Below are 121,896 nucleotides of genomic sequence, written 5' to 3'. Positions count from 1 at the left end.
TAACTTCAATCAAATCAGGACATTTCGGTCCCCGTGATGGATGAGGGCTCTGTACTTTTCCAGGTTTCTTTCTGAGTCACAGCACCATGCTGGGAGGGCAGAAATTTTTCTCTCTGCTTTTGTACTGAGAATTCTCATCTCAAAAGCTGGGCCCTGGAGTTGCTGCTGACTCCATCCTTCAAGCACAGACTTCAAAACAAAAAGATGTAAAATGAATTTTTTTTCAAATGGTTAGGAAAAATCTAAGAGGCCTAAGAGTCATGACTCTTAACACCTATAAGCCAGTGGAGTGTCTGCCCTCTTAAGGAACTCAGAACATGCCTGGCGTGGGCCGCTGGGTGGGCCTGCCATACTGCGGCCTGCCATACTGCAGCCTGCCGGCCTGCTGGCTTCCCCGGCTGAGAGGATCTCGCTCCACTGGGCATCTTCAGATCAAGACCCTCTGCCTCTCAGGGTCACATGACTCACCGCCACTGGACAGCTTCAGCAAAAGAACAACTTTCCTCATCGAATGTATGGTCCTACTTGAAATGAATTCTACCCCCGAACTCCTTAGATTTCTCATTCCGTTAAATCACTCGGCTGGCAACCTGTCCTCTAGAATGTTCACCTCTCTAGAAGCCCTGTCCACCAAGCTGTCAGAATGTAGATTCTGGGAAACAACACTGAATCTATCATAAAGGTACCATTTATGGCTCTCAATTCTAATAATGTCATCCCATGAGGGTCACTGTGGGAGAGCGGGGAGTGATTTTCCTACCTTGACCTTCCTGTGACTCCTTCCAACCATCAGATAGATCTCCTGAGCCTTGTAGAACAAGGAGAATGTTAAGTATTTCATTTCAAAGTTTCCCCCGTATTGGAACAAAGCGCATGAAAAAGCAGAGAGCAAACTATTAAAGAGCCTTTGTTTCAACACAATGTGTAGGGACATCCAGAGTGAATGGTACACGCTTCCCTCAAACTAGAACTTCACTAGACAGAAATGTCACATTTATTCTAGTGTTTGTTCTACACTGAAGTTAGCAAAAAGCAGGACACAGTCATTTCAATTTTTTATTAAAATACTCTTTTGCTTATAGGGACAACCAAAGAAAAAAATGCGTAATTCTACATGTTGTAGATCATGTGAAATACAATTAACATAGACTCTGGGGAATGTAGGATAGATTTTAAAAATCTTCAAGGAAGCTTTCACAAAAACAAACTTTAAATATGTGGCTTATTCATATCTACCTCATTTTTCAGAAGTTTTAGTTTCTTTTCTCTATGTTGATGCTACTCTGCTTTATAAATAATTGTTCAAATATTCTAAAAGCTTACCAATTTTGTTTCCTGAAGCTTTAGAAATATTATTTCTAAATGAAAGCCTCTCTTTTATACCATTCTATGTAAACAAAGACTTACTTTATTTGAATTATCATTTGATTTGGTGGCACTATTTTGAGTACAATTTCTGCAATAATTAGATGTTATGGGGACAAAGAGAGACAGGAAAACTAACTAGCAGGGGCATGTCTTACCCTAGGAAAGAAACTTTTATATATGGCTTTGATAATATCTACTGATTTAGGGGTTTTTTGATCTAGTTATAAAATAGTTAACCTAATTTTTGATTTAAAAAAAAAAGAATTTTTACCAGAGCTTCAAGTTAGAAGTAAATCATATCTAGAATAGTAATAAAGGGTCTAAATTTTAGTGGGGTTACTGGCTTCTGAAATGTTATACTTTTATTTTGGAAAACATTATTATTAAAAACTTGAAATACATTATAAACTGGTAATGGAATCTTTTAGGTAAATTCTGTCTTTCAATCCCTTCATAAACCACAAAAACAAAGCAAAATTGAATATGAAATTAACCATTGCATTTAGGGATAATTTCTGCTGGGAGAAATAGATGTAAGGAAAATCAGTTCAAATACAATATGGTTCAAGAAATTACCTTCCCAGTATAAGGGCAGAAGAGATATTACAGTTAAAAATTTAATAATGAAGTCCTAATAAAGATGATAAATGCAGTTAAAAAGTGTCATAGTTAAGGCAACATTAAGCACTGTCAATAAACACAGAAGGATTTCTATATTCATAGATATGAAATTACTTTGAAGAATACCAAAGTGGAAATGAAGCACCTGGATGTAGATTCCTTTAAAACTTTCTCTTTTTTAGTTTAAAAGGTTTTAAGAAAACCATTACCTTTGTAGGCATTAATGAAGAAGGAAAGCCAAAATGTTTTCAAGGCACTTAAACAGAGGCATTTTAGGTGGAAGTAAGAAAAGGATATCCCAATGTTTTCCTATTAAAAAAAAATACACGCAAGAGCTAAATTTTAACTTTTTTTTTTAAAGGCCAAACGTTTTTGCAAAGGCTAAAGTACCTTTAGTATTCATTAGAGTAGTCTGAAAGAACAGAAAGGTATTAAGGCTTTAGATTTTATGATAGTTAATTATGATATTACATATGATTTTGTAACTAACTATTGTTCATATAATGAATACAAATACAAAGTGTCTAAGAGCATTATCTATTTTTATGTACTAAAATATTTAGACATACAAAAAAGATATTCCTGCAAGTTACTTGTAACTCATAATGTACTGAAAAATTAATAATTTTGTATAGTCAAGAGTCTCTGTAATATAAATATTTATGTTTTAGATTCATGCTTGAAGACTGGGATTTTATTACGATGAAGGACACATAGTATTTAAGCTTATCATTATCAAAACATATAAAACAAAATAGTCTGTAGTGTATTTGGAGTTAACATCATCTTAAACAGAGATTTCTTTTTCATTGCATACCCTTCACCTCCCACTGTCTGATTATACTTTGTAGTGAGAACATTCTATCCAGATGGAAACCTAAAGGAAAGATTACACTATAACAAAATAGTTTAAGTTTGCTTCCCATAAGAATTGCCAGCTTTTTCAACCTTCCCCGTTCACACCGGTGAGTTTCCTCTTTATCTCCTCCTGTCACTCAGCTTAGGAACAAGGCTCTGCCCACGCTGTCTGTACAACAGGACGAAGTGTTTCCCTGGTGCTAAGAGGAGTCTGATTTGGCAGGCATTTCCCATCCTGAGTGTTCCGTAAGCTGGTACCTTAAGTCTGAGAAATGCTTATCTTCCTAATTCTTTATACCCTAGCAGAATATTTAATGCAATGTCATAGGTGTGCCTTGCAATTCTTGGTCAGAATTCTTCATCACTACGTACATCAGCACTTTGGGCAGGGGCATGTAAGAGAAGGAGAAATTTTCCTCAAAGCTCTGTCAGCATGTGTATTACAGGATGGATTCTGCTACGTAAGAGTTTTAAACTGTAAAATGTAGTAAGCATTTAGTTTCTAAAACCAACATTACAAGGTTTGAAATTAAGCCTTTAATGGTGAAATTTATGTGAGTTCTCATCGGACTATCTACCCTATTTATAGAAGAGATAAATGAGACAAGGTACAGTGAGTGAAGACTGGTGTACGACTGGAAAAACTCAGTGTCCCAGGAGCAGTATATGAAGAAGTCATAACTTATGTTAATGTGCTCTAACACTTTCAAAACCAAAGGCTTTTGGAATGCTAGAAAAAAAAATGACATCAGGCTTTGTCAAAAAACCTCAGATCTTTCAAGAAATTCTCTGTGTACTTGCTTCTCATATGATCAAAGTTGTAAATGTATTTAAGAGGAAAGGGCTTATTGCCAGTGGGCTATAAAATCAACCAGAGCAGTGATAATTGTAATTTAACACATTACTGGATTTGTCATACTTTAACTCTGTCCAAATTCTTTCTATCTTCTTAACCAGCTAGCATGCCGGTACAACCAGTAGAGCTCAATGAATAGTTTTCATATCTTTCTTGTTGTCTAGATTGCTTTGGTTTGCATTCTTCTCCTTCTTTAGAACATGCAGTTCATACATTTGACAGTTTTACTACCATAGTCGATGCATTCTGGACCAATGCACTCGCAGCAGGCGTTATGGAACCAGCGATATTTGGACGCTCCCATGGATTCACAGGATATTTTACACTGATGTATGGACATGCAGTCATCAAAATAAACCACAGTACACATGTGTTCTGAAAAAGAAAAAATTAAGAGCTCAGAGCAAGAAAGAGGAAAATCAGGAAATGCTTTAATACCTGTCTGATATTAATAGTTATTCTTGGTTCTCTTACTGCTAGTCTACACAGGACAATGGATGAGGTGTAGGAAAAAAGATCACATTTGTTAATTATATTGAGAAAGAAGCCAGAGTCTCCCACTCCAGTTGAAGAAGGTAAAGGACTTCCTTAGTCACTTTATCAGATTCTGGACTTTGATCTCAAAGTTAAGGTTACTAGGCTTAACATTTGCTATGCTTCAGAGCTGTGCCTTTTAAATTGGGCATTCCTTCCTTCTTTCCTTCCTTCTTTCCTTCCTTCCTTCCTTCCTTCCTTCCTTCCTTCCTTCCTTCCTTCCTTCCTTCTTTCTATTTATATTTGAGAGAGAGGTGGGGGGAGTGTGAGCAGGAGGGGCAGAGAGGGAGGAAGACAGAGGATCTGAAATGGGCTCTGCACTGACAGCAGAGAGCCTGATGAGGGGTTTGAACTCAAGAACCATGATATTGTGACTTGAGCCAAAGTTGGACACTTAACTGACTGAGCCACGCAGGCACCTCAAATTGGGCATTTCTGATAAGATTTCCTTAGAGGAGAGAATTCGCTGGCTAAAAGAAGTTTGAAAAATACTGTTCTAAAGCTATACTGAGAATTTACAAAAAAACAAAACAAACTTAATTCAAATGATGCAAAATGGTTAGCAATACTTGGCACAATTCCGCATTAGCTATTTAAAAACGCTCATATTATCAGTAGCAATTTCTAGTCTTGCTTTCCAACACAACTATTTTTGATTGTTTCAATTTTTAGTTCTCCTGGTGGTTAATGTCATATAATGACCTAGCTAGGAGGATAGGGTACATGAAATAAATAAAGACAATAAAAAATATTAATAGAGAGTGTATGATTAGAGTCTGTTATTTTACAGAGCCATTTATAGAACTGATAAATTACCAGGTGTCTGAATAGCAAGGGAAGGTTTAATGGAAAAGAGCGGGCTTGTATTAGGAAGAAGAATGAAATGCAAAGTTACCGGGTAACAAAATAAGGAAAGTCACAAGGAGACCAGTGCAGTGTGCATGGGGAACGGAGTGGAGGCCAGTCCCACTGCAGTGAAAGGTTGGCAGCAGAAGACAGCAGAACCATCACTGGCTATAGAAGATGAGATCAGGTCAAGACAGAAAACACGAAGGCCAGTACAGCATGAGACCAGGCAGACTAGGGACTGAGCAGGACAGGGGAGCTTTGAATCTCCAGGTGATTAGTAACTTTTTTTCATTTATTAATTGAACAAGTATTTATGGATCACCTACTATGGAATGGCCATTATGGACTCAAAGAGTAATGAGAGAATCCAAGGAACTAAGTACAAAATGGTAGACCTATAAGTTAAAAACAGACAACAAGTCAAAACACAAATATGGGGAGAAGGAATAGAGCTAATTTGCTCTAGAGGTAAGAGCAGGGGCACCTAGAGAAGGTGTCAAAGAGGAGAAACTTTGTCTCGAAAGATAGTTGGTGTTTCCAGGAAACTTGGCTTCCTGCTAATTATTTTATTAAATTAAATGATATTTGAACAAAATTTATGAATTATCATTGAATGCCTATTATACTGATTACATTTTAGTGGAGAAAATGGTAGCAAAATACCTTAATAAGGCATATTCCATATATTTCTGATGTTTTCCAAAATCTGCAATTTGTCTCTTAAGGTAGTATAACCAAAAAGCAACAAGAATGCTTACTCTGAGTATCATTAACAAATGCTGTTTTGCTTTTACTACTGATATCCAAAGGTCATACTATTTCAGATAGGCAGGGTTATAAGGGAGGGCACAACAAAAAGCCAAGTAAGAAATAATACAAATTATACTATTTATGCATAATTCATTTCATATTTTAAGAAATAAAAACTTCATCATTGCCGTATTCTTCCACAGTAAAATGGTGCAGAGCCTTTTACTTGAAAATATCAAAGATTTTATAAAAGTTACATGCCCTTTACATTAAGGAATGACCTATCCTCACTAATAAGCGTTCTTTAATATGGTTTTCAAAGTTATACAAGTCATTCTTTCATTTAGTCCCCCTTCTGACCAACAGCACTGGGGACAGTTTATACCTGGAGGTTAGACGTCTGTAATACCAACTTGCTCATAAAGAAATTTAGCAGATGACCTCAGTAGCATTTTTGGTACCAATGCTATTACAAAAACGTGACTTCCTAGGACACTCTGAATATTACCTGACAGTGTGCAATGCTATATGAAGTAAGCAGCACTGTTGCTATCCTATGGAAAGAACAATTTAAGCCTAACACAAATAAACATCAAAATTAGAACCAGATTATCTATCTTCCAACACAACCTCTATCACTGTGACCATGAAGGAGTGGTGACTATATGCCTGACATGCCTCCTTATCTACTTAGGGATTAGGGTCATTAAAGTCCAGAATTTACTTAAAATTAGACAAACTCAAAGATACTGTAGGTTTCACAGACCACCCAGAAAGTGAGAGGGCAAGATAGAAAGTCAGCTGTGGGCAGTTACCTTGTCACTGGAGTAAGGTGCATGAACATTATTGCTAGGAACAGACACATTTTGATGGTGTGGCTGGTTCACAGTTTCTAAAAAGGAAACCAGATTCTCATGATGCGAGAGTTCCTCTGCAACAGGGAAGGAAACAATGTTCCAGTTCAACTGAGTGTCTCCTTCTGTGAGCGCCCGGAAGAGAGAAGGGATTGGCTCGTGAAGCTCCTCCACCGTGCTCTTTGAGGTTGGAGGTGTGTCACTATAGTTTCTAGGATTACACATACCTGGAGGAGAAGGGACGAAGAAAATAAAAGTTAATTTTTCTCCCTGACTGGAATATCATGCAATACTATCTTGCAATCAAAGCTCCAACATATTAAAATTAGGCTGCTTCTACATATACGTATATATCTTCCTAGCCTTTTTGGCTGAGAGGGCCCAGAAGTGATGACACCCCTGTAGCATTGAGCACATCAAGTGCCCAGATGTTGTTTTCTAAATACCTAACCTCCACTAAGAGGGACCAGAGCTATTCTGAGAAAAGACTGATTCCAGAACTAGGTCAGGGAAAGTACAAAATGACCCTGGGATACTTTCTATCCCAAAAAGTAAGGAAATGCTCAGTGAATAATGGGACATATCAAAACACAGGATGTAACTTGAAGGGGTTCCTACTGGCCAATAGACAATTTTTAATGTCAAAATAAATGATGACAGTAATGGATTACCACCTGACAAATAAAATAGGAATTAATGAGTCCTTATATTACCAATAAATGAATGAAGGAAAAGCTCCCCAACTGATAAATGTAGAAGGAATGAAGGAAATAGAAAATCACCACTTGGCAATTATCATAGAGGTGTTTGATTCAGATGGGAGTCATCAATGGATGCTAAAACTTGTGGGTGGAGGTCAGATGAGGAACATATTAAAGTACTCCAGGATCATCCTACATAACATAAAGTCTCTGCTCAATAAAACTCTCAAGGGAAAGACCGCAGTACTGTTTCAGACTGATGAGTCTGACAGACATGACAACTAAATGCATCACATATTCTGGATAGCAGCCTGGATCAGAAGAGGTATCACAAGGGATGTTGCTGAGACATTTGGCAAAATATGAATGAAGTTTGTGGACTGGATGGCACTGTTGTAACAATGTTATATACGAGAATGTTCAGTTAGAAAACACAGACTAGAATATTTAGTAGTGATGGGATATCATGTATAAAGCTTGTTTCTAAAGGTTCAAAAAAGGATGAATGATCATGCGTGCTGGGTATGCGTATATGGTGAGGGAGTAGTACTGAACAATGGAGCAAATTCGATAAAATGTTAGTAACTGGGGAATCTAGGTGAGGGATACAGGAATCTTCACCCTTCTGGCAGATTTTCTCTATATTTGAAATTATTTCAAAATGAATTATTTTGGGGGCACCTGGATGGCTCAGGTCATGATCTCCCAGTTCATGAGTTTGAGCGCCACGTCAGGCTCTGTGCTGATGGCGTGGAGCCTGCTTGGGATTCTGGCTCCCTTTCTCTCTGCCCCTCCCCTGCTGATTTTCTCTCTCTTTCCTCAAAAATAATAACATTTTAACAAAAAAAAAAAAGAATTATTTTTTTAAAAAATCTTAAAAAGGAAAACCGGTAGAGGGGAATTAGCAATAGTGACTATAGAAAATGTTTCCAAGGTGTTTTGTTATAAAGGGAAGAGCTGAGAAAATGCTTAATCAGCCCCAGTCTTTGGGCAATAATAGCCAACATCCAGCTGATATTGTGGAGCAGAAGGGAGCTACCCAGAATGCGAGTTCTGAGCTAATTAAATGATTATTATTGTCCTTAAGCCACTACATTTGGGGGTAGGTTGTTTAGCAGTACTAATAACTGGAACAGAGCCCTCCGGATTTTCTTTCATGAATACTGTACTTTAAAAACTAAATTATATTTCACTTTGGTTAGTATCTATTAGGTCTAATATGGAGTTTTCTTTTGCCTCAGACTAAAATTTTGAACTGTTAAACCAAATTTATAAATTCCTAGATTTTATAAATTTAGGCGGAAGGGAAAATCATCTCATGTTTTCCACACATTACTCGTTTAAGGGACATGACAAGAACTGAGGATAACGAGGTTGTTTATACTCTTCATAAAATCTTTAATACACAGGAACCCTTAATGATTTAGATGATGACACAGAATGATGGATTAAAGGGTCAATCTGACTCCTTTATTCATAAAAGAGGAAATGGGCCCAGATAAATTAAATCATTCGTCCACTGTTATATAATCTAGGATTAACGCCAACATTATGATTCAGTCTGATTTCACATCCACTGCTGATTTCAATAACCACATTCTATAAATAACCGTTAAGTGGCACTGAAAAGCAAATAATACTTAGAATACGTGAATTATAAAATATACATAATTTATTCTTCTGCCGGATTTTATAATGAATGAAAATTAGTAATCTGAGATGAAAAGGTAAACAACAGAGCTCAATGGTTGGAAGAGCTAAACTCAACATCTACTGGGACTTTAAACAAACTTCAGGGCTCATTTCCAGAGATTTCATTACATTCAAAAAAGTTTTGAGGGGAGAGATTTGTGCATTTAACAAACTTAGGCCAAAAACATCTGTAATTTAAATCTGAATACACTGTGTTAAAACCAGTATGCATGAAGTAAATGCTTGCTATCTAGATAATATTTTTCCATGGCATGATTTTAAAGCTTTCACATATCTTTCTCTTTAGAGCTAGGATTACATTCAGAGAGATCATCACTAGAAACTCTTCTTAGGCAATGCAGATTTTGACCCTCCATTTCTTGCCTGAAGCACTCTTCAAATTCTGAATTCTTTCAAGCATGGGGAGTTATGAAATCTGATCTTCCAATGACATGTGCGATTTATTCTGCTCAGGAAAAGCAACCTTTTAAAATTTTTGGAAGTTCTTTTTTTTTTTTTTTTAATATTTTACAAATTTATTTTAGAGAGAGAGGGGGTGTGAGGGGACAAGGGGCAGAGAGAGAGGGACACAGAGAATCCAAGGCAGGCTCTGCACTGTCAGCACAGAACCCGACACGGGGCTCAAACCCACGAACTGTGAGATCACAGTCTGAGCCTAAATCAAAAGTCAGACACTCAAATGACTGAGCCACCCAGGCACCCCTGGAAATTCTTTAGTTGTCTATATTCATTATGTACAATGGATTAATTTCTGGGGAGAAAGTTACTAACCACTCACAGCTTAAAACAATTAGGAAAACTTCTCTGGAAAGCATCTATCATCCTCCTGAAGTTTATCATTGTTAGCTTTTCTTTAGTTGGCTACAGAGGTTATTTTCACTATCATTGTGTTGAGGCAGTTTGTTACTTTGTGCCATTCTATCACTACAGTGAAGTTTTTAAATTTTAAAGAAACCGGCTCTGCACAAGGCAGTCAGGAGAGGCTTCAAAACAGGAAACAAATGGCAAACCATTGAAAAGGCAAGCATTTCAAATCCTTTAGGTGCATAGAACTTTGATACAATTTGTTTCAGCAAGCCAGAATTCACTACTATTGTGCTCTAGATCTACAACTACTAAGTACAAAGATTTTTTCTGATGTGTGCTTAATTCTTTTATATATCTGACCTGTGTCTTCATACATTTGAAAACTAAGGTTATATTAAAGTAGAGCTTACTTGATGAAACCACGTTTTAGGGTAGTTATTAAGACTAAGGGGGAAAGTTATTACTTTCCTTAATGTGCATGGTTAAAAGCAACCATGGAGTCCAGAAAAATGTACAATAAAGAAGCAACATTGCTTTCCACTCCTCCCACCCCCAGTTCCACTCCCCAGACACACCCACTTTAAAAGTGTTCTTGGGACACCTGGGTGGCTCAGTTGGTTGAGCGTCTGATTTCAGGTCATGATCCCACAGGTGGTTCCTGAGTTCAAGCCCCATATGTCAGGCTTTCTGCTGTCAGTGTAGAACCTGCTTTGGATCCTCTGTCTCCCTGTCTCTCTCCCTGTCTCTCTCTCTCCCTCTCTCTCTCTCTCCTCTCCTCCTCTCTCCTCTCTCTCTGTCTCTCAAAAAGAAAAAAAGAAAAAAGTCTGTTCTTAAGTTTCTCTGGTAGTTACCTCTAAGAGAATTTAAAATAAAAATGGTTAATTTACCAGAAGCAGTAAAAACATCTTAGACCTTATCTATTAATCCTCTTATATGAGAGATGAAGATTAAGTTCATTTGCACTAGCCTCTTTCTTGTGTTTCTAATAATTATATTATTCTAATAATATAGAATACTCCTTTGCAGTCTTAAATATACTTAAACTTCTGATTCTTATTCCACATCTCTTAATTCCCTCATTTGCAGATAAGGATGCCAGTGTCTTCCCACTTTCCCCACTCAACTTCTCCTAACTTATGTTGACAAACTTAATAAAAACCTTCTGTTGCCTAAATACAATGAAATCTTCTTGTCTTAGTATACTTGATTTTGAAAGTTGAAAACCAGCAAACAGCAGTTTACCTTAACATGACCCCATGAACATTGTTCACTGAAAAGCAGACAGTATGATAGGATTTCCTTGTCCAATGCTGTATTATCAGAAGAAAATATTTCTAATTTTAAGATAAAATGGATTTTTTTCCATGAATTCCATACAATACTGAAAAACAGCTACATTTCACACAGCATTACCTATCAGGTCTTCTTGCCAAAAATTTTAATCTGAATCCAACCAAACTTTTAACAACTAGCTTCAAATTACTGGAAATACAGAGGGATAGAGGAACAAGCTAAATGACAACCTCAAGGAAATAAAGTTAGACCCTGAATGTTGGATATTCTACAGGCAAACTGATACTGTTTCTTCAATATATCAAGTGGCCTGAGAAAAAAAAAACAACACACAACCAGATACCATACAAGCATCTTGTTTGGATCAATTTGAACATATCAACTATACAAACATGCTTTTGAGACAAATGGAGAAACTTGATAATGAACTGGAATGTTAGGTTATACCAAGAAATTATTGTTAATTTTGTAGGTTTCATAATGGCATTATGATTTAAAAAGTAAATGTATTTTCTTTTAGGGATTGAAACTGAAGAATGTAGGGGTAAAAATTATTTACTGTCTGTAGTTTGTTTTTAAATATTCTGTGCCAAGTAGAAAAAAAAAGGGAGGAAAGGATAGATGAAACGAATGTAGCTTATTTTTGATAATTGTTGAATCCAGTGATGGGTATATAGGAATTCATCATGCTACTCTCTCTACTTCTCTGGATGTGAAAATTTTCATAATGGCAAGTCAACTGCCATATTTAATTCCTAGGACTAATATTTTCTTATTGAACTTTTGCATTTTCTTGTACTTTCTATGCTAGGAATTTTCTTGGAGTGTGTGTGTGTGTGTGTGTGTGTGTGTGTGTGTGTGTGTGTGTGTTTGTACCACAGATAACAAGCTTATAACAAATCTTGAAGAATTATTCTGCTTCTCAAGTGTATGCTAGATATCCTATGGAACACATTTTCTTCTCAGAGATAGGCTTCTCAGGGCCCTCACTTATTGCTTCGGGCAGACTAGTTGTCTCTTAAGCCTCTGTATTATTTATGCTTTTAATTTTCTGTATATTATGATGTTTCGACATCTTTCTGGCTGGGGAGAGACTGCTCCTTCCTGGGCTAGTCAATTCTTAAAGCCAGCAGTGGGCTCAGCCAGAAGGAGGCTTTTGATATGCAAATTGACCAAACCCTGAGCCACACCTCCTCTATCACCCAAGCACCCCAGGAGGCACGCGCTTAATGAAGCCAGACCTGGTGCCAAGCAACTAGAGAGTGTCTCTAGGGCCTAGAGCCCATGGGAATTATTCAAACTGGCCAGTTCTAAACTGTTCACTCGGCCCTGCCTTTACTTTCCAGTGGAAACCCCACTGAAGATTCTGGCCCAGATTTTCCTCCTGTTCCTGTCTTTTGCCACTTGATAAAAAGCTGGTGCTTCCCCTATGACCCTGGGTGGCATGCAGTGACCCCCTCTCTGAGACCTGTGATTTATTTATAATGAACTTCGTTCCTCACTGAGCCTTTCCTGACTGACCACAGAACAGCCTCCTGTGTAGCTTTCATCTTATAACTGTCCTAAATCACCTCCCGTTAAAGCCATATTTCCTTCAACCCATGTTTTTCTCTTTCTTGGTCTTTTGCCTTATTTTCTCTGATACCACACCAAATGTGGTGTGTGCAAAGTACACTTAAGAGTTCTTGCTGTCCAAAAATGTTTTTAATTTTACATTCACATTCTTGATCAATAATTTGTCAGAACAAAATAATTTTCCTACTGTGTATTTAAGACATTGGTCCAGTGACAGTAATGAGAAGTCTGATGGCAGTGTGATTCTTCTTCTTTTCTTGACTCTGGTTTTCTACTCACATGATTTATTTTATTTTAAGTAGGCTCCATGCCCAAAGTGGGGCTTGAACTCACAACCTTGAGATCAAGAGTCGCATGCTTTACCAACTGAGCCAGCCAGGCGCCCTTGCAGTGTAATTCTTATTCCTTCTATATACACTCTATTGTTATTTCTGAGATCTTTCAGAATATTATTTAACTTGGCAATTGGAAGACTTATAGGAGGCTGTGTTTAGATGTAGGTGTTTTCTCATTCATCTTGTTCTGCATTCTGTAGATTCTTTCAGTCTAACGATGCATGTTTTTTTCTCAGCCTTGGGAAGTTTTCTTCTATTATTTCTTTGACAGCTTCTTTCCTCCTATTTTTGATTCTTTTCTGGAGTATCTATTTTTCCCTGTCATATTTTCCATCTGTCTGTTTGCTCTATATTTCTCTGACATTCCAATGTTATTTCCAACCCTTTTTTATTTATTTTTTTTATTTTATTATTTTTGAGACAGAGAGAGACAGAGCATGAATGGGGGAGGGGCAGAGAGAGAGGGAGACACAGAATCTGAAACAGGCTCCAGGCTCTGAGCCATCAGCCCAGAGCCCGACACGGGGCTCGAACTCACGGACCGCGAGATCGTGACCTGAGCTGAAGTCAGACGCTTAACCGACTGAGCCACCCAGGCGCCCCTTCCAACCCCTCTTAATTTACAATTTTCTAATCAAATTTTAAATTTGCAAATGCTTTCTGTTCTGTTTTTATAATATAATAATAAAATATAATATGTTTTCTCAAATTCCTCCAAAATATAGCCATCAGTTTTCTTAAAGATTTATTTCCTAAAGATTTCCTCCCTGGTCAGCTGGTCTGCTGCTGTACCGTGTTCTTTCCTTCAAGGTACTTGCTCTACTTTGTTCACAGGTCTGGTTATTAGGCTGGAGACACTTCCTCTCCTGCAATGCCTGAATGAGGGGCTCTTGACTCTGGTGTGCCAACCACACACCAGTGCTTGTAGTCTTTTCAACTTAATTCCTTCAATTTCTCTAGAGAGAATCTCTCCATTTTTTTTTAACCTGGGTTATTTTGAATGTTTTATATGAAGAATGAGAGAGGGGGTAGGGTATCAAATCATACAGCTGTTCTTTAGACACATCTTTAAATAACCTTTCTATTTTCACGTATATTTCTCATTCTTACACGCCACAAAAGACAAACCTGAGCCTGAAGATTCACTGGGGGGTTTAGTTAGGAAAGTCACTCCTCACCCTGCCATAACCCCCTTTTCTGCAAATTGTTTTGGTGTTGCTTCCAATCTGTTTACTAAACAGCAAGATTCTCCATCTTCCTTTTAGGTATTTCTCCAATTTCTCTTTCTCTTTTTTGTTAAAGTTCATTTCCAGTTGTATTCTTTTATTTCATTTTACTGGAGTTTAAAAAGTACAAGGGAGAGCATGTGTGAAAATAGACCACTATGTTGACCAGAAGTCACATTTGCTTTAAGGGTATGAAAATGTGATGAATCATATTTTCTTTTGCTTTTTCTTGCACTCTGGCTCTTGACCTCTCCCCCATTCCCTCTTCCATCTCGTTTTCCCCAGAATCTCTTGTATCCAACTTCCTATAAGGCATCTCCACTTGAAAACCTTATATGCTCCTCAAACTCAACTGTCCCAGTCATCTTCCCCAACATACCTGGGCATTATTATAGGCATTCTCTATCTTGGTCTCTGTCACAATTTATCCAGTCACACAAGCCAGAAACCCAGAGGCTACTTTGGCTCTCGTTTCTCAATTCCCACTCCCAAGGTGTCACCAAGTATGGTCAAGTTAATCTAATTGTTGTTCCAGTTAGGCCACATTTGTTCATCTCCTCTGCTATCACTCTAGACCAAGTCCCCATCAAATTTTGACTAGACCTAGAAGCACTGTATTTTGATGGATTTTAAACTCTATCTTCCATTCTCCCTCAGAAACTCTAGACCTTTAAAATGCATGTTACTGAATTTTGCTATCTGTTATCCCTCCTTTTGGCTATTAGCTTCTGAACACTCAGGCATACTTCTTCCTCACTAACCAATAACTTCAATACCTGGATCACCACTTCATTTCCACCCCTAGACCCACTGTCATTGTTGACAATTTCAATATTCACACTGAAGATCCCCCTAATACCCTGGTCTTTTGTTGCTAGACCCCCTTAGTGATAGGGTTTATAAATCCACCCCACCTCAGTCATACAACTCATAGGTCTAGCGTTAATTCCCTTCTTTCCTTATATCTTACATCTAGTTCAAACCACACTCTGACAACTTACATGCAAAATATTTTCTGAATCTGAGCCTCACCATCTCCACTAATGTCAATAATCCTAGTCTACTCTACTAGCATCTGTTACTTTTAACTACCACAACCACCTCCTAACTGATCCCCCATCTCCTCTCTTCACACCCTAAAGTCTGTCTTTGTGCAGAGGTATCCAGAATGGTCATTTAAAAAATGTAATTCGGATATCGCCAATGCATCCTCTCCAGTTGGTTTCCATTATACTTAGGGTACAATCCAAATTCCCTTCCTGGCCTCCAAGACCTAGTCCTTACCCACCTCTCCCGTTCATCTCCCTCTACCCTTCCTCTTCATCACTAACATTGGGCCATACTGATCTGTTTTCAAACTTGGATCTTTAGCCACTGCACTTAAAACATATTTTGATATATTAAGTGGTACACATCAATCTTTTGTTAATGATGGTTAACTAAAGTTACTGATTTCTAAAGCTTGTTGGAGACAGACTCTTTTTAACTCTAAAAAATTAGAACTTTCCAGTACTGACAAAAGGAGGAAAAAAAGCTCTTTGAGACTTATCATTCACCTGTTTTCCCTAAATGAAAAAAAAAAAATATTAAAAGATGCCTTCTACTCTAAGTAAAAGTAAAATTATTCTAAAGGTATCTTGGATTCAGGAGTACTTGGGTGGCACAGTTAGTTGGTTAAGTGTCTGACCTTGGCTCAGGTCATGATTTCACAGTTTGTGGGTTTGAGCCCCACATTGGATTCTATGTCTAGAAGGACACCAGCCTGCTTCAGATTCTCTCTCTCTCTCTCTCTCTTTCTCTGCCTCTCCCCTGCTTGTGCTCTCTCTCTCTCTCAAAAGTAAACAAATAAACATTAAAAAATTAAAGGTATCTTGGATTCTGTTTATTATACTTTTTAAAAATAAAATGTCTTTATTGGAAGTATGTATGAGGAATATTCAACTTTAGAGAGAGGTATGGGTGGTATAAAGAAGGGAGGACATTTCATATATATACTTCTTGTATTGTTTGAATTTACTGTATGTAAATAGTAACTTAGTTTTTAAATTATATTTTAGAGGAAAATACATATGTGTTAATAGTAGTTGATATCAAAGGTCCTTCTTTTCTATATTTTCCTAAAATTAAACACAGTACTTTCACCTTAAATGACGTACTTAGATGTGCAAAATTGTTGCTTCCTTAGGAGTTTTCTTTAAAAAACTGAATATATTTCAGATTTTAAAAAAGGATAGATTTGAATAGCAGTTCCCAAAGAATAGTCTAAGAACTTTGTGGAGTCTCCAGGATCCTTTCAGAGGAATCATACAGTCAAAGTAATTTTCACAAGACTTCGTTCGTTTGTTTCACAGGTCTGACGTCGGCACTGATGACACAAAAGTAATGATGAGCAGAACATTTGGCAACTTAGCTTGAATCAAGGCAGTGGTACCAAACTGTTATCAGCAGTCATTGTGTTCTTCACCACCAAATACAGTTTTAGTTTGTTTTTAAAGGCTCATTTCACTTAAGACAATGCTTAATGGAGCAAATAAAAATTATTAGTTTCATTAAGTAGAGATCCTTGAATACATGACTTTTTAATATTCTGTGTGATGAACTGGGAAACATGCAAAAAATACTTGCTGCATACTTAAGTGCAATGCCCATCTTGAGGAAATTGCTTATTTTTTAAATTTTTAAAAATTAAAAAAAAAATGTTTATTTATTTTTGACAGAGAGAGACAGAGCATGAGCAGGGAAGGGGCAGAGAGAGAGAGGGAGACACAGAATCCGAAGCAGGCTCCAGGCTCTGAGCTGTCAGCACAGAGCCTGACGTGGGGCTCGAACTCACGAGCTGTGAGATCATGACCTGAGCCAAAGTCGGACGCTCAACCGATTGAGCCACCCAGGCGCCCCGATTTTTTTAACTTTATTTATTTTTGAGAGACAGAGAGCGCGAGTGGGGAAGGGGCAGAGAGAGGGGGAGACATAGAATCCAAAACAGGCTCCAGGCTCTGAGCTGTCAGCACAGAGGCCAAAAAGGCCACTGGTGAGACAAATAGTAACTGAAACTGAGAAACAGGGACATGCGTTGTCTAGAGCAGCTTTCCTTAATCTTTTAGAACTCATGCCCTGTTTTCATAAACATAAAAAAATCCCACCACCATCTGTCCTCTCACGAGTTGTCATAGCGATACGATGCCTTTCAATGCAGACTCAACACATATTGCCTAGTAGGGCAGAGACAATATTAGGAAGGGCCATAACAATGTAGTCTAAGTATGCAGTTCTCAGATGTCTGGCTAAATCCAAGAGAAAATTTGGAGTTCACAGAATACAGCTTTGTGCCCAAGCCCAATTATCTACAGAGATCATGAAAAATTAATAGTTGTAAATAACTATTAAGGTCCAACATCATATACTAGCTTAAAGTGATAGTTATAATGGCTACAAATGAAAGCTACTGTGTTATACGGTTTTAGAAGGACACCAGCTTTGCCTTCATCTTCATAAGAAGCTGAGTAACATACAATGTGTAACATACAAAAAGTAGTACAGCAGAACAGGTCACAGAGCACGGACTTGAAAGCCAGGCTTGAGTCCCCAGCTTTCTTTCAGACTAGTTGTCTAACCTTAGGGAGGGTCATTTAAACTCTCAGATGTTTCCTCAAGGAAACATCTGTCAAACAGATGAAGGATAATAATGTTCTCATACTCCTCAGGTTTGTTGTAAGGACCAAATTAATATATGGAAAGTACTCGACATATACAGATGTTATATAAGCATTAGCTATTAGTTTTTTAGAAATTATTCCTTGGCTGACTAGTAATCCAATTTGGACACTGCTACACTGACTTTTTAAAAAAGAATTAAGAAGTGTTCCACTAGACAAACTCTTTAGGGAGTCATATAGTATATATGGAATGCATGGTCTAAGAATCAAGACATCTTGAACTAAAGATGCACTAATTAACTATAATTAATTCATTCAACAGCAGAATCTCATCTGATCTCTCCAAATTTTACAATATCAACAAAACTACTGTCGTTTGTTTAATTCACTGATAAACATTTTAAACTTAATTTTTTTTGTTTTAACAATAAATCTTTATTGAAAGACATTAAAGACAGAAAAATATTAAGTAGAAAGCAATACCATTCTTATGGGTAGGAAGATTCAACATTAAAACTATATTAACACTCTGGGGCATCTGGGTGGCTCGGTCAGTTAAGCATCCAACTCTTGATTTTGGCTCAGGTCATGATCTCACGGTTCATGGGATTGAGCCCCGCATCGGGCTCTGCACTGACAGTGTGGAGCCTACTTGGAATTCTCTCTCTCCCTCTCTGTCTGCCCCTCTCCTGCATGCACTCTTTCTCTCTCCCTCAAAATAAATAAATAAACTTAAAAAAAAGCTATATCAACACTCCAAAAATGTATCTGTAAATTTAGTGTATGTCCAACAAAAATCCTAAGGTTTCTTTATGTTGACATGAATAAAGTCTCTTTATTTTGAGAATTAGATGCATGAATAAAATTTACATAAGATCATATTGTCCATGCTATTTTCCTCCATAACCTATTTTTTTTAAAGTTTAAATTTTTTTTTACATTTATTTATTTTTAAGAAACAGAGTGAGACAAAGCGTGAGAGGGGGAGGGGCAGAGAGAGAAGGAGACACAGAATCTGAAGCAGGCTCCAGGCTCTGAGCAAGCGGTCAGCACAGAGCCCGATGTGGGGCTCAAACCCACGAACCGTGAGATCATGACCTGAGCTGAAGTCAGACACTCAACCGACTGAGCCACCCAGGCGCCTCCGTAACCTATTTTTTAATAGACTTTTTTTTTTAATCTATGTTGATGCTTTATTTGAAATAGTTCTTCTGAGTTTCAGGGTTCTTTCCTGCATCAAATGAATGAAAGTCAAAGCAGGGAGGAAAAAAGAAAAAGGTACTTGTCAGTTTGAAAGTCACAGTTTATCTTTCTATAATTAGATTAGGAGGGAAAAAAATGAAGAACCCATTGGTAGCAGGAAGAAGCAAGAGTATTCTAGGGTCTGGCATTTGATGAAATAGATATTCAGTTACTGTTCATTTCCATTGTTTTTCCATGGCAGAACATACAGCAGAGACTTGGGAATACACATGCCTGAAGCCAGGTTACTCTTATGTTCCATAACTATGTTGCTTGCAGGGCTGTTGCTGCCACAGTAGTTGGCTGTGCCCCAGACAAAGGGGGTGCTGGTCTGTTCCCACAGATCTTTATCCCAGTCTTCATCGCAAGGAGGGGCACTGCCAGGTGCTCTTGGCCAGAGTCTCTTGTCCAGGGTTCCTGGTTTGGTTGACAACATCCTGCTGAATACAACTTTTATCGTCACAACTTGAGATATAGTGGCTGATTTCGGCCCGAGGAACCGGTGGCGAGCATTGAAGGGACAAGTAGCCAATTTGTTTGCGACATCAGGATGATTATTTCTGCACTTGGTAAGATGATAAGGAAACCTGCAGGCTCTGATCTGGTGGTTTTTATCATAGGGGAATTATAATAGCTTCTCAGGGTCCAGGGAATTGATGTAAGTTTCTTCCATGTTGGAAATGAAGCAGCTGAATCCAAGTGCTGGTTGAGACACACTCTTCCCACAGTCGCTTTCTCTTAACAGACTTTTTTAGAACAGTTTAATGGAAAAATTGAAAAGACAGTACAGAGTATAACTAATACCCCTACACTTAGTTTCCCCCATTATTAGCATCGTATATAGTATGGTACTTTTGTTAAAATTAATGAACCAATATTGATACATTATTATTAAATAAAGTCCATACTTTTTTCAGATTTCTATAGTATTTACCTAATATCCTTTTCCTGTTCCAAGATCCCTTTTAGGATGTCACACTGTGTTTAGCCATTATGTCTCTTTAGGCTCCTCTTGGCTGTGGTAGTTTCTCAATTTTACTAGTTTTTAATGACTTTGACAGTTTTGAGTAGTACTAGGCAGGTATTTTGTAGAACACCCCACTTTTAGAATTTGTCTAACGTTCTTCTCACAATAAGAGTCAGGCTATGGGCTATTGGGAGGAAGGCTACAGAGGTAAAGTGCTATTTTCGTCAAATTAAATCAAAGCTACACACTACCAACAAGATTTATGGCTTCTGATGCTGACCTTGACCACCTGGCTGAAATAGTGTAAGATTTCTCCACTGCAAAGTTACTCTCCCCCACCCTGCCACCACACCATTTAGAGGGAAGTGACTATGAGCAGCCCAAACCTACGCAGGGTGCAGTTCTGCTCCTGCTTCTCGAGGGCAGACCATCTACATAGTTATTTTGAATTCTGCCTTGGAGATCTGTCTCTTCTCTTCCACTAATTAACTTATTTAATCAAATATTTATATCAGTGTAGACTCATGAATACTTATTTTATACTGTTAGTTATGATCCAGTATTACTTTATTTTGTTGCTTATTTTTAGCCACCAGGACACTCACACATCAATCAATATGGGTATCTTTTTTTTTTTTTTTAGCACTTCCTTATCTTTTGGCACTATAGTATGTTCCAGGCTTATCTTCTTTATTTCCTGCCTCAGTGTTAGAACCAGCTGTTTCTCCAAGGAGTCTGGCTCCCTATTCTCTTATTGGAGAATGATATTAGAAACCAAAATCTGAGTGCAAAGTGTGCTCATTGTACTGGAGCAGGATACCCTTTTAAGACGTCTTTTTAGGGGCGCCTGGGGGGCTCAGTTGGTTAAGCGTCTGACTCTTGATTTGGACTCAGATCACAATCTCATTGTTGGTGAGATCGAACCACGTGCTGGGCTCTGCGCTGACAGTGTGGAGCCTGCTTGGGATTCTCTCTCTCTGCCCCTCCCCTGCTCATGTTCTCTCTCTCTCTTTCTCCGTGATGAGGGAACAAAAGGCAAGCTGACACTCCCACCCCCCCCCACCCCCCACCTAGATGAGATATGTGTGATATTCCTTGGGGACTCCTGGCTGCCCAAGAACACAGGAAAGGGAAAAAACAAATGGTTAACTGATAGAGATTATAGACCTGCAGGACGTAAGTCTCCATCACTCCTCCATAGTGATGTGGGAATCAAAGGCAGAAGGAAATGGCAGATAGAATTAAATTTCCTTGTAACCTGTAGCCCACTGACGAATACTTGAGGCTGGCAGAGTAAAACTTTTCTCCAGGAACTCCCTACTGTCTTAATGCTAATGCTTTGCTAGTGGGAAAACAACTATCACTTGACAATATCTAGGGCTCCATTATCCTGTGAGTCTTCTTTAGCATATGAAAATCTCACTGGAAACTTCCCCTGGACTTTACCTCCCACCAGCTCCATAGTATATAAGCAGTCTCTCCTCAAGGTCTGGGGCAGCTCTTCCTGCCCGTGGATCCTGTTCCTGTGCTTCAATAAAATCACCTTTTTGCACCAAAGACGTCTTCAAGAATTCTATCTTGGTCATCAGCTCTGCACCCCATGAACCCCACTAAACCTCATCATCAAAATAAATACACTTAAAAAATTTTTGTAAAAGATATTTTTAAAAGGCAGAAGATATATAGGACATATACTACAAACAAACTCAAAAGTTCTTTCTTGGATAAGGAAGGTGAACTATGCCCATGAGTGACTTTAAAAATCGTTTAAATGATAGCAGGCCCCTTGCTTTGTCTGGGGCGCATATACAAATACAAAAGCAAAATAACTTCATAATGCAATTCCCAAACCTGCTTTTATGACAACTGAAGGGAATTTTAAATAATAAGCAATTTGGTCTAGAAATGTGAGACCAATTATCATTTCTAAAAATAATAGTCCAATGGGTATCACAAAAGAGAATCCTTTTTTTTTTAAAGGTTAATTTAGAAAAAAGGTATAGCTATGAAAAAAAAAACTTAAATAAAAAACAATTACCTAACATAGCTTTATTTTGGAAAAAAAAGGTAATTGAACTTGTTTCTGAATATTATTCCATGACTCATATTTGATATATGTAACAGATTACAGTGCGTTGAAAGGAAAGACAAGGATATTTAATGACCATCTTTGAAGAAAATTCACTCTAAATAAGCAACTACTATTAGTAACAGAAAATTGTGACTGGAATCATTTTGGAATTAGCCCCTGGGCTATTTGTCACATGGATAAATTAAACTCAGTTTTGTTACTTATTACTTTCTAAATCAATAAATCAGCTTTAAAAGTGAACTCTGAATAGGCACATATGACTCTAGTCTTCAGTGTCCTTAAGTACTTGTTGGGTAACAATTATAAACATCAGAGCCAATCAAACATCATTAAGCAAAATAAAACCAAGTAAAAAAAAGCCTATGTTCCTTGACATATCAATTCTGGCATATGTATTAAATCAAATGCAACACTTAAAATGGTTGGATTTGATGGAAACCATGATGTATCTAAATAATATGCACTGTTTTCTTAAACACTCTGAATATTTTAAAAGGAAATGGAAAATGGAAATTTTCCATAAAATGGAAAATCATATTTGTCAGTAAGGATTTAAAAATAAATGTTTACTGTAGGATACAAAATTAATGTATAGAAATCTGTTGCATTTCTATACACTAATAATGATAAAGCAGAAAGAGAAATTAAGAAAACAATTCCCTTTACAGTTGCATCAAAAAGAATAAAATACCAAGGAATTAACTTAACCAGGAAGATTAAAGACCCGTACTCTGAAAACTGTAAAACAGTGATGAAAGAAATTGAAGAAAACACAAATAAATGGAAAAATAAACCATGGTTGGAAGAATTAATATTGTTAAAATGTCCATACTACCCGAAGCAATTTATGGATTCAATGCAATCCCTAACAAAATACCAATAGTATTTTTCACAAAACTAGAACAAACAATCTTAAAATTTGTATGGAACCACAAAAGACTTCACAGAGCCAAAACAATCTTGAGAAAGAAGAACAAAGCTGGAAGTATCACAATCCCAGATTTCAAAACATACTACAAAGCTATAGTAATCAGAACAGTATGAAACTGACACAAAAATAGATGCATAGCTCAATGAAACAGAATAGAGAGCCCACATCTATATGTCAATTGATCTATAAGCAAAGGAGGCAAGAATATAAATGGAGAAAAGAAAGTTTCTTCAATAAACAGTGCTGGGAAAACTGGAGAGCTACACGCAAAAGAATGAAACTGGTTAGCTTCCTCACAAAATATACAAAAATAAACTCAAAATGGGTGAAAGATCTATGTGTGAGACCTGAAACCAGAAAGCTCCTAGAAGAAAACACAGACAATAATCTCCTGGACATGTTGCCCTTAGCAACATTTTTCTAGATACGTCTCCTGAGGCAAGGGAGACGAAAGCAAAAACAAACTAGTGGGACTACACCAAAATAAAAAGATCTTACCCAGCAAAGGAAGCCATCAACAAAAAGGCAACCTAGTGAATGGGAGAAGATATATAAATAATATAACTGATAAGGGGTTGATATCCAAAATATATAAAGAACTTATACAACTCAACACCTAAAAAACAAATAATCCAGTTTAAAAATGGGCAGAGGACGTGAAAAGACATTTTTCCAAAGAAGACATACAAATGGCCAACACACAAGAAAAGATGCTGAACATCACTAACCATGAGGGAAATGGAAATGAAAACCACAATGAGATATCACTTCCCACTAGTCAGAATGGCTACTATCAAAAAGACAAGGGGCACCTGAGTAGTCCAGTTGGTTAAGTGTCCAACTTCAGCTGAGGTCATGATCTCATAGTTCGTGAGTTCGAGCCCCACGTTGGGCTGTGTGCTGACCGCTCAGAGCCTGGAGCCTGCTTCAGCTTCTGTGTCTCCCTCTCTCTCTGCCCCTCCCTTCCTCATGCTCTGTGTCTGTCTCTCAAAAATAAATAATAAACATTCAAAAAAAATTCAAAAAAAAAAAAAAAAGAACAAGGTGTTTAAAAAAAAAAAGACAAAAGGGGCACCTGTGTGGCTCAGTCAGTTAAGCATTTGACTCTTGATTTCGGCTCAGGTTATGATCTCATGGTTCATGAGATCAAGCCCCACGTCACATTATGTCTCTCTCTCCCTCTCTCTCTGCCCCTCTCCTGCTTGCACGTGCATGCTCTCTCTCTCTCTCTCTCTCTCTCTCTCTCTCAAAATAAATAAATAAAGACAATAAATAAATTAAAAAAAAAAGACAAGAAATAAGTATTGGCAAGGATGTGGAGAAAAGGGAACCTTCATGCACTGTTGCTGGGAATGTAAATTGACGCAGCCACTGTTGGAAACAGTATGGAGGTTACTAAAAAAATTAAAATTAGAAATGCTATATGATCCAGTAATCCCACTTACCGGATCAAAGAAAATGAAAACACTAATTCAAAAAGACACGTGCACCCCTATGTTTATTGCAGCATTATTTACAATAGGCACAATATAGAAGCAACCCAAGTGTCTACTCGTAGGTGAATGGATGAAGAAGAGTATTACATATACACAACGGAATATTAGCCATAAAAATGAATTGCAACATGGTTGGACCTAGATGCTATTATGCTAAGTAAAATAAGTCAGAGAAAGACAAATACCATATGATTTCACTTATATGTGGAATCTAAAAATCAAACAAACAGACAAAAAAAATCAACAACAGACTCATAAACACATAGAACAAACTGATGGTTACCAGAAGGGAGGAGGACGGAGGGATGGGCAAAAATGGGGGAAGGGGAGTGGTAGGTACAGGCTTCCAGTTATCGAATGAACATGTCGCAAAAGGACGAATGATACAGCATAGGAAATATAGTCAATGGTATTTTAATAGCACTGTATGGTGACAGATGGTAGCTACACTTGTGGGGAGCAGAGCTTAATGTACAGAGTTGTCAAATCACTATTTGTACACTTGAAACTAATGTAACACTGTGCATCAACTACGCCTCAATAAAAAGTAAGTAAACAAAAATTAAAACAAAAACACGATAACATAGGGTAGGGACCTAAAGTCATTTATTTTCAACCAAGGCACTTTGTGCTGTACTCTAGCTTTATTCATGTCTTCCTGAACTAGGAATATAATTTGACCGTACCTAAAAATAACTAAAAATGGGGTACCTAGGTAGCTCAGTAGGTTAAGCATCCGACTCTTGGTTTCAACTCAGGTCATGATCTCATGGTTTGTGAAACTGAGCATCAGACTCCATGCTAACGGCATGGAGCCTGCTTGGGATTCTCTCTCTCCCTCTCTTTCGCCGCTCCTACACTCTGTCTCTCAAAATAAATGAACAAAAATAACTAAAAAACCCCAATTTCCTATACTAGTATTTTGGTTGAACTCTTAGCACATATATGTTCTTTAATATTAGAAAGTAACATGCTGGTATGAAGCAAAAGAGAAATCTGTGTGGTAGCCAATGAGTACACCTAGATCTGATCTGAGCTACAAAAGTCACAGTTATGGGTGCTGGGCTGGCTCACTTGGTTAAGTCTCCGACTTTGGCTCAGATCATGATCTTGCAGTCTGTGGGTTCAAGCCCCATGTTAAGCCCTGCACTCACAGCTCAGAGCCTGGAGCCTGCTTTGGTTTCTAGATCTTCTCTCTCTCTCTGCCCTCCCCCCACCTGCACTCTGTTTCTCTCTCCTTCTCTCTCTCAAAAATAAACATTAAAACAATTTTTTAAATAAAAAAAGGCACAGTCATAACAAAAAGCGTGGACGCCCCAAAAGGGAAAGGCCAAGACCCAGTGAAGTTAGTACTAGAACTGTGGCCGTGAATTCAAAGTCAGAGTTCAAGGAATTCATAAGGCAAATAAAGGAGCAGAATTACAGAAGAAACATGTGATCTACAGGGTGGCAGAGCCTATCTTAAGGCTCAAGGTTGTGTTCCAAGTATCAAGTGCATAGCTGCCTAATCTTGTTTTCCTGGGTTTTGCAGGTGCTGCCTCTTACCTAACAGGTCCCACCTTCTTTTGCAGTTCTCTTAGGCTTTTCTCTCACCTGGGTGAGATGTGGTATCTCTGAAATAGCGTGGCATTTATCTTTCAACAAGTTTTTGTTGGTAAGCAGTTTTTCAGCAGGCTTCCCAGCCTCGTCTTGGAACATATAATATTTTTTTTGTTTTTGTTTTTGTTTTTTTTTGAGAGAGAGAGAAAGATTGTGAGGAGGGGGGCAGAAGGAGAGAGAGAGAGAGAGAGAGAGAGAGAGAGGAGAGAGAGAGAATCCCAAGCAGGCTCTTTGTCCAGCATGGAGCCGTATCTCAAGACCTTGAGATCATGACCTAAGGTGAAATCAAGTGTTGGACGCTTAACTGACTGAGCCACGCAGGCATCCTTTGTTTTTTTGTTTGTTTGTTTGTTTTGCATATAATACTTTCATTAAGTACTGAAAGTGGCCTCAGTATCAGAAAGAATCTAGTGTTTCCAAACCAACATTATCAAAACAGTGCATCACTGAATTCCAGTGTTCCATGAGACATATTTAGTATCTCACTTGTTTAAAGTGTTCAAAGAGGGGCACCTGGGTGGCTCGGTCAGTGAAGCATCCAACTTTTTTTTTTCTTTTTAATGTTTATTTTTGAGAGAGACACACACAGAGTGTGAACTGGGGAGGGACAGAGAGAGGAAGACACAGAATCCAAAGCAGGCTCCAGGCTCTGAGCTGTCAGCACAGAGCCAACTCGGGGCTCGAGCCCATGAACCATGACCTGAGACAAAGTCTGACACTTAACCAACTGAGCTACCCAGGTGCCCCTGTGTCCAACTTGATTTTGGCTGAGGTCATGATCTCACAATTCATGGGATTGGGCCCGTGTGGGAGGCTTTGATAGCATGGAGCCTAATTGGGATTCTCTCTCTCTCTCCCTCTCTCTCTGCCCCTCCCCTACTTATGTGCTTTGTCTTTCTCTCTCAAAATAAATAAATAAACTTAAAAAAAAAGTGTTCAAAAATGAAAAAGCTGATGGTTGCTATGTTTTTTCTTCACTGGTGAAAGTTACTCATTTTTTCTTATAATTTAACATTGGCCATGAATTCAATTTTTAAATGCACATCAAACACAGCTCAAAGTTAAAATTTTCTTAAATTTCTTAAATTAATAAAAGAAAACTTCACATTTTAGTCAGGAGGCCAGAAAGGAGAGCTCTCACACCAAACCACTCCTTACAGCCTGTGGCAATCCCTATAAGAAGAAGCCTATACTTTGCTACCCCAGAAGGAGGAAGGTTTTCTTCTCCCCCAGCAACGGCCCAGATAATGAGAGACTGTCTCAACTCAGCCAGTGAGAAGCTACTGCACTTTCAACTCTTAGTTTACTCCAGCAGACTTTTTGTTTACAAGAGTACCCCCAACTCCTCCCTGTCCTCCATACAAGAGTGTTCCTCTCCTTTGTTCTCCAGACTTGCCTATGGTTTTGCTGTAGCTTGCATGTCCCAAATTGCAATTCTCTGCTATTCCCAAATAAACCTCTTTTAGCTTGCAAAAAAAAAAAAAAAAAAGGATAATTTTACTTTTAAGGTTTAAGTAAAGAATCTATTATATTACACATCATTTAATAATTTTCTAAAATGCATTTTAAACCACTATGTGATACTGTATGATTCCATTTATGTGAAATTATAGAACAATAGTTAGGCCCGCTTGTTTCTGCTGCACATTATTCTAAAAGTACAGGCTAATGCCAAATCCAGAATATAAAATAGAGCATTTCATTTACACAAAACTGAATATTGTCAATGGTCTGTTTCTGTACTTTAGGGCAAAAAAACCCAAAAAACAAAAAACAAAAAAAACTCAGGGAAAACAAAAAGTAGCCTAATTAATGAAGTCAGCGTTCTTTGTGTTTAATATATTAATAACTTTCGGGAGAATCAGTTTTCTTTCTTTTTTTTTTTTAACGATTATTTATTTTTGAAACCGAGAGAGACAGAGCATGAACAGGGGAGGGTCAGAGAGAGGGAGACACAGAACCTGAAACAGGCTCCAGGCTCTGAGCCATCAGCACAGAGCCCGACGCAGGGCTCGAACTCACGGACCGCGAGATCATGATCTGAGCCGAAGTTGGCCGCTCAACCGACTGAGCCACCCAGGCACCCCAAGAATCAGTTTTCAAGAGCTAAGCCTGTTTGGGAAGTCTCTTGCACGTCGAAAGGGAAGAAAAGAATCCTCTTATCAACTGTAGTGTGTACACGTGTATACTTGAAATTAATTCACTCTGGGTAGAAGAACGACGGATGGATGCCGAGCCTTCATAGATATTAAGATATGTACAAGGCCTCTATAAATACAACAATGTGGTTTTCTCCAATTTTTTAAAAGATTTTATTTTTAAGTAATCTTTCCACCCAACATGAGGCTCAAACTCACAACACCAAGAGTCATATGTGCTACTGACTGGGCCAGCCAGGTGCCCCAAAACAGTGTGGTTTTGATGCACGAACAGACACAGAGATGGATGGCATAGCAGAGAAAACCCAGAAATAAAGCAAAGTGCATATGATAAAGGTGGCATCTTAAACCAGGGAGTGAGCCTTTTAAATAGCTTTATGCCTTTATAAATAATATTTAAATAAATAGTGGTAGTTATTTGAAAAAGAAAAAAACTGGATCCATAGTTCATACATAAACCAGGGTGAATTCCAAATGTATTAGACAGCTAGATGTAGATAAACAAATAAAACCATACAAGTATTATCTGGGAGCACAGGGAAATCCTGATTATGACTCAAAATCTAGAAACAAACACTGATAGAGTTGACAACATAAAATAAAAAACTTCTCAGGATAAAAAATAACAAAGAAAGTTAAAATACAAATGATCAGCTGTGAAACAAAATTATAATTTATAACACAGATGTTGGGGTTATATACCGAATATATTTTTAAGCTTCTAAATAATGAACAAAAATACCAATAATCTAGTAGCAAAATGGGCAAAAGATATGAACAAACAATGCACAAAAAAAATAAATATAAATCATCCTTAAGCATATGAATAGATGTTCAATCTCACTGGTAATACGAGATAGTGAACTTTTAAAAATATACCATTTCTTACCTATCAAATTAACAAAAATCCAAAACTTTGGTAACAATAGCAGCAAAAGTTTGACAACATAAACCTTTGGTAATGTTGTAAGGGAGCAGGTGTTCTGTTATATTGCCTTCACGAGAAACCAAATGTTACAGCTCTTTTGGAGGAGAATTTGACAATATCTAGCAATATTACATTGACTTGACTACACAAGATTATTCATTATAGTGTTGTTTGTAATGGTAAAAGATTAGAAATAACCCAATGTCCATCTATCAACAAATGAGTACATAAAATGTTGGGGTTCTACGTAGGTAGCCAAAACAATATTAATATGAAAGAAGTTCCAGGATATTCAATTAAATGAAAAAACAGGGGTGCCTGGATGGCTATTTGGCTAAGTGTCTGACTCTTGATTTTGGCTCAGGGCTTGATCTGTTGGTTCCTGAGTTCGAGCTCCACATAAGGCTCTGCCCTGACAGCAGGGATTCTCTCTCTAACTCCCTCTCTGCTCTTCCCATATGCTCTCTCATTCTCACTCTCTTTTTCAAAACAAACAAACAAATAAACAAACTTTAAAAAAATGAAAAAACAAGAGGGGCGCCAGGGTGGCGCAGTCGGTTAAACATCTGACTTCAGCTCAGGTCATGATCTCACAGTTTGTGAGTTCGAGCCCCGCATCAGGCTCTGTGTTGACAGCTCGGAGCCTGGAGCCTGCTTCGGATTCTGTGTCTCCTTCTCTCTCTGCCTCTCCCCAACTTGTGCTCTGTCTCTCAAAAAATAAATGTAAAAAAAATAAATAAATAAAAAGAAAGAAAAAAGCATGAAGCATAATGTTTTATGTAACAAATGAATATTTTGTTTAACAAAATATGAATGCCTATGAAGGTTTTAAAAAATGGTTATAGATAGGATGAAACCATCCATCCCAATTTCCTTGCGCCAATTTGAGTCAATTCAAGTTCAGGTTTATCCTATTGTCCTAGTTTAATTCTCAAAAATATCCTAGTTTCTAGGTTTTGATTGAAGGGTGCCTGGGTGGCTCAGTTGGTTAAGTGTCTGACTCTTGATTTCAGCTCAGGTCATAATCTTGGGATTGGTGAAATTGAGCCCCGCACGGGGTTGTGCACTGAAAGGACCCTGCCTGGGATTCTTTCTTTCCCTCCCTCCCTCTCTCTCTCTCTCTCTCTCTCTCTCTCTCTCTCTCAAAATAAACTTTAAAAAATATTGTCCTAATTTGGATAAAAAATTATGTGGTCGCCTTGTCTATAGTTGAGGGAAGGAATAGAGTGGAGGTGACAGAGATGGAAATGAGCCGTTTTGCCACTGTTATATACATTTGTCTTTCTAATTGTGTAAATATTTTACATAATCAAAGCACAAAAAAATTCAAAAAAGGAAATAAACAGAGGCACCTGGGTGGCTCAATCAGTTAAACCCCTGACTCAGGTCATGATCTCACAGTTCATGCATTCAAGTCCCACATCAAGGTCTGTGCTGACAGTGTGGAGCCTGCTCAGGATTCTCTCTCTCTCCCTCTCTCTGCTCTCTCTAAAATAAATAAATAAACCTTAAAAAAAAGAAAATAAATAATCCCTAAAAACTGAAAAAAAATTAACGCAAATGAACCTAACTTTATATCAAATTGGTCACATAACCACTCACAGAAAATTACTCTGACTTTGGAAGACAGTATTTTAGCTTACATCCTCAGTGTATATGCAAGGACAAAGCAATCTTAACTGCCACTTAATAGTCTTGTTGATGTATTATAAGTCATTCTATTAATGTTGTCAGAAACCAAAAATTTCAGCGTGGAAGAGTTACAGATGTAAAATCAAAAGAAGATCCTGTCACCTTAAATTTGAATTGGCAATATTACTACAAACTCAAAAAGGTTTTCCCTTGTAGCTATTTATTAGCTCTGTCCATGAAAAAGGACTAGTAAAAAGCTAGTAATAGCAACATGTAGTCCTATTGCCAAGACTGTGGTCTCTACCTACCATTAGCCCCCCAGGGAAATGGCTAATTCCATAAGTGAGGCAGAGAATGTATAACATGAGCCTGGGACAGCCTGTCTGAAGCTAACAAAAAGGACAGAAACCATATCAGAAGGACTCAAGAACCAAGTTAAAGAGGTTCCTACTAATCAAAGATGAGACCATTTGAGCAAAAAGAATAATGACAGCAACTGATTAAAGCACTAAACATATTAGAAAAGTCATGAGTCTACAATGATACTTAAAACATCCCCATCCCTACAAAACCTACCAAAAAGCAAAGCCAAAATGTATTAAATGCTATTGGAATTTGCTAGTGCATGAAGTCAATACTCTAAAAATGAACAAAGATGGAGAATTACATATTTATTTCACATTTCACTTAAATATCTTTTATTTCAGGGTAACCAAAGGACTGTAGTAGATGTAAGAAAGTTCTATACAGAATAATTCCAGCTAATAAATGCAGAAGGAAAGATAATAATAGAAGGTCATTATTTAATGAAACTGATAATGGCAAAGGTTATCAGTTTGAAGGGTGAAACTACAAAGTGAAAGCCTGATGGAAAACTTCCCACAAAAGGATCAGATTTTCACCATCTGAACCCACCAATTGTTTTGAACATCACTAAAAGCAGGACAACCAGATATTATGGAGTATAATTTACCACTGTATTCCACCCTCCTTAACTGAGCCTGAATCTAATCAGTCTTTAGATCTAATCTTCAATCATAGGAAATAGGACAAAAAAAAACAAGTTAAATAAATATGAGAGGCAATCAGTCAAATCCAAAATGTGATATATTTTCCATCATAACTCACTAGTTTCTTCAACAAGTCAATGGAATTTTAAAAAATTTTGTGGTTGTTGTTGTTTTAGTTTATTTTTTTGAGAGAGAGAGAGAGTGAGTAGGGGAGGAGCAGAGAGAGGGGGAGAGAGAGAATCCCAAGCAGCCTTCACACTGTCAGTTCAGAGCCCAGTGTGGGGCTTGAATTCATGAACCATGAGATCATGACCTGACTGAAATCAGGAGTTGGAGGTTTAACTGACTGAGCCACCTAGGCACTCCAGTCAATAGAATTTTAAAAGGTGATGATGAGGGAAGGAAGAATTATTTTACAATACATAAGAAACCTGTTTAGAAACATAAGAAACTCGACAGCTTACTACAGTAAGAGGACTATGGACCTTGAGTCGACTAAAACAACTATAAACAACATTTAGTCAATTAGGGCAATCTGAATATGGACTGGGTATTAGGTGTTAAGGAAGTATTTACTGGTTATTGTAGATGTGGTAATGACGTTGTATTGTGTAAGAAATCTTATTTTATTTTTTTGAGATGAATAGCTAAGGTACTTTGGAGATGTAGTGAAATCACTTCATAATAGTCCAACAAAAAAAATGTGGGGGGGTGAGAGATACAGACAGATGAAGGAATGGATAAAACCGGTATGGCTGCCAAAGCTAGGGAGCAGGTACACAGAAGTTCACTGCACTCTCTATTTTTGTGTATATTTGGAAAAGTAAAAACAAAACAAACACTAAAAACAAAACAAAAGCTGTAGGTAGGGATCTATGATAGTCAAACCACAGGATTTGAGGAATGTGTTGAACAGCAAGGATGAAAATGAGTTGTGGTGGTTACCCTTAAGGCAACTGAACAGAAAATCCAGAAAGAGAAACGAATTCTCTTATACAAGGTTGCTGGAGAGAGCCTGCTAGACAAAGTATGTGCTAAAGGTCCACAGAATGAGACTCTAAGGGAAGGCTGCACTCTAATTTGGGTCCTCTCAGAGGCCTGTGCCCCACCCATGAAAAGTATGGGGAGTGTTTCAGTTAAGAAGGGAGAAGCGGCCACAGGTTTACAGAGGACATCACAAGAGCCTAGTGTGGAAGAGAACTGCCTGTAAGGAAGAGAATACTGCTGTACAAAAAGAACTAAAATATGGAAATGTTCTCCTAGAGAGCAGAAAGATTAACTGATTTTTATTTAAAAATTTTTAAGTTTATTTATTTATTTGGGGGAGAGGGGCAGAGAGAGAGGGAGAAAGAATCTCAAGCAAGCTCTGCACCATCCTGTTGCAGGACTTGAACCCACGATCATGAGAACATGACCTGAGCTGAAATCAAGAGTCAGACGCCCAAATGACCGAGCCACCTAGGCACCCCAAGATTAACTGAATTTTAAAGGAAAGGTTAAGTTATGTTATGAACTCAAGGTTCAAAACTAGTTATTAAATCCTTAGGGGTAAATATTACATATTTTTAAATGGGAACTAGCCCAGAAGCATACCAGTTGCTTCTAGAATTGTAGAGATACGACTGTGTATAAGTACTCTTTCTCAGTAGAAGAATTACAGAACTCTTTTCCTAGAAAAGAGGCTCTTCATATTAGTGGCTAAATGAATGGAGGTGCCTGGCTGGGTCAGTTGGTGGAGCATGAGACTTTTTTATTTTTTAAGTGTCTATTTATTTATTTTTGAGAAAGAGAGAGAGAACAAGCAGGGAGGGGCAGAGAGAGGGAGCCACAGAATCTGAAGCAGGCTTCAGGCCCTGAACTGTCAAGCACTGAGCCTGATTTGGGATTCGAACTCACAAATTGCAAGATTATGACCTGGGCCGAAGCTGGACCCTTTACTGACTGAGCCACCCAGGTGCCCCAAAGCATGAGACTCTTGATCTCCAGGTTGGGTGTGAAAAAAATCTTTTAAAAAGAAGATTAATGGCACTGTTACCATTGTGTGATGTGTAAAACACACACAACACACATATACACACACACATTATTTCAGGCAATGCTAAAAGTGTACTTGTGTATTTAGTATCCATGTTAAATTAAATGCTTATATATGTATTTAGGGGTTAAAGGACTTGTTTTCTCTTTTCTACTTTCATTGTATATTAAATAAACTTACATTTAACGTCCTAAAATAATTCAAAGCTTCTTTTTTCCCCTAACAAAATTTAAAAAATTATGACCATCAAGGACATAAACTGTCCATCTTGGGAGAATAATGCAGTAAGAACTCGTTTATCTGACAGTCGTAAAACACTGGAGTACCTTCTATGTACCAGACACTATACTAGCTGTTAGAGATACCAAGATGAATCTAAGATTCATCTAAGAAAAGACACCTCTGCCCCAGTTCTCTCAGAATTCACTACAAAACAATAAGGAAAAACAAGAAAGTGAAACACTAACTCCATCTTGGAGGAACCTACGAGTTCAATGTAGGTTCAGTGTAGGTTCCTTGGAGGAACCTATGAGTTCAATGTACAAGTTCAATGTGGCAGAGTAAGCAGTCTCCCTCACAGGTCACAGATTTTGTGGACACCACAAAATTCTAGGAAGACTCAGGAGTTGCAGACAAACAAGTAAGGCAGAAGCAAGCTTATTCTGAGAATAGTTATGCCTCCAAATTGGTCCCTGCCTCTCTTTTCCCACAACTGTAGAAGATGAGACAGTTTATTCCCTAGAGAAATTAAAGCAACGAGGCCTTGGACTGGGAATACCAAAAATTGTAGAGGGTGGAGATGAGGGTGGAAAGAAAGAAGGAAAAAGAGAGAGAGAGAGAGAGAGAGAGAGAGAAAGAAAGAAAGAAAGAAAGAAAGAAAGAAAGAAAGAAAGAAAGAAAGAAAATTATAGCATGCTTTCTGAATACTGACATCACCCCTCAGGACCCCAGAACATTTGAAGCCATATCACCCACTCCTACCCCAGGCCAGACACTCAAAGATTCTTCCCTGAAAAGCTGTATGATCCCAAAGAGAAAAATCTATAGATCCTCAGGCAGAGGGTTCCTCAGTGAAAAAGACTGCAACCATCTGTGAGGGAGGCAAACTTGATTCCATGCCCTGTCTATGAGCACAAGGCTCCCGATTAGCATTATTAGAGTACCTAACTTATATGTATCAATAGATGGCCAAGGATCAGCAGGGATTTGAGGAAATGGAAACCATGCAAAGAGCAGAAGGGAAAACTTCAACAGCAACTGACCTCCATAATTAACAGTCCCAGAAAGATAAAAAAATATCTTATCTATAACACAAGAAAAATATGCTCCCTAGAAAGGACAAGCAGAGAAGGGCTCTTGGAAATCAAAAATGAAAGCCAAAATTTCAAACACTGATATGAAGTTTAGAAGATTAAGAAATCATTTAGGAAGTATACTTCAATACAAAAAGACAGATAATAGGATTGCCCATTTAATAAATGAGTTTCCATACTATCATGCATCAAACTAGTATGTAACACTAATTTATTCAATGAATTGCTAAAGTAATTACTGATTTAACTAGAAGTAGTGATAAAACTATCCTGGGAAGATAAGAGATACAAGAGCTAAATTATCATCTACCATAATAAGAAGTCAACTAGTAGTTTCTAAATTCAAAGAATCAAGAGAACAGCATAAGGACATTATTTAAAATTATGGAAATAACATAATACCGAAGAGCCAGAAGTTGTTGTCTCTGATGCAGGAGATCAAAGGATTGGGAAGAAGACGCCAGGGGGTTAAGTATAATGTGCATGTACCTTAGGTATGTGCATACATCCCACTTTGATAAAAATAGAACTTAATTAAAAAAAATTTTTTTTCAACGTTTTTATTTATTTTTGGGACAGAGAGAGACAGAGCATGAACAGGGGAGGGGCAGAGAGAGAGGGAGACACAGAATCGGAAACAGGCTCCAGGCTCCGAGCCATCAGCCCAGAGCCTGACGCGGGGCTCGAACTCACGGACTGCGAGATCGTGACCTGGCTGAAGTCGGACGCTTAACCGACTGCGCCACCCAGGCGCCCCTAAAATAGAACTTAATTTTAAAAGATCAGTATGACACCATCCTTGATCTGAAGGAGTTTATACTGTTGGAAGAGACACGCAAAACAATCATAGTAGCACGCAATACACAACTCAACAGAAGCAGACAATCTGAACAACATAGTGGATCTTATCTCAGTCAAAAAAAGGGTGTTTGTGAGACAAGGGGACACCTGAACTGTGGTTTCAGAGGATGGAAAAGGGTTCACTGGTTGGAGAATGATGAATGTTTCCCCTGTCAACAGTCTACACATGTAAGTTTTCTTTCTAAAACACAAGTGATAACATTCCATAAACACACTTTCATACACCTTGCTTTTTTTTTTTTTTTCACTTAATACCTCTTGGAGACCATTCCTCAGAAAGCCCTTTAAAAAGCTTTCAGTTTCTCAAGGATCTTTTACTGAAGTCTTACATAAAAGGAAGATAACCTATTTTTAATATACTAACTCCTAATTTTAATTGCAACTACAACACATGCTTCTTATTAAAAATTCAACACTATGAAAAATTAAAAATAAAAAGTAAAAACTTTTCCATTGTTCTTCCATTCCAACTTCCCCAAAATAAGCACTTTGAATTTCCTTCCAGACCTTTTTCTATAAAAATAAAAATGCACATACATGTAAATACTATTCAACTAACGTTCCATGCATCTACTACAGCTTATACTCACACTAGTCTATACACATAAAATATACTTACGTTATTTAAAGTCTCTTAAAGTCAAGGATTCTGTGACGAGAAACTTTAAACTTTACTGCATGTCAACTTACCAACGCAATCACAACACTCATCCCAAAGGGTCCCAAGACATAACATACACTCCTTACAGCAGGAACAATTCCCTTCTCCAGGTCGGCACTGGCAGAGCTCCTGGAAATAAGATAGATGTTCAAACTTAAAATTTCAAACAACCATATTTAAAACTGTTAGTTTTTTGCAACAACCCCCCCATATATGCATTTATAGTCATTTACTCTTCACACAATTTTTTATTCAAGATCATTAACTGTTTGTAAGAACATAAATATCTACAATGTCAAGTAGATTTATATTTTCTTTTGGATGCATTCAGTGATCTATTTTGGATGCTTTTATCTTATTGTGAAACCAAAGAAAACCTTTTACTTTATAACCCATTACTTTACCCCCTACACTACCTTGAAAAATAGTTCAGTACAAGCACAAAACCTGCTTTTCAGCTATTAGACTCATTGTATAAATTAAATGAATAGCCAGCTTGTAGCAGGAGCTGTGCTTTCTCAATACGTGGAGTCTTTCAAAAACTGCTATTTTTATTGACCTACAACATATTAAAAGAGTGTGCTTGGTGCAGCAGACTATTTAAAAGAAGGCAGCGATTATTTCCTCCCTATGTCCACCCACCCTCTTTGCAATGTATGCAATGTAACTTTGCAGCTCTTCCTATCAAAGGACAGTGTCTATTTCCAGACTAGCTTTAATCAGCAGAATTTGGTGGAAATGACATCGTGTGAGTTCTGAGTCTGGGTCTCCATGGCACTGAGTGCTTATACTCCTCCTCTTAGAACTTCTCCCAGCTGCCATGTGTAGCCTGGAAGAAGGCCACATGGGCAAGTTGGTCCATTGGACACCTTCCTCTCTCATCCAGCCTCCAACCAACCAGCAGCTGACAATGGACATAAGAATGAGACCAGAAAAACCATACAGTTGATATGGGCCCAAATGGCCAACCCACAGAAATAGGAGCTAAACAAATGGTTACTGCTTTAAGCCACTAAACTTTGGAGTCATTTGTCACTCCACAAAAGCTAATTAATACAGCTTGTTTCTCAAATGAAGCTCCCAGGTAATTCCTCTAGCCCCCTTGCCACCAGACAACCACTCGTAAACAAACCCAACGTAAAGAGAATTCTGTAGCCACCACTGCCTACTTAGCTTTCCTTGGCTTATAAGATACCATATACATTTTTATTTTTATTTATTTACTTATTTTTGAGAGAGAGACAGAATGTGAGCAGGGGAGGGGCAGAGAGAGAGGGAGACCCAGAATCCAAAGCAGGCTCCAGGCTCTGAGCTGTCAGCACAGAGCCCAACGTGGGGCTCAAACTCACAAACCATGAGATCATGACCTGAGCCAAAGTTGGAAGCTTAACTCACTGAGCTACCCAGGTGCCCCAAAGATACCGTATACATTTTGAAAAAAATTTAACATAGCACATAATATTCATTCCTATTAAATTCATCTTATTACATTTCTAGACTACTGGAGTCACTCCAATGTTCTAGTATGACATGATTTTTTGCACCCTTGATATTTAATTCCTTTTTTCTTCTTCTCTAAAAGTTCCCTAGCTATTTCACAGCATTTTTGGCAGTCGACACTTGTACTATTTTCTAACTAATTAGAAAATTAGATTAGTTTGATCCCGATGTATACCTGTGACCTGATGATACATGCAAGTAGTAGTATTTTAGTTCTTCAAAACTCTGTACAATCAAGCTGAATTTATTTACTGCAGACCTTCGGTAACTTTGCTAAGTCTATTAGAAAGAGAAGGACTAAAAGGGAAGGGACTTCCTGAAAAGTACAGATGCTTCATCATAAAACTGGGATGCTTGATCCAGAAAAGCTCAAACATACTTGGAAATTTAGAAAATCAGAGTTGCCAAAGATCTATTTTGTGACTGGTTTCTCCATAAAAACCTGTCTGTCCTGTCTTTGGAACAAGAGAACATTTTCTGAGTACACATGGTGCTTTTAGGATACTTTTTGTTTTTTAGTTTTAGAAAGCTTGCCACTTAGTCACAAGAAATAAAGCTTCTTTCAAATATTAATTTACATTATACATAGTGTCCCTTTATTCTCTAGTTGCTTGTATTTACATTATCTAACTCAGGAGAAGCAAACTAGAAAGTAACAAATTTATTCACAGAATAAGTCTCTCCTTTTTCTATCTATCGAGGCTTCCAAATAGCTTATTAAATGAGTTACTGTATATCATGCTAAATAATGCAGAAACGAATGTCAATGCAATGGCATCCAGTCTGAGTCATTCGAGCGTTCATTATGCCTTTTTACCATCAGGTATCTGCAAGGTGTTTTAAATTGGAATGAAAGGGTGGTGATACTTTAAGATTACTGGGAACTAATGGAAGGTTAAAACTAAGGCCATTTAAAAGTCGCTTCAACTTGCCTGGATTATGTAGCCCTCAAGATTAAATCTATTTCATGCCCTCTTAATAGATGCTTGTACTTTTACATGTCAGTGTAATGGAATAATGTACTCTAGCAATATGCTTAATAATTTATAATTTACTGATAGAATATAAAGGGAGAGGCTATAGGAAGCTAAGACATGAGGGAAATAACTTGAAGATAAGCTTTATTTCTGCACTATTAAAATAACAAAAGTGCAGGCTAAGACTTTCTTGGTAAAAATTACTGCTAAAACTGGTTGAATGCCAGGTAACAGTATGCCAGCTAATATTTTCCTTTCTTTCCATTTTACTACAGAAACGACTGAAAAATCCTTGCCTTAATAAAACAAACTTACCCACATAAATTAAGACATTTTACAGAGCAAATAGGCCTCAAAATATATCAAAACATCTCTATTCTTCATAGCTCATGTCAGCATTCTTTTCAGGAGACTGAAAACTAAGGAAAATGAGATCACATCCTGAAACCAACCTTTTAGTCAGCATTTGCACCTTTTCAATTTTCAAACAGACAATTTCTTATTTTCCAGGAGAAAATTCCAGGCAAATTTAATATATGGCATTTAGGATCTCAAAAACCTCACTGAAGGTCAAGAGAGCAAACATATATGGAAACCGTTTGCTTTATGACTATTGTTAAGTCAAGAAAAAAATAGCAATGGGTTTCCATGTGTAAATCATGATGAATGACAACCATGTGTGGCTCACCAAGCAATTTATTCCTTCCTAGTCACTTTACGTGTCTTCCAAAATCACATTATTGAATGTTTGGTCATAAACATCTTTGGAAATGTACACTGTAATTTTCTTTACAGCACAAGAAAACTACGGTTAGGTTGAATGTTTCTAAAAAAAAAAAAAAAAATGCTTCTAACGTGCTTTGGACCCGAGTATTGGAAATACAAAAGAAAAAAAATCAACTCAGTATGTAACTCTGTGATGAATCAAGGATCACAGAAAACCATTAAAAATTCCTTTTAAATTAAGCAGTCTCACTCATTTAAAAAGAAACGTTTAGCTTTAACAGTTTTAGTTATGAAGACATAAATGAATCTTCAGTAACCAGAAAAGCTTTCCCAAAGAGGCTACAGTAAAGATAACAAAGATACTTTAAGAAAATTTAAGTATTTTGGGGTCACCTGTGTGGCTCAGTTGGTTAAGCATCTGACTTCAGATCAGGGCATGATCTCACTGTTTGTGAGTTCGAGGCCAAGAGGCACATATCCTGCTTGGGATTCTCTGTCTCCTTCTCTTCCTGCCCCCCACCCCCTCAAAACAAATAAATAAACATTTGAAAAAAAGAATTTTTTTAAGTTTATTTACTTCTTTAGAGAGACAGAGTGTGAATGGGGGAGGGGCAGAGAGAGAGGGAGACACAGAATCCGAAGCAGGTTCCAGGCTCTGAGCTGTCAGCACAGAGCCCCACGCAGCTCCAACTCACCAACACGGAGATCATGACCTGAGCCTGAGCCAAAGTCTGACGCTTAACTGAGCCACCCAGGCGCCCCAAAAAATTCTTTAAAATATTTTAAGTATTTTTTTAAACTATAAAAGACTGAAAAATATATACTAGAGTAGAAGGAAAAACACCCAAGTTTCACCCACTTTGGCAAATTCCTACACATTTCTAGCAAAATAACGATTGTATGCTCTGCTGATCTAAAAAAATAAGCATTTCCCTCATAAAAATCCGTCAACATAATTTAATAATTGCATAACAGTATATTCAAAATTCAGAAATAGACCTTAAATCCCGATCCCTTCCACATCTTGTTCACTTTTTTTTTTAATTTAAAATGTGTTGTTTTTAAATGCCTGCCAGGGGGTGCACTGGGGCTGCTCTGCCGCCTGTGGCACCTCCAGAGCCATGCGGCAGCTTGGCCTGGGCCTGGCTCGTCAGACCCAGACACCTTGAATGACCCCACGTGTGGGTCGAGGAGGTTGAGAAGGTCCAGGTCTCGCTGTAAACAATGCTCCTAGGAGCCAGTGCACAGGCAGGTGCAGACGCAGATGTATGTGGTTGGGTACCGCCTCTCCGGGGGTCCCAGTTTCTTATTCTTTATCAAAAGCTTAATCACTATCTTCTATTCTTCTATTATTTTAAAGTCTCTGGTACTTAAGTGGAAAATATGGTTGATTTTTGAGATGTGGAATTTTTCTGTTTGGACTGGGTGTTTATATATTTTACTAACCTTACTTGACCAAACTTGAATACCACTCAGTTGAATGGAACATGTGATCACAGCCTAACACAAAGTTCACAGAAGTTCAAAATAAAGACTGATTCAGTGCTTCCACTTGTTTACTGCTACTACCTACCCTAAAGTTCCTAAGCAGGTTTTATGTAACACTAACAGGCACTGTGCTAATAATCATTTTATATGCATTATCTCAACTCTCGTAAAGCCCCTTGCAAGGCAGTTATTATCCTCATTTTTTAAATAAGAGTATAAAATTTGTATATCGTTTCCTTAGTAAGAAGCTGAGATTTGACCCCAGTTTTGGTTATTGCTTTTTAGACATTGCAATGAGAAATACAAAGCTTATTTCTTATTAATTTAGCATTTCAATAATTATAGTTATTACTTTCTTAGAGAGAATGAACCCATAATTAAACTTAGATAATCCTGTAGGTTGTTTAATCAAAGGCATTATTATATCTTTCACTCTCTACCTGAATACAATTAGAAGTGCTATTGCCCAAGTTTAATCATTGTTTGTAAAGGTAAAGTAAGTATCACTGGCTAAGAGTTGCAAAACCAGTGAGTTGGAATTTAATACTTAATTCTTTTGTTGCTTCAGCTCGTTAATGACCATATCATCTGCTTGCCTACTCTGCAAGTCTTGGAGAAAGTGTGGATGTTGCTCATGGCACAGATGAGAAGGCTGAGAAGGAACAGGTTAGCAATTCGTCTGAATTCCCACCACGGGACACTGACATCAGGTCTTCTGACCAGGCTGTTCTACCGGCACTGCTCTTCCATGCTAGAGTGAGAGTAAGATGGGATAAGACCTCTTTTCTCTGCGTGAAGTACTGTGCTAGATGCTAAGTATAGTAATCACATTGTTCAATAAATTTATGATAGAAAAAAATCAAAACTTTATACTAAAGGGGAAACAGAGATGTATACATTTGGGCTATCCTATATTGACCAGCATGAGTGTTCAGCCAGAATTTGGTAAGCTGCTTGAAAACTTTATATGAAATGAAAATCTAGCAGGATGAAAAGTTTTGGGAAAGAGTCTAATAATTTAAAATGTATTTTATTACCTTTGTATTAGAAAAATCTTGGATATCTCAGAGAATTTCAAATCTTTGAATGCCAGAATTCAGAGATTTTTACACAATTATTCAAGCAAGAGTCAATCAAGTCTATTGTTTATACCATAAAGGTTTTGGTGAGATCTTAAACTCTGTGCAAAATAAACAGGGAGAGAGGGTAGTATTCGTCTAAGACTAGACTTGAAGAGTTAAGTTCATAATTTTATGAACTTCCAAATTTCCAGGCCAGCAGTGAAAGCTAATAACTTGAGGAAGAACCTTGTTTATATTCTGGTGTTGTTACTGATAAATATTTCCATTCTCTAACTGTTGCCAAGATCTAGAAATCTATTAGCACTGTTCTTAAAACAGGGAAACATCATCACTGAAAAGAACATGACAGGCATAGACAGGAAATGACCTGGATTTACAGGATCTAGATTTAAGTCCTAACCCACAAACTGTAGCGTGTAATAGTGAGTCTTGGTTTTTCAGTCATAAAAAGGGGATGAGATGGTGGATTTTCCTTTACAGGCTTTGGCATCCAAGTGAGATCTAAGGGCTTTGGTGACCCAGCAGTCCTGCTCCTAGGTATTTGCTCAAGAGAAATTAAAACATACGACCACACAAAGGCCTATAAGTGAAAGTAAATATCTTAGGGAGTTCTAGCCACAGCAATTAGAGAAGAAGAAAAAGAAATAGAAGGCATTCAAATTGGTAAGGAAGAAGTAAAATTTTCACTCTTTACAGATGGCATGCTACTATACATAGAAAACCCTAAAGACTCCACCAAAAACCTGCTACAACTGATAAATTAATTCAGAAGATGGAAGGATACAAAATAAATATACAGAAATCTGTTACATTTTGATACAGTAATAATGAAGTATAAGAAAGAGAAATTAAGAAAATCATTCTGTTTATTAATGCACCAAAAAGAATAAGATACCTAGGAATAAACTTAACCAAAGAGGTGAAAGACCTATACTCTGAAAACTATAAAACAATGATGAAAGAAATTGAAGATGAGACAAACAAATGGAAAAATATCCCATGCTTATGGATTGGGAGAAGAAATATTGTTAAAGTATCCATACTACCCAAAGCAATCTACAAATTTCATGCAATCCCTATCAAAATATCAACAGTATTTTTCACAGAACCAGAACAAATAATCTTAAAATTTGTATGGAACCACAAAAGACCCAAAATAGCCAAAGCAATCTTGAAAAAGAACAAAACTGGAGGTATCACAATCCCAGATTTCACGATACACTACAAAGCTGTAGTAATCAAAACAGTAGGTTACTGGCACAAAAACAGACACATAGATCAATAGAACAGAACAGAGAGCCCAGAAATAAGCCCATAATTATTTAGTCAATTAATTTTTGACAAAGAAAGCAAGAATATACAGTGGGAAAAAAACAATTCCTTCAATAAATGGTGCTGGGAAAACTGGACAGCTACATGCAAAAGAATGAAAGTAGACCACTTTCTTACACCATATACAAAAATAAGCTCAAAAAGGATGAAAGACTTGAATGCAAAACCTAAAACTGTAAAACTCTTAGAAGAGAACATAGGTAGTAATTTCTCTGATATTGGCCAAAACAACATTTTTCTAGATATGCCTCCTGAAGCAAGGGAAACAAAAGCAAAAACAAACTACCGAGAGTATATCAAAACAAAAAGCTTCTGCACAGCAAAGGAAATCATCAACAAAACAAAAAGGCAACATAGTGAATGGGAGAAGTTTTTTACAAATGACATATGTGATAAAGGGTTAATATCCAAAATATATAAAGAACTTACACAACTCAACACCAACAGAGAAATGCAAATCAAAGCCACAATGAGATATCACCTCATACTTGTCAGAATGGCTAAAATCAAAAACACAAGAAACAGCACGTGTTGGCAAAGATGTGGAGAAAAAGGAACCCTTTTGCCTGTTTGGTGGAAATGCAAACTGGTACAGCCACTGTGGAAAACATTATGGAGGTTACCAAAAAAAAAAACCTACAAGTAGAATTACTGCATGATTCAATAATTTCACTACTGGTTATTTACCCAAAGATTACAAAAACACTAATTTGAAAAGATATATGTACCCACTATGTTTACTGCAGCATTTAAAAAAAATTTTTTGAGGGGCGCCTGGGTGGCGCAGTCGGTTAAGCGTCCGACTTCAGCCAGGTCACGATCTCGCGGTCCGTGAGTTCGAGCCCCGCGTCGGGCTCTGGGCTGATGGCTCAGAGCCTGGAGCCTGGTTTCCGATTCTGTGTCTCCCTCTCTCTCTGCCCCTCCCCCGTTCATGCTCTGTCTCTCTCTGTCCCAAAAATAAATGAACGTTGAAAAAAAAAAAATTAAAAAAAAAAATTTTTTTGTAACATTTACTTTTTTTATTATTTTTTAATGTTTTATTTATTTTTGAGACAGAGAGAGACAGAGCATGAACGGGGGAGGGTTAGAGAGAGAGGGAGACACAGAATCTGAAACAGGCTCCAGGCTCCAAGCTGTCAGCATAGAGCCCAACGCGGGGCTTGAACTCACGGACCGTGAGATCATGACCTGAGCCGAAGTCGGACGCTTAACCGAATGAGCCACCCAGGCGCCCCTAACATTTACTTATTTTTAAGAGACAGAGTGTGAGTAGGGGAAGGGCAGAGAGACAGGGAGACACAGAATCTGAAGCAGGCTCCAGGCTCCAAGCTTTCAGCACAGAACCTGACGCAGGGCTTGAACCCATGAACAATAAGATGAACCCATGAGCCGAAGTCAGACAGTTAACTGAGCCACCCAGGTGCCCCAATGCAGCATGATTTACAATAGTCAAGATATGGAAGCAACCCAGGTGTTCACTGATACATGAATTAATAAAGAAGATGCAGTACACACACACACACACACACACACACACACACACACACACACACACACACAGTGGAATATTACTCAGGAATAAAAATGAATGAAATCTTGCCATTTGCAACAACATGGATGGTTCTAGAGCATATAATGCTAAGTGAAATACGTTAGAGAAAGACAAATACCATATGATTTCACTCCTACGTGTAATTTAAGAAACAAAACAAATGAACAAAGAAAAAAAGAGACAAATCAAAAAACAGACTCAACTATAGAGAACAAACTGATGGTTACCAGAGGGGAGGCAGGTGGGAGGAAATGTGTGATTTAGGTGAAGGGAATTAAGAGTACACTTACCATGATGAGCACTGAGTAATGTATAGAATTGTTGAATTACTATATCGTACACCTGAAACTAACACTGTATGTTAACTCTACTGGAATTAAAATTAAAAAATAAAAATAAAAAAATACCCCCCAGCAACATACAAAGCTAATTAAGTAAATGCATAACACTTAAGCATCAGTAACCAACAAAGCTTTTTATAAAATGTTTTAATGTTTATTTATTTTTGAGAGAAAGAGAGAGAGCATGAGTGAGGGAGGGGCAGAGAGAGAGGGACACACAGAAACCGAAGCAGGCTCCAGGCTCTAGCTGTCAGCACAGAGCCGATGCAGGGCTCGAACTCATGAATCACAAGATCATTACCTGAGCCAAAGTAGGATGCTTAACTGACTTAGCCACCCAAGCGCCCCAGTAATAACAAAACATTGAATGGTACCTATGCTGATAGTACTTTTACAAACTTTACTTAGAACAAATGGATATTTAAACACAAACACATAAAATAAAACATCCTCAAAAATTAATCTTTATGCAAAAGCATAATTATTATTAGGTTACAATAAATCTGTTTTGATATATTAGCACTATTTAAGGAGGACATCAGACAAACTTTCAAACTTGGCACAGCAGCATCTAATCTGAATCTTATTATCATGGTGCTCTTTATAATTTTGATTGGTACACCTTTCCCTGAAAGTAATATAAACTTAAGTGAAACACTACTGAAAACAGAAATCATTCTTTTAGAGGCTAAATAAGTCAGCAAACAAGTTCATGTATATACCTAAATATATCTAACGGCACCCATTTCTTATATAAACATAGTCACAAAATTTTAATCCTACTTACTTTAAAAGTGCCCCAATGAACATCTTTAAAATAATCCAGATGGGGTGAAATGAGACTGGACTGGCTACATGTGGATCACTGTTGAAGCTGATTGATAAGCAAACTGGGTACGGGAGTATTTTACTATACTCCCTGTTTTGTGCATATTTGAAAATTTCCAAGGGTCTCAATGAAATCCTCATCTTTGTTTTAATATAATAATTCAACAGGTGAAAAAGCCAATGAAAATAAATTTTAGTTTACTTTTGCAGCTACTCTAACTGCATTAAACATTTGAAGGGAGAGAATGACTTATTCTTCACTTAAATTACATCAGGCCTAAGTCATTACTTTTGGACATTAACTTCAAAGATTTCCATAAAGTGTTAACTGAAGCAAAACAGTACAACCCAGCAATAGCACTACTAGGAATTCATCCAAAGGATACAGGAGTGCTGATTCATAGGGGCACATGTACCCAATGTTTATAGCAGCACTCTCAACAATAGGCAAATTATGGAAAGAGCCCAAATGTCCATCAACTGATGAATGGATAAAGAAGATGTGGTTTATATACACAACGGACTACTACTTGGCAAAGAGAAAGAATGAAATCTTGCCATTTGCCACAATGTGGATGGAACTGGAGAGTATTATGCTAAGTGAAATAAGTCCGAGAAAGACAAATATCGGATGTTTTCACTCAAATGTGGAATTTGAGAAACTTAACAGAAGTCAATGGGGGAAGGGAAGGGAAAAAATAGTTTCAAACAGAGAGGGAGGCAAACCATAAGAGGCTCTTAAATACAGAGAACAAACTGAGGATTGAAGAGGGGGTTGGGGGATGGGAAAATGGGTGATGGGCATTGAGGAGGGCACTTGTTGGGATGAGCACTGGCTGTTGTATGTAAGCAATGAATCATGGGAATCTACTCCTGACGCCAAGAGCATGCTGTATACACTGCACGTAAGCTAACTTGACAGTAACAGTACAAAATGATTTGCAACCATAACTTTTAAGAGCAGTGAAGCAGAATGAAGAGGAAAAAACACTGTAGTAAAATAAGGTAATGTCTTTTTGAGGAAAGAAGAAACACTGTATATTATAAACCAAAATATTACTAGTATAGTAACAAATCAAGATAAGTATAGCAAGAGACTAAGGTGGAATTTAGCACTGAATAAAAAAACAAGGAAGAGAAAGAGAATTTTTTACTTTACTGTGATTAAGAAGACCTGAAGTTACCTGAAGTACTTATACATATGTGTGTGTATACATACACATGCATATGTACATGTAAATTTATATATTTTTAAAAATAGGCTTCACACCCAGCACAGAGCTTGAATTCATGACCCTGAGATCAAGACCTGACCTGAGATCAAGAGTCAGACACTTAACTGACTGAGCCAGCCAGGTGCCTCTGAACTACTTATATTTTTAACTTAAGACAAAATACACTTGTAGAAACTAGATTAATAAAAAGTTATTTAGGGGCACCTGGGTGGCTTAGTAGGTTAAGAGTCTGACTTCAGCTCAAGTCATGATCTCACGGTTTGTGGGTTCCAGCCCCGCGTCAGGCTCTGTGCTGACAGCTCAGAGCCTGGAGCCTTCTGTGGATTCTGTGTCTTCCTCTCTCTCTGCCCCTCCCCAACTCGTACTCTGTCTCTCTCTGTCTTTCAAAAATAAATTAAAAACGCTAAAATTTTTTTTAAAAAATAAAAAGTTATTTAGAAATTATAACTTAGTTCAGAAAATCTAAGATTTGACAGTTAAATTAATTTTTAGAATAAAAAGCTGATTGTTGACTTAATACAAGAAAGTGCAAAATATTCAGATAACCAATAAAGTGTTAAAGTAATGGATCAATAATCTCTGAACATAAGTTTGAATATTTTTATGAAATATAATGTTTATATCATCCCCAATATGACCATAAATATTAGCCAAAGAAGCACTCACATGTCAAAAGGGGTTTTTCTGTTCACAGTACAAAATAGGTCTTGAGATTTCTGGGGTAGAAGCATACTATGAATACAAATTTTAAATCTTCTTTTCACAGAAGAAGAAAAACTAGTAGAGATCTTGTTAAAAACAAAATCTTATATGACCACTTTCCCCCCTGAAATAGTACAGCTAAACCACTCATTATATGAGCAAGGAAATACACCACGATGACAATTTTACTTTCGTGACGTTTAAAGTTAGATTTCTTTCCTGCCAGAAGCAAAAAATAAATATTTATATAGGGACCACCCTTCTGCATAGCAACTTGTAGGAGTGGCAGAAATGACCATGCTGCCTTGCAACCATGCTGGTAAAAAATATTTACATGACCATGAACTTCCAGGGAAAGTGTTTTATACTTGGTCATTTCATGAGTTGCAGAAGGCTCAAACATAAACAAATGTTGTGACTTATCCTGATAGCACATCATTTCAACACTACAGATGACGTTCAAACCAAACCAAAATAACAAAAAGAGAATCTAAATTCCCTCGACAAGGGAAGTAATATCTTTCTTTGAACTTCTATAGCATTGCCTTTCCCAGAGTACTTATTTCCCACCTTCATTTCTGTACCTGTTGTTCTTCCATAGTTTAAGGAGAAAAGTTATCTAACGTTGTCATCTAAAAATGTCAACATGCAGACTTTCAATGATAACTTAGCATGTGCTATGGAAAGCAAAATCCCAGTAATTCTTAACCTTTCTAGGACCATCAACCACTTTGAGAACCTCCTGACAGGTATGGACATTTTTTCCAAGAAACTGTACACATACAATTTTGAATATAATTTTGGGTATCGCCTGAAGCCTTTAAGGGATCCAATGACCCCAGTTAGCAATTCTTGGTACATGAAACACCAGTAGCAAATCTGTTCTTCAACTTAAGACAACAGAAATAAAAGAGGACATTAAAATTAAAGTTCATGTTTCTATCAGGCGAGTCAGGTTACCCCCCCTCCTCCCCCCCACACACATAAAAGAGCAAAAGGAAATGAATACCCACCCATCACAACCACAGCAAGAAAACTGGCCAATCAAAACTAACTAACTAACTAACTAACTAACTAACTAACTAACTAACTAACTAACTAACATCTCTCCAGGAAAATGATCAGCTTTAGAGCAGAGAACACATTCCAGCACCAAGGGCTTCCCTGCCCCTGAAGTGATACCTTCCAGTCTGTGTATGTCAGCCCTGCCTATGCTATCTCCCAACCAGGCTTTTTTTTTTTGCCTCATTCTTAACTATAATAGAAAGCTAAGGAACACCATACATTTGAGGAAAGCCTGCCACATGAAAGAGATATAAACTAAAAGAAAAAACAGTCTTAGAGGAAAAAAGAAATCCAGGTAACAAAATGGGGAGGTGAGAAACATACACACTTCCACCTCTGCCAACAAAACTTGTAATAAGTATCCTCAGAGATACCTGAGAAAATACTGCAATCAAAAGCAAGTAAAAGTGTTAATATAAAAAACTGACAAGTCGAAAATAGGACATTCTTGGAATTTAAGAGTTATTACTAAAATTAAAAAATTCAATTAAAAGAGTTCAAAGGTAAAGTCAAGCAAATCTCACAGAATGCAGAATAGGAAGGTGAGAACAGATTTAAGATCTACAACAGTATATATATATATATATATATATATATATATATATATATATATAATGTAATTCTTATTACATATATATTTTTACCCCCCTTTTTCTCTCTCTTTCTTTCTTTCTTCTTTCTTTCTTTCTTTCTTTCTTTCTTTCTTTCTTTCTTTCTTTCTCTGTTATGTTTGTTTAATCAGGCATTTTTACTCTATTCTTTTTATACCTTTTCTAAATCTCCTTCTTTTTATTTTCCTTTCTCTTCCTCTGGATTAAGACTTATAGTACCTTTGATTCTCTGCTTGGTTTTTTTTTTCCAGGTTACTTCAATGAACAAATCAAAGCACACCTCGTGGAAGGTCCAAACAATCCACCACTACCAGCAAGTAGAAGCTTTACAGAGGACCGACCAGTGGGATTGAGCAGTCAAATACACAACAGCAGATTGCACGCAACACACTCCAAAACCATTTCCTGAAGTGGCAGGCCCTGGACACTGTATGATCCCTTTTTAATATAGTGGTTTTTGCAGGTACGGGACACATAACAAGCTATTAAACCACGTAAAAGACAGAAACCTACCCAACTGACAAAACTGAAAAATTCTCCTCAAAAGAAATTCCAGGAAGAAACGACAGCCAGAGAATTGCTCAAAATAAACAACATATCTGAACAAGAATTTAGAGTAACAGTCATAAGACTAATAGCTGGGCTTGAAGAAAGCATAGGTGACAGCAGAGAATCTATTGCTGCAGGGATTAAAGACCTAAGAAATAGTCACAATGAATTAAGAAGTACTATAAATGAGATGCAAAATACACTAGATACAGTGACAGCAAGGATGGAAGAAGCAGAGGAGCAAATAGGTGAAATAGAAAATAAAATTATGGAAAGTGATGAAGCTGAAAAAAAGAGGGAAAGGAAATTACTAGAACACAAGGGGAGAATTAGAGAGCTAAGTGATTCAATGTAATGAAATAATATCTGTATCATAGGAGTTCCAGAAGAAGAAGAAAGAGAGAAAGGGGCAGGAGGTTTATTTGAACAAATTGTAGCTGAGAACTTCTCTAATCTGGGGAAGGAAACAGGCATCCAAGTCCAAGTGGCACAGAAAACTCCCTTCAAAATCAACAAAAACAGGTCAACACCACGACATATCATAGTGAACCTGGCATAATACAAAGATAAAGAGAGAATTCTGAAAGCATCTAGGGACAAATAGGCCTTAACCTACAAGGGTAAACACACAAGGGTTGTAGCAGACTTGTCCACTGAAACTTGGCAGGCCAGAAGGGAGGGGCAGGAAATATTCAATGTGCTGAATAGGAAAAATATGCAGCCAAGAATCCTTTATCCAGCAAGGCTGTCATCCAGAACAGAAGAGATAAAGGCTTTCCCAGGCAAATAAAAACTAAAGGAGTTCGGGGAGCCTGGTTGGCTCAGTCGGTTAAGCGTCCGACTTCAGCTCAGGTCACGATCTCGTGGTCCGTGAGTTCGAGCCCCGCGTCGGGCTCTGGGCTGATGGCTCAGAGCCTGGAGCCTGCTTCCGATTCTGTGTCTCCCTCTCTCTCTGCCCCTCCCCGTTCATGCTCTGTCTCTCTCTGTCTCAAAAATAAATAAAAACGTTAAAAAAATTAAAAACAAACAAACAAACAAAAAAACTAAAGGAGTTCATGACCACTAAACCAGCCCTGTAAGAAAACCTACAGGGGACTCTGTGAGTAGAAAACAACAAAGGACCAGAGACATCACTACAAGCACAAAACTTACAGATAACACAATGACACTAAATCCATATCTTTCAAAAATCACTCTGAATGTAAATGGACTATATGTCTCAATCAAAAGACATAGGGTATCAGAATGGATGAAAAAACAAGATCCATCTATTCACTGCCTACAAGAGGCTCATTTTAGACCTGAGGACACCTGCAGATTGAAAGTGAGGATGTGGAGAAGCTTCTATCATGCTACAGGATGTCAAAAGAAAGCCAGAGTAACCATATTTTATCAGACAAACAAGATTTTAAAACACAGACTAGAGCAAGAGATGAAGAAGGGCATCATATCATAATTAAGGAGTCTATCCATCAAGCAGAGCTAACAATTGTAAATGTTTATGTCCCTAACAAGAAAGCACCCAAATATATGTCAATTAATCACAAACATAAATAAATGTATAGATAATAATACCATGATTATAGGGGACTTGAATACTCCACTTACAACAATGTACAGATCATCTAGGCAGGAAATCAATAAGGAAATAACAGCTCTGCATGACACATTGGACCAGATGGATTTAACAGATATATTCAGAATTTTTCATCCAAAAGCAGAATATACATTCTTCTTTTTTTTAATTTTTAAAAAATTGTTTTCAATGTTTATTTATTTTTGAGAGTCAGAGAGAGACAGAGTATGAGTAGGGAAGGGGCAGAGAGAGAGAGGGAGACACAGAATTCAAAGCAGGCTCCAGGCTCTGAGCTGTCAGCACAGAGCCCGACACGGGGCTCAAACCCACGAACCATGAGATCATGACCTGGGCGGAAGTCAGACACCCAACCGACTGAGCCACCCAGGTGCTCCAGAATACACATTCTTCTTGAATACACACAGAACATTCTCCAAAATAGATCACATACTGGGTCAAAAAGGATTGAGATCACACCATGCATATTTTCAGATCACAGTACTGTGAAACTTGAAATCAACCACAAGAAAAAATTTGGAAAGCCCCCAAATACGTGGAGGTTAAAGAACATCCTACTAAAGAATGAATGGGTCAACCAGGAAATTAAAGAAGAAATTAAAAAACATATGGAAGCAAATGAAAATAAAAACATGACAGTCTAAACCCTTTGGGATGCAGCAAAGACAGTCCTAGGAGGAAAATACTTTGCAGTCCAGGCCTATCTCAAGAAGCAAAAGAGGTCCCAAATATACAACCTAACCTCACACCTAAAGGAACTAGAAACAGAGCAGCAAACAAACCCCAAAGCCAGCAGAAGAAGAGAAATAATAAAGATTAGAACAGAAATAAACAATATAGAATCAAAAAACAAAAACAAAAAACAAAAAAAACAATAGAACAGATCAATGAATCTAAGAACTGGGTTTTTGAAACAATGAACAAAATTGATAAACCCCTAGTCAGACTTCTCAAAAAGAGAGGACCCAAATAGATAAAATAGAAATACAAACAATTATTAGAGAATACTATGAAAAATTACATACCATCTGGACAATCTGGAAGAAATGGACAAATTTCTAGACACTTACACACTACCAAAACTCAAACAGAAGAAATAGAAAATCTGAACAGACCCATAACCAATGAAGAAATTGAATCAGTTATCAACAATCTCCCAAGAAATAAGAATCCTGAGCCAGATGGCTTCCCAGGGGGATTCTACCAGACATTTAGAGCAGAGTTAATATCTATTCTTCTCAAGCTGTTCCAAAAAAATAGAAATGGAAGGAAAGCTTCCAGATTCATTCTATGAATCCAGCATTATCTTGATTACCAAACCAGATGATGACCCCACTAAAAAAAGAGAATTACAGGCCAATATGTCTGATGAACATGGATGTGAAAATTCTCAACAAGATACTAGCAAATAGAATTCAACAGTATATTAAAAGAATCATTTGCCATGATCAAGTGGGATTAATTCCTGGGCTGTAAGGCTGGTTCAATATTTGCAAATAAATCAACATGATACATCACATTAATAGAAAAGAGGATAAGAACCATATGATCCTGTCAAAGGATGCAGCAAAAGCATTTGACAAAATACAGCATCCTTTCTTAATAAAAACCCTCAAGAAAGTTGGGCTAGAAGGTACATACCTTAACATCATAAAAGCCATCATATGAAAGTCCCACGGCTAATATCCTCAATGGGGAAAAACTAAGAGCTTTCCCCTTGAGAACAGGAACATGACAGGGATGTCCACTCTCGCCACTGTTGTTTAACATAGTGTTGGAAGTCCTAGCTTCAGCAATCAGACAATAAAACAAAATAAAAGGTATCCAAATTGGCAAAGAAGAAGTCAAACTTTCATTCTTCTCAGATGACATAATACTCTACATGGAAAACCTGAAAGACTCCACCAAAGTGCTGCTAGAGCAGACACATGAATTCAGCAAAGTTGCAGGATATAAAATCAATGTACAGAGATCGGTTGAATTTCTATACACCAATAATGAAGCAACAAAAAGAGATCAAGGAATCAATCCCATTTACAATTGCACCAAGAACCATAAAATACCTAAGAATAAAACTAACCAAAGAGGCAAAATATTTGTATGCTGAACACTATAGAAAGCTTATGAAAGAAACTGAAGAAGACACAAAGAAATGGAAAAACATTCTATGCTCATGGATTGGAAGAACAAATATTGTTAAAATGTCAATACTACCCAAAGCAATTTACACATTCAATGCAATCCCAATCAAAACAGCACCACCTTTATTCACAGACCTATAACAATCCTAAAATTTGTATAGAACCACAAAAGACTCCAAATAGCCAAAGCAATGTTGAAAAAGAAAACCAAAGCTTGAGGCATCACAATCCTGGACTTTAGCCTGTATTACAAAGCTGTAATCATCAAGACAGTATGGTATTGGCACAAAGACAGACACACAGACTATTGGAACAGAGTAGAGAACCCAGAAATGGGCCCACAAATATATGGCCAAGTAATCTTAGACAAAGCAGGAAAGAGTATCCAGTGGGAAGAAGTCTCTTTAGCAAATGTTTCTGGGAGAACTGGACAGCAACATGCAGAAGAATGAACCTGGACCATTTTCTTCCACCGTGCTCAAAAATAAACCCCAAATGGATGAAAGATCTAAATGTGAGACAGGAAACAATCAAAATCCTGGAGGAGAAAACAGGCAGCAACCTCTTTGACCTCGGCCACAGCAACTTCTTACTTGACATGTCTCCAAAGGCAGGGGAAATAAAGGCAAAAATGACCTCATCATGATAAAAAGCTTCTGCACAGCAAAGGAAACAATCAACAAAACTAAAAGGCAACTGACAGAATGGGAGAAGATATTTGCAAATGACATATCAGATAAAGGGTTAATGTCCAAAATCTATAAAGAACTTAACAACTCTTGAAAAACAAATAATGCAGTGAAGAAATGGGCAGAAGACATGAATAGACGCTTTTCCAAAGAAGACATTCAGATGACTACCAGACACATGAAAAAATGCTCAACATCACTCATCATCAAGGAAATACAAATCAAAGCTACAATGAGACAGCACCTCACACCGATCAGAGTGGCTAAAATTAACAATTCAGGAAACAACAGATGTTGGTGAGAATGTGGAGAAAGGGGAACCCTCTTGCACTGTTTTTGGGAATGCAAACTCGTACAGCCACTCTGGAAAAGTGTAGAGGTTCCTCAAAATATTAAAAATAGAATTACTCTATGACCCAGCAATACTAGGAATTTATCCAAAGGATACAGGAATGCTTTTTGAAGGGGCACATGTATCCCAATATTTATAGCAGTGCTATCAATAATAGCCAAATGTGGAAATAGCCCAAATGTCGATCAACTGATGAATGGATAAAGAAGCTGTTGTATACATACACAATGGAATACTACTCAGCAATGAAAAAGAATGAAATCTTGCCATTTGCAACAATGTGGATGGAACTGGAGGGTATTCTTCTAAGCAAAATATGTCAGTCAGAGAAAGACAGATATCACATGATTTCATTCATATGTGGAATTTGAGAAACTTAACCGAAGATGATAGGGGAAGGGAAGGAAAAAATAAGAAACAGAGAGGGAGGCAAACCATAAGAGACTCTTAAAACAGAGAACTGAGGTTTAACGGGGTCAGGGGTTGGGGGGTGGGGAAAATGTGTAATAAGCACTGAGGAGGGCACTTGTTGGGATGAGCAATGGGTGTCGTATGTAAGTGATGAATCACAGGAATCTACTCCTAAAACAAGACTACAATGTATGTTAGCTAACTTGACAATAAAAAAAGAAAGAAAGAAAGAAAGAAAGAAAGAAAGAAAGAAAGAGAAAATGAGACACCAATATACTCCTTTCAGAATGGCTAAAATTTAAAACATTGACAATGTCAAATGTTGACAAGGATATAGAACCACTTTGGAAGATAGTTTGGCAGTCCCCCCCCCCCTTTTTTTAACATTTAATTATTTTGAGAGAGAGAGAGAGAGAGAGCAGGAGAGGTGCAAAGAGAGAGAGGGAAAGAGAGAATCCCAAGCAGGCTCCACACTGTCAGCACAGAGCCCAACCCAGGGCTTGATCTCAGGAACCATGAGATTGTGACCTGAGACAAAATCAAGAGTCAGATGCTTAACCAACTGAGCCAGTCAGGTGCTCCATTGGCAGTTTCTTAGAAAAGTAAACACACTCTTAGAATATGATGCAACAATTGTGTTTCTTGGTATTTACCATGAGCTGAGAATTTATGGCCACACAAAAATCTGCACATGGATATTTGCAGCAGCTTTATTCTTAACTGACAAAACTTGGAAGCAGTGGACAAACTATGATATATCTATAAAATGCAATCTAAATCAGCAATAAAATGAAATTAGCTATCAAGCCACAAAAAGACATGGAAAAGCCCCAAATGTACATTGCTAAGTGAAAGAAAGCTGTCTGGAATGGCTATATACTGTATAATTCCAACCATATGATAAATTGGAAAGAGCAAACTATAGAGACAGTAAAAGAGATTACTGGTTGCCAAAGTCTAGGGAGGGGTCTTGGGGAGAGGTAGGAAGGATCAGGTGGGAAGCACAGGAGCTCTTTAGGACAACGAAACTATTCTGGGCCATACTGTAATCTCAGATATATGACATTATTTATTTGTCAAAACTCATAGAACTATACAACACAGAGAGTGAACCCTAATGGACTTCAGTTAATAATAGTGTGTCGCTACTGGTTCATCACTTATAACAGATGTACCAACTAATGCAAGATGTTAATAATTGGGGAAAGAGTGGGTGTGTCTATGGGAAAGGAGTATGCTGGATCTTTCTGCACTTTCTGCTCAATTTTTTTGTAAATCTAAAACTACTCTAAAAAGTAAAGGCTATTATTAAAAAAAAAAATCCAAGGCTGGCTTTATTGCAGAAATTGACAAACTGATTTTAAAATTCATATGGTAGGTGTGCCTGGGTGGCTCAGTTGGTTAAGCGTCTGACTTTGGCTCGGGTCATGATCTGCGGTTTGTGGGTTCGGGTCCAGAGTTGGGCTCTGTGCTGAAAGCTCAGAGCCTGGAGCCTGCTCCAGATTCTGTGTTCCCTCTCTCTCCACCTCTCCCCCACTCGTGCTCTGTCTGTCTCAAAAATAAACATTAAAAAATTTATTTTATTTTGTTTTATTTTATTTTATTTTATTTTATTTTCTGTTCATTTAATTTTTTTTTCAATATATGAAGTCTATTGTCAAATTGGTTTCCATACAACACCCAGTGCTCATCCCAAAAGGTGCCCTCCTCAATACCCATAAAAATTTTTTTTAATTCATAGGGTAATACCAGGGACCAAAAATAGTCAAAACAATCTTTGAATAGAACAAAATTGTGGGGGGGGGGGCACCTGGTTGGCTCATTCAGTTAAGCACTGGACTCTTAGTTTTGGCTCAGGTCATGATCTCATGGTACATGAGATGGAGCCCCAATTTGGGCTCTGTGCTAAAAGCTTCCTGATTTCAAAATATACCACAATGCTACAGTAATCAAGAGAACATAAGATAAGCATATAAATAAATGGGATAGAAGTGAAATTTCAGAAATAAACTCTTATCCTTTTGGTCAATTACTTTCAACAAACGTGCCAAGAAAATTCCACAGGGAAGAAACAGTATTCTCAACAAATGGTGCTGGAACAGAATAAAGTTGAATGCACAAAAATCAACTCAAAATAAATCACAGACCTAAATATAAGGGCTAAAACTATAAAATTCTCAGAGGAAAATATACAAGTAGGTCATTGTGACTATTAGATCATTGGGACAAGTAGATCATTAGACTGTATCAAAACTTAAAGTTTCTGTATTGCAAATGATATCATCGGGAAGGTAAAAAGACAACCCACAGAATGAGAGAAATTACTTGCAACTCAGTTTTCTGATAAGTGATTTGTAGTCATAATATATAAAGAACTCTCATAACTCAACAATGAAAAAACAAATAAGCCAATTTAAAAAATGGGCATAGGTTCACTGGAATCCTCATACACTGGTGGTGGAAATGTATGCAGTCACTTTGGAAAATACTTCGGCAGTTCTTCAAAATGTTAAACACAGAAAATATGACCCAGAAATTCCACTCCTAGCTATACACCCAAAAGAAATGAAAATATATAGCCACATTAAAAACTTGTACATGAATACTCACGGCAGCATTATTCACCATAGCCAAAAAATGAAAACAATTCAAATATTCATCAACTGATGAATGGATTAATTAAATACGGTATATCTATCTATACAGTAGAATACTATTCGACCATAAAATAATGAAGTACTGATAGTTATTATAACATGTGTGAGTCATGAGAGAATTACGCTCAATAAAAGAAGCTAGACATAAAAGATAACATATTATATAATTCCATTCGTATTAAATGTCCTGAACAGGCATACAGAAAGATGGAAAGTAGAACAGTGGTTGCCTAGGGGTAGGGAGGAAGGAATGGGGAGTGACTGCTAATGAGTATGAGGTTTCTTTTTAGGGTGATCAAAATGTTCTAAAGGTAGATTGTGGTGATGATTGCATAACTCAACGAATGCACTAAAAACCAGTGAATCACACATTTAAATTGGTGAAATCTATAGTATTAGAATTATATCTCAATAAAGCTGTTTTTAAAAACTAGGACTTAGAGCATCTATCTTAAATTTACAGTATCCAGAGTTGTAGAAAAAAAGGGAGAATATTGTTTAAAAATAATAATAAAAGGGAATATTCCAGTCTCAAGCTCAAAACAAAACCCCTGTTCCCTAAAAAAAATTCATAAGGTGTCCGTCACTATGCCCACACAAAAAGACCCACACCAAGGATAAGGAGATGAAAGCAAACATTTCCAGAGAGAAGAAACAAACAGACTAACAAAGGCACCTACAGAGAATAAAAACCAGACTGGTAACAGACTTCTTACTACCATTATAGAATGCCAGTAGCATAAAGACAGTTAGGAAATGTCTTCGAAGTTACTAGGGAAAATAAAGTAACATAGAATTCTATATTCAGACAAATCATCAATCAGGTATAAATAAGGTGAGAGAATAAATGCATTTTTTAAAAAATTTATTTATTTATTTTGAGAAAGCATGGGTGGGGAGAGAGAGGAGAGAGAGGAGAGAATCCAAATCAGGCTCCATGATGCCAGAGCAGAGCCTGATACGGGGCTTGAACCCACAAAGCTGTGAGATCATGACCTGAGCTGAAACCGAGTCAGATGTTTAACCAACTGAGCCACCAGGCACCCCGAGAACAAATGCATTTTTTTTTTCTTGAGAGAGAGAGTATGAGTGGGGGAGGGACAGAGAGGAGAGAGAGGGAGACACAGAATCCAAAGCAGGCTTCAGGCTGTCAGCGCAGAGCCCGATGTGGGGTTCAAACTCATGAGACATGAGATCATGACCTGAGCTGAAGTGGGATGTGCAACTGACTGAGCCACCCAGGCGCCCTGAGAACAAACGCATTTTTAAGAGATGTAGCACCCAGAACATTACCTCCCAATATTGCCTTTGTTAGAAGACACTCTAAGACATGTTACAACAAAATGAGAGTAAATTAAGAAAGAACAAGACACGAAATCAAAGAAATAGTGCAACTAGCTTAGGAAAGTAACAATGGGGATGCACTATAGGACAGCTTGAATCAGACCTAGAGAGCCATCAGTTAAGTCTGGAAACAATAACACTGAAGGCTCCCTTGGGAGGAGGACAGACTAAGAATTTAAAACAACATAAGGTATTAACGACTAATGATGCAAATCAAGAAAGACAATTAGAAATTCAAGAACAATAAAGTCATTCAAGAAAAGAAATGTAGGGGCACCTGGATGGTTAAGCATCTAACTCTTGATTTTGGCTGAGGTCATGATCTCATGGTTCATGAGTTCAAGCCCCTTGTAGGGCTCTACACCGACAATGTGGAGCCTACTTGGGATTCTCTCTTTCTGTCTTTCCCCTGCTCATGCACACACACTCTTTTTCTCTCTAAATAAATAAATAGATAGATAGATAGATAAACAAATAAATAAATTTAATGTTCTATTTATTTTTGAGAGAGAGACAGAGTGCAAGCAGAGAAGGGGCAGAGAGAAGGAGACAGAATCTGAAGCAGGCTTCAGAGAACAGAGGCTCAAACCCACAAACCATGAGATCATGACCTGAGCAGAAGACAGATACTTAACCGACTGGCTCAGTTAACTGAGCCAGTCGGTTAAGTTCCAACTTTGGCTCAGTCTGTTAACTGTCCAACTTCGGCTCAGGTCATGATCTCAAGGTTGGTAGAATCAAGCCCCATGTGGGGATCTGAGCTGACAGCACAGAGTGTGCTTGGGATTCTCTCTCTCTCCGTCTCCCTCTGCCCCTCCGCCCACTCAGGCACACACATGCACGTGGTCTCTGTCTCTAAATAAATAAATAAATAAGCATTAAAAAAAAAAAGAAGTGAAAATGGAAACTACCACTTGGAAGATTAAAAGTGGTTCAAACTGAATAACAAAATGGAGAGTAAAAAGGATTACTCGAGGGATTGTTTTTCATCATGTATCCTTCTAACAATTTGACTTTTTAAAAAGGGACCTTTAGGAACTACACAAACAGTCAGAAAGCAATGAACAAAATGGCAATAAGTACATATTTATCAATAATTACTTTAAAAGCTCCAATCGAGGGGTGCCTGGGTGGCCTAGTTAGTTAAGCATCCAATTCTTGATTTCGGATCAGGGCATGATCTCATGGCTCGTGAGTTTGAGCCCAGCATGGGGCTCTCTGCTGTCAGTACAGAGCCTGCTTCAGATCCTCTGTCCCCCTCCTCTCTGCCCCTCCCCTGCTCACATGTGTGCTCTCTCTCCTTCTTTCAAAAATAAAAAATAAAACATTTGTAAAAAGCTCCAATCAAAAGACAAAGGGTGACTGAATGGACAAAAAAATAAGACCCATCTACATGCTGCTCATAAGAGACTCACATCAGACCTAAACATACATAAAGACTGAAAGGGAAGGGGTGGAAACATCCACCATGCACATGAAAATGAAAAAAAAGCTGGAGCAGCAATACTTGTATCAGACAAAACAGACTTTAAAACAAAGACTGTAGCAAGAGACAAAGAAAGCACTACACAGTGACAATGGGATCAATCGAACAAGAAGATGTAACAATTATAAATATTTATGCATGCCACATAGGAGCATTTAAATGCACAAGGCAAATATTAACAAACATAAAGGGAGAAACTGAGAGCAATACAACAACCACAGGGGACTTTAACACCCCACTTACATCAGTGGGTAGATCATTCAGACAGAAAACCAACAAGGAAGCAGCGACTGTGAACACCACATTAGACTAGAAGGACCTAACAGACACACACAGGATATTCTATCCAAAAACAGCAAAATACACATTCTTTCCATGTACACATGGAACATTCTCCAGGACAGATCACATGTTAGACCACAAAACAAGTATCAGTAAATTTAAGAAGACTGAAATCATAGTAAACATCTTTTCCAACCACAATGAAAACTGGAAATCAATTACAAGAAATAATTCTGGAAAAACTGCAAACACACAGAAGCTAAACAAAATGCTACTAAACAACAGATGGGTCAACCATGAAATCAAAGAGGAAATCAAAAAATACATGAAGACAAATGGAAATGAAGACACAACAGTCCAAAACCTTTGGGATGCAGCAAAAGCAGTTCATAAAGGGAAGTTTATAGCAATATAGGTTTATCGTAAGAATGAAAAAAATCCCAAATAAACAACCTAACCTTACAACTAAAGGAGCTAAAACAAACAAACAAACAAACAAACAACAACAAAGCCCAAAGCTAGTAGAAGGAAGGAAACACTAAAGATTAGACCAGAAATAAATGAAATAGACACAAAAACACAATAGAAAACACCGATGAGGGGCGCCTGGGTGGCGCAGTCGGTTAAGCATCCGACTTCAGCCAGGTCACGATCTCGCGGTCGGTGGGTTCGAGCCCCGCGTCGGGCTCTGGGCTGATGGCTCAGAGCCTGGAGCCTGTTTCCGATTCTGTGTCTCCCTCTCTCTCTGCCCCTCCCCCGTTCATGCTCTGTCTCTCTCTGTCCCAAAAATAAATAAAAAATGTTGAAAAAAAATATTTATAGAAAACACCGATGAAACCAAGAAGTGATTCTTTGAAAAAATAAACAGAATAAATAAATATTTATCCAGACTCATCAAGGAAAAAAAGAGGGTGGGCTCAAATAAATAAAATCAGAAATGAAGGAGGATAAATCACCACACAGAAATACAAAGGATAACAGTATGAAAAGTTATATGCCAACAAATTGGACAACCTAAAAAGAAACAGATTAATTCCTAGAAACATACAATCTTCCAAAACTGAATCAGAAATAAATAGAAAATGTGAAGAGACCAATTACTAGTAAGGAAATTGAATTAGTAGTCAAAGAACTCCCAACAAACAAAAGTCCAGGACCGGAGAGCTTCACAGGTGAATTTTAACAAACATTTAAAGAAGAGTTAATACCTATTCTTCTCAAACTATTCCAAAAAATAAAAGGGGAAGCCAGCATTACCCTGATACCAAAACCAGATAAAGATACCCCCCAAAAAGAAAACTAAAGGCCAATATCTGTGGTGAACATAGATGTAAAATCCTGAACAAAATATTAGCAAACCAAATTCAACAATACATTAAAAAATAGTTTACCACAATTAAGTGGGATTTATTCCAAGGATGCAAGGGTGGTTCACTATTTGCAATCAATCAACAAGATACATCATATCAACAAGAGGAAGGATAAAACAATATGACTACCTCAGAAGATGCAGAAAAACATTTGACAAAGTACATCCATGATGAAACTGTACAGAGTGGGTTTAGAGAGAAAATGTTTCAACACAAAAAGAGCCACATATCAAAATCCCGCAGCTAAAAACACATTCAATGGTGACAAACTGAAAGCTTTTCCTCTAAGATCAGGAACAAGACAAGGATGTCCACTCTCACTACTTTTACTCAACATAGTACCGGAAGTCCTACCTGTGGCAATCAGACAAGAAAAAGAAATAATTGGCATCCAAATTGGTAAGGAAGAAGTAAAACTCACTCTTTGCAGATGGCATGACACTATATACAGAAAACCCTAAAGATTACACCAAAAAACTACTAGAACTGATAAATGAATTCTGTAAAGTTGAAGAATACAAAATTAACATACAGAAATCTATTGCATTTCTGTACAGTAATAATGAAGTAGAAGAAAAATAAGAAAACAATCCCATTTACAATTGCATTAAAAGAATAAAATAACTAGGATAGATTTAATCAAGGAGGTGAGAAACCTATACTCTGAAAATTATCAGAAACTGATGAAAGAAACTGAAGATGACACAAAGAAATGGAAAGACATTCCTTGCTCCTGGATAGGAAGAACAAATATTGTTTAAATGTCTATACTACCCAAAGCAGTCTACACATTTAAAGCAATCCCTATCAAAATACCAACAGCATTTTTCATTTTCTAGCTTTCAGAACTAGAACAAATAATACTAAAATTTGTATTGAATCACAAAAGACCCCCAATAGCCAAAACAATCTTGAAAAAGAGAAGCAAAGGGTGAAGCATCACAATTCTGGACTTCAAGTAATATCACAAAGCTGTAGTGACCCAAACAATATGGTACGGGCACAAAAACAGACACATGGATCAATGAAACAGGGTAGAGAGCCCAGAAAGAAACCCACACCTATATGGTCAATTAATCTACAGCAAAGGAAGCAAGAATATACAATGGGGAAAAGGCAGTCTCTTCAATAAATGGCGCTGAGGAAACTCAACAGCTACATGTGAATGAAACTGGACCACTTTCTTACACCACACATAAAAGTAAACTCAAAATGGATGAAAGACCTAAATGTGAGACCTGAAACCATAAAACTCCTTAAAGAAAACATAGGCAATAATGTCTTGGACATCAGTCTTAGCAACATTTTTCTAGATACGTCTTCTGAGGCAGGGGAAACAAAAGCAAAAGCAAACTAGTGGGACTACACCAAAATAAAAAGCTTTTGCACAGCAAAAAAAAAACACCAACAAAAAAAGACAACCTAGTGAATGTGATAAGATATTTGCAAATAATATATCTGATAAGGGGTTAATACCCAAAATATATAAAGAACTCATACAACTCAACACCAAAAAAACCACAAAGAATCCAATTAAAAATGGGAAGAGGACCTGAAGAGACATTTTTCCAAAGACATACAGATGGCCAACAGACACATGAGAAGATGTTTAAGGTCACTAATCATCAGGGAAATGCAAATCAAAACCACAATGAGATATCACTTCACACCAGTCAGAAAGGCTATCATCAAAAAGACAGTGAATAACAAGTGTTGGCACAGATGTGGAGTAAAAGGAACCCTCATGTACCATTGGTGGGAATGTAAGTTGGTGCAACCACTGTAGGAAACGGTAAGGACGTTATTCAAAAAGTTAAAAATAGAAATACAGAGAACAAACTAACGGCTGTGGCGGGAGGTGGGGGGTGGGGGGTAGCTGTGGGTAGGCAAAATAGATAAAGGGGATTAAGAGGTACAAACTTCCAGGTATAAAATAAATAAATCACAGAGATGAAAAGTACTGCATAGGGAATACAGTCAATAATATTGTAATAACATTGTATGGTGACAGATGGTAACGACACTCATCATAGTGAGCACTGAGTAACAAAGAATTGTCAAATCAATATGTTGTACACTTGAAACTAATGCTACATTGTATGTCAATTAAACTTCGATTAAAGAAAGAGGGGAAAAGGCCTTCTTACTCTGATTTAAAAAAAAAAAGCAGGGGGGTGCTTGGGTGGCTCAGTCTGACTTCAGCTCAGGTCATGATCTCCCAGTTCAAGAGTTAAGTCCCTTGTCGGACTCTTTGCTGACAGCTCAGAGCCTGGAGCCGGCTTCACGTTCTGTGTCTCCCTTTCTCTCTGCCCCTCCCCCACTCACACTCTGTTTCTGTCTCTCTCAAAAATAAATAAAATAAAATAAAATAAAAAAACATTGGGACACCTGGTTGCATCCGACTCTTGATCTTGGCTCAGGTCATGATCCCATAGTTCAAGAGTTAAGAGTCCTGCGTTGGGTTCTGTGTTGATAGCATGGAGCCTGCTTGGGATTCTGTCTCTCCTTCTCTCTACCCTCCCCCTGATTGTTCGTTCTCTTTCAAAACAAAAATAAGTAAATAAACTTAAAAAAAAAAAAAAGAACTAGAAGGAAACTCTGAGATCTCCCAGCCAGCCAATTTATTTTACACTTAATACGTAGCATATTGTATTTCCCAAAGATGTCCATGCACTTTATGCCATCCACATGCTCTTCTCACGCTCCTCTATCAGAGGCAGGGCCTATGTTCCCTCCACTTAAACCTAGGTGGACTTATGACCATTGTGGGAATAGTAGGTAACCTCTCGGGTGAGGCCATGAAAGGCAAGAAGATTCCTCCGGCTCTCTTTTATGACACACATTCTTGGGAACCCAGAGCCAACATGGAGGTGACTGGCTAGTCTTAAACCAGCACACTAGAAAGGTCATATAGAGACAGAACTGAGAAAGTGAGTGAGAGTGAGGAAGAGAGAAAGAGAGAGAGAGAGGGACAGAGGGAGAATGAGCATGCTGAAGAATCTTTCTAGCCCCAGTGTTAGCCTTCAGATTTGTGAGATGCAGCACAGCGACCACCAGTCACATATAGCTACTTAAATATAAATTACTTAAAATTAAACAAAATTTCAAAATCTATTCTTCAATCACACGAGTTATATTCAAGTGCTCAATAGCCACACATAGCTGCTAGCTCTATTTCACTGGACAGGGCAGGTGTAAGACTGTTTCTATTCATTGGAAAAAGTTCTAGGGAATAATGCCGCTCTAATAACTGTAGCCCCCAGCCCTTCAAGCTGCCCTAGTGCTGTGTGGTGCAGACATAAGCTATCCCATCAAGCCCTGCAAATTGCAAATTCGTGGCCAAAATCAATGTGTTTTCAGGCACTGATTTTTGGGGTGGTTTGTTACGTACCAGATAGTAAGTGGAACACAAGGAAATAAAGCTGAAGATGTGAAATAATCTGCCGGAGTTTTGAGTCCTGAAAGTCAGTCAAATATTGGGACTAATCACATTTTACTTCAATGTCCAGTAAGTGCTGATGAATAAATGAACAAGGAAAATCCCGAGTCTTGGAGCCATGCAATAGTTTTGTTTTTATTTATTTAAAAAAATGTGTATTTATTCTGAGAGAGAGAGAACGAGCGCATGCACATAAGGGACAGCGGAGGGGGAGGACAGAGAATCCCAACCAGGCACGTGGAGCCCGATGCGGTGTTCGAAGTCACGAACGATGAGATCACGACCTAAGCTGAAATCAAGAGGTGGACACTTAACCGACTGAGCCACCCTGGTGACCCAAACCCACAATATCTTTAATTTCAAATACTTTGCCACTATGCACCAGAAGCATTGTCTCCACTACTCCAGAGAAAGCTTTGACGATTCCTGGCTCTGAAGGAACAAGATCTGAGAAACGTTAGCATCACGGAATCCATGGTAAAGAAAACAAGTCCTAGTTTCTTTCCAGTGAATTTACCAGACTCACCATTTAGCAGGTGAAGCTCACTCAATTTTCCAGTTTTTACACTCATATAGTAGTCTTTACTTTTTTAAGTTTTTTATATTACATATTTTTAAATTTTTTTTAATGTTTATTTATTTTTGAGAGAGACAGAGAGGGCATGAGCGGGGGAGGGGCAGAAAGAGGGAGACACAGAATCCGAAGCAGGCTCCAGGCTCTGAGCCGTCAGCACAGAGCCCGACGTGGGGTTCGGACCCACGAACTGTGAGATCATGACCCGAGCTGAAGTCAGACGCTCAAACCGATTAAGCCACCCAGATGCCCTATAGTACATATTTTTAATCTTAAAAGCAAAAGAAACAAACCAAAAACCTTTGATGGTGTTTATCAATATCAACCAAAAGCTATTTTTTTTAATTGATTGATTGATTGAGACAGAGGGTACAAGCGAGGTGAGAGAGAGAGAGAGAGAGAGGAAAACCACAAGGGGCAAAGAGAAAGAATCTCATAAGGGGCAAAGAGAGAAAAAGAAGAGAGAGAGAGAGAGAGAGAGAGAGAGAGAGAGAGATGGAGAGAGAGAGAGAGACGTGGGGCTCACCCAGGCTTGTGTTTCACCTGAAGGTGGGCTCGTGTTCACCGAAGCAGGGCTCGAGCTCACCCAGTGTGGGAGTCAAACTCATGAACTGTGAGATCATGACCTGAGCCAAAGGCAGATGCTTAACACCTGAGCCACCCAGGCACCCAAAAAGCTATCTTTTAAAAATATTCCTTTACCAAGCAATTCATTTTAATAAAATCCAATTTTAAATTATTTGAACTAGGGGCACCTGGGTGGCTCAGTCGGTTTAAAAGTCTGGACTTCAGCTCAGGTCATGATCTCACAGTCTGTGAGTTCGAGCCCCATGTCAGGCTCTGTGCTGACAGCTCGGAGCCTGGAGCCTGCTTCAGATTCTGTGTCTCCCTCTCTCTCTGCCCCTTCCCCACTCACGTTCTGTCTCTCTCTGTCTCTCAAAAATAAATAAATGTTTTTTTTTTAAGTTTTTTAGAAGTAATTATTTGAACTAATGGAATTACAGATTTGGAAAGTCAAAATAAACTAGGATGTAAGTGAATTTCCACCTAAACATGAATATAAAAATCACTGTGAGACCCTTCTTCCTTCCTTCCTTCCTGCCTGCCTTCCCTTCCTTCCTTCCTTCCGTTCCTTCCTTCCGTCCCTTCACTCCCTTCCCTTCCTCCCTTTCGCTCTCGCTCTTCCTTCCTTACTCCTTCCTTCGCTTCCTTCCTTCCTTCCTTCCTTCCTTCATTCCTTATTATTTGAGAGAGAGAGAGACAGAGGGGCATAGATAGAGTGAGAGAGAGATTCCTAAGCAGTCTCCACACTGTCAGCACAAAGCCCAAATGGGCTCGATTCCATGACTGTGAGATCATGACCTGGCCGAACAAAGGGCTTGATGCTTAACCCGACTGAGCCACCCAGACACCCCATGAACTCTATTTCTAATAAGGAATTATGAAGCTACATTGAAACAACCTGGGAAGTATCACAGCTTCCCCATCAACCAGAGCAAAAGCTAGACTTCACGTACAGGACTACAAATTTTCTGCTAGCAGGAGCCTAAGCAGACATACCATATCAAAACTTCCACGTATGGAATTAGACACTACTCAAAATAACTGTTAATCTTTAACTTTATTTATTTTTTTCAAAGTAATCTCTACACCCAGCGTGGGCCTTGAATCACAACCCTGAGATCAAGAGTCACATGCTCTTCCAGGGCACCCGAGTGGCTCAGTTGGTTGAGTGTCTGACTCTTGATTTCGGCTCAGATCACGATCCCAGAATCATGGGATCGAGCCCTGCACTGGACTCCGTGCTGAGTATGGAGTCTGCTTAAGGTCCTCTATCTCTCTCAAAAAGAAAACGAAAAAAAAGTCACATGCTCTTGCAACTCAGCCAGCCAGGCACCCCCTAAATTGTTAATAGCTACATGTTTTAAAGAGTTCTTATCTCTAAAATGTAGAGATTAGAATTATGATAAAATGGTATCAGGAATTTGCCTGAAGTTAAGATGTAGCTGGGGTGGGCAGTATAGAGGAACACAGATGAAACAAAGTAGCCCTGAGTTAATGACTGCTTGTCACTGCTGGGCTTTATACCTCCTCCTTCTACTTACGCTTGAAAAAGTCCACAGCCAAAGAATTAAAAACCAACCCACGAATATTTACATGTTTTGGTTTGAAATGCAAAGCAAGGGTGAAGAGAGTATGAGATGGTGGCAAACCACACTCAGATAAAGGCCAGGCTTCCTAGAAGTTCAACTATTAAAGAAAAGGACCAAAATGTCCAAAATAAATACAAAATGCCTCAAATCTATAAAAACCCTTATCACTTCTATTTTTTTAACATTTATTTATTTTTGAGAGACAGGGCGAGACAGAGTATGAGTGGGGGAGGAGCAGAGAGAAGGGGATACACAGAATCCAAAGCAGGCTCCAGGCTCTGAGCTGTCAGCACAGAGCCTGATGCGGGGCTCGAAATCACGGACCGCGAGATCATGACCTGAGCTGAAGTCAGACACTTAACCGACTGAGCCACCCAGGTGCCCCAAAACCCTTACTACTTCTAGAACACACACCCAAGTGCTCCATGTTGGGATCACAACCAGGACGTAGCTGACTCATACATTACACAGAATTCTAACATGTGTGGTTACTGGATTTCTTAGCCAACAGCCAATAACTAAAAGGGAGGCTAATAAATACAGACACACAAAAGGCAGAAGGCTGCTGATGGCCTAATGGGATGGGGAAAAAAAGGGAACAGCTATATAAGACGTGAAGTTCACCGCTAATTAACCCAACTTTATGGGGTAGTAACTAGTACGTTTAGTTGGAAGGCCACAGGATTTGGAGTCAAAGACTGTTCCACAGCCACTTACTTGCTAGACGAACCTAACCAAATTATTTAACCTCATTTTTTTCTTTAGAAAAATGAAAGTGGTAGCTATACCACTAGGCTTATCCTGAAGACTGAAAGAGAGGTAACTGTCGAGTACCTTAGAAGCAGATTCTCCAATCTCAGCTGACCATTTGCCTACAACCTTACGAGAGTCGCTGAGCCAGAACCAGCCAGCTGAGCGCTCCTAGACTCTGAAGCCTCGGACGCCGCATGAAATAAAATGTTTGCTGCATTAAGTTGCTACATTTGGAATAACTGTTGCACAGATAGACAACTATTATATGAAGGAACAAGGTATCTATTATTTGACTAGCTAAATTTTTTTTCTAAATATAGTCAATTGAACTTCTTGGTATACAAACTAGGTAACACAAGGGACCCTTTTCTTTATCTGAATGGCATACTCATCACTTTGTAATGGCATATTTATAAAGCCGGGTATTATTTCAAGATGAAACTTCTTGAATCTGACATGGCTCATATGCAAGAAAACTATGGGGGGTAAAAACCTAGACTCTGTGTCACGGTTCAGTACCTCAGGCCTTGACCTCATACTCAGGCCTTTACTCTGTAATACACATATACTCTGTATCTATATCTATGCACTGTATATCTACACTACATTTTATTTTTTAATGTTTATTTATTTAGTTTGAGAGAGGAAAGCACAAGCAGGGAGGGGCAGAGAGAGAGGGAAGAGAGAATCCCAAGTAGGTTCAACACTCAGCACTGAGCCGGACACAGGGCTAAATCCCACAACTGTGAGATCTTGACCTGAGCCCAATCAAGACTCGGATGCTCACCCCACGGAGCCACCCAGGTGCCCCCACGTTTTAATATTAATAAAAGTATGCTTAGTCCTACCTGAATGAGGCATTTGCTCACATCGCTAGCACAGAGCGCTTTGTTACAACTCAGTGACTCAGGGACCCAAGTCAGGAACGCCAGAATGGCCAGAGTAAGCATAAAAACAGAATGTGACTTCATGGTTCTTCAAAGACAATCAACTCCCAGGAAGCTAAAGCAACAAACAAAAAGAAACAAAAAAAAACCCGAAACTTTAATTCAAAGGCAAGGACTAGGTGAAGAACAAATACAGAAATGGAAAGCAAAACAAATAAACAAAGACTCATTATTTGTATTAACAACTTTGAGTGATCATTTAAAGGACCTTTTCAATGAGTGATTAAGCAGTCAAAACCAACTACTTTATATAGTAATGTCTTGTCAGCAAACTGCAAATACATATATGTGTGTGTGTGTGTGTGTGTGTGTGTGTGTGTGTGTGTGTAATACCACCGGATTACTGAGGCAAATAACTAGTTTTAATACTGCACCACTTTAGCTTCAGGCCCATTATTCAACTTTAAACCTATATAAAAACTATTAATATAGTACCATAATATAAAACGTTTAACAAATTTTAAAACTGCAAATTATTCTAATGATTATTTATGACTATCTCATTTTATGTCTTCACATAATTAGCCAGAAGCTATGAGCTTGAAGCAGCTCAGAGAAAGAAGTTGAGGTGACAGTCATTTCTTAAATAACTTAGCAAATAACCAAGGGGTAGTAAATTATCAACTGCATTAAGAACTCCGAGTAATTTCTTAAAATGTGAAGATGTTCTTTTAAGCCTATACCATAGGTACCATAGATTCTGCAACGTTATTAAGAAGACAGTGCATTTTAAAAAGGAAAAGGAAAACAAGACCAGCACAAATCCTGATAGTGGTTAAACAGTGATTAAGCTAACATGGTTAGTAAGCTTTTTAAAAAGATAGAACTTCTTCGAGCTCAAACACCCCCCCCCGAATCAATTAAAGTAAATGATTATTGATGTCAGATAGATAAAAGGTGAGTTTATGGAGCCTTTATGATTACTGTAAACTTTTACTCCAAGCATTACAAAATACAGTAAAACAAAAGCTCTAAGAAGGTGAAAAGAATAAAGGGCTTTGCACCAGGTATGACTCAATTTTGAAAGAGAAAGCCCTGGCGAGGCCCACAAAGTATTCCGAAAGACCGTTAGTAACCCAACTTTCTAATATATTTAACAGCACATACCAAGTCGGATGATTCTGGTGCCACCAGTACATATTCGTGGAGGCCAAAGAAGGTATTTTGAAAAGTGATTTTTTTTTTTTTTCCAGAACTAGTTTTCACCCTACACTCACTAAAACTGGGACTTTCCCCCGCATCTCTTATGGTTGTCTCCATCCTACTCCCCAAAGCTTACTGGAAAAAGTATTCAAGATCAACAAGGGCAAGTACAAAGCAGGTAACATTGTTTAAAGGGCCTCTCTTTTTCCTGAGGAGTCAGGAACGGTGCCGCATCGAAACTGTTTTCGTCCGTGGGGACCAGTTTCTCAGGCTCTGGCGACCCTGTGCGTGGTCCCCAAGGGGATGGCACTGACAGCAGCCTTTGTGCCTCTGGACGGAGCCCCAGCTGCCGGTTGGCGAGGCAGAGGCCACCGCGGCTCTTCACCCCCGCTCGCCGACGCGCCGCTGAAAGCGAGGTAGGGGAGGGGGGCCGCAGGGGGTCCGCCGGCCTGCGCGCCACCGCTCCAGCACCCACCGTGGCGGCGCCCCCACTTCGTCCAGCGCGTAGGCGGGTACCATGCCGCGCGGGAGCTGCGCCCGCTCCTCCCGCCCCGATGATCCCGTCCGCGGCCTCGGCCTCCAGAGGCCGGAGCTTGGGGCCCGGACCCTCCCCGGCCGCAGACGCTGCCCCGCTGCTCCCGCTCACCGTGCGCCGTGGCGCCGCCAGGCCGCCTGGCCCTCGTTTCCCCGCAAGTCACCCGAGCCCTGGGCGCGCCGCCGGGCTGTGCGAGGGAGGGCAGGCCGCGCCTCCGCGCCGTCCCTCAGCGCTGCGCCCGCGAGCCTCGGGCACCTTAAAGAGACAGGCCCGCCACCGCCCTCCCCCCAGCTCCCCCGGTCCCTCCGCCCGCCCTCGGCTCCCCGCCGCCGCCAGCTCCCGACAGGAGGCGTCTCTCACTCCCGGGGCGCTCCTGTCAGCGCACGCCCCGGCCCCGCCCCCGCCAGGCCCGGCGCCCAGTCTCCAGTCCGGCCCCGGCCCGGCCCGCGCGAAGGCCCCGCCCCCAGGCCCCGCCCCCCCCGCCAGGCCCACCGCCGCGGTCCCCGCCCCAGCCGCGGCCCCGCCCCGCTCACGCACGAAGGCCCCGTCCGCCCTCGAGTCACGCCCAACAGCGGCCACACTCCGGCCCCCAGGGACACCCACCCGGGCGCCCACGCGCGCTTTCCCCTCCGCCCTCTTCCCCGCCCCCATCTCAGGCTTCTTTGTCCGCCTACCTGGGGCAGACCCTCTGTGAGGCCCCAGTCCCTGGACTTAGCAAGTGCATGTCGCGCAGCCGCCCATTGACGTACCCGAGCTCGGTGACTCTCTACGGCAACCACTTGAGGCAGCGGTGATGGTCCCGTTATGGGATGCAAGACAGAGGCATCCTAGTGGTGGAGTAGCCCAGCCCGCTACCTTGCAGAGCTGACACTTGAACTCTTGTTATCTCATGTTGGAGGCCGGATTATTAAAAAGGCAGGTTTCTGGGCTCTGGCTCAGAGCAACTGAATAAGGATCTGCTAGGGCAGAGCCTTCGTTCAGCAGTTCACTAAAATTTGCTGCGTCCTTAGCCAGTGCCTGGCACTGTGCTTAGCACTGGAACTGGAAAAGAGGAGGGGACGTGGGTGCTGGCCGAGAAGGAGGCCAGTGGCCTTCGGAGAGGATGGACAGACAGCTAGACAAATGGCTGCAGCGAACCACCCCCAAGTAGGAGAAGGCTCCCGGAGCATGGGATGACGCAGCCCTCATTTCAGGCTGTATTTATAGAAAAAGAATTCCTTCCATCAGCAGTGGCATGTACATAAAAGCATTTGAGAATTGCGCTCAGATCTTTACACACAACCCTGGGAATTTGCTTTTTAAAAAGATTCCAGAGTGATTGAGTTGGAGCCCATTGGGCTAGATGATCCACAAGGTACTTTCCCTTTGCAAATGGTGACATAATAGTGATAGAGTTTTAAGCTAGTAGGAGCTTAAATGCCTTACATTCCCCTTTGTTGCTTGGAAGAAAACAGAAAGAATGGATGGAAAGAGTTGATTGGCCAAGGGGGTTGGATTACCTTAATAATGTTAGTCCATTTTTGTACAGTAAGTAAATAACGTGCATTTTAAAAATCATCCCTGAAAGTTATATTTTTAAAATTTTTAAATGTTTTTATTCATTTTTGAAAGAGAGGGCATGAGTGGGAGAGGGGCAGAGAGAGGGGGACAGATGATCTGAAGCAGACCTCTGTGCTGACAAAGGCAAGCCTGATGGGGGCTCAAACTTACAAGCCGGGAGATCATGACCTGAGTCCAGGTCGGATGCTCAACTGACTGAGCCACCCAGGTGCCCCATCCCTGAAATTATCTTAAGGAAATAATTGAGAGTATACACTTTAAAGTCCTATCCTTTGGCATTACTTATTGGTTAAATAATTATGGCACTCCAGTGCAATGGACTAAATCACCTATTAAAAGTAATATTGTAGGTCAGAAGTTCTCACAATTCCAGGTCTCAAGACCCCTTTACACTCTTGAAAGGTACTGAGGGCTCTGAAGAGGTTTTATATGTGCTACATCTATCAAAACTTTTGAAATTAAAACAAATTTAAGAACTATTTATTCATTTATTTCACTTAAAAATAATAGACTCTACTGTAAGGTAACACGAAAGACATATTTTATGAAAAATAAGCATATATTCCAAAACAAAAAAACAGAAAAGTGACATTATTTTACATGTCAAAGTTAATAGAAGGCAGCTGAATTTTCATATTTGCTCCTGCATTCAAACTGCTGCAATATCATGTATTATGTAGCCTCTAGGAGACTACTCTAAGCTTGTGAGAGGAGAATGAAAAAGGCAAATAATATATTAGAATTAAAATAAAAATTCTGAGCTCATGAACCCCCTGAAACGGTCTTGGGACTCCTAGGGTCCCCAGATTACACTTTGAGTACTAGTATTGCAGATAAATATTGTTGGCATGGAAAGATATTCATTGTATACCAACATTTTAAAGTGGTGTACATACTTTTGGAATGATTAACATCAAAAATTGTGTATACAGGGGTGCCTGGGTAGCTCAGTCAGTTAAACGACCGACTCTTGGTTTCTGCTCAGATCATGATCTCATGGTTCGTGAGTTCAAGCCCTGAGTAGGGCTCAGAGCAGACAATGCAGAGCCTGCTTGGGATTCTCTTTCTCCCTCTCTCTCTGCCCCTCCCCTGCTCTCTCTCTTTCTCTCTCAAAATAAATAAACTTAAAAAAAATGTTATATAGGTATTTAAGAAGGGCTGGAAAAAGAACCATGGTGTTAGCAGTGGTTATTTCTTGGTGAAAATATGAGTGATTTTTGTTGATGTGTATTTTTTGTTGTTTTTTACCTGCATTTTCTGATGTCTTTGTTTCTGTTACTTTGGTAATAATTTTTTTTTAATTTTTTTTTTAACGTTTATTTATTTTTGAGACAGAGAGAGACAGAGCATGAACGGGGGAGGGGCAGAGAGAGAGGGGGACACAGAATCGGAAACAGGCTCCAGGCTCTGAGCCATCAGCCCAGAGCCCGACGCGGGGCTCGAACTCGCGGACCGCGAGATCGTGACCTGGCCGAAGTCGGACGCTTAACCGACTGCGCCACCCAGGCGCCCCCCCACTATCCCATTCTTAATGTCTCTCGACTTGGGTAACTCAACTCAATTAGCTGATCTGGTTTTACAGATTTGAATTAAAGTGAGCCACGGTTTATCCACCTCCCAGCTTGATCTGGGAGGAAAGATCTACCGGGGATGGGAGGCCCATTTGAGGAGAAACCTCCTTTGTCCATCACTCTCTCTCCCCCTTCCATCCTTCCTCCCTGGTCTGTTATGGGTCTACTGCAAAGCTACCTAAAGAATGAAGAAAGGAAGTGGATTTCTTCTAAAGGCCTCTCAATTCTTCCTGTTGTAAAACAAGAGGGGCACCTCGATAGTTCAGTCGGTTGAGCATGGAGCCTGCTTGGAATTCTCTCCCTCTCTCCCTCTGCCCCTGTCCCCACCATGTCCCCCCCGTCCTACTCCACGCTTGAACACACACACTCTCTATTGGAAAGAACAGAAAAAAGAAGAGAAAAGAAAAGAAAAGAAGAAAAGAAAAAAAGAAAAGAAAAAGAAAGAAACATAGGAAATCTTGAGGAGATATATATATATATATATATATATATATATAGTTCTAAAGTTTCTTGTCATTCCCTCGCTATGAATGGTTGTTGATCCACCATGTAAAATTAACATTCAGGCAGGTTATTCCCCACGTGGGGATAGGGGGTGAAGGGTAAGGTAGGGGTGGAGGGGTGCCCCGGGACTGCAGGAGGCCCAGTAGACCACTGGGGGGAAGCATGCAGACCCCACCTGCTAGAAGAGGGTGCTATTTCAGCAGAGGAGATTTGCAAAGGACTATCAAGGACTATTGAGATACTTAGAAAACGTGAGCCCTAAGGCTTCCCAAAATTCAATATTTACAAGTGTAAATAGTAGGCTCAGGGGCGCCTGGGTGGCGCAGTCGGTTAAGCGTCCGACTTCAGCCAGGTCACGATCTCGCGGTCCGTGAGTTCGAGCCCCTCGTCAGGCTCTGGGCTGATGGCTCGGAGCCTGGAGCCTGTTTCCGATTCTGTGTCTCCCTCTCTCTCTGCCCCTCCCCCGTTCATGCTCTGTCTCTCTGTGTCCCAAAAATAAATAAAAAACGTTGAAAAAAAAATTAAAAAAAAAATAGTAGGCTCACTCTTGCCTAACAAATTAGGTCCAAACTCTGTAGCTTATTTATTTAAAATATCTATTAATTTATTTCCATTTACTTTCCCTGCCCCCATCACAGAAATAATACATACTTAGGTGGGGAAAAATTTTAAATTATGGGACCTCGTAAGGCCATTTTAGCCCCTAGCAATTGCTCTTAGCTTTGTGTGTACTTCTGTCTTTTTCTTAAAGTTTATCTACTTTGAGAGAGAGAGAGAGAAGCAGGGGAGGAACAGAGATAGAGGAAGAGAGCGAGGATCCCAAGCAAACTCCCAACTTCAGCGCAGAGCCCCATGCAGGGCTCGAACTCACAAACCATGAGATCATGACCTGAGCTGAAATCGAGAGTTGGACGCTTAACCGACTGAGCCACCCAGACAGGTGCCCCTTCTGTCTTTTTTAAGTCACATACATTAGTGTATGTTTGTGAAAAATGAAATTATGCTAAGAACACTTCACTACAACTTGCTTTCTTCCACTTAGCATATCTAGACCATCTTTTCATGCCAGTATATGCGTATCTTTTTTTTTTTTTTTAATTTTTTTTTTCAACGTTTATTTATTTTTGGGACAGAGAGAGACAGAGCATGAACGGGGGAGGGGCAGAGAGAGAGGGAGACACAGAATCGGAAACAGGCTCCAGGCTCGGAGCCATCAGCCCAGAGCCTGACGCGGGGCTCGAACTCACGGACCGCGAGATCGTGACCTGGCTGAAGTCGGACGCTTAACCGACTGCGCCACCCAGGCGCCCCATGCGTATCTTTTTTGATGTTCCACAAATCCTCTCCATAAGTCAAGCTGGTCTATTTTCACACTTCATACTTTTCCAATCTTGTATTTCTGCACATTCTTCTTTTTGCTAAGAACAGGATTCTTATTTTTTTCTAGCTACATAAATCTTACCCACGCTTTAAAACCTGTTCAAATATCACTCTATCAGATATCAAAAGTCATCTTCCATGTTTCAACCCAATGCCTGGCACATAGTAAGTCCTCAGTGAATGAATCAATTCAGTGAATGGGTTCCCTGGCTAAAGTCCCCAATAGCTCTGAGCCCCTAAAGCATTTATTTGCACTGATATTTCACAATTAGTGCATATATGTTTTGTTTCCTCAACTAATGTTAGGAGCTTCTTTAGGGCAGGAATTATGTCATTAACGTATCACTTCACTGTGCGCAGGGGTTCTGAGGCCCTCGGAAGGACCATGAAAACTAGGACCCGTGGTCTCACCTGTATTAGCCAAAAATGACAGTAGTAATGAAGAGGTGAAAAACATTTAGTGAAGAAGATAAGGCTGCATAGAGTCAAGAGCTTGATGGTCACTTTAAGAAACAAGGGAAAGCAGAAATCAGTGGGGCTAGAATAATCAGAAAGACTTCCTGGAGGCTTATGCTTGGTCAGAAGGGGAGGTCAGACCTGCAAGGGCAGAGAGGAAGACTTTGGGAGGTTAGTGACTGGAGGATGACGGGCTGGGAGGAGGAGTGTCCTAGCAGCAAACCACCCAAGACGACCTCAGAGCCGCACCACCTTACAAGAGAGGAGCTCCAAGGACCCAGGAAATCAATCCTCTGTGTGTGTGTTAAATGCATGTGACGTAAAATTTACCATCCTAATCACTTGAGAGTATACAATTTGGTGGCATTTAGTATAGCCACGATTTTAAGCAACCAGATAGTGGTGACCCTATCAAATTCCAGAACGTTTCTCTCACCCCCAAAAGGAAACCCAGTACACATTAAGCAATCACACCCCCCCACCCCCACCCCACCCCTACCTTGGCGATCACTAGTCTAGTTTCTGTCTCTACGGGTTTGTCTATTCTGGACATTTCATTTAAATGGAGTCAGACAGAGGTACCTGGGTGGCTCAGTCAGTTAAGTGTCTGACTTCAGTTCAGGTCACGATCTCGCTCATGGTTTGTGGGTTTGAGCCCCACGTCAGGCTCTGTGCTGACAGCTCAGAGCCTGGAGCCTGCTTTGGGTTCTGTGTCTCCCCCTTCCTCCGCCCCTCCCCCACTTGTGCTCCCTGCTCTCAAAAATAAGTGAATAAACATTTAAAAAAATAAATAAATGGAGTCAGACAATATGTGGCTTTTTGTATCTGGCTTCCTCACTTAGCATAATGTTCTCAAGGTTTATATGTTATAGCACCTATCAAAACTTCATTCCTTTTTGTGGCTTTCATTTCATCACTGTATGATATGCCAGATTTTTTTTTTTTGAGTGTTTTTAACGTTTATTTATTTTTGAGACAGAGAGAGCATGAATGGGGGAGGGTCAGAGAGAGAGGGAGACACAGAATCTGAAACAGGCTCCAGGCTCTGAGCTGTCAGCACGGAGCCCGACGTGGGGCTCAAACTCATGGACCGCGAGATAATAACCTGAGCCGAAGTCGGACGCTTAACCGACTGAGCCACCCAGGCGCCCCTTTTTTTGAGTGTTTTTATTTTTATTTTTGAGACAGAGCCAGCACGAGATGGGGAGGGGCAGAGAGAGAGAGGGAGACAGAGAATCTGAAGCAGGCTCTGTGCTGACAGCAGAGAGCCCGACGCAGGGCTCGAATTCGCAAACTGTGAAATCATGACTTGAGCTGAAGTCAAATGCTTCCCTGACTGAGCCACCCTGGTGCCCCGATACACTACATTTTGTTTATCTAGTCATCGGCTGATGGACATTCGGGTTGTTTTTACTTCTGGCTCTTGTAAATAGTATTGCTAGGAGCATTCATGTACACATTTTTGTTTGAACACTTATTTTTGATTCCTTTGTGTATTTAAGTAGGGGTGGAATGGGTCATATGGTAACTGTGTCTTTAACTTGTTGAGAAACTACCAAACTGCTTTCCACTGTGCCATTTTACATTCTCACCAGCAATGTACGAGAGCCCCAGTTTCCCCACATCCTTGCCAGCATTTGTATTTTCCATTTGTTTTCTTTTGATTATAGGCATCCCGGTGGGCGCCAAGTGGTATCTCATCGTCGTGCCTATTTCTTTTTATTCATATATTTATGTCTTGCTTATGTCTTGCTAGGAAGGATTGGAAGAAGCTTACAAAAATGCAAATGATATGGCAAGGGTCAAATAAACAGGGACTTGGAAAGGCAGGAAAATAAGGTCAAGAGAGAAACACTGGGCTCAGAGGGCCACAAAAATGACTCGCTGAGATGAAGGTAACAAATTGATTCTAAGCATTCTCTCAGCGAAGACAATGGAAGACCACCCACGGTACTAGTAGGATAAAAATGAACTAGAGGTACTGCTTTTTCTAATATCCATGCTTGAGAGAAATTTCTCCCGTGAGTTCCCATGGGAAACTGCACTGAATGATTCAACAGAAATATATATTGGGCGAATAGGTTGAGGATCTATTACGTGCGGAGCCCTGGGTTAGGCACTGGCTATTGCTAGACACGTGATTCTGGATAAGTAACTAACATCGCCATGCTTCAGTGTCCTCCTCTGTAAAATGGAGGTAAGATTAGTGCACAGTTTATCAACAATACCGAACTATGGAAAGAGCCCACGTGTCCATCGACTGATAAATGCATAAGGAAGAAGTGGTATATATGTGTGTGTATATATATATATATATGTGTGTGTGTATATATATATATGTGTGTGTGTATATATATATATGTGTGTGTGTATATATATATGTGTGTGTATATATATATATGTGTGTGTATATATATATGTGTGTGTATATATATATGTGTGTGTATATATATATGTATGTGTGTGTATATATATATGTGTGTGTATATATATATGTATGTGTGTATATATACACACATACATATATATATACACACACACACATATGTGTATATACACACCATGGAATATTACTCAGCTATCAAAGGGAATGAAATCTTGCCATTTGCAATGATGTGGATGAGGCTAGAGGGTATTATGCTAAGCGGAATAAGTCAGACAGAGAAAGACAAATACCCTATGATTTCGCTCATATGTGGAACTTCAGAAACAAAACGGATTATATGGGAAGGGGAGAAAAAAGAGAGAGAGGGAAGCTAACCATATGAGACTCTTTACGATAGAGAACAAACTGAGGGTTGCTGGAGGACAGTTGGGTGGGGAGATGGACTAAATGGGTGACGGGCATTAAGGAGGGCACTTGTGTTGAGCACTGGGTGTTATATGTAAGTGATGAAGCACTAAATTCTGCTCCTGAAAACAGTATCACACTATAGGTTAACTATCTAGACTTTAAATAAAAATTTGGAAAAAATAAATAAATAAATTGTTCCTGCTTTCTAACTAAAAAAACCCCATAGTATGTAGTTGATCTGATTGTTCTGAGGGTGAAATAAGGAAATAAGATAATATCAAGTGCCTGGGACAAAGTAGGCTTCAAGAAACGTCATCACGATGGTGATGAAGAAGATGCTACCTGCCCTTTGGGGCTTACAGTTTAGTGTGTGCGTCAGGGGAGGAAGGAGACAGACAATAAACAAATAGACAACTAAAGCTATAATTACAAAACATGATGAGCTCTTTGAAGGAACTTAAAAGCGTGCTGGGAGAGAGAATAACAGGGAGACTGCCACTCAGACCAGGTGGTCTGGAGGGTTTCTCTGTGAAGACACATTTAAGCCAGAGTCAACCACTTGCAGCATAAGGGGCAGAATTCTAGACAGAGGGAACAGCGCGTGTTCAGTCTCTAAGATGAGAAAGAGGACGTGTGATTAAAAAGTCATGCAGGAGGCGTCAGATCGTGCAGGCTTTGGGAACCCTGGCAAGGATTCTAAGTGTAGCGGGAAGCTACCGAAGATTTTAAAGCAGAGAGGGGCATGTATACATTGATGGGAACTGGGTTTGGAGTGGGCGAGGTTGGAGCAGAGAAACCAGTCACGCTGTTGAGCTTAGGCTGAAGCGTTGGACCAAAGTGGTGGCAACGGAGATGGATGGACATAAGGTGTATGTTGGAGCAGAAATAACGAGACTCGGTGACAAACTGGAAATGGAAGAAGGTAGGGCGGAGGGAGAAGAAGATGAAGGCTGACTGCCGGGTTTCTGGCTCTACCTGTGGGTGGTGCCATTTGGTGAACGGGGGGGGGGGGGGGGGGGGGGGGGGGGAAGAGCGAGTTTGGGAGAGGAGGTCAAGGGTATGGGTCATGGCAAGTTTGAGGTGCCCATTCAGGATCCTTATATGAATTGCAGACTCTGTCCTTGGCACCGTGCCTAAAATGTGAAAGCATTTCTAACAAGAGGGGTACATTAGTCAGGCTTCTCCAGAGAAATAGAACCAATAGGAGACATAGAGGGCATATGGCTGACCCTTGAACAACGTGGGGGTTAGAGGTGCTGACTCCAGCACAAACACTGTTGATTCTCTGTGAGAAATGAAATGATTCATTTTCAGAAATACCAAATAAAAGCTGTGCTGTCTAGTTAGCAATAGGTTTACAACCTATTGGAAATACATACAAACCGCCCCCCACCCTCCGCCCACAATGGAGGACGAAACCCTTTCACACTTCACTTCCTGGTTCTTCTTCCCCTCTCCATCTTGCGGGCTTATTTTTTGTGGGCTTTGCAGTGAGCATGCCCCCAAAGAACTGAAGTCTCTGTGGCACCTCAGGGGATATATATTTGTTCCAATTAGACTGCTTTTTGGCCTTACATGGGCATAGGCGACTTCCGGGTAAGGCTGTACCATCTGTAATACTCAGCCAATGAGGAATCAGGGGAGGGACTTGCACGCTAGGAGGTAAATTGCCTGCTGAAACTGCCCGGAGTGTGCCTGTCCATCAGACTCCCGCTCTCCCCAGAATGTTGATTAAAGCCTTGCTTCACTGTGCTCAGAGTCTCCTCGTCCCTCCTTTGACTGGGGCAGTGGGCTTATTTCTCACACTTCCCAAAAACTTTACTAATGGCCTACTGGTGACTAGAAGCCGTACTGATAACATAAACTGTTGATGAATGCATATTTTGTATGCTGTGTGTATTACCTACTGTATTCTTACAATAAAGTAAGTTGGAGAAAAGAAAAAAAATTTTTCAATGTTTTATTTGTTTTTGAGAGAGAGCAAGCTGGGAAGGAGCAGAGAGAGGGGGATAGAGGATCTGCATTGACAGTGGTGAGCCTGATATGGGGCTCAGGAACTGTGAGATTATGACTTGAGCTGAAGTTGGACAACCTAAGGAAAAGAAAACACATTTCCAGAACTTTACTATATTTACTGAAAAAAATTCCCACATAAGTGGGCCCACACAACTCAAACCTGTGTTGTTCAAGTTTCAATAAGAAAAGAATTTATTGGGGCACCTGGGTGGCTCAGTTGGTTAAGCATCCAACTTCGGCGGAGGTCATGATCTTGCAGCTCATGAGTTCGAGCCCCGCATTGGGCTCTCTGCTGTCAGCACAGAGCCTGCTTCAGATCTTCTGTTTCCCCCTCTCTCTGCCCCTACCTTCTCCTCTCAAAAAATAAACATGAAAAAAAGGAAGGAAGGAAGGAAGGAAGGAAGGAAGAAAATAATGTATTGCAGGAACTGGCTCCCATGGTTAGGGACACTTGGAGACCCACAATCTGTTGTCTGCAGTCTGAAGAGCCAAGAAAGCTGGTGGAATAATTCAAGTCTGAAGACCAGACATCCAGGAAGAGGAGGTGGCTATTGGCTTCAGTCCCTAAATCTGAAGACCCGAGAAGCAGTAGCCCCAGTGTCTGAGGCAGGACTAGATGGAGTTCCCGGCTCAAGAAGAGAGAGAATTTGCCCTCCCTTTACCTGTTTGTTCTCTCTGGACCACAGGGGTGAGGAATCTGCCCACATGGATAAGATTAAGTCAACTCCAGCAGCTCAATCAAATGCTAATCTCATTCAGAAACCTGACACACTCAGAAATGAAGTTTTACCAGCTCTCTGAGCATTCCTTAAAACAGTGATCAAAAATCTCCCAAACAACAAGAGTCCAGGACTGGATGGCTTTCTGGGGGAATTCTACCAGACATTTAAAGAAGAGTTAACACCTATTCTTTTGAAGCTGTTCCCAAAAATAGATATGAAAGGAAAACTTCCAAACTCATTCTATGAGGCCAGCATTACATGGATTCCAAAACCAGACAGAGATGCCACTGCAAAGGAGAACTACAGACCAATTTCCCTGATGAACGTGGACGCAAAAATTCTCAACAAGATACTAGCCCGCTGGATCTTTGTAAGAATTATTCACATGATCAAGTGGGATTTATTCCTGGGATGCAGGGCTGGTTCAACATCCACAAATCAATCAATGTGATACATCACATTAATAAAAGAAATGATAAGAACCAATGATCCTCTCAATAGATGTTGAAAAAGCATTTGACAAAATATGGCATCGTTTCTTGATAAAGACCTTCAAGAAAGTAGGGATAGAAGGATCATACCTCAAGAGCATAAAGGCCATTATGAAAGACCCACCACTAATATCATCCTTAATGGGGAAAAACCAAGAGCTTTCCCCCTAAGGTCAGGAACATGACAAGGATGTCCTCTGTCACCATTATTATTCAACATAGTGTTGGAGGTCCTAGCCTCAGCAATCAGACACGTAAAAGGCATCCAAATTGGCAGGAGGAAGTCAAACTTTCACTCTTTGCAGACGACATGATACTCTATGTGGAAAACCCAAAGGACTCCCCCCCCTCCCAAACTGCTCGAACCGATAACATGAATTCAGCAATGTCACAGGACATAAAAATCAATGTACAGAAATTGGTTGCATTTCTATACACCAATAATGAAACAGCAGAAAGAGAAATCAAGGAATTGATCCCATTTACAGTTGCACCAAAAACCAAAAATACCTAGGACTAAACCTAACCACAAAGGTGAAAAATCTATACACTGAAAACTATAGAAAGTTTATGAAAGAAATGGAAGAAGTCACAAAAAAAAAGGAAAAATATTCCATGCTCATGGATTGGAAGAACAAATATGGTTAAAATGTCGATACTACCCAAAGCAATCTACATATTCAATACAATTCCTATCAAAGCCACACAAGCATTCTTCATAGAGCTAGAACAAACAATGCTAAAATTTGTGTGGAACAAGAAAAGACCCCGAATAGCCAAAGCAATCCTGAAAAAGAAAACCAAAGCTGGATGCATCACATTTCTGGACTCCAAGCTGTATTACAAAGCTATAATCGTCAAGACAGTATGGTACTGGCACAAAAATAGACACATAGACCAATGGAACAGAATAGAGAACCCCGAGATGGACGCACAAACATATAACAAACTGATCTTTGACAAAGCAGAAAGAATATCCAGTGGAAAAAAGACAGTCTTTTCAGCAAATGGTGTTGGGAAAACTGGACAGCGACATGCGGAAGAATGAACCTGGACCACTTTCTTCCACCATACACAAAAATAAGCTCAAAATGGATGAAAGACCTAAATGTAAGACAGGAAGCCATCAAAATCCTGGAGGAGAAAGCAGGCAACGACCTCTTTGACCTCGGCCACAGCAACTTCTCATGAGACATATCTCCAGAGGCAAGGGAAACAAAAGCAAAAATGAACTATTGGGATCTCATCAAGATCAAAAGCTTCAGCACAGGCAAAGGAAACAATCAGCAACACTAAAAGGCAACCGACAGAATAGGAGGTATTTGCAAATGACATATCAGATAAAGGGTTAGTATCCAAAATCTGTAAAGAACTTATCAAACTCAACACCCAAAAAACAAATAATCCTTGGGGCGCCTGGGTGGCGCAGTCGGTTAAGCGTCTGACTTCAGCTCAGGTCACGATCTTGTGGTCTGTGAGTTCGAGCCCCGCGTCAGGCTCTGGGCTGATGGCTCAGAGCCTGGAGCCTGCTTCTGATTCTGTGTCTCCTTCTCTCTCTGTCCCTCCCCCCTTCATGCTCTGTCTCTCTCTGTCTCAAAAATAAATAAACGTTAAAAAAAAAAATTAAAAAAAAACACACAAATAATCCAGTGAAGAAATGGGCAAAAGACATGAATAGGCACTTCTCCAAAGAAGACATCCAGATGGCCAACCGACACATGAAAAAATGTTCAACATCACTCATCATCAGGGAAATAGAAATCAAAACCACAATGAGATACCACCTCACACGTGTCAGAATGGCTAACATTAACAACTCAGGCAAAAGAGATGTTGGCGAGGATGCGGCAAAAGAGGATCTCTTTTGCATTGCTGGTGGGAATGCAAGCTGGTGCAGCCACTCTGGAAAACAATATGGAGGTTCCTCAACGAGTTAAAAATAGAAGTACCCTACGACTCAGCAATTGCACTACTAGGCGTTTATCCAAAGGATACAGGTGTGCTGTTTCAAAGGGACACATGCACCGCCATGTTTATAGCAGCACTATCAACAACAGCCAAAGTATGGAAAGAGCCAAGGGTACATCGACTGATGAATGGATAAAGAAGATGTGGTATATATATATATATACATACACACACACACACACACACACACACACACACAATGGAATATTACTCAGCGATGGAAAAGAGTGAAATCTGCCATTTGCAGCAATGTGGATGGACTAGAGACTATTATGTTAAGTAACATCAGTCAATCAGAGAAAGACAAATACCATATGATTTCACTCATATGTGGAACTTATGATACAAAACAGATGAATATAAGGGAAGGGAAGCAAAAATAATATCAAAACAGAGAGGGAGACAAGCCATAAAAGACTCTTAAATACCGAGAACAAATTGAGGGTTGCTGGAGAGGTGTCGGGTGGGGGGATGGGCTAAATAGGCAAGGGGCATTAAGGAGGACACTTGTTGGGATGAACACTGGGTGTTATATGAAAACGATGAATCACTAAATTCTATTCCTGAAATCGTTGTTACACTATATGGATCCACTATAAACCCACTAACTTGGATTTAAATTAGAAAAAAAATAAAACAAAAGGAGAGAATGTGCCCAAGGTCTGGACAAAAGTGTGAATGCTATGCTGTGCGAACCAAGAGGTTTCAGGCTCTAATTTCATTTCAAAGTCTCAATCAGAATATACTCTGGTTTCTCTTCAAATCGTATGAATCTTTTCACCTCTTACTAAAGATTTCTGTGGAGAGGAACAACTCTGAGTCTTAAGCCAAGTTTTTGAGGCCTTCTTTTAACAGGGCCATAGATATTTCAAGATAAGGCTTCTGGGGGCGCCTGGGTGGCTCAGTCGGTTGAGCGCCGACTTCGGCTCAGGTCACGATCTCGCGGTCCGTGAGTTCGAGCCCCGCGTCGGGCCCCTGTGCTGACAGCTCAGAGCCCGGAGCCTGTTTCAGATTCTGTGTCTCCCTCTCTCTGACTCTCCCCTGTTCATGCTCTGTCTCTCTCTGTCTCAAAAATGAATAAATGTTAAAAAAAAAAATTAAAAAAAAAAAAAGATAAGGCTTCTGAGGTGTGCCTGGCTGGCTAAGTCAGTGGAGCATGCAACTCTCGATCATGGGGTTGTGGGTTTGAGCCCCACATTGGGTGTACAGATTGCTTAAAAATAAAATCTTTAAAAAAAAAATCTCAGAGTCATATAGGTACTTGGACTTTTTGACTTCAAACTGAAAATATCACATTACAATCATTCCCCTGGGCCGAGCCTGATGGCAGTTCCTGTCCTTCAAACTACATTGACTACCTTTTTGGTTTCTTTATATCTCTAAGCTGAATAAACCAGAATATAGGTACAAAAATGTGGAAATGTTACATCCTATACTGAGAACATTACTATTCAGCGATAATATAGCACAGAGCCTAATACAAGATGGTTACTCAAGTATTTTAATGAACTAATACCTCTACAAATACACACAGGAACCCTGCCCAAATCTGGAAAATAATTTAAGCCTGTGAACAAAGTCTGAAAACACACACACAAAAACCTTGGTACCAGTACAGAACTTTTAGCGCTTTAATTTTAGTTAGTAAATCAATCTCTGGTCAAGGACAATCCGGCCCCATCTTGCTGTGGTTTTCAGAAGCATCTCAGATTTCCTTGCTCGTATGTCCCATGTTTCAGTTACCATTGCTGCGTAACACACCATCTCAAAACTCAGCAACAATCATTCTGTTATGTCATATGTCTTACGGGGCAGGAATTCAGGAAGGCCTCTGCTGGGTGGTTCCCATCTCGGAGTCCCTCATGCTGGTACCGCAGATAGAGGCTGCGGTCAGGAGAAGGGAGGGGAGCTGGGAGCTGGGGCCTCTGGACGTGGGCTGGGCATTATTCTTGCTTCCCGGAGTCTCAGATCCTCTCAGGTGGTGGCTAATGTGAGTTAGTTCCAGTTACCTCACAACATGGTGGCCTCAGGGCAGTTGCACTGCTTTCTCTACACGGCAGCTCAAGCTTCCAAACGAGTGTTTCAGGAGAACCAGATGGGAGTTGCATCCCCTTTTATGACCTGACCTTGGAAGTCACAGGGCTGTGCTGTGTCCCAAGCACTCCTAGATGAAAGGTATGTCATCGTAAGAACGGCATGTAAGATGGGAGATGATGTCATTGCCATTTTTGGAGAATACGGTCCACCAGAGCCCACAAACCCAAGATTCTTTTAACAGTTTCTTTTGTATTTGTTTTTGTTTTAACTCAGCTCAGAGGCAACTTAAAACTTACCTTTGGACTTGTCTGCTCTGGATTTGCTAGCTAGAATGCAATCATAAATCGTAAACATAGATCTAGGATTTTTCAGGTTATCTATTTCTTCCTAAGTGAGGTTTTGCAGATTGTGTCTTTCAAAGAATTTGTTCGTTTCATTTAAATTGTAGAATTATTGGCATAGAATTCATAATAGTCCATCATTAGCCTTTCAATGTCAGCGGATTCTGTAGTCATGTCTGGTCATTCATTTGTAATATTGATTAATTTGTATCTTTTCTTATTTTCCTGATCACTGGCTAGAGGCTTATCAATTTTATTAATCTTTTTGAAAAAATCAGGGTTTGATTTTATTGATTTTCTTTCTATTATTTTCCAGATTTCTACTTTCACTGGTTTGGGCCTTTATCATTATTTCTTTTCTTCTGTTTTTCTGGTTTCCTTTTTTTAAAAAAATATTTATTTATTGAGGGAGGGAGAGAGAGAGAGAGAGAGAGACATCCCAAGCAGAGACTTTGAGCTCAAACTCACGAAATGAACCATGAGATCATGACCTGAGCTGAAATCAAGAGTCAGATGCTTAACTCACTGAGCCACCCAGGTTCCCCTCTTCTGTTTTTCTAGTTTCTTACAGTGGAAATTTAGATAATTGGCTTGAGTACTTTCCTTTCTTTTTATTTTTTTCCTTCCTTTGTAACAGAATGTTTAATGATATAAATTTTCCTTAAATATTTAACTGCCCACAAATTTTGATATGTTGTGTTTTCATTTTCATTCAGTTCATAATACTTTCTAATTTCCCTTCATGATATCTTCTTTGACACAAGGATCATTTAGAAGTGTGTTGTTTAATTTTCAACTGTTAGGGTTTGAGGCTCTCGTTATTGATTTCTAATTAAATTCTCTCATGCTCATAGAATATACATTGTATGGTTTCCATCCTTTTATTTTATTTATTTATTTAAAAAAAATTTTTTTTTCAACGTTTATTTATTTTTGGGACAGAGAGAGACAGAGCATGAACGGGGAAGGGGCAGAGAGAGAGGGAGACACAGAATCGGAAACAGGCTCCAGGCTCTGAGCCATCAGCCCAGAGCCCGACGCGGGGCTCGAACTCACGGACCGCGAGATCGTGACCTGGCTGAAGTCGGACGCTTAACCGACTGTGCCACCCAGGCGCCCCTGGTTTCCATCCTTTTAAATTTACTGAGACTTATTCTATGACCCAGAATATGGTCAAATTTATCAGGTGTTCTGTGCATACTTAAAAAAAAAAGTGTATTCTTTTATTGTTGGGTATGTTCTATCACTGTCATTAGGAAAAGTTGGTTGACCTTGTTCACGTCTTCTGTATCCTTCTGTATACAGTGCCGCCACCCCCACCTAGACTTCCCCATCATCATCATCCTGCTCCAGAGTGGTACATTTGTTACAATCCATGAACCAACATCAACACATTGATTGACGCATGACAAGATCACCCAAAGGCCATTATTTACCTCAGGGTTTACCCTGGGTGTTGTATGGGTTTTGACAAATGTATAATGACATATGTCCACCATTATAGTATCATACACAATAGTTTCACTGCCTTAAAAATTCCCTGTGCTCCCCGATTCCTCCCCCCTCTTTCCCTAAGTCCCTGGAAACCACTCATCTACTGTCTCTATAGTTTGCCTTTTTCAGAATGTCATATAATTAGAATCATACAATCCATAGCTTTCCAGGCTGGCTTCCTTCTCGGTAATATGCATTTAAGATTCCTCCATGTCTTGATAGGTTCCTCCATGGTTGATTCCTCCATGGTTGGTAGCTTTTTTGTTGTTGTTCTGAATAATGTCCCATTGTCCAAATGTAACACAGCTTACTTATTCACTCACTTACTGAAGGACATCTTGGTTGCTTCTAAGTTTTGGCAATCATGAATAAAACTACTCTAAACATCACATGTAGGTTTTCATGTGGACCTAAGTTTTCAACTCATTTGGTAAATGCCAAGGAGAATGATTGTTGGATATGGTAAGAATATGCTTAGTTTTGTAAGAAACCACTAACCATCTTTCAAAGTGGCTGTACCCTTTTGAATCCCCACCAGCAATGAATGGGAGTTATTTTTCCACATTGTCACCAGCATTTGTTGTCGTCAATGTTTTGGATTTTCACCATTCTAATAGGTGGGTAGTAACATCTCGTTTTCATCCTTTTAACTTGTCTGTCATTACACTTAAAGTGAGTTTCTTATACACAACATACAGTTGGGACTTGCTTTTTTATTTACTCCGACAATCTCAGTTTTAAAGTATAAATTCACATTCAATGTGATCATCCATAGGGTTGAGTTTAAATCTACAGTCTTGCTATTTCTTTCTATTTTCTCTTGTTTTTCATTTTCCTCCTTCTCTTCTTTTTGATGAAATACTTTGCGTGACTCCCTTTAATCTTAATTATCTTATTTGTTGTAGATCTTTTTTCCCTTTAGTGGCTGCTTTAGTGTTTACAGTGTACATCCTTCATTTTTTTTTTTTTTAATTTATTTTGAGAGAGAAAGCGCAAGTCAGGAAGGAGGAGAGAGAGACAGAGGAGTGAGAGAGAATCCCAAGCAAGCTCTGCACTGTCAGTGCAGAGCCTGATGCAGGGCTTGAACCCAAGAACTATGAGATCATGAACTGAGCCGAAGTCAGACACTTAACTGACTGAGCCACCCAGGTGCCCCTAGTGTGTACTTCTTAAAATGTATCATAATCTACCTTCAACTAACATCACATCACTTCATGCATTTTATGAGAACTTACAACCAATTTTGTACCATTGTCATGCATTTTACTTTTATAGAGGCTGTAATCCCCACAATACATTTTTACCATTTTGGATATTTTTTTTTTTAACGTTTATTTATTTTTGAGACAGAGAGAGACAGAGCATGAACAGGGGAGGGGCAGAGAGAGAGGGAGACACAGAATCTGAAACAGGCTCCAGGCTCTGAGCTGTCAGCACAGAGCCCGACGCGGGGCTTGAACTCACGGACAGCGAGATCATGACCTGAGCCGAAGTCGGACGCTTAACCGACCGAGCCACCCAGGCGCCCCCCCATTTTGGATATTTTAATTCCTCTGTGTGTATCAAAATTTCTGTCAGCTTTGGTAAAAAAATTATTTTGCTCTTGTTCTTCAAAGATATTTTTGGCAAATACAAATTCTAGGTTGATAGGTTTTTGTTCCAGCCATTATTTCTTTTTTTTTTTTTTTTTTTTTTTTTTTTTAATTTTTTTTTTTTCAACGTTTATTTATTTTTGGGACAGAGAGAGACAGAGCATGAACGGGGGAGGGGCAGAGAGAGAGGGAGACACAGAATCGGAAACAGGCTCCAGGCTCTGAGCCATCAGCCCAGAGCCCGACGCGGGGCTCGAACTCACGGACTGCGAGATCGTGACCTGGCTGAAGTCGGACGCTTAACCGACTGCGCCACCCAGGCGCCCCCCAGCCATTATTTCTTAAAAGTCTTTCTCTGTTACCCCTCCCTCTCCTCTCTCTCTGGGTCTCCAATTACATGTTGTTAGGTCACTTGATATGGTCTCCCAGCTTACGGAGGCTCGGTTCATTTCTTCCATCTTTCATTTGGGGTCATTTCTTACTGCTATGTTCTCAAATTTACGAGTCTTTACTTCTGCAGTGTCTCATCAATTTATTGCACCTAGTATATTTTTCATTTCTCGAGAATCTTGATTTGGGGTTTTAAAACTTTATCTCCCATTCTTTCCTTATTATGGTTATGTTTTCCTCTACTTTTCTGTACATACACAGACTATCTATAATAGTTTTATTAACAAACTTGTCTACTAGTTCCATCATTGCTTTTATTTCTAGTTCAGTTTCTATTTTTTTTTTTTTTCTAGTGAAGGGTCATAATTTTCTGCTTCTTTACATGACTGATCATTTTTTGTTGGATGCTAGACATTGTAATTTTTCCATTGTTGGTTACCGGATTTTGTTGTATTCCTTTAGTGATAGATTAGGTTCAGTCATGCAATTGAGTTACCTGGAATCAGTCTGATTTTAAGATTTTATTATTTTTTTAAAAAGTTTTGAGACAGAAAGCACATACACAAATGGGGGGAGGGATGGAAAGAAAGGGAAAGAATCCCAAGCAGGCTCCATGCTCAGCACAGAGCCCAATGGGGAGCTCAATCCCATGACCCTGGGATCATGACCTGAGATGAAATTGAGTCAATCAACGGACTGAGCCACCCAGGTGCCCCACAGGACAAATGTATCTGACCAAAGGACTTAACATGCAGAATATATAAAGAATTCCTATAAATTGGTAATAAAGACAACTCAATAAAAAATGAGCAAAACACTTGAGGACATTTCACAAAATATGTATAGGTCAAAAGGCATATGAAAAGTAATGATGACCAGTGGGTCATCATTGAAATGCAAATTAAAGACACAAGGTACCACTACACATCCACCAAAATTGCTCAAACTGAAGACTGACAGCCAAATATTGATGAAGATTCAGAACAACTGGGTCTCTCATAGGTAGGGGTATAAAGTAGTACAACCACTTTTGAGAACTGTCTAACAAAATTAAACATACAACTATTCTCTATGACCCAGTAATCCAAGGTATGTAGCCAAGAATGAAAGAATATGTCTACAAAGAGATTTGCATGTTCACAGTTTTATTCACAACAGTCCCCATATTGGAAACAATCCAAATGTCTACCAACAAGAGAATGAATAAACAAGTTTGTACAATATACTACTACTCATTACGAAAATGGAACAGATTACTGGCATATCCAACATGGATGAATTTCAAAACCTTATGTTGAAAGAAGGCAGACACAAGAAAGTACTATATACTGTTTGATTCCATTTATAAAAAGTTCAAGAGCAGGTATAAGTAATATATGGTGATGGGAAGTACAGTGATTGCTTCTGGGGTAGGGAGCCACTGACTGAAAAGGGGCACAGGGGAACTTTCTGCAGTGATGGTTAAGAAGCTGGAAATAATCGCAATTTGGGTAAAGTTAACATATGTATACATTTGTCAGGACTTATCCCAACACACTGCCTATTTAAGATCTGGGTTTTAGTTTTGTTTTGTAACCTGGATTTAGGTCAGTTTAAAAACAAAAACTGAGAAGAAACGTACTGATAATGATCTCTTAAACTAAGTGATGGGCGCACACAGGGATGCTCTTTAATCTGTAAACATATGCTACATATGCCTAACTCTGTGTATTAACAACAGAATTGTCTTCACAAGTGGAGAAAAAGGTGGCCACCTAAAAGCCTTTTTTCTAGGTCTACTCAGCGATTTTGATATGGCATATAGTTTTTTTTCAAAGGCATTGAAAAAGTCATCAATAGAGTTAAATGTGTTTCATAAATAATCTTACATTCTGTGCAACTAATCCATCTAATAAAACTGAGTCCTCTTGCAACGAAGACTGTGTTTACCTTTAGGTAAATAATCTTGTATGTTATTTTCTCTTCAGGAGATATGCACATGTATAAAAAATTTACATTATTTGCAGATACCGTGTAGCATTTAACATTTAATCACTGGAAAAAGTCAGTCTCTCTAGATGTACTTTTCAGTTTTTATGCTAATACTTACAATTCCAGGTACTTTTTTTTCCTCGCTATTTTAAGGGAATTATTTAAACTGTATTTGCCTCAGTTTGTCCTATGAACTTTGGTTTTACTGACTCTAAATATTTTGGGTAACTACTACTGTGGAGGCGTTGTAACTCCATTCCAGGTACAATGGAGACTATAGTGTCAAGGAGCAACCATGGAAATGAGTTACAAGATATTTAATCAATTAAACTTCCTACAAGCATTTCCAAAGATGACTATCACTTTTAACAATCTATTTGCTTTAAATATTTGAGGACTTTAAAAAAAATCATGAAAATATTCTCTTTAAAAATACTAAAAGATAAGACTGTCTCATGAGTTTTGAAGTCAATTTCCTCTATATAAAAAACTTCGGAGTTTTGTGTCAGAGATAGAATAAAAAATATTGCTAACTTTGTGGATAACTAAGAATACAAATTTAGCACTGCACTCAATTTCTAGAATAAATGGATACTTCTTAAATCAATTAAAATGAGCCTCCTGAGGCTTTGCCTGAAATTTTTGTGGTTATGAAGTTTGCAGCATATCTAACATTTAAAATTCATTTTTGAGACATTACTACTGAATAGACACGAACTATTCTTCCAAGGCTGTTTCCCCAAGATGAGTATTTCTGCAATTTTGCTACTGCCCAGGTAACCACTGCTGTTTGGCTTCGAGTCACATGGAAGTGGAAAGTAAAAAAACATTTAGCACACATTTCACTCTTATTTTTTCTATAAAAATATAACTCTTTATTAAATAACATGCACAAATATCAACTAGTCATTTATTAAACAGATATGATTTAGAACAAGATTTAAAGAAATACAAATCCTTAGGTACAATTTAGTATCTTGTTCATGATATTTGAATAGTTAAAAAAAAAAAATCACTGATTAAACTAACCATCCTTTATTTCTCTTTCAGAATCCTAAATCTTTTTAGGTATATACCCCATTCCAAGTTTTTTCCTAGCATTTCAGAGCTTCAGAAAATCTTTAATATCAAAGCTCTTAACTACTTAAGTATAGATTCCCACCAAGAAGACATTCACTTTTCTTTTAAGCTATCCGATTAGCTTTGAGTCACTTTACAAAGGAAATCTGCAGAAGCAGAATCATGGCAGAGAGGCTCCAGCAACTTGAGGCACCACTGAAGAGGGTGAGAACTGGAGTTAGTACTTAAAAAGCTGGGACAACTAAAATATGCCAGATTCCTGCTTTCTTGCTTTTTCTCTTCTGCAGCTTGTTCTGTTTGGCCAAGGAGTGATTTTTCTCCCCCTTCTCCAGTTGGACCCTCAGAACAAAATGCTGTATACATTTATCCCTCTCATATTTTCTATGACTTCAATGCTCAATAATCTGGTTTTTTATTTTTCGGCAAAAGTATAAACAAAATTTGCATTAATTTTTTCATATTAAAAAGTATTGCTTTTATAAATTAGCTTTTCATGTTCCCAGCCTTAATAAACTTAACTTCAACAAAACCAGTGCTTCAAAATCTACCCTGCCTTTCTTGGCCCCATTTGTCCAATAAAAAAAGGCCCAAATCTTTCATCTAAATTTCTAAAGAACACTACATCCAACCTTTATAACAAAGTCCTTGCACTGTGTACTTTTTACACGTGCTGCTTTATTGCGCATGCCAAGTACAGTATGAATTAAAATATAAATTGACGTAAAAATTCAAAAACCCCTAAGCTTAATATATACCTTTGCACTCAAAAACTTCAATTTTTACATTCTCTCCCATTAGCTGGGATTTCCAACTTGCATGCTAAGTTTAAGTCACTTTATTCCTCATATATATGCTTTTTACTTTTCTCTACCAGAATAAAAAACATCCAGTATTAGTTTATAATTCAAGAAAGTACTGTGGGAAGTTCTGTAGATTTTATCCCATATACTTATGTTCACTTTTACATATAACCTAATTTTCCTTTCAAAAATGTTTAAGTAGTTTAGATTTCAGATCTGAAATATTCCTGAATATTTAATCTACCTCACTGTATAGGAGAAACTGGACTTTTTCCTAAGTATATTGCTAATTATTTTATTAAAAACATCATACCAAATCTTATTTTAATTATAAAATTCTGAAAATTACATTTTGCATCTTGATACAAGGAAAAAATACAACATATTAATCAATTTTTCATAAACACTGCAGAGATTGATTGGAATATGCCTGTTTCTTGTATTTATTTGGACTACCAAGTAGCTCTTTTTTTGATTTGAGTACTGTTTTTATTTTAAAAGTGCAAAGGTTATTAAGCTTAAAACATTATATTTAAGCAATGTAAAAAAGTTTTACAATGATTTAACATGACCAATAAAATTTATTAAACATATTTACATATATTCACAGATTCTTTCATACTTGAGTATTAAAATAGACATTTACAATTTCAGAATTTTCATTCAAAGGCATTTTGGGAGAGGGGAACAGGTTCTACCGTGAGATGAAAAAAGAGCTGTTTCTTTGTATGACTAATTCTAAATAATATGTCCAACATAGTGAGTCATAGGTACTATCCCAGGAGACTGGCATGAAAACACCCTACACTACTTTAGGCATCGCTTATGGAGAGAGTTAAATTATAGGAAGCATGCAGTACAACTAAGTCACAACCTTTACAGTTATGGTGATGAAAACAAGCTAACTCAAACACATGCATGCCTTATTTAAAAGTTTTGCTACATGAACACACCACTACACTCCATACAAACTACAACTTTGGTCCAAGAAAACATCAGACAGAACAGTTTTACAATTATTTCTTTGTACATGTTTTGACTACCAATCCCTTTGTATACATTCTGACCATTAATTACAAGATTTACATCTGCACAATATGTATAAAATAAGTTATTAAAAAGGAAGACAATATTAAAACTTTTGAAAAGAAAACTGTACAGTTAATTTACAGATATAATAAACTGAAGAAATTTTGTGCCATGTTTTTCTTCCACATTAGAAACTATTTGGTAGGAACTGAACCTTTTAGTTTACGGACAGATTTTAATAAAACTTGAAAGAGATCTGAAGACTAGTGGTTACCTTGTTACTTAGGAGTGCTAACAACTTTCGGTGCTGTTAGCAGATTCTCAACTTTTAAAGTATCTCCCTCAGTCGGCCAACATGCTCTAATGCAATAGTTACCTCTCACCAATATAAATAATAGATTTCAGTTAGAAACTGTTTGGACCTTGGATCCAAAATAATTCTCTTTTCATTGTTTACAAAATGACAGTGTTTACTACATAACCAACTTCAGTCAAACTTTACTCAACAACTGTAAAGGCAGAATAGCAGTATTTTTCTCAAAGGCAGTGTTCCACAGTTTAAGACTCTTGAGCCGCATCAGTTTAAGACGATACCACCGGAAGTAACGGTTGCTATATAGGAGTCAATTCAAAATCATCATTAACATCAACGAGGGGAACATAAAACTCCTGGATCTCATAAATGCTGAGAGATTTATAGGTGGCAGGATCAAGTTCCTGGAGTTTGAGCTGCCATTCTAATCTCTGGACGGCATTTAAAGCTGCAGCTTCATGTTGTTGCCTCATTAAAAGACAGGTCTATTGAAAAGAAGAGAAGAGTTAAGAGACTGCTCTATTAAATTTGCTTTGTTTAAAAATTAATCTCATCCACAGACTCTCTGAGGAGTGTCTGAATTACACATCCATTTCTGCTCTACCTGGTCTGTATCTATATGCTATTTCTGGGTCTGCAACTTTCCAAGTGTCTAATCTCAGACTTTAACTTGAAACTGCTCTTTCAATGAAGGAGATTTCAAATTATCAAAGAATCATGAACACCCAGGAAGTGATTTTTGAAATGATTCAAAATCTCAAACCAAATAATTTTCTTTATGAATTTACTTTGCAGGACGTATCCTTTCTCTTATCGCTCTCCCATTCTTTCACGTTACAACTATAACCAGACTTGTATTTTGGACAGTAAGCATGAAGATGCCCCTTAGAAACTGCTTCTGTGACAGTTTCGTTTTTTACTACACTGGTCCTGAAAAGGGAACTTGTGGTCTTTATTTTCCTTTACCTTCTGACTATAGCTGGCATGAGGATGCCTAACTGCTATCTCCTTTCCTAGTCACTCCTCTCTAACAGATCTGCAATTTCCATTTAAGGGGGAAGCATCCATTTAAACTGAATTTCTAAACATACGTACCTTTAATTTGTCAAATTTATCATCCACATCTTGCAACCAAGACATGAACTGTCTTGCGTTAAAGCGATCCCTCACAGAAGTTTTACTGTCATCAGACTGAAAAATAATGTAAGTAGTTAATACTACCCAATAACCCACTTTAAAACCTATATGCCATCCTATCATTCTATGGTGTGATGGAATGATGGAAACAGATTTTGAAAAAGGATAATAATATAATTTGGATACTTAAAAAGTTTGATAAAGCCTTTAGTTCCATATTGAATAGACAGATTATTACCAGAATTTCTAGGAAGCTGAGTTTAGTTGTTAAATAGAATCCTATTGCCTTGTGAGTCAAAGACGATTCTCAAAAAAGGCATCTTATATTAAGTACCACACCTATGACATTCTTATTCAAGTATACTTGATTTCACATCTTCTTTTAATGCTAATGTTTACCATATGTAGGGAGAAAGAGTGTTAAGGTGGGAGACAGGACTTTGAGGCCAACATTTTTTCCAGGACCAATATTTTGGAGCGACCATAAAGAAATTCTGGATCAACTCTTAAGAACACTAGTTTTGGAATTAAGAGAGGCTGTATTCAAACGTCAGCTTTGTGTCTTACTGTGTGATCTTGAACTATTTATGTACTCTCAATTTTCTATTCTGTAAAACGGGAAGGAGTACGTTTTTTTTAACATTTTAAAAAATGTTTACTCATTTTGAAAGTGTACATGAATGGGGGAGGGGCAGAGAGAGAGAGAGAGAGAGAGAGAGACACGGAGCGGGGGGAGGGAGGGAGGGAGAAACCCAGGCAGGTTCTGCACTGTCAGCACAGAGCCCTGACATGGGGCTCAATTCCATGAACCTCGAGATCAGGACCTGAGCTGAAATCAAGAGTTGGATGCTTAACTGACTGAGCCAACCAGGTGCCCCTCTCATCTGTCATTTTATCAGAAATGTCAACGTGTTCTGATCCTGTGGCCTTCCATCTCGATTTCCAGTTGTGCTATGGATTAGTTTTTATTTTGACATGTCTTTTGTTATTTCAATAAGTTTTGGGAGAAATAAAAAATAAACAGGTATGTTTACTCAACCATTCTGAACTAGAAATCTTAAAGACTTTCCTTGTAGCTTGATTTACATTGTCCTAAAATTAATTTCATTACTCTATAATTGCACGCAACTTTAAAAGACTGCTTCGGATTCTGTGTCTCCCTCTCTCTCTACCCCTAACCCGCTCGCATTCTATCTCTGTCTCTCTCAAAAATAAATAAACGTTAAAAAAAAAAAAAAAAAGACCTCAAAATAGTACATGGTCTAGTCCAGCCTTTAGTAACACAATTAAACTGTTCATTTCAGTTATTAAAAATCACTCATTCTTCTGTTTAAATTCTTTAAAGCTGTATTATGTAAAGTCCCTCAGTGGCATTTCCAGTGTTTATTTCCTCAGAGTCAAATAGTTCTTTCTTAAGATCCAATTATTCTTTTTTTTTTCTTAATTTTTTTTTAAGGTTTATTCATTTTTCAGAGACAGAGCATGAGCGGGGTAGGGGCAGAGAGAGGGGGACACAGAATCTGAAACAAGCTCCGGTCTCTGAGCTGTCCACACACAGCCCGACGCAGGGCCAGAACTCACGGAGGGCGAGATCATGACCTGAGCTGAAGTCAAGACACCCAACCAAATGAGGCACCCAGGCGCCCCAAGATCCAATTAATTCTTAATAGCTTTTTCAAATATCTGAATACTTTCATTTGGATAAAAATGGTTGGTGATTTTAAGAAAGTCTGAAATCTACTGATCTAGTTTAATCTTTTTTTTTTTTTTTTTTTTTTTTTTTTTTTTTTATAAAACAGATGAGAAAAAGCCCAGAGAGAACTAGGTAATTTTCTCTGGAATATACCCTGTATCATTTGTATTTCTAGACTGTCTGACCTAAAACAGCATTTCCTAGTATTTTTTATGATAATCTTTCACTGACTGTGCTTACACTCCCTATTTTCATCATTATATTCTCTCTTATGACCTATGAATTTCATTCTGGTTTGCGAGGCACAAAAATTCTGACCACTGAAATGTCTGGTTCTAAATTCGTATAATTTATATGTGGTATTAAACTTTATCCAAGATATAACTACAGTTTTCTTCACAACTATATTTATTCCAGCAACATCCAAGATCAAGACAAAAAACCTGGCCCTATTTTAGCCATCTAGAAATTTAATACGCCTGTAGTAGTTTTCCAGATGCTTGAAGGTGTAAACATCCACTTTAGAAACAAATTACAGGAGCGCCTGGGTGGCTCAGTTGGTTGGGCGTCTGACTTCGGCTCAGGTCATGATCTTGCGGTCTGTGAGTTCGAGCCCCGCGTCGGGCTCTGTGCTGACAGCTTGGAGCCTGGGGCCTGTTTCGGATTCTGTGTCTCCCTCTTTTTCTGACCTTCCCCCATTCATGCTCCGTCTCTGTCTCAAAAATGAATAAACGTTAAAAAAAAAAAAAGGCTTTTTAGAAACAAATTACAAGTTATGTTCAAGGGACTATTCCAAACATGTATTGGTTTTATAAATATCTGCTTTTATAAGATAACGCTGATGTTTAGAGGATTGTGGAAAAGAGAGGATCAGGTGATCTGGAAGTGCTTTATTCTCTAAGAGGTGTTTTTCTCCTTTGAGTTTTATTGATTGCTGAATTCAAGTTTCTTTTATGGAAACAGATGACAAAAACACACTGTACTTAGGAAAATTTTAACTGTATCATTGGCACTTTACCTGAGCGTCCAGTGGGACACTGTATACTTCTGCATCCAGTAAAACAGTGCACGCGCTAAATGGCAGTGTTTGATTTGCCAATGTTCTTGCAGCTCTGTAATGAACTCGCAGAACTTCCTGTTCATTGGATACAATAAGTTTTTCCTAGTTGAACCAAGAATGGAAAAAAAACAATTCTTCAATCACTTGCTTTTCAAATAAGATAAGATCACTTAAAACGTACCACAGAACCTGAATCTCAGAGTAGTTTTTTCTTACAGAAAGCTTGAGATTTGAGAATTCCAAGTGTTCTAAAAGTATTAAGTAAATGCTCTTTCCAAAAGTGGCAGTCTCTTCTTAAAAATTATCTTTTAAGATGTACAATGGTGGCTTTTTGTATATTCACCAAGATGTTCAACCATCACCACTAGTTTCAGAACATTTTCATCACACCCAAAAGAAACTTCATACCCATCACTAGTCGTGGCCCATTCCTCCTCTTCCCCTGGCAACCGCTACGCTTTTTGTTGCTGTGGACTTACCTACTCTGAACATTTCTTACAAACAGATCCATATAATATGTGGTATTTTATGAATGGCTTCTTTCATGTCACATGTTTTCAAGGTTCATTTGTGTGCAGCATCAGTACTTCATCCCTTCTTATGGCCGGATAATATTCCCATACACAAACACACCACGTTTTATTTATCCGTTCATCAGCTGATGGTCTTTTGGGTTGTTCCTACCTTCGTGCTGTCATGAATAATGCTGCCATGAACATTCATCCTCCAAGTTTTTGTTTGGATGCATAGTTTCTGTTTCTTTAGGTAATTAACAAGTGGAGCTACTAGGTCATATGGCAGTTCTATGTTTAACCTGGACAGAAACTGCCGAATTGTTCTTACAGCAGCTGTATCATTTTACATTTCCACCAGCAGTGTGTGAGGGTTCCAATTTTTCACATCCTTGCCAACACTCGTTATTATCTTTTAATTATAGCCTTTCTGATGGGTGTGAAGTGGTGTGCCGTTGTGGTAGCAGCTTGTTTTATAATGAATATTTTCACAGAAACAAACACTGTACTTTGATGCTAATTTTAAACCTCTAGCAATGACAGTGCAATCCTGCCTTCAAATGTGTTAAGTGGGGTGCAAAACCTCCAATTATGTAATATGCAGAGTCACCCTATCATAAAGTTAATGAAATGATGTGGGCGATCTTCTGCATTTAGCAGACTGGGAATTCCTAGGGTGTAGCTACAGATCTCAACCCATCGTGATACTGGTTTATAGAGTTGTGCCATCTGGTGGTAACGGTCTTTTTTGGCTTAAACATCAACGAGGACAACTCTGGGAACTGTGGACGGCTGGAACTTCAAAGACAGAGGTAATGAGTCCAGGAATTCTCCAGTTAGAAGATGTCTATCATTTTGTGGGTTTTGTCTGGCAGGCTAGGCTAAGAGAATATTCAGGGTATGGCTGGTCTTGTTCCCCACCATGTTCCCCATTCTCCCTCAACTTGACAAGAACTTTATCCTTCCCCTACTGGAGCATGCAGGCCTTATATCCACGTATGTACTGCTGTACAGTTTTGCTGTATTTATAATTTAGTGAAAAGACAAAGAAACACAGTCCTATTTAATCTCTTTTAAATTCTGATGTGACAAATGATACACAAAAGAGAAGAGGTAAGTCTAACACTTAGGAGTAATTTAACTACAAGTTTAAGGTGGGACTTTAAGTGATAAAATATCCAAAAAAACAAAAACAAAAACAAAAACAGATACTAAGAAAAAATAGCTGGAAGAAAAGTTTTCTAAAAAAACTGGTTGCAGTTGTATAGAGATTAAGAGCAATAACCAAAAATCCCTTAACACGGTCTGGAAATACATTATTATTTTTTTTAAGTTTATTTATTTTGAGAGAGAATGAGTGGGGGGGGGGGGTGGGCAGAGAGAAAAGGGGACAGAGGATTCGAAGTTGGCTCTGTGCTGATACAGAGAGCCCAATGTGGGGCTCGAACTCACAAACCATGAGATCATCACCTGAGCCGAAGTCAGATGCTTAACCGACTGAGTCATCCAGGTGCCCCAAGAAATAGATTATTTGAAGTCAGACTCCTTCTGCTAAAATACTTCACAGAGATATACTGTGTGAATGACAGCCTAAATAGTCCACTTAATGTTGTGTCCTTGAACTTCTGCAACACAGCTTCTCAAACAATGTCTTCAGAGCATGGGTTATGTATGTCTCAAAGTGAACATGGAACGGGAAAAATCAGATCTTTGTTTTTACCAACTGCCAACTGGCATTTTTTCAATTATGAACATGGGCCACAAACCACAGTAATATCAGAAGTATCTGCAGCTTTGCCATCCACAGAAATCACAAGGATTTTCAATTCTTAATTGTTGCAGGTATTGCCCCCAAATGGTATCACTGTTTGCTGTCACATTGGTCAGGCATTTTAAATTGCTTTCTAGTACTCTGCAATTCTAAATTGTTTGTTGGTCAACTTATGAATGGATGGGAGTCATTTTTACTCTTTGTTAAAGTTTGGAAAATTGCACTGTTCAAATGAGAATTCGTAACTGTCTGTAAGGCAGCATGGCTTTTGTAGCATGGATAGATGCACAGATAAAAATATGTTATCAACTGGCTTGACACATGCCTGGTGGTTGAAATAGCTATTGACATGTTATACGACCTAACTTCTTATTGAGAACAAACCACTCATTGACATGCACAATGTTGTAAGATCTGTATCAGTGCTTCTTTCATTTACTGTTCTGTTTGTAATGCTGTAAGTTTATTAATTTAACATAATTCTGAGAAAAGGTTTATATTTACCAGATTGTTACAGAAGTCCCAGGACACAAAAAAAGTTAAAAACCTGAGCCCTAGGGAATCAATGTATGAATTAAAGAAATTGCATACTTAGGTTTGGATGAGTATATATTTACCTCTTTGAAGGATCACAGCTCATATTAAGTTCCAGAATCCTTGACCCTCCCAAAAGATTAAGAAGGTATTATATTTTTGTCAATCTAAGTGAAATGACTTTCATGATTTCTCTAAATAAGCAGCCTTTTTCATGTCATTCCATGCCCAGACTAACCACCAGAAACTAGAATATGAAAGGAGACCTATAAGGAACACTAAGCACAGCTTTGTAAGTATTCTGCACTAAAGGAGCTGGTATCAAGCAACAATTCCAAAACTTGGAAATCCAACTGTCTAACTAGGAATTCACTGCTTTAGTTCAACAAATGATAACAAGAAATTATTAAGAGATTTTTATACATCAAAAATACACTCAACATGAACCATAACATAGGGGCAGCTACCCTAAAACAGGTTTAAAAATTCCCCATCTAACTGCACAGGAACAAGACAACAAAATCAAACCATTTCCCAAAATGGTTCTAAAGAAGGAAAATCTAAGAAAATTGTGTGTGTGTTTTGTGTATGTGTATGTATGTATATGTATAATATAGGTCGTTATAATCTATTGTTAAAATATTTTTAATATAAATGTTATTTTTAGCATAAATGTAAACATTTCTTACCCTTTCAATACTGTGTTGCAAACGTAGTTTCATCCTTACAACTTCCTGTTGCCGAAAAAGCTCTTTAAGTGGATCTGACAGTGAAGGTGGTGGTGTAATCTAATTTTTAAAAAATATATAGTTAAAAATATTAGGTTTTGTTTACAACAATGGGCTATTCTTATAAAATTAAACTTCTTAGTGTATCACTTAATGAAAACATAAGTTTTGATGTTCTCTGAATTAGATAATACAGTAACGATTATCCAACTGGTTGTTACTTCCCAATCAATGGTCTGAAACACAGCAGAACTTACTGGTAAATTCAGATGTTTTAATTCAGAGGCAATAGCAAATTTCAAAGAGCAAATCAGAAAGACTAAGGAAGTTCCTGACTACAGAGACACATTTTAGAGCATTAATAAGTGCCAGCTCACATATGGGGGGGGGGGCGCACGCGGATGGTCACAAAAACAGAAAAACACCAAGCAAATAGTCGTAAACATTACAGCAGTCTGAGTCTCAGTATGGTAAGTCTCTTTGTTGACATGTAAAAATCAAATGCTAAAGTGCTGCGCTTTACATTTACTGAATTAAGACTTCTTAAAAAAGAAGGAATTATCTTCTGATAACTTCTTTATTTGCATGTGATAAACCCTCTTTGTCCATCCATACTCAAAAATCCTGCGGTTGGTTCATCTCTAATTTGACTATTAAAGTGGACTGCTTTCTGGTAGAAGCTGGCAGTTAAGGAAGCCAACTCCATCTACGCATGTGCTCTACTGTTATGAGACATCTGTGATCCTTTTAATATTCTCCCTCTACCCTTTGGAATATCTATATTCCTCCTCCCACCCCTGACTAGCTTCTAACTACTGTCAGCATATTGGGGCAAAGTAAGGTATCTCAGTATGTTTTGGTAGCATGTGGGAACCTAGGTGACTTCTGACTCTTCAGAAGGTGGGACAAACAGATTCTATGTGCTTCCTGATGTGGTGCTTAAGGAATTCTATAACACCATATACAGAAAGCTCTAGACAAAGAATCAAACTTGTATCTAACTGGGACTCTATCATCAGTGAACAATTTACAGGAATTATGGGGGTCCAAAAAAAGGTTAAATCCTATCACAAGGATTCACTCAGTTGAATCAATGTGGTGGAAAATTCTATAGGACAGATAACTTATTGCGGTGGATTATTTTTCATGCCTCTAACTGCAATAATACATCTGTTTGATTTCTGTGTCTTCTAACCATCTTTAAATTTAACAAGAATAACAGTAAAGTTTAGTGCTATGGTTTTAAAGTTTTCCAAAACCATAAAGGCCTCCTTTATATCACCCAGAGGAAGAGTATCTACTCCTTTGAGCCTGGGGTGTCAGAGAAAGCTTCTTGGAGAGGCTTAATGCCTGAGGCTGCATCTTAAAGGAAGAGCCAGAATCAAGAGTTAAGAGAAAGGAGTTGTGGGGGAAAAAAGAAGAGAAAGAAGAGGGGAGGGTAATTCCCAGAAGAAAAGATAGCATAATCAAGTTCATGAAACAAAGAGATAGTAGGGTGTCAGGAGCCAACTACAAGTTGAATTCCTGGGATATCAACTTTGAGGGAAGGAATGGTGGGACATGAGGATCAGCAGGGGCAATGTCATTAGCGTTCTGTAAACCAGCTTTTTTTTTTTTTTTTTAACCAGCTATTCTTAAAGTGTGTTCCACAGAACACGGAGCCCACAAACATGACTTGCAAGAAATGGTTCTAAGAACAAGTGGGTTTGAGAAACATTGTACATATGTACTCACTCAGGTGTCTCACAATCAAGTTAAATTTAATGGTTCTGAGAAGTTCAGAAATTAAGAAACCTATTTATTTTTAGATTAATGGTGCTTCATTTCCCAAACTTATTTTTAAAAATTTTTTTTATTAAAAAATTTTTTTTAATGTTTATTTTTTGAGAGAGAGGTTGACAGAGTGTGAGCAGGGAAGGGGCAGAAAGAGAGGAAGACCCAGAATCTGAAGCAGGCTCCAGGCTCTGAACTGTCAGCACAGAGCATGACGTGGGGCTGGAACCCACGAACCGTGAGATCATGACCTGAGCTGAAGTCGGGCACTCAATCGACTGAGCAACCCAGGTGCCCCATTTCCCAAACTTATTTGACCATGAGCTCTCCCTACCTTGCCCCAGCCTGCCCCCCCCCCCGCCATGTATTTAATTAACATGCTGTGGAACAGACAGTATGTATAACACAGTGTAAATTTTGTATGTGGTGGGGAATCATTGAAAGATCTTACAGCTCACTGCTGTGTCTGCAGAATAGATATTAGGAGGACAAGAAATTAAGAAAGCAAATCACTGTGACACTGGTGTGAGAAGGAGGGAGTGGAAGGGATGGGGTCTAAAAATAATGATTAAGGATAAGAGAGGGAGCAGCTAATGACCACTTGTGGGTCCTCCAGCATGAGGGGGCCAGATAGCTGGTAGGAGATACCCCAGGAGGAGAAAAGAGGAAAGAGAAATAAGGGTTTTGGATAAATTCAGTGCTGACATGTTAAGTTTGTGGAGCTCACGGACATCCAAGTGGAGCTAGCCAGTTAGCAAAAAAGAAATTGAGGAGAGAGGTTTGGGCAGAACACATAAATTTGGAAATTTCCAACATCTAGCAACGTACAGAGAAATGGTAAAATCACCAAAGGAATATATGGAGACTTTCTGAGGAAACTTTCCTTTTGCTGTTTCCCTCATCTATCTTTAAGTAAATTATGCTTGGGGATTTTGTCTTTTAAGATCTGTGAGTCCCAGGAGTCTCTAGAATAAAAAAATCTCTTGATCGCTTCCCAGGGATGCTCTTCGTGCCCCTGCTGTAGGGACTCTGTGTCGGTACTAGTGACCACAGTGGATACCATGATGTGACAAGTCTTTTTCTTTTATTCTCGCCCTGTTCATTTGCCTTTTGGGAACCTGACCTAAGGTTTCACTTTTCTTCGTTTCATTTCCTCTGGAGAAACAGCAGCATTCCGGTTAGATTATGAGAAAAATACCTGATAGAAGAACAAACACTTAAATTGACTTTGGAGATGTTTCACTACATTTCTAACAGGTTCTATAAACAGATCACATAAATGTAGAGATTAATTCAATAAGATGGCAATTAGCTGACAGAGGAAACAAATGGATAAAATCATATTGGAAGGTACTAAAAATAATGTATGTAAAAGTGATCTTTGTTATTCTGGGATTTACTTTTTAGGACTAAGTTTTGAACAAATGAGTTTCAGTCCAATAAACTCAAAAGTAGCTTTTTATGAACAAGAGGTGGGGGGTTTGCATATTAACTCTAGTAAATATGAACCTTAAAGTTATTTTGAGATGGATAAAATAATGGTAACCTCTTAAATCTGTATACTGTTTTAAAATTTTTAATGGGTTATGGCATATACTATTTCAACCTGCTTTGAGGTAGGGTAGGTATTATTGTTTTACAGATGTGAAAACTAAGAATCAGAGAAGTGAAGGAATTATTCAAGATCACACAGCTGGTTTGTAGCAAAACCCAGACAAACTTATGTACAGTACTTAGAAATCTCCTGCTCTTTCTACTATACTGTGCTGTGTTTCTTTAATAACTCTCATTAAAAACAAACAAAAATTACCTACTACACTCAGAAAAAATTTTCAGCTCTATTTATAGTACTTTTTGAAATATTTGCTATAACTAAATTTTGATTTAATCAAAGCTGTATCCCCAGCACTGCTACAAGAGAAAATTGTATTACATCATCTTTGAAGGAGTAAGAAAAGGTGATCATAATCAAATGCACACATAATATATATACAAATATACATGTATATCTCTCAACAGGCAGCACTGAAAAGGCACCCTGACATGGATTAGAACTGTTTTTCGTGAAACAGTTTGTACAAAGTTTAATTTAAATAGGTTATGTTTTTACCTGTATTTCAAGCCTATGATACAACATACTTCAGTTAAAATTTTTTACTCTTTAAGAGGAAACAAAGGAAACAAAATGATTAGCTTTGTATTGAGTTATTAACAAATTATTTTATTGAGAAAATTTGAAAGAATGACAAATTTACAATTCTATTTTTTTAAATCTACTATTACTGCTTATTAGTAGTAGAGTAATATAAAAATCTCTTGTCTTTCAAGATTTAAAGAGCACTAGCATCAGGTAAATTCTATGGATGTGGGACTAAAGAACCACCTTGTCTCTAACTTTTTGTTCTTCTCTGAACTGGGCTTTGAAAAGCCATGCAAAGGCATGCAAAGGCATGATGTGAAACAGTATAAAATAGCCTGGGGAAGCATCATGTACAGTAGGGTATAACTACCTAGAAAAGCCTAGAAAGGTATGGGAAGACCTGTAGACAATGATGGGGACTTTGGTTTACAGAACATTAAGAGTCTCTAAAAATGTTTATAGCCAGGTAGTCACATAATCAGATCTGAGTTATATATAAGGTACCTAGACAGTAAGAAAGCTAGATGGACAGAAGAGATTAGACTAGAATCCATGACAACTCTTCAGAATGCCTGTTTTGTTGATTTCTTTTTATTTCTTTAATTTTTTTTTTTTTATTTACTTTTGAGAGAGACAGAGCATGAGCAGCAGAGGGGCAGAGAGGGAGACACAGAATCCGAGGCGGGCTCCAGGCTCCAGCTGTCAGCACAGAGCCCAATGCAGGGCTCGAACCCACGAATGGTGAGATTGTGACCTGAGCTGAAGTTGGATGTTCAACTGACTGAGCCACCCAGGCGCCCTTATGTTTTTTATTTTGAGAGAGAGAGAGAGAGAGAGCGCATGAGCGGGGGAGAGGATCAAATGGGAGACAGAAAAGCAAGCAGGCTCCATGATGGAGCCCAATGTGGGGCCTGATCCCACAACTCAGGGATCATGACCTGAGCTGAAATCAAGTCAGATGCTCAACCGACTGAGCCACCCAGGTGCCCATTTTGATTTCTGAGATCTAGTTAGCACAATGCTTAGCATTTGGTTATGAATTACTTGATTATGTAATATTCTGAATATTTAATTATGCAATATTCACGTATGTGAGTGAACAGTGTACGGAGCTAATGTGGTCCTTACACAGCAGTAGTAAGAAACAGAAGGGGAAAGGAAGTAAGATGAATCAACATGACTTAGTGATTGACGTGAAGGTTGAATTTTGGGTTGCCAGTCTGGGAAATGAGAGAGCAGGTAACGATAATAAGTAAATCAGAGAGGACAAAAAGAGCACTTCTGTGGTAAGATAAATGGGCTTAGTGTGGGACCTAATGATTTTATGGATATTGTGGTACAGTCAGATGATGTTCACAAGCAGCTAGAAACACAGTTATGGACACCACTATGTATTCACAGCTGAATATAAATTTGGGATTCATTCTACAAGATAGTGTCCTAGCCCTTAATCAGATTACAGGCAGACATGTAAACAGTTAACTATGATATCATGTGGGAGGTATGAGAAAGATAAAAAACAATTCTGCTTTGACAAGATTTTGCACAGAGGTGACAACACGGCCGGAACAAAGGCACGGAAGAGGATAGAAAAGGAGGCCTGGCGAGAACAATTATTTCAGGTAGAAGGAACAGTACTAAGCAGAAGTAATGAACAAGAGATTTCCATTCAAGAGTGAATTAAATATGGCTGAATTATTGGGTGAGTTTGGAAGCAGTGAGAAAATGGAGCTGGAGGGGTAGACTGGGGTCAGATTACAAAATGAGTAAGGTTATGCCATGACTATATGTGGATTTTAAGCTGTAGGCAATGGGAAGCCAGCTAATCACAGCTAAGATATTTAAGTAGGGAAACAGTTTTTTTATTGTTGTTGTTGCTGTTTTTAAGTTTTACTTATTTAGGTCATCTTTACACCCAATGTAGGGCTCAAACTCAGGACCCTGATATCAAGAGTCGCATGCTCTTCCAACTGGGCCAGCCAGGCACCCCTTTATTGTTTTTAAAAGGATACAAGTTTAACAACAAAAGAGAATGCTTCTGCAGAAAGAGAGTAGGGGAAAAAAAGAAGTGAAAGAGTGGCTGTAATGTTCTAAGTGAGAGATAATGATGAGGGCCCTAAAACAAAGCAGTGGTAGAGGAGACAGATTCTAGAGAGAGTTCTAAAGTAGAATGGTTAGAATTTGGTAATTGATAGGATACTACTCTGGTGTCATCACTAATAAAAAAAAAGTGGTTTCTGAGCACGTGAGAGAGAAATAATTTCTTTTGGTCTGGGGGAGTCTGAGTTTGGAACAGATGCTTGGCACACAGTTAGACTCCTCTTTCAGGAATGAGGCACTCAGCCTCCAGGTCCTAGGAATATAGGAGGCTGGCAGCTCTCACTGGAGTTCCTCTCTAGGAACTGGCAGCAGGAAAACTGGAAGGGAAGACAGTTGGCATGTGCTAGGCCTCGTGCCCTCGCTGGGTGCGAGCTACCTGTCAGAAGGGCCACCCCATTCCAGACCTTCTGTGGGCTCAGCTGAAATGAGCGCTGCAGCTACATTTCAGTTCAACTTCTCACTCTGCCGAATTCTGGTTCCTTCACACATGTACTCACATTTTTTCCTGGCAGCACTCACCAATAAGCCTCTTGTGCATAGTTTAGGGTCTGCTTCCTGTGGAACTGAACCTATGACAGGTATGCTGCCTGGAGGCACCTACATCTGATTCTGGAGGTCAACAGAGAGGACATGACTAGGTAAGAATTTGGGGGCTAACTGGCACATGGAAGACTGCTGAAAACAACAGGAATAGGTAAGACCATAATGACAAAAAGTTGACTGAAGAATTGATTCCTAGAGAACTCTGATGCTTAAGGGTGGGTAGAAAAGTCATTAAAGGAGAGCATAAAAGATTGAAGCAAGGGAACCAGAAGAGAGCACCATCATAAAAACAAGCAGAGGAAAATCTCATGAACAAGATGGTCACAATGTCAAATGTGACGAAGATCAAGTAGAAAGAAAAACAGGCCAACAAATCTGGCATTATAAGCTCACTGGTGATCTGTGACAGTACAGAAGGTTTAAGAGATGAACAGGAAGTGATACAGAGAAAGTATCAGGTGGTGAAAGAGAGAGGGACAGCTTGACAAACTGGCATAGTTATGGGATAACTTTCTTTTCTCCAACATGAAGGAGACCCAAATATGTTTGGAGTGGGCAGATAAAGGCCAGTGGAGAGAGGTAATTAAAATCACACCAGTAAATAGTGTCTCAACAGAGGAAAGTTCCAGAGAGGCCTGAAGAGAATGGGATCAAGAGCACATGGAAATGAATTACCCTTCAAAGACAGAGAAGCATACCTCCTTTGGGACAAAAGAAAAAGCAGGTAAGGAAAAAGAAAATACCGTAGACCAGTGCTGATCACGAAGGTAGTCAACAGCTACACATGGCTATTGAACACTTACTGAAATGTTAGCCCCATTTAGGTTGAACTGAGATGTACTAGAAGTACAGCAGATTTCAAATACCTAGTACAAAAAAAATACAGAATGTCTTGTTCATTAATAATTTTTCTACATTATATATTTTTGTTTGTTTTAAGGATTTATTTAAGTAATCTCTATACCCAACGTGGGGCTCAAACTCACCTGGCTCCACCAGGTGAGCCAGCCAGATGCTGATATATTTTGAAATAGTATTCTGAACATACTAGGTTAAATAAAATGTTAAAATTAATTTTACCTGTTTCTTTTTCCCTTCTAAAATGTGGCTACTAGAAAAATTAAAACTACAGAAGTGACTTGCATTATATTTCTATTGACAGCACTGAAGATGCATATTTAGTGATGTTACTTACTGTGGGAATGCAAATCTTGCTTAAGGGGTTTCCATCCAGGAGGTATGAGCCATTAAATGTCACATATTCATCATAATACTGAGGTGCTTGAGGAATAACACTACACAACAATTTGCGCTTTTCTTCAATTTTTTTCCTTATATGCAAGTATTCGAAATATGGATTTGCTCGCTCTGAACTGTATGGCTGAATCTCATCTAGTTTCAGAGAATCTACGATGGCTGCCAGAGACTGCTGAGTTTTCTCTTTTGCTTGTAGTAAAGAGGGACTCACTTGCACAGGCTGAGGTACACGGGATACTTTCCTTTTCCGTGGGTGGTGAATTTGAGGATCATCTTCTTCAGTTAATCTTATTCTTCCTCTAGGAGATGAAGAGTCGCTGTCTTTTTCTGATAGTAGTGTACAGCTAGCAAGAATCTGTTTGCTTTGATTTGCCACTGTATTCGCTTTGTTTCTAGTTATCCTTTGAGGGATTTGGTTTTCGGTCTTATCATCTTCAGCATTTTCTTCTAATTCTACTTTACCTAATTGACCATATTTATGCATCTCTGGTTGAGCTGACTGTTGCAAATGGTTTTCCAGACTTGATAAAGTGCTTTGTTGTGATTCTTCATCTTCAATGGAAAGCAAACACTTTTCACCTTCAGGACAATGTTTTGGATTATCTTGTTCATTTAGGTTCCCTTTTGGGATCGCGGCACTCATTTCACACAAATCAGAATCACATTTATCATTCAAATGAGTTAAGACCAAACTCTCCAGTTTGTTTTCCTTCTCATGTGAAATAACCTGAATATCAGAAGTGCTACTCTCAACCTCATGGCCACTGGAAGACTTATACATGAATTTGCCAAACGCATAATGTGTATTTAGCTGGGAAGAGGCATCGTTTCCACTAAAGTCTTTTTCTGATGGTAATACAGGTAAAGTATTAGCCTTTTCAAAATTTGGTGCTGCTTCTTGAACACTGCTTTCAGAGTACAATGGGACAAAGGCATCTGTCTTTTGAACATCTGTTAAGACAAAAGTATTCTCTACCTCTTTTGTAGATTCATTGTCAGTATCTAAAACAGAATTGATAATTTGAACTGCGTTTTTCTGTTGCAAAATACTCGGCTCTTGATTGGCAACATATGACATAGACATATGTTTAGAAATAGATTCAGCATCTGAAAGTGATTGGCTGTGGAAAGAGCAAGGTTGTTGTGAAGGCAGAAAGGACGCTGGATCCTGAGCACAAGAGTTTCCTGGCAGTTCAGTCTGGTGCAGGGATAAAAAATCAGTGTTCTGTTCTTTCAGTATTTTGTTTTCAGAATTACAAAAGCCTTGAACAGAAGAATCTTGATCAGGTGTACCAGAATTTGGGCAGATAAAGTCACTGGTGCTTAAGGATTCCAGTCTACTATCAACAGGTACCTCCCATGATTTATTTTGGATCACACCAACCTGATTAGATGGCTCTAAATGCACAGGACTGTCCATTAAAGTGCCCACTGGAACAGTACTCTTGATAACATTTATATCAGCTGAAATATATTTGCTGTTTACAGATCTAGTTGGAGACGCTGCAAAACTGGAATGTATGTTAGACATATTTGAAAGTTCTCTTTCAGGCACATTTAAGGACACCTCAGGTTTGGGAGAAGGACAAATATCTCTTGGCACAGCTAAGCCACCTTGATTGTTTTCTTCTGATACTGTTTGGAATTGTTTTGTATGTTCACAAATGACTGATGGCATGCTACACCTTCGAACTTCTACAGCTGGTCTCCCCTCATTTATCACTAGTTTGACATCTTCTACAGAAGATGATCGGAGATGGGATGTTGGAAGTCTGCTTGTAAATGGTGGCTTAATCCGCTCTGGCAGTTCAGCCAAGCTATCTAATTCCCTTTCATGAAGGGCAGGAGATTTGGCAATTGGCAAAAAAGGTGACTGGGAAAAGGACATTTGGGAATCAGAACCCTCCAACATAAAGTCAGAGTCATACTCAATTGGAGGCCTGGGGGTTGTCACTGTAGTATGGCAGGAATCTTCTGAGCTAGCAACCGAAATCATGGATACAGATCTAGAGCTGAGACCTGGTTTTTCACTTTCTGATCTAGGAGATCTGTTTAAGATATTATCTGAAACAAAAGATGACTTCCCTAAATTCATGATATTTTTGGCATCAACAGATTGTGATCTGTTACTTACAGCATCTTTAGACTGTTTCTCCTTGGTATAAGCATCAGTCAACTCTGAACTCTTTGACCTAGTAAGTTCTTTATTTTTAGACTCAGCTAGTACATGCTTTGTTTTTTCTTTATCTTTTACTTTAAGTTCTAAACAATTCCGATTTCTCAACCGCTCCTTTTCTTTCTGCTTAATTTTTTCCTTATGTTTTTTGTGCCACTGCTCTATTTCTAGGTCTTTAAGGCTTAGCATTCGTTCAAAACTTGTCTGCATTAAATCATCATTCACTAACCTCTTTTCTTTAGGTCGAGTATCTTTTGATGCTGGTGATGACTTAAGTTTAGGTTTATCTGCTTCGGATTTTAGTTTGAATAAACTATTTAGTTGAATTTTATCTTTGTGCTTATCTCGTTCTTTGTATCTGTCTATATCTTTGTCTTTTTTATCTTTTTCTTTTCCATCAGGGGTTTTCAAAGGCTCATCTTTTGTTTTTTCTTTAAGGGATAAAGTTTTCTCATGTTGTGCTTTACTACTGTCTGCCATACTTGACTTCTTCTCTTCCTGGAAGTGTTTGGAGTTAGTTGTATTTACACTTTCTTTATCTCTAGATTTTTCCTTTTTATCTACCTCCCTGTCTTTTTCTTTATTTTTGCTTTTTTCTGATTTAGTATAGTCACTGTTGTCTGATTGTTTGTTTTTTTTTTCCATCAAGTGCTTTTCTTTGCTTTCTGCTAGATGCCTCTCTTTTTCAGGTTTTTCTTTGTCATGTTTTCTGTCCATCTTTTCTCTACTTTTCTCTCTATCGTCAGCTTTTTTAATAGTGGTAATATTTTTCATCTTTTCACCTTCTTTATGGCATTTCTCTATGTGATGTGAATACAGCTTGTCTTTTTCTTTTATTCTGTCAACACAGTCACTAAGATCTAATTTATCTTTCTCTGACTTATGCTCATGTTTGATCTTCTTCTCTTTTTCAGAATTTTTTCTTTCAACATCCTTTTCTTTAGTTTGAAACCGCTTTTCTGATTTTTCCCTTTCTTTTACATGCTTTTCTTGTTTTTCAATCTCTATTTCCTTTTCCATTGAATGTAACCCTATAGATTCTTCAATGGCATTTGTTCCTAAAGAACTGAATTCTGTTTCTTTATCTATGGGTACAGTCTCTCTTTCTTCTTTTAAGTCTTTTATTTTTTCCTCCCTAAAAGATTTTTCATTTTCCTTTTTAATCTTCTCTCGTTCTTCTTTAAAATTCCTCTCTTTTGAAACATGCTTTTCCTTGGTTGATTTATCATCTTTTATGTTTTTTTCCAACTTTGATTTTTTTTCCAATGTTAGGGACTCATGTTCCATATTTAAAAACAGATCTTCAGTTTCATCACTTTTAAAAAAATTCTCTTTCCAAAATTCTCTATCAAATTCTACACTCCGCTGCAGCTCTTTAGCACTATCTCTATTTTTGTATTTTTCCTTTTCACTTTCAATTTCTTTTTTATGCTTTTCTTTTTCCCTTTCTTTGTGTTTCAATTTATGCTTTTTTAATGTTTTACCCTCTTTATCCATTTTTTTTAGTGTGCAGTCTGAATTTTCAAATGTTGGACTATGATCTTCATCTTTTACTTTGGCATTTGACTTTTCACCAAATTCTAAGTGGAAATCTTTCTGATGTTTATTTTTTTCCTTATGCTTACAAGATTTTACACTTGAACTTTCTGGCAAGAATTCAGATTCTGTGTTATCATACCGGATAAGATCAGGCTGTAATGACATTTCAGAACTTCCTGGTGATAAACATGTTTTAGTATGTTCTTGTTTTAGTGGTGTTGACTGCTTTTCACTTAGTCCACAAGAATGTTTAGGAGATTTACCAGTGGAAATATGAAATAAATGTAACGAAGTATCATCTTTTGGGCTAAAAGATTTCCTAAAATTCCCCTCTTCTCTGGTCTTTTCTGAACAATCGAGTGCAGTATTAACTGTCAAGTTTGTTACTCTGGTATTTTCTTTTCCCTCTTTTTCTTGCTTCAGCTCTTGGTTCTCTTTATTTTTGTTCTGATTCTTTAATTTTCTTTTAACTTTGCCTTTCTGTTTGTGTTCATTTGAAACTCCATATTCCTTTTTGGTTTGTGTATCAGAATTTGATGTTTCAGGGACAGAAGATGGAGCAGAAACCTTTTTATTCTGAAGAATTTCTTCATCTGAACTTTCAGAACTTGAATACAAAACTCTAGATGGCTTTTGTTTTTTACTTTTAAATGATTTAGGATAGAAAGCTTTCTCCTGTTTTGCAAACAAGCTATTCTTTTCTACTTCACCTTCATTCTCTTTCCGTAGCTCTTTTCTAAGAATATGCCTGTCATCAATCATTTTATTTATTTCTTCATCATCATCATCTTTGAACTCATATTCATCAAGAGCAGATGGAAGAGGTGCTTTGCTGGGAATTATCTGTTTACTTTCACAGATGAGAGAGTCTTTCTCTGTCTCAGAGTCAATGTTTTCATCAACACTGGAAGGATTTACAGACCGAGCCTCTTCAGAATCTAGAATAAGAAAAGAAAATCTATTGTTGGTCAAGAGACAATTGTCAGAAAAATAAAGCTGTGAGAAAAATATAGCATATATAGTAACTATTTCAATTCAGAAAGAAAATTTCAGAATATGAGAATGATGTAATAAAAATATGTAATAACTCTGCTATAGTACTGTGGAAAACCTTTATAGATAATATGCTTCATAATGAGATCTCCTGATTCTTTTAAAAGCAAACAATACGATTAACTCACAATTCATATATCAAAGGTACATAATATAAAAATGTGTAATACAAAGCAGAGATTTATAATCCAGGGGACTGAATTCAGAGGAAACATTGGCTACTAATGTTATGTAAAATTTTAATATGTGTACTTTTTTTTTTCAGAGAAAGAATATCTAAGTAAGATTCTCTGATGCAAAAAAGATTAAGAACCACTAACTTAAAGGGTTTAGTTAAGTAAATATCACACCTGTTTTATGTTTCAGAATTTTTATGAGTAAAGTCATAAGGGATCAAGTGATTTTCATAAAGTATAGTAACCTAAAGATGAATGGTTTTGCCTATACAAGATACATGACTATCTGGTTTAAAGAAAATCTTAAAAGGAAACATATTCCACAATTACATAATCAAGATTATAACAAATTGAATACATATGTAATTTGAAAAAAGATACCACGTCCCTTAGTTTTCTTATCTGTAACTTAGACTTACTACTAATATATACTCTAGTACAACGGGGGTAATAATGGGCTCAATTTCTACATATTTTTTAAGTAGGCCTCACGCCCAGCAGAGCCCAAATGCACAACCCTGAGATCAAAACCTGAGCTGAGATCAACAGGTGGATGGGTGCTGAACTGACTAAGCCACCCAGGCGCCCCAATTTCTACATTATTTTTAACGTTACAATTATTTTTAAGTACATGAAAGTTTAGTTGAATCTAAGCTGTATAAATAGAGCCAAAACATTGCCAAATTCTATTTCATTGTATCATTTGTAAGAAAAAGATTTTTTCTTCTTCTTAGGTGGGCATCTTTTCTTAGCTGAAATGTATGTTGTATACAATAGGCCTTTATCTGAAAAGAAAACCCAGGCTCCTAACTAAAGGTAAAGAAAACTGTGGCCTCTAACCAAGCGGGAAAACCAAACTTACTAAAAAATGACAGATAACACTTAGGCACCTGGCTGACTCAGTCAGTTAAGAGTCAGATGACTCTTCATTTCAGCTCAGGTCATGATCTCACAGTTCATATGAGTCTGCTTGCTCTTTTCTCTCCCTCTCTCTGCCCCTCTCTCACTCACATGCATTCCCTCAAAATAAACTTAAAAAAAAAAAGATTAAAAATTGTAAACACTTCCTTTGCTAAATATTTATTAGAATTGTGAATTTAATACATTAAGCTTCCTATATAAAGTGATCTAGTTCCCAAATGTCCTTCTCATAAAAATTCAAATTCCAGAAGCACTGTATAGGAGCTCTGGAGAGATCATAATCTTAGTTTTGGAGATGAGGTGAGAATATTCTAAATGAAACGATTATACTGACACATGGTATAAAAAAGAACATTTTTAGAATTCTAACTAGCTGTATAGATGTTGAAAATGCTCTCCATTTCCAGCCACCAATATTGCAATACATAGTACCAAACTACAGAACTGTTTCAAGGAACATCTATTTTGGGAGCAGTGTTTATTTTGGTCTTAAGGTACTATAAGAATATGTACTTATACAATAGGTGTTATTTTCTATTGTTAATGCTTTATAATTTGTTCTTGAGGGCTTAAGTCTGTGTAGTTTTCATGGATTTAATTCGTTATGGTTTGCATGTAACTATCCTTTTTTTTAAACCAACATAAAAACATTATTTTTATGTGAGAAAAATCAGAACATAAAATAATCTATTAACTACAGAATTATTTCAAATATATCTAAGAACTAATATTGGGGGCGCCTGGGTGGCTCAGTTAGCCAAGCATCTTGATTTCAGCCCAGGTCTCAATCCCACGGCTTAGTGAGTTCCGGCCCCGTGTCGGGTATATATAACTATCTTATTTACATTTCTCATCAGATGATTAGCTTTATTGGAAATTAGGATTTTTTCCTTTGTAAATCCCACAAACCCTCAGTTTCACACCAAGAATCAGTCTCTAATAAATGTTTATTCTGTTCCACCAGGCACAGTGTTCAAGGTGCTAGGGGGTGACAAGATGAAAAAGATAGTCCTGCCTCTTTAACAGTTACACAACTTGATAACTGCTAAAAAGGCAAAGGATACTAGAGTGAAAGGGTGCACTTGGAAGAACTAGAGAAGGAAGAAAGCAGGATTCTCAAACAAGTGGCCCCAAAGCTGAGGCATGAAAGATGTACAGGGATTTTAGGTAGGATTTCAGGGCATGGAAAGTACTATGACATAAACAACATAAACAAGCAGATCCAATCACAGCGTGTATACCATTTTATACATGGCTTTTTTCCACTGAACAGATCACATTTTCTTCTGAAACTTAATTTTCTTCATTACTATTTTTAAAGACTGCATGTTGCACTGAATTAATTTGTAACCATTTAAACGGATTCTTCTGAGGGGACATTTGGGTTGTTTCCAATTATTTGATATTACAGATATCTAATAACATAGAAAAAATTTTTTTGTATATGTTGTTACTTGAAAACAGCAATGTATCAATTTGTGTGTATGAAAAAACAAGAGAAATCCATCAAAAAAGTTATCTCTACTAAACTTGTGCTAGAAGAATTATGATTTTTATTTTCTTCTTCAAGCTTTTGTTTTCCCAATTCCTAGCATTACAGGTACTACTTTTCTCTTTGGAAAAAAAATTTTTTTAGAAGTTCAGTAACATATAAAATAGTATCACTATTTTTAAAATTACTGATGTGGCTCATTTTGCCATGTGTTTGCATTTCCTCCTGTGCAATGTCACTTTATAATTTCTTCAGCCTATTTTTTCCCGATTTTTTTATGCATATTAATACCTGACTTAAATTGCACTATACATAATAATCTCATAGTGCTTACCATTTGCATTTTTACCAAGGTTAAATGCAAATTCTTTAAGGGAATTACACATACATGTGTACCTTGGGTTTATCATTTGTGCTTCTGATTCATCAACTAAAGGTAATTAAGCAACGTTCCTCAATGCAGCTACTTTTCTCCTATGGTTCTTTTTCAAAGATGACTACTTTTTAAAAAAAGGAAATGATGTAAACTTTAAAGTGAGTCAGTTATCTTAACACTAATTAATGCCCATGATGAGAGAGTGGAATTACTCCAGTGAAGGATCGTAACCTGGCTCTGGTTGCTGAGTTGCATGTGGCCACTGGGCTTGCTCCACTATATGGTGGTTGGTTCTCAGCAGCCGGTGGCAGTAACGCTGTGCCGCTCTCATGAAGCTGGTGAGTCTGATCTCAGCAAAGGTACTTGTACCTCCATGACATCATTTCACTAGCAGACTAGGCTGAAATCTCTTCTCTTCCCTAAGCAACCCTAAACCTTCTGCTTTACATAGAGCAAGCTGGTCTTGTGATTATAGTGCGGTAGTAACTTAAAAAAAAAAAAAAAAAAAAAAGTTTTGCCTTTCTTAGGAGATGAACGCTTACAGTGAAGATAATCATCTGGACTCCAAATCTTCAAATTCTTGTAGTCAAAATGGCCATGGCTATCATTATACTGTTATTTTCCATTTTGTTCCAATCTTTCAGTCTTCAATTATCTATTTAATCAGTAATTTGATTTGTATTTAAAACATTTACCAAATTATTTCTGACAAAAGTTCCTTTAAAAAAATGTAATGTTTATCAACTCAAACAATTTTATTGGGGTAACTAGGAAGGCAAATGAGAAATACAAAGGTTAAGCAATTATTCAAACATTAAGCTTTTCACTATAGCATTTTTCTTCTTCATAAAAAAAAGGCTAAATAAAGTTTAATTGATTAAAAACACTTAAACACACTTGAAATTTGCTCTTATACTTCTCAAGGTAATTTTAGATATTTGTAACAAATACTAGTGACATTTACAGAAATAGCTAAATGTTATTTGAGGTCACTATTATCCTTAGGCTTGACTTTTTCCCTACTGAGACTATCATGTTATTTCCATTTCTTCTTGTATGGTATCCAAAAGGGGCAGCAAACAGAGCACATGTGACCAATGCAGGGAGATGATAATATTCCCAAGTAAATCCCTCTTTCAAAATCGCTGCAAAACCACCCGTGTGCATTTCACAAACCAATTATAGCTCACGAGCCTAAAAGGGCATTCAGTAGAGGCTGGGCTTTTAAAATGGTTTTAATTATGATTATATTAACTTTTAGGAAATATAACTATTCTAATGTCACATATATTCTGGGAGTGGATGATGATGACATAAAGCTAAATGCACCATGAGCCTAAACTTGAACTTATAGTCAAGTCCATATCTCTATTTTTCTTGAGCTTTAGCTGCCTAACTTGGACCTTCTTGGACACCTTTCAATCATCCTAACTCAAAATTGAAGATATTCAAGTCATTACCTCTTTCACAGCTGTTTCCTCTTGCTGCTTTAAGCCACTATTTCCCACTTCTGGAGCATACCAATCAACACACTTACTCCAACTGGAAACCTCAGAGGTTTTTTTTTTAACACTCTTAATTCCTCAACTTCCAAAATAACTGTTTAAAGTTTCTATCTCTAGACAT

At 38.4% G+C, this 121,896-nt stretch overlaps 2 protein-coding genes, 1 non-coding gene and 1 pseudogene across 10 annotated transcripts in view; 1 reads left to right on the top strand and 3 right to left on the bottom strand.

The window, feature by feature from the left end:
- Positions 1 to 1,231: 1,231 nt before the first annotated feature.
- TWSG1 (twisted gastrulation BMP signaling modulator 1) lies at positions 1,232 to 73,024 on the bottom strand. 2 transcript variants are annotated; one of them, XM_030336750.1, is made up of 5 exons: positions 72,892 to 73,024; positions 71,004 to 71,157; positions 36,952 to 37,051; positions 6,653 to 6,917; positions 1,232 to 4,080 (listed from the first exon to the last, which is right to left on the bottom strand). In XM_030336750.1, the coding sequence occupies exons 2-5, from the start codon at positions 71,124 to 71,126 to the stop codon at positions 3,897 to 3,899; spliced, it is 672 nt and encodes a 223-aa protein (XP_030192610.1). In that variant the 5' UTR covers positions 71,127 to 71,157; positions 72,892 to 73,024; the 3' UTR covers positions 1,232 to 3,896. The 2 variants fall into 2 exon arrangements, with proteins under 2 accessions (XP_030192610.1, XP_030192611.1); XM_030336751.1 differs by lacking the exon at positions 72,892 to 73,024 and adding an exon at positions 72,210 to 72,451.
- LOC115528546 lies at positions 19,147 to 21,266 on the bottom strand (annotated as a pseudogene).
- A 13,960-nt stretch (positions 73,025 to 86,984) lies between the features above and the next one.
- LOC115498899 lies at positions 86,985 to 87,101 on the top strand. The gene has a single exon (XR_003964006.1). It is a non-coding gene; the product is annotated as a U5 spliceosomal RNA (small nuclear RNA).
- Positions 87,102 to 94,915: 7,814 nt separating this feature from the next.
- ANKRD12 (ankyrin repeat domain 12) overlaps positions 94,916 to 121,896 on the bottom strand; it is a 127,556-nt gene continuing 100,575 nt past the window's right edge. For 3 of the 7 annotated variants that reach the window (XM_030292565.2, XM_030292562.1, XM_032595440.1), the window contains 6 exons: positions 112,476 to 117,190; positions 112,084 to 112,146; positions 104,686 to 104,784; positions 101,138 to 101,281; positions 98,385 to 98,480; positions 94,919 to 97,774 (listed from right to left, as the gene is read on the bottom strand). In XM_030292565.2, the coding sequence (XP_030148425.1) occupies positions 97,589 to 97,774; positions 98,385 to 98,480; positions 101,138 to 101,281; positions 104,686 to 104,784; positions 112,084 to 112,146; positions 112,476 to 117,190 (5,303 nt within the window). In that variant the 3' untranslated portion in view covers positions 94,919 to 97,588. Of the gene's footprint in view, positions 97,775 to 98,384; positions 98,481 to 101,137; positions 101,282 to 104,685; positions 104,785 to 112,083; positions 112,147 to 112,475; positions 117,191 to 121,896 lie in introns of all 7 variants that reach the window. The other 4 variants (XM_030292566.2, XM_030292564.1, XM_030292563.1 and 1 more) reach the window with 3 other exon arrangements.

This window comes from Lynx canadensis, chromosome D3 (assembly GCF_007474595.2).
Source record: "Lynx canadensis isolate LIC74 chromosome D3, mLynCan4.pri.v2, whole genome shotgun sequence".
Classification (NCBI taxonomy): domain Eukaryota; kingdom Metazoa; phylum Chordata; class Mammalia; order Carnivora; family Felidae; genus Lynx; species Lynx canadensis.
Note: the sequence above shows the minus strand (reverse complement) of the source record. Positions and strands in the feature narration are given on the sequence as shown.

What these genes read in the sequence shown, in the direction of transcription:
- TWSG1 (XM_030336750.1), bottom strand. Translation starts at nt 71,126, where the DNA reads ATGAAGTCACATTCTGTTTTTATGCTTACTCTGGCCATTCTGGCGTTC. An exon ending in TGAGCAAATGCCTCATTCAG is followed by an intron (nt 37,052 to 71,003) that starts GTAGGACTAAGC and finishes TCTTATTTCCAG; the next exon opens with GAGCTCTGCCAGTGCCGACC. An exon ending in TGAGTGTTGTGATTGCGTTG is followed by an intron (nt 6,918 to 36,951) that starts GTAAGTTGACAT and finishes CTTCTCCTCCAG; the next exon opens with GTATGTGTAATCCTAGAAAC.